General features: G+C 63.2%; 3 protein-coding genes across 3 annotated transcripts; 1 reads left to right on the forward strand and 2 right to left on the reverse strand.

Moving 5' to 3' along the window:
• Nucleotides 1-58,056: 58,056 nt before the first annotated feature.
• Nucleotides 58,057-64,999, forward strand: IGFBP3 (insulin like growth factor binding protein 3). Its single transcript, XM_081101895.1, has 5 exons — nucleotides 58,057-58,588; nucleotides 61,547-61,767; nucleotides 62,144-62,263; nucleotides 62,464-62,597; nucleotides 63,788-64,999. Exons 1-4 carry the CDS (start codon nucleotides 58,195-58,197, stop codon nucleotides 62,587-62,589), a joined length of 861 nt encoding a protein of 286 aa, XP_080958021.1. The 5' UTR covers nucleotides 58,057-58,194; the 3' UTR covers nucleotides 62,590-62,597; nucleotides 63,788-64,999.
• A 1,979-nt stretch (nucleotides 65,000-66,978) lies between these two features.
• On the reverse strand, nucleotides 66,979-69,515 carry IGFBP1 (insulin like growth factor binding protein 1; the record flags this gene model as incomplete). The annotated part of the gene is made up of 4 exons (XM_081101896.1): nucleotides 66,979-67,116; nucleotides 67,480-67,608; nucleotides 68,377-68,480; nucleotides 69,152-69,515. The coding sequence occupies 4 exons, from the start codon at nucleotides 69,513-69,515 to the stop codon at nucleotides 66,979-66,981; spliced, it is 735 nt and encodes a 244-aa protein (XP_080958022.1).
• Nucleotides 69,516-82,512: 12,997 nt separating this feature from the next.
• ADCY1 (adenylate cyclase 1) lies at nucleotides 82,513-118,888 on the reverse strand (the record flags this gene model as incomplete). The annotated part of the gene is made up of 20 exons (XM_081101898.1): nucleotides 82,513-86,320; nucleotides 87,355-87,479; nucleotides 88,044-88,158; nucleotides 89,319-89,417; nucleotides 89,873-90,019; nucleotides 90,595-90,711; nucleotides 94,656-94,779; nucleotides 95,063-95,319; nucleotides 95,483-95,572; nucleotides 96,612-96,696; nucleotides 98,527-98,624; nucleotides 99,324-99,518; nucleotides 101,456-101,611; nucleotides 102,317-102,458; nucleotides 102,943-103,101; nucleotides 104,238-104,365; nucleotides 109,717-109,828; nucleotides 110,901-111,019; nucleotides 114,328-114,477; nucleotides 118,241-118,888. The coding sequence occupies 20 exons, from the start codon at nucleotides 118,886-118,888 to the stop codon at nucleotides 85,988-85,990; spliced, it is 3,399 nt and encodes a 1,132-aa protein (XP_080958024.1). The 3' UTR covers nucleotides 82,513-85,987.
• Nucleotides 118,889-128,282: the final 9,394 nt, after the last annotated feature.

The raw sequence follows: 128,282 nt of genomic DNA on the forward strand, positions 1-128,282 counted from the left end.
TGCCCTCTGGACCCTCCCCCATTCACCCGCGTCCCCCGCCACCCACGGGACCCCGACGCTGGGCACCTGGTCCTACGACTCCCCCTCCACACCTGTCCGGTGGCCTCATGTTCTCGTCCCACTCAATTCCCCGCTGCTGCCACCACTCGGCTTATTGGCCGCCTTTCTGTTCCCCAAACACTTCCTCCCGTCCTGGCAGGAGGGTGGCACCGAGAGTGGGGAGGGACTGGCGCCTGAGACCTCTGGACCACCTCGCTGCTGGCTGCGACGCAACCAGCTCCCCAGGTCCCCGTGGGCGGGGCCTGGGTGTGGCCAGGGCGTCCCCGTGCAGCCCTCCCTCTCTGGGAGGCCCCAGAGGACAGGCAGCACGGGCCTGAGCGTCCCCAGCTTTCTCTGCACAACGAGGGTCTGGCCCCGCAGCCACAGCTCACACGCTAACGGGACCCCACAAGCCATAGGGGTGCAGGAAAGAGCTCCTTACAGAAACTCCCGGACACGGTAAGGGGGGCGGTGGCCCCTCAGTGACACCTCGGCACGTGGCCTCTGCTTCCGTGGTGGCCACGCGTGTCCACCGTGAGGAGCCGAGCCCCTACTGGACGGGAATGTTCTGAGGGCAACAGCCAGGCCTAATCCACCCCATCGCCCAAGGTCAGCCACAAGGTCAGCCACCAGGACAGGCGATCAATCCCATAAAGGCCAGTGATTGCAATGAGGGCGTTGTAACAGCCACCGTTTGCTCTGGCTTCCCGTGGCAGCCGCGCAGCGAGGATCCCGGTCATGTGCTCGCAGCCTCGTCCTGTGCGCTGGGCGTGTGCGCCCTGGGCCCCAGACGCCCGTCTTGGCTGGGTGGTGTGGGGCTGAGGCGTTGTGATCAGAATGTACAAACTGGGACTTACTGCGCACCCAGCGAGCCTCGCTGCTCATCCTCACGCGGTGTCCCCCGGTCCTGGCAGAGTTTGGGTACATGATGTCTTTGAGTTCTTGGCTCCCTTCTGAGAGGATGAGCACGTGGGGTGGTTTGTTGTCCTGCGTCTAGATGTCCCTCTGGGACAGAGGAGGAGAGAACGTACAAGCAGCCCTGCTCTGGGGAAGGCTGTGAAATGCAGAAACCACAGGACAGCGGGCGTGTGGGAGGGACGGTCTGTGTCCCTAAAGTTAACGTCAGGAAGCCTTTTCCTCGACGGTGGGACTGCCGAGAAGGTGGAAGCGAGAGCCGAGGGAGCAGGAAGGGCCCGCTTCCCGGGTGAGCCGCGGACGGGGGAGCGTGAGGCTGCGCCGGACGCCTGTGTGTGTGTGTGTGTGTGTGTGTGTGTGTGTGTCTTTGCAGGAGGAAGGGAGAGCCAGTGTGGGGTGACGTGCCGCCTGAGGGCAGGGACCCCACTGAGAGCGCATGACTGAGCCAGGGTGGCCCTGGGGACACCCAGCACCCTGAGCCCCACCCAGAAAACCCACCCAGCCCGACCGGCGGGGCTCAGTGGTTGAGCGTTGACCTATGACCCAGGAGGTCAGGGCTGAATTCCCGGTCAGGGCACAGGCCCAGGTTGCGGGCTCCATCCCCCGGAGGGGACGTGCAGGAGGCGGCCGATCCATGACTGTTACTCATCACTGATGTTTCCATCTCTCTCTCCCTCCCCCTTCCTCTCTGAAGTCAATAAAAGTATATTATAAACAAAAAAAGAAAGAAAACCCACCCATCATCACTGTCTACAGCGAGTGGGCCTCAGGGGCTGGTTGCCCAGGGCTCCTGGGACCCCAAACAGGGAGGTCAGTGACCACACTCTCCTGACTCCAACCGGCACCCGCTCCTCCGCGAACCGGGAGCCGCGAGGAGGTCCCCGTGGATCAGTGACTCTGCACTCAGAGCACCTCTGGGGGGAGGGCGCTCAGTGTTACGTGGACGTGGCCCGGAGCCACCAAGACCCTCAGAGCAGTGAGACCCAGCCCGCGGCCTGCGCGCCGCCACCTGCAGCTCCTGGTCCAAGAGGCCCGTCTGTGCTATAAATAGAAGCGGCTTCTCTTGGCAAAGGGCGTGGAGCTTGCTCTTGGCGAGGATTCGCCTCCACACCCCGGCCTGTGTCTCCTGGGGCCCAGGAGAGAGTGGGGCGTGGGGCTCCCCGGGGGCTGGCCCTGCGTGGGCTCTGTGGCCTGTGCCCCGACACCCCCCGTGAGAGGAGCAGGAAGCCACGTTTCTGTCGGAATGTGGTATGTTCCGTCCCTTTTCACACAGGAAAACACGGTGGCAGCTTTTGTGGGGGAAAACGTATTTTCTCTCCACCTTTTCCTTACTTGTGAGTTTCCTTCACGGGAAGTTAAATCAGTCCGAGTGTTTCGGAACCAGAGGCCATCTCCCTTCTAAAAGCCGCGAGCGACGCACAGATCCACGAGGCTTCGTGAGGGAAAGCAGGCTGCTTTCCAAAGTGCCCGACCCTGTCAGAGACAGAGCCCCCGGCGGCAGGGCTGGGTCTGGCGGGTAGGTGCCCAGGGTTCAGCTTAGGTCAGGCGCATCTCCTGCTGCACGGCAAACTGTTTGAAGAGCAACACAAATCCGGTGTTCTAACATGTAAGCTAAAACTTGTGTCCTGGTTGTTATAATAATCACTATGGTACTTAATGTTAGGACCTTAGAATGTAAGACTTAAGGCATGTAACCCTGTGTGGACTGTTACAGTCATTATGATGGTGCCTAATGTTAGATATAGGAATGCTGTGTGGGACCCAAGAATGCACCCTGGTAACCCCACTAGTCCTGGTAAACAACCTGTCTGATGGGGACGCCCAGAGCCCGTACACACCCATAGATTAGCCGGCCCCGGGTGGATCCACACATGGCAGCCACTGATAACACACACACACCAGCGAGGACCACGTCTACAGAGGGGTATATAATCAGACAGTCTGATCGACCCAGCAGCGCACAGCTCTCCTGTCGGCACAGCGCGAGGACCTGTGTGTGCTCACGTCTTGGTTCCCAGCACGAAACTCTGCCCAATTAACTGTCGATCGACGAAAGAGCCAGCAGCCAGCGGCGCCGTCCACCCCTTTGTGTGTGTCAGCGAGCATCGCCGGGTGGATCCTTCCCAGCGTCTGAGACCCGTCAGGAACTGGTAGATAAACCCCCTGTGTGCCTGCATCTAACCTGTTTGTCTGTGTGTAATTGTCCGGCTCGGCTCAGACCTCGGTGCTGTTTCTGTGAAAGTATCTGACCAGAAGGTACTGGCACAAGCCTCAAGCGGATGGTCCAGACCACCTGTGCAGGTCCCACTTAGGAGCGGCACCTATATGGGAACCCCCTGCACCTCGACATCGGTGACGGGCCTTAAATATATAAGAAGCTATTTGGGACGCTGGTCTACCTCTTACTGGATTGAAATCCTGCCCTGACCCTTTCATATATATCTACTAGAGGCCCAGTGCAGAAATTCATGCACAGGCGGGGTCCCTGGGCCTGGTTGGCAATCGGGGCAATAGGGCTGTCTTGCTCAGTCCTCATCGATCAGGGCCAATGGGCTGACTGGCCGGGGAGGGACCGCGGGAGGGCTCCAGGGCGTGTCCGGCCCTCTCGCCCAGTCCCAATTGGCCAGACCCCAGCAGCAAGCCTACCTACCGGTCAGAGCATCTGCCCCCTGAGGTCAGTGTGTGTCATAGCAATTGGTAGAGCAGTGGACCGAATGGTTGACCGATTGGTCAGACACTGAGCATATTACACTTTTCTTATATAGGATATATATTTTCTAATTGATTTCAGAGAGGAAGGGATAGGGAGAGAGAAACATCAATGATGAGAGAGAATCACTGATCGGCTGCCTCCTGCACGCCCCCCGACGGGGGATCGAGCCCCTAACCTGGGCCTGTGCCCTGACCAGGAATCGAACCCTGACCTCCTGGTTCATAGGTTGACGCACAACCACTGAGCCACGCCGGCCGGGCCAGACAATGCATTTTGATGGGGAATCAAGAAGTTAAAATTTTAGCTTTAGCCTATAGTCACCAGGCTTGGTTTGGGTTGGGTGTGTGACCAGACCGCCCTGACCTCAGGAGACCCGCCAGCACTCTGACCTTGTGTCCCCACCCCCACCCCCAGGCCTGCCAGGGCGGATGTGCCTAAGCCACTGAGCTCCCACAAAGAAGTCAGCCCCCAGGACGAGATAAAGGATCACCGGTCAGGTCAGCAGATGAGGTGATGCTGGGAAGTCACAGCTGCAGCTCTTATCTGATCAGCCTCCTCCCTGAATTCCAAACCCCTTACCTACGGTTCAGTTTCAAGTGGTGCTCGTGGTCGGGCTGCCGCCTCCCTTCCAGGCCTGGTGTGAGGGGCAGAAGCAGAGCACTGGGCCTGCGTCGACTGTGAGAAGGACTAGCCTTGAGTGTGGCTCTTCCACAAAATACCGACTTCTGCGCATGGGCCATGAAGTTTCAATCACTCTGTAGATGCGCGCCCACACGTGGTATTTTGTGGAAGAGCCACACTCAAGAGGCCAAAGAGCCACATGTGGCTCCTGAGCCGCAGTTTGCCAACCACTGTCCTAGGGGGACCGCTTGGTCTCCAGGGGCCTGGGCGTGTCTGCGGGTCATTGTCCTCAGCCTGCGAAGGCTCCTGGTCAGGGTACACCTGGTCACACACACCTGCCCAGAGACAACACAGGGCCAGGCGAGCGGCAGAACCATCGGGCGAAGGGAGTGAGATGCGGTCTCTGCAGCCTGTGGTCCTCGGTCGGAGGGAGAGAAGGATGCAGACCCCCTGCCCCCCAGGCCCCAGGCCAGGGCACATCCGCTATGCTGGGCACTTCAGTCCCGCCTTGGCTGTCCCTGTGGAGGGACATGTCCTGGGGCAACGCTGGAGCCTGCCTGCCCCTGCTTCCTGCTGCCCCTCCCTGCCCGCCCCCTCCTCCGCTGCTGGGCATGGAGGCCATTAGCACGTAAACAATTGCTTTCAAAGGGCTGGGCTGGTGGGATGGGTCTAAAAATAACCCAGCACAATGCGTTTAATTGCTGCTAAAAGTTCCTTCTGTAAACCATAACACTCTCTGGCTTCAGATCTGTCTCACTAATATGGTTTCTGTTGAAACTGCTTAGATGGCTCTGCTTACATATTTAAAACATATGATTTGTGTTGTCTACAAACATGCGTGTCAATGCTGAGCACGGACTGGCCGCCCGCCCTCCTCGGGGACAGCTGGGCCGACGGCAAAGTCCGGGGAGTTCTCAGCCTCTGAACTGGGCAGGGGACAGGGAAGGGGGGACAGGGAAGGGGGGACAGGGAACGGGGGACAGGGAACGGGGACAGGGAAGGGGGGACAGGGAACGGGGGACAGGGAAGGCGGCTGGGAGGCCCCATCTCTGCTCTTGGGTCCCTGTGCCAGGCTGCCTTTCCTCCCGGGACACCCCCCTAACCCCGTCCCCCACCCCCCTCCCCCGTCCCAACCACGTGTGTGAGGCTGGGGGCTCGGTCTCAGTCGTGGTCGAAGGAAGCCCTGAGCCTGGCTGGTGGGCTCAGCGGCCACGTTAGGGGCAGACACAGAATATGGGGAGCAGCTGCAATGGTGAGAATGTGCTCCTGCTCTGTTGGCCGTGGTGGTTCTGTTCGATAAGCACTCGCTCACCCGCGGGGAGCTGTAGCCCTGGGAGTGGGAGCTGACCTCGGAACAGGGTTGGTCCTCCTTCCAGAGCTGTCGTCAGGGACAGGTTTACAGCCTCGCAGCACCCAGTCCCGGAGGCTCCTGCTCTTCGCCCCCAGACCCCATGGCCTGTGATCTGGTCCCCGAGGCGCCCCCACCTCTGCGACCCCCTCCCCCAGCCCGCATGGCCTGTGATCTGGTCCCCGAGGCGCCCCCACCTCTGCGACCCCCTCCCCCAGCCCGCATGGCCTGTAACCTGTACCCATTACGCCTGCCCACCCCCCCACCCTGTGATCCTACTTCCCCGTGTAATCTTCGTCCTTCTGCCCAATACAAGCCGCTGGCTGATGGGGGCAGAGCAGATGCTTGTGGGTGCCCGCTGCTCTCCCTGCTGCCGGCAGGACTGGGATAGATGCTCACATGACTCAACCCTGTCTCTGCTGACCTGGCTCAGGTGGTGCCAGGCGGCTGGACCCCTGGGTTGTCCGGTTAGAGTTAGTGTCGGCCCGCACACCGGAGGGTCTCGGGTTCGATTCCCAGTCCAGGCACGCACCTGGGGTTCAGTTTTCTCCCAGGCCTTGGTCCGGGAGCGTTCAGGAGGCAACCAGTCACTGTGTCTCTCTCACCTCAATGTTTTCCACCCTCCCTCCCTCCCTGCCTCCTTCCCTCCCTCTCCCTCTGAAAAGCAATGGAGGGAAATACCCTCTGGTGACTGCAGTTGACCCCGAACAACGCGGGGATGAGGGGTGCCGACCCCCATGCAGTCAAAAAGCTCACATGTAAGTGTTGACTCCCCCAAAACATAACTTACGAATAGCCTCCTGATGACATCGTTAACATGTATGTGCTGTGTCGTGTGTACTGTGTTCTCACAATAGGGGAAGCTAGCGGGAGGGAGTGTTGGGGAAATCCCGGGGAGGAGGAAATGCACTTACTCCTGCATTTATTGCTTAAAGACTGAACCCGGAAAAGCCTGTGGCCCCGCTGACCGCCCCCCCCCCCCCACTCCCATCACCAGGACCAGTGAGCAGAGACGAGATCGATCGCTGTTGGTGCTTTATTCAGGTGGCGGGCGACCTGGGGAGACAGCGGGTTATGTGCCCGGAGAAGACCACGTCCCATCTCCTCTCAGGCGCAGCCTTTTCACAAGAAGAAGAAAATGTGGGTAAAGGGTTTAGGACTCAGCGGGGAGGAGGGGAGGGGACTGGAATTCAGGGAGGAGGCTGATCAGATAAGAGCTGCAGCTATGACTTCCCAGCATCCCCTCATCTGCTGACCTGACCGGTGATCCTTTATCTCGTCCTGGGGGCTGACCTTCTCTGGGGGAGTTCAGTGGCTCAGGCACGTCCCCCCTGGCAGGCCTGGGGGGCAGGGAGAGGCACAGGGTCTGAGTGCTGGCCGGTCCCCTGAGGTCAGGGCAGGTTCAGTCACATACCCAGGCCCTGGGCATGTGCTAGGGGCAGGGGCCTGACAAAGAAGAATTACTGAGTAGGCTGAGGGGCAGGGACCATGGGAGAGAAAAATTGCTAATTATCTCGCTAGAAAAGCGATGTGTTATGATTGAACCCAGCCAGGTGTGACCCTGCTCGTAAATTTTATGTAAACTTTTTACCCTGCCAGGACCAGGAACGACTAATGGACCGCTTTGCAGTTTGTTTTCTTTTTTAAAAAAAATACTTGTAGCGTTGCAGATAAAAGGTATCGCTGTACTCTCGGTCGAAACTGCAAGCTGTGAGGCTCTTACGGGAGGGACACGGCTGGCGTCAGCTGGCCAGCTTAATAAAGGCTCCTTAAATGTAAATTCTGAGTCGGTGGTCTATCTTGCTGAGCTAACCCATAACAGGCAATGGCTGCTGTGTGCACCCAAGGCCGAGCCTAGTGACTATGAAGCTGACGCTAAAGAAGGTCAGCTTCTTGATTCCCCATCAGTAGGGTCCCCACGTCCTCAGAGAGAGAAATGGTAGGAGCCACGAGTCACCGAGAGGCGGGGAGCAAACCAGAAATTAAAGCGGAGACGGTGATGCCACAGACGCACACTGTGCTCGTCCACAGTCGCATCGAGTGGCAGCCCTGCTCGGCTGGATGGACCGCACACAGGACAGACGGTGAAGAGCGATCACGCTGCCAACACGTTCTTCCCGACCAGTGTTGTACGCACGGCACAGCTGGGGTTGCTTCCGTGATTTTACTGGAGTTTTCAGCTGCATTGTGGCTGATACTGTTTTCTCACACCTACTCATTGTCTATTCTCCACGTTGAAAACCCAAACGGTGGGAAAAGCAACTCCCTGTGCATGGTTTTTGTTATGCTGCCATGTCGGCTATAGCAACACGATCGAAAGGAAAAAGAGAACATGCGGTGACACTAATTGATGCATAAGCACCATTTGAAAAAACCAGCACCCATTCCCGATCCTTCTGCAGCAACTCGCAGCAAACCAGACGTAACGGAGGACTTCCTCAACTTGATTTTTTTTTTTTAATCTACAAAAATGTTACCTTTTTTGTGAGAAACTGGACATTTGCCCCTGGAGGTGGAGAGCAAGACAAGAGTGTCCATCTCAATACTCTCTCCCTGTTGCACCGGAGGGACTAGATAGGCAATCAGACAAGAACAGGAGTAAAAGCACGTCGGTGGGAAGAAGAAAACGCTGCCGTTTCTTACCGGTGGCGTGACTGTCTATGTGGACACACAGAGACGGATAAGACCCTTCTGGGAGTCAGCAGCGATAGCCTGTGTGCAGAACAACGTCAGCACGCCAACCACGACTGCTGGCCACGGGCCAGAACAGAACAGTGAGGGTTTGAAATCAAACGAGAGCCCGTTTACAACAGCACCGAACAATGAAACACCCCGTGTAAATCCGGTAAGCGCCTACGAGAACTAGACGCAGCAGCGAGCTACAAAACGTGACTTAAAAGATCAGAGCAACCTGCATCCACGGAGGCTGGAGTCCGTGTCCGCGGCTGGAGGGATCAGTACTGTCAAGATGTCAGTTCTCCCCAACTGAGCGACAGAGTCAATGTTACCCCCATCGATACGTCACAGGTACAAACACACTGATTTAAACTGTGTATGAAAAGGCACCAGACCCAGCACGATACCAGCGAGACGAGCGATTCCGGGACTCACACCTCTTTGCTCTAAGACGTGCTCCGATGCTGTGTGAATGGAGTAAATTATTGGTAAAAGAATCAACACACAGGTCAACAGAGCAGAGCAGAGGCCGGGAGCCGGCCCACAGGCACCGTTAACTAACCTGACAAACGCGCAAAGGCAGCTCCGCGGAGAAAGAAACGTCTTTACAGCAAGTGTTTCCGAAACAGCAGGAAGTCCAGACGCAAACGCGGATCTCCACGCAGCCCTCCACCTTCCGCAGCGCCCAGCGCCCGAGGCTTCAGGGCAGCGCGGGAACGGGTGCGCGTCCCGGGGAACGCGGAGGAGGAAGCCGAGGTGACCGCGCGTGCGGCAGTCCGCGTCAGAGAGGACGCCGAGCGCACAGTCCCTGGAGTTAGACCGACAAGAGCTGCGCTTTATTTACTTACATTTTTACGGAAACTGTTCATTGAATGAAAACAAGTCGGAACGGGAACGAAGGATTCGCAAGGCACTCACCCAGGGAGAGAGCTGCATCCAAATCGACTGGAGCGCGGAAAGCTCAGCAGGGAGAAAACAGGAGAGCATTTGACAGCTGGGCAACGATCATAAGTCTAGATCAGTGGTTCTCCACCTCCTGGCCTTTAAATGCAGCTCCTCAGGTTGTGACCCAACCATAACATTATTTCCGTGGCTACTTCATAGCTGTAATGTGGCTGCTGTTATGAATCGGCATGTGAGTATCTGATCTGCAGGATGTATTTTCATTGTTTGCGACCCAGAGGTTGAGAACCGCTGATGCTAAACCGGCCTCTCACCAGGGAAGATGCGCAAACATCAGGCCCATGAAATGCTCGAGGTCACTGTGCTGGGAAATTGCATCATTCAGGGCCAGTGAGGTGCCCCCCAAAACTCTTAGGGGGGGGAGGGTGTGGGAGGACAAGGAGGGAAACCACAGGAAGAGCATCTGGAGCCCAGGGTCATCTCCACGCGCCTCTGGCCTCGGTTGGGTTGCAAGCCCACCCCGAGCCTCCAGGGGGCGGCGAGGGACAGGTGTGAGTCACCTGTCCCGGGATGGGCGGCGCTGACGGTTTCCCTTGGGGGTGGGGCACACACCTGGATGCCATCGAGGTTCCACGGGGGGACCTGCCCCAACATTCGTCTTCTGAGACAATTTTTTCAAAATATGTTTTTATTGATTTTTACAGAGAGAGGGAGAGAGATGGAAACATCGATGAGAGAGCAACATTACTGACCGGCTGCCTCCTGCACAGCCCCTACTGGGATCGAGCCCACAATCCGGGCACGTGCCCTGACTGGGAATCGAACCCTGACCTCCTGGTTCCCGGGGTGACACTCCACCGCTCAGCCACAGGGCCCGGCTCAGACCACCGTTTAACGCGTGCGTGACGAGTGACTCACCTTCCATGTCCCTCGCGAGCCTCCCGGAGCCGCGAGCAGGGCCAGCCGCCAGGTGGGGTCCCAGGGCTCCGTCCACGGCCGTGGCCCTCGGAGCGGGGAGGCGCCTGCAGCCTCTGATGTGCTCCCACGTGCATGTTGGTGTAAGTTCAGGGGGAAAACCTGTGAGTAATCAAAAGCCGGCGGTAAAGTTAGGATTCAGATCTCTCGTGTTTCTGACCCATAAAGGGCATTTTACCGTAAACAGATTCAGGGAGGAGGGGTGCTCTTCCTGTAACCGTGTTCTGACCGTGAGCGTCATGGCTCGTTTATTTGTGTATTTACCGGTTTGCAAAACTAGCCAAAGGCCAACAGCAACCATTCAAAGGCAGTTTTCTCTTTACCAATGTCTAAAAATAAAACATATTCCTGACGGGGGTTGGACATCATCGCGACTCCGCACACCAACCACCGTTTGAGGTGCAGCCACGTGCGGTGCGGGGGCAGCTGTGCAGCACGCGGGGTGCAGCTGGCCTGTGGGCAGGACGCAGCCGCGTGGAGGGGCCGTGCGTGTGCAGCACGCGGGGTGCAGCTGGCCTGTGGGCAGGACGCAGCCGCGTGGAGGGGCCGTGCGGGCCTCCAGAGATGAAGTCCCAGGTTACTGTTCCCTGAAGCCAAACTGCCGGCCGCCCCTCAGACCTGCGCGTGGCAGAGCTCGGGGGGCCGCAGGAAGTGGAGACCCCGCGAGGTCCTGGGGGCCCTCGAAGGCCAGCGGGAGGGTCTGGGTGCGAGTGGCAGGGGTGGTGGGCAGCGCCAGGCTCCTGGGTGGGGGCCCTGGAGGGTTTCATCCTGAGACGAAGGCCGCGAGAGAGCCGTGGGCGTACTCACTCCCCCGTCCACACTGAGTCCAGCGAAGGCCAGGCGATCGGTGCAGACATCACAGCTGGAGCTTCGTCGGAGCTGGAGGCTCAGAGACGCCGGCTCAGGGTCCTGCCCGCAAACCCGAGCGTCGGGAGGCAGACAGCGGGGTGGCCAGAGCCGGGAGGAGACCTTCGAGGAGGAAGGCCCGTGAGCAGACGCGCCGGCTGGGGCAGGTGCCGACCACGCACGGCTGAACACAACGGGCGGAAGATGCGGGGTTAAAGGCTAATCGGCCAAGCCCTGGCCCAGGGCCTGACTCCGGTCAAGGGCGCACGCCTGGCTGCAGGTTGCTCCCCAGCCCCAGGCCGCTGCGTGCGGGAGGCAACCCGTCATGGGGGGAAGGGCCTTCTCTGTGGCTCTCGGCTCCCTCACGTGCTGCTCGTCCACGTCTCCACTGAGCGCACGTCAGCAGATGGAGGGTCCCGCCGGGCGTGGTGTCTGTGGTCCCTGGTCCCCCACCTCATGCCGGCCGGTGGGCTTTCTTCTCTTTTTAAAAAAATATATTTCTATTGATTTCAGATTGGAAGGGAGAGGGAAGGAGAGAAACATCAATGATGAGAGAGAATCATTGGTCACTGCCTCCTGCACGTATCCTACTGGGGATCAAGCCCGCAACCCGGGCATGTGCCCTGACCGGGAATCGAACCCAGGACCCTTCAGTCCACAGGCCGATACTCAACCACTGAGCCACACCAGCCAGGACCGGCCTCTGGGTCTACCCTGTGGCGGAGGGCACTGCCTCGGCCGGGACGGACAGACAGGACGCGAGTGAGAGCTGCGTTTCCCCTCAGGGAAACGTGAACGCTGCCCTTTCACTAGAAAGGGGCTCCGTTTGTTTTCCTTCCACTCCCCGCGTTCCCACCACTGACTCTCCACCGGTTCCGATCAAGTGTCCACGTCCCGGGAACTCACCCAAGTGCCTGATGAGCCCAAAGCAAGTTATTCTTAAACTCACGCGGAAAAGGAGCACATTTTACATGAAACACTGCTGGAAATATCGACCGCGATCCTGCATAATAAAACCCTAATATGCAAATAGACCGAACGAGGAACAACCAGTCGCTGTGACGCGCACTGACCACCGGGGGGCAGATGCTCAACGCAGGCGCTGCCCCCAGTGGTCAGTGCGCCCCCACAGGGGAGCGCCGCTCAGCCAGAAGCTGGGCTCACGGCTGGCGAGTGCAGCCACAGTGGCAGGAGCCTCTCCCGCCTCCACGGCAGCCAGACATCCCCCGAGGGGTCCAGGCCTGCAAGAGGGCGCTGGCCAGGCTGAGGGACCCTCCCCCCCAGTGCCTGAATGTCCTGCACAGCCTCGGGTTTGGCAATAAGAGCAGCAGTAAGTATGGGAGGCTGTCTGGTAACTACTTGGGTTTGTCAGGGCAGACGGTCGCCACTCCCTCCCCTATTTATTCTTTAGGGACGGATCATCTTACCCCTAGTGTGCACACACACTTTTTATTGACTAACGCCTCCGACGACGCTTTCCTCGAAGTCAGCGCCCGTGTTTGCTGTGCCCACCTCCCCGCCACCTGCTGCTCGTCTCGCCCTGTCCTGTGTGCGTCATGAACCTGCGGTTGGACAGGCGTTCGCCCGGGGACCCCTGTGCAGACGGCACCGCCTTCTTCGGGCCGAGAGGCCGACCCCCCGAGGGGTCAGCCAGTTCCTCGGCTCGGGGCTTCTCTCCGGGAGCGTCCGTGGGTCTGCACTGCTGCCCGTTGGCGACGTGGGCCCGAAACACTTACATTTCAGCGTCTCGTGGGTTCGTCTTCACGTCTCCCTGCCCCAGGCCCAGGACGTGCCGCGGGGCTTCGGTCACTGGGTCGGAGTTCTGTCCCACTCGCCAGGGCGGGCAGGACGCTGCGGCTCAGGCTCCATCCGCGAGGTCAGACCGGGCCTGCTCTCCGCCCTCCGTCTCCACCTCCCAGACCTGAGCTCCGTTCCTCCTTTCCTCTTCAGTCTCGGCGATACGTTCCTCTCATTCTAATTCAGTACTTTCCTGTGCATTCGCAGAGACCCGCACACGTGTGTGCATGTGTGTGCACGCGCGCGTGTGTGTGTGTGCATGTGTGTAAATGTGGTGCTTTCTTCTTCATTAAGAAACGTTATAAGCAGTGGACACTGATGCTGTCAGTCTGTCCTGCATTTGCTGCTGCTTTACTTTAGAAATGACGTATAATTTCATTAAAAATGCCAACAGGCTTTGTTTTTTAGAGTAGCTTTCAGTTTGCAGGAAACTTGAGTTCCCATAAGCCCCCTCCCCTCCCCGTTCCCCTGTGCGCACATGTGCATTAGTGTGTCAGTCAGATTCTCCCCCGAAAACAGAATATGTTATAAATCTCACCACAGTGAGGACAGCAACACAGGCCTTTAAAACAATTGGTTGTCGTGGTTTTTCAAAACGGCCTGCGTCACCACGGAGAGAACCCGTCAGAGCGGAGAGAACCCCTCACCGCGGAGAGAACCCGTCAGAGCGGAGAGAACCCCTCACTGTGGAGAGAACCCGTCACCGCGGAGAGAACCCGTCAGAGCAGAGAGAACCCGTCAGAGCGGAGAGAACCCCTCACCGCGGAGAGAACCCGTCAGAGCGGAGAGAACCCCTCACCGTGGAGAGAACCCGTCAGAACAGAGAGAACCCGTCAGAGAGGAGAGAACCCGTCATCGCGGAGAGAACCCGTCAGAACAGAGAGAACCCGTCAGAGCGGAGAGAACCCCTCACCGTGGAGAGAACCCGTCAGAACAGAGAGAACCCGTCAGAGCGGAGAGAACCCGTCAGAGCGGAGAGAACCCCTCACCGTGGAGAGAACCCGTCAGAACAGAGAGAACCCGTCAGAGCGGAGAGAACCGTCTGCTCACGCCTTGAAGCCGGACGTGTGGCTCGTCCGTCGTCCACAGGCGACAGGTCTGGCCGGCAGACGTGCTGCTGATGCACAGCCTCCGTCCGCCGGGGCAGCTGCAGCCCATCGAGGGGAAGCTGCTCTGCAACAGACGAGAGACCCGTCGGGGTGCTGAGCCGGGGCCTGGGTGACACTCGAGTCTGGTTCTCATTCACTCATTTATTCACCCGTGTTCGGTGTTGGCTCGGAGACGCCCGGGATCGTCCAACTCCAGGAGAAGATGCCGGCTCTGTGTGAGGCCGGCCCCTGGCCCAGGAGTGAGTCTCGGTCGGTGGAACCGTCTTCGATCCACAGGTGAGGGGTGAGTGCAGGCTGTCCCCTGGGTCTCCCCGCCTTCCAGAGAGAGCGGGCACAGCATTGCCCCGCACCCCCGAGGGAGGCCGCTCCCCTCCCCGCCAGTGTGCAGGGCGGGGGGGGGGCCTCACTGTGGAAGCGGAGGGGGTTCCCACTCCCTTCACTCCCCCCCCCCCCCCCCAGTGCTCAGTCAACCCTGGCGGCCGGTGTGCTTGTCCAGGGCCGTGTGGGTGTTTATAACATCGCTCACGGGCCACACGGAATTATCCACCGAAAACGAGCCTGTGTACGTGGTCAGACGGCTACTCAACTCCCCCTGGGGCCTTGGCAGGGCCAGACCAAATGGGCCTCACACGGCCCGCGGGCGGCGGTTCCCCACCCCGGGCTCCTGGACAAGCCCTTGTTTAAAGAGGGCGCCCCCGGGCCGGGCCCTGCTTGCGGGAGGCAGCCTGACCGAGCTGATCTCGCACCCGCCGGCCCGCGGCCAGGACACGCTCCCCGCCTCCCTGAGTCAGGGTTTCCGCTCCCGCTGCGGCTGGAGATCACAAACAGCACATTCCCCACATGTGGGACCTCGCTGGCTTCCACGAAAGGAAAAAGGAAACTATTTTTGAATTTCAGAAAGAGACGGCACGAAGCCTGCTGTCATTTCCCCCGCGACAAGCTGGAAACAGACCCAAACCCCAGACCCTCTGATCGGCCCCAGCTGGGCACGCAGAGGTCACACGCGCAGCCCTGCCTCCAGCCGGTCCTGCCGAAGCTTTCAAAACAGGAGGAGGAGGAGGAGGCAGAAGGGAAACATTGCCCCATTCTGTTCAGGAATTCCAGTTATGACCAGAGAGACACCCTCGCCGACGGCCCACCCTCCCTCCTGCGCGGCCGGAATCGGCCAAGTGCTGGGTGTCGGGCCCAGACCCACAGCCGCACGGAGGACGCTTCCCCGGGGTCTAGGGGGGCAGTGGGGGCCCCGGGGCCGTCTGTGGGGGCAGACGCCGATTCCAGAGCCTGTGGCCGGGCGATGGCGGAGCTCACGGCAGCCTGAGCATTTCAGCCCATACGTGAGGTTACGTGGCCGGGTCTGTCACACGCATGACAAATGGCATGTTTCTGAACTGACCCCACACACACCCTCTGAATCAACCAGAATAAGCCGCCTGGGAAGAGGCCGCGTGTGACGGGCGGGCTGCGACCGGGGTCCCGAGAGGCTCCGGGATGCGGGGGCCGAGGAAACACGTCCTGAACAGAGCGGCTCCGTGTGGGCCTGTCCTGGGGGTGGCGTGGGGACAGCTGGGACGGGCGTGCTTTTCCGGAGGAAGGGCAGGTGTGTGCGGTCCCGCGCCTCGGATATGACGTGTCCGTCCCGTCCCCACAGGACGCAGCAGCGGGGTTCCGGACCCTGATGAGAGGCTGGGGGCACAGGTCAGCGGGGACCACGTGGCCCCAGCAGGAGGCGGGCAGGTGAGAGGCCGGGACGGAGCGCCCGCGAGTCGTCCTCAGGGTGGACGCTCGCCCCGACCGGCGCCCATGGCCTGTCCCCGGCGCTGCCGCACGCCCCTTCTCCGCCCATCATGCCCCCACTGGTCGGGGTCAGCGGTTTACAACACAGAGCAGTTTTTCTCCGAAAATGCCGTTACCAGAACCGATGCTTTTCAGCTGCGGGAGGAACACACGAGGGCTGACGTGGGCGAGGGGTGGCCCATCGCACACACGAGCGGACGGGCCCTGTGAGCCACGAGGGACCAGGGCGCAGAGGGAGGCCCCCGCTCCGGCCACAGCTCCCTCCTCTCGCCCCGAGGGGGGTGCCAGGCCAGACCCCCCAGCGGGAGGCTGGAGGCGGGAGGTGGAGGGGCAGGGAGCAGGCGGCTCTCGGGCCCAGGCCTCGCCTTGAGTCACCACGTCCACTCCCTCCACGACGGCTGTCTCTGAGAGGGCGGAAAAGGTGTCCGTCGTCGTGGTGACCACAGAGAAAGCGGAACAGCCGCCTCCCTCTCGGCCGCAGACACAGGCCCCTGAAGACTCGCCAGGAAGCCCGTTGGCGGCGAGTCCGCGAGCTCCCAGGCCCCGTGGAGAGAAGCAGCCACATGTCTCCTTCCTTTCCCGGCGCCGCACGGGGCGGCCCGTTCAGTGGAAAGAACCGGTGGAGGCGTCCGGCTTCTGCTGAGGGAGCGACAAACCCCCCAAAACCGCTCCAGCTCCCCCCGGGCTCCCAGCCGGGCCCCCAAAGCCAGGCTGCTCTATCACATCAGCTTCGGTTCTTTAGACTCAAAAACATGGTTACTGCCCGGCTGGCGTGGCCCAGGGGTTGAGCGTCGACCTATGAACCAGGAGGTCAGGGTTCGATTCCCGGTCAGGGCACAGGCCCGGGTTGTGGGCTCCATCCCCAGTGCGGGGCGTGCAGGAGGCGGCCGATCCATGATCCTCTCCCATCATTGATGTTTCTCTCGCTCCCTCTCCCTTCCTCTCTGACATCAATAAAAACATATTGTTTAAAACCATGTGGCTCCTGAGTGCCTTCTGGAAGCTGGTGCACCAGGAGGACCCTTCGCTGGGCTGACCTCACCCCAGGATCACGGCCACGGCCTCCCCACCGGCAGGGCTGGGGCCCTCTCCTGGCGCCCACAGGTGAGAGAACAGGTCGCCACGTCTTGGGTGATTTAAAAAGCTGCGTCGTTAAAAAATTCCCGCTTCCAGAGCATTTGCTTATCAGTGTAATGATTTACACGCGGCCGTAATTGGCTGAATCAAGACGGGACGCGTCCTGGACGTGCACCTCAGCACGCGACCAGGAGCTGGCTGCCCCGCCCGCCCGCCGGGCCTGGCACCTGCTGTGTGACCATCAGACCGGGACCTGCCCGGCTGCGCTGAGGTCAGGGGGCCCGGCTCCCGGGACAGGAGGGAGCAGGCTGGGCCCTGGGTCGCCTCTGTGGGGACCGGCTCTCACGCTCACCCTGCTTTCATGCAGTTCCTGCCAAATTCTCCCTCTGCCATCTGCATGATGCAACTGGAAATGCGATTCATCGAACCACGTGACTTTTTTCCAACGCTCGACTGTCCAGTCCTTGTGTTCCTGTGCGAATTGGAGACGTTTCATCTTGGTAACTGCAGACGGCAAAGGTGTTCGAACAGGCCTTCGGCTTCCATGTCCCACAGGATGCAGCGTGCGGCTAATCTGCCTCCAAGTGTCAGGGGGTCGCAATAATCTGGCCGCTCCGCGTGTATGGACGCCGTGTTGCAATGTTCTCCACTCAGAGAAGGAGCACGTGCCCTCCCCCTTCCAGACGTCGTGTCTGCTGTTATTTCGTACGTTTTTATTCACTTGTTGTGAGAGGAGAGAGGATGGGTCTCTACACTGATTCGCTGACAGCTCGTTAGCCGGCTCGGCCGTCAACGCTAACACTTCCCCCTCGTGGCCTGGGAAGCTCCCTCACGGAGAGGCCGCCTACACACGGGCCTGTGGCTTCCCTCCTGGCGTCTCAATGCCCGTGGGGCCCAGGTCCATGTGTGTCTCCAGTCGCTGAGATCGGGACCGCGCTCCCCAGCCTTTCACACCACAAACAAGATGTGGGACCAGCCTTCGTGTCCTGGGCCGGGTCTCAGGGGAGGCGCTGCTGTGGGATCAGGGCTGAACCAACAGCGTCTGCCAGCGCCCAGCGCCCGCGAGGCGGCTCCTATCCCAGCCCCCAGAAGGCGCTGGCCCAGCCCTGCCTCCAGCTGGGCGGGATGGCGCGCTTCCTGGAAGCGGGAGGAACGCTGGCCCTGCGGCCTCGCTGGCGAGCAGCCGGACGTTGAGTGAACGCAGCCGTCCGGGAGCATAACTTACTCGAGTGCGATAAGAGCCTGCTTGACCTCGGCCGTCCTCTGTAAACCCCTCCTTCCACCAGCGCGGTCAGAGCGGCGGGAGGGAGTGGGAGCTGCGCTTCCCTCGGTCCCAGAGGAACGGAGTTGGGTGGGTAAGGGGTTCTGGCCAAGCCTCGTGGGGAGCTGCGAAGGCGCGATGCCTCGTCCACGCCGGCCCCTACTCTCGGAGGGCGCGTCCAGTGTCCCCCGGGCCGGCCGTGGACAGTGCTGGCCGGGCTGCTGTCCCAGGACACCCATGTGCAGTTGTTTGTCCTTCCAGATGGACCAGCAGCGTCCAGGCCAATGTCACAGCCGCCCGGCCAGGCCGGAGGGAGCGAGGCTCTGCCGGGACCCAGCCCGGTCCCTCCAGGGCCCGCAGCCAGGCCACGCTCGCCGTCCTCCCCCTACACCCGCCATCGCCAGGAGCCCGGGCCACGCTCGCCGTCCTCCCCCTACACCCGCCATCGCCAGGAGCCCGGGCCACACTCGCCGACCTCCCCCTACACCCGCCGTCCTCCCCCTACACCCTCAATCGCCAGGAGCCCGGGCCACGTCATCGCTGTGCGCAGCCTCAGACCCACGTGGCCACAGACACCGCCACGGGGCCGCCACGCCTTCTCCTGGCGATGGGGACAGTCGGCCTGAGGAAGGGCGTTGGCACTGACTGGGCACAGGATCGGGGGATCATGTGCACGTGTCTGAGCAACTGTGAGCGCCCCGCACACAGCAGCCCACGCGGAGCTCCTCTATCTGAGGGTGAGCCGGGGCCTGTGTGGGCAGGACGAGGAGACAGTGCAGGTCATCCTCACGGGGTACATCTGACCTGCAGGTCAGTGAGCCAGCAGGAGCCCAGAGAGTCTCGGCCTCCAGCACTCCCTCCCTGCTCCGTGCAGACACAGCCGCCAGCTCCCCACCTCCCACCCGCCCAGGCGACCTCGGCTCTGGCTCCAGGGGTGCCTGACGCCAGGCGGGGTCCCACCAGCATCTGCACCCAGGTGCCCTCGAGGGGAAAAGGGCAGGGTGAGCGTGAGAGCCGGTCCCCACAGAGGCGACCCAGGGCCCAGCCTGCTCCCTCCTGTCCCGGGAGCCGGGCCCCCTGACCTCAGCGCAGCCGGGCAGGTCCCGGTCTGATGATCACACAGCAGGTGCCAGGCCCGGCGGGCGGGCGGGGCAGCCAGCTCCTGGGTCGCGTGCTTAGGTGCACGTCCAGGACGCGTCCCGTCTTGATTCAGCCAATTACGGCCGCGTGTAAATCATTACACTGATAAGCAAATGCTCTGGAGGCGGGAAGAGGTGTGCACCTGCCCGGAGCCATGCTCTGCGTTCCCACTGCCTCACCTACTGACAGGCACGGGTTTGGCTGACTCGCCAGGGACCTGTGCCAACCCCTCCACCCGCCAACAGCTGCATTCAGGTTCTGCAGCACTCGCAGCCCCACTCTCTGCGTCGGCCACGGAGGCTCCTCACACAGACCTCTCCCATCTCAGAGGGAAGGATGCGCACCTAACCTACCTGTACACACACCCAACTACCTGTGCACACACCCAACTACCTGTGCACATACCCAACTACCTGTGCACACACCCAACTACCTGTGCACACACCTAACCTACCTGTACACACACCCAACTACCTGTGCACACACCCAACTACCTGTGCACACACCTAACCTACCTGTACACACACCCAACTACCTGTGCACACACCCAACTACCTGTGCACACACCCAACTACCTGTGCACACACCCAACCTACCTGTGCACACACCCAGCCTAGCTGTGCACACACCCAACCACCTGTGCACACACCCAACTACCTGTGCACACACCCAAGCTACCTGTACACACACCCAACTACCTGTGCACACACCTAACCTACCTGTACACACACCCAGCCTACCTGTGCACACACCCAACTACCTGTGCACACACCTAACCTACCTGTACACACACCCAACTACCTGTGCACACACCCAACTACCTGTACACACACCCAACTACCTGTGCACACACCCAACCTACCTGTACACACACCCAACTACCTGTGCACACACCCAACTACCTGTGCACACACCCAACTACCTGTGCACACACCTAACCTACCTGTACACACACCCAGCCTACCTGTGCACACACCCAACTACCTGTGCACACACCCAGCCTAGCTGTGCACACACCCAACTACCTGTGCACACACCCAACTACCTGTACACACACCCAACTACCTGTGCACACACCCAACTACCTGTGCACACACCTAACCTACCTGTACACACACCCAGCCTACCTGTGCACACACCCAACTACCTGTGCACACACCTAACCTACCTGTACACACACCCAACTACCTGTGCACACACCCAACTACCTGTACACACACCCAACTACCTGTGCACACACCCAACTACCTGTGCACACACCCAACCTACCTGTACACACACCCAACTACCTGTGCACACACCCAACTACCTGTGCACACACCCAACTACCTGTGCACACACCTAACCTACCTGTACACACACCCAGCCTACCTGTGCACACACCCAACTACCTGTGCACACACCTAACCTACCTGTACACACACCTAACCTACCTGTACACACACCCAACTACCTGTGCACACACCCAACTACCTGTGCACACACCTAACCTACCTGTACACACACCCAACTACCTGTGCACACACCCAACCTACCTGTGCACACACCCAACTACCTGTGCACACACCCAGCCTACCTGTGCACACACCCAACTACCTGTGCACACACCCAACTACCTGTGCACACACCCAACTACCTGTGCACACACCCAACCTACCTGTGCACACACCCAGCCTACCTGTGCACACACCCAACCTACCTGTGCACACACCCAACTACCTGTGCACACACCCAACTACCTGTGCACACACCCAGCCTAGCTGTGCGCACACCCAACTACCTGTGCACACACCCAGCCTAGCTGTGCACACACCCAACCTACCTGTGCACACACCCAGCCTACCTGTGCACACACCCAGCCTACCTGTGCACACACCCAACCTACCTGTGCACACACCCAGCCTACCTGTGCACACACCCAGCCTACCTGTGCACACACCCAGCCTACCTGTGCACACACCCAACTACCTGTGCACACACCCAGCCTACCTGTGCACACACCCAGCCTAGCTGTGCACACACCCAACTACCTGTGCACACACCCAACTACCTGTGCAAACACCCAGCCTAGCTGTGCACACACCCAACCTACCTGTGCACACACCCAGCCTAGCTGTGCGCACACCCAGCCTTCCTGTGCACACACCCAGCCTAGCTGTGCGCACACCCAGCCTACCTGTGCACACACCCAGCCTAGCTGTGCACACACCCAGCCTACCTGTGCACACACAGAGGGTGCAGAAAAACGGGGCATGTACCTCTGGACTAACGACGTGTCATCTCTAAATAGAACGTGAAGCCCTCACCTGCCCGAGTGTTGACGTTCTCCTCCCGTCGTCGCCCCCTCCCCCCAGCAATGCTCACAGATACCTGGTGAGTCGTCATGACGTCCCGGTGTTGACCTTTAACCCCAAACTCTCTGGGAACTTTCTGGATTCATCACTGCCATCCTGAAGTCCTTCAGGAGACCTGCCCCCTGCAGGTCACCCCAGGGAGCGATGCCTGTGGGGAGGGGCGGGCGGCCGACTGACGCCGGCAGGAAGCGTGAGGAACCTCCGCGGCCATGGGAGCCGCTGCCGGGCTGACCCCTCGGACAAGTCCCAGGCCGCTCTCCTCCCGCGTCCCCTGCGACGAGGAGGCAGAGGCCGCCGTTCCCGACGAACAGACACGGCCCCGGCTCCGGTGTCCGCGTGGGCTCCGCCCTCAGAGCTCTCTCAGCGCCTCACGGGGCCAAGATATGGAAGCGACCACGCTGGGTCCACCGACAGAGCCGGCTGCTCAAAGTGGGGGGCGTGTGAGGGCACCGCCTGGCGCAGGCTCCTTGGCGCGCACAGTGGGTGTCGCTTTCCGACGGCAGGACGGCCCGAGAGGGTGTGGTGCCCAGTGAAACAGGCAGACAGTGGGGTCTGATCGCACTCCATGTGGGATCTAAACAAGAAAATAAATGAGATAAATGAACAAGCAAAAGGGAAACCACGCAGACGGTGAGCGAGCTGAAGGGGCAGGAAGCGGCCGGTGCGGACAGGCGGTGACGGGAGCGTAGCTGGAGCCCGGGGGCCACGGCCATCGTGTCCTCACGGCCGTGCGTGTGCCCGGGGGCCACTTCCTGGAGCTGATGCTTGTCTGACCCCGTGCTGTGCTCCGGGAGCTCCTGTCATGCTGTCGGCTGTGCTCGAAAGACCGAACTCGTTTTTAAAGACCACAGACTGTCCCAGTCACACACACCACGAGGAGTCTGTCCTGCTCGGTGGGCGGCGTCCGTCTGCCCTCCCGCAGGCCAAGCACGTGCCCTGCAGCCGCCCTCCCACTCCTGGCCCTGAACCACCCTCCCTCCCTGCTCCCCTCCCAGCTCTCCCCCCACAGCACCTCGCGGCCCCTGGAGCAGGGACAACGGGAAGTGGCCCAGGCTCAGTCAGACACCTGCCCGGACGTCCCCCCAGGAGAGGGATGCAAAGCTGGACCTCGCCCTGGCCGGTGTGGCTCAGTGGATAGAGCGTCGGCCTGTGGACCAGAGGGTCCCGGGTTCGATTCTGGTCAAGGGCACAAACCTCTCGGCTGCTCCCGGCCCGGGCCCTGGTCAGGGCGCATGGAGGCAACCCATGGATGTGTCGCTCTCACATCGATGTTTCTGTCTTCCCCTCTCTCTTCCCCTCTCTCTAAAAGTCAATGGAAAACAATATCACCAGGTGAGGATTGAAAAATAATGATAATTTTTTAGAAAGCCGGGCTTCGACGAATGGCTCGGCAGGAACCTGGGGAGACTTTCCACCCAGAGCAAAGGTGGTTCGGTTGTTTGCACATGAACACACGTCAGGCACGTTCGGGGCCGCGCCCGGCCATGCGGCCTCAGCGGCAGGTGGAGGTGCTGCCCACGACGGGGCCCGGAGCTCACCTGGGGACAAGGGCATGGGGGAGCTGGCGCCCCAGGACCTAGCAGGTCTTCTGCAAACATGAAGAGATCGTGTGTGCAACCTTTCAACTCATCGGTGCCACGTCAGGGGAGACCCCACGGAGCGGTGGCCACCCGGCTGTGTCCGGGGCTCCGGGCAGGTGCGTGCTCCCCGCGGACGCCGGAGGCGGAGGGCACGTGGATGGCGGAGCCTGGCCGGCTGGTGCTGCTCCCACAGGAGGCCCGGCTCAGAGGACGGGGGGCGGGCGGGCGTCGCCAGCCTCCCGGGTTCAGGCTCCGTCCACTGGGAGCCGGAAGCGAGGGCCCGGACGCCCATGGGGTCCCAAGCATCTGTCTCCTCTGGGAGTGATGAGCCCGTTTTATGCTCTTGTTTTTGACTCGCTGGTTCCATGAGCCGCTAACAAAGAGGCCATCAATAAACACGCTCTGCCTCTAGCCCAACCCAGGATTCGCTGAGTGGGAATTGCACTAGGAACCCACGTCGACCTGTCTAAGTAACTACAACTAGACGCGTGGACGTGAAGAGAGCGGAGAAGCCGCCTGTGCCTGCGATGAGCCCAGGACACGCGCCTGGCGGCGGCAACACGCCCGCTGCTGTGAACTCAGAGCCGAAGAAAGCGCAGATATGAGCCAGCCTCTCGTCACGCAAAAGACCCGCTACAACCGGACGTGGTCACAGGTACATGGCGGCCTTCAGGCTGCAGTAACACGAGAACCATGCACAGCAAAATGCTAATGGGAAGAAATCCACCCAAAACAGCTGGTGAAGTGTTATTCCGGGCAAACAGACATGTGTGCGCTCCTCTTGGTGTCACCCAGACCCTGCACTTCCCAGGGCTCGGCCGGGTGAACTATGGAACCGGACGTCGAACCCCCGGCCAGCCCGCGCCGTGGGCTCTCGGGGGCACGAAACAGCTCCACGTTCCCCTCGCGCTGTGTGTCCCCGGGACGTCCCCGCTCCCACAGACACGCAGGGGGGTTCAGGCCGAGCACAGCCACCTCGGAGTCGCCAAGACTCAAAGGGAGAGAAAAGACTGCCTGGCCGGCGGGGCTCGGTGGCTGAGCATCGACCTACGAACCAGGAGGTCAGGGTTTGATTCCCGGTCAGGGTTCGATTCCCGGTCAGGGCTCAGGCCCGGGTTGTGGGCTCGATCCCCAGGAGGGGGCGTGCAGGAGGCAGCTGATCCATGATTCTCTCTCATCATTTCTCTCTCTCCCTCTCCCTGAAATCAGTAAAAATATTTTTTTCAAGAAGGAAGCGAAAAGACAACAAACCATGCAACAGACCTCAGAGCTCAGCCCGCAGGTGGCCGTGGGAGGCGCCCCACTCTTTTCCATAAAATCCATAAAACCGGGCGCTTCTGATGCATACGTGCCGGAGCACGTGGCTCTGTTGATCTGGTTGCTATAAACATGTCGGTTTGCTCTGTCTGAGCAGGCCAAGCCCCGCCCGGAACCACCATGTCCCCTCGTGTCGGCCCCAGCGATCCTGCAGCCACGGTCAGGCCGCTGGAGTGTGACACGGCGTTCCTGAAAGTCAGTGAGCGGGCCAGGCCCACGGTCTGACGGCTGGCGGCATCGCCAGTCCCGGGCTTAAAGCGGAATCGGCCGTTTCCACGGAAACCCTCCCTCGTTCTAGCGGCTGTGGACAGTCCTGAGCAACAGCACGGCCATAGTAACCCCCCACTGCCCGCGACTGAACGCTCCCACGAGGGCGCGGGCACGGCGGGTACGCCTGCCCCCGGGTTAGACCTGCGCCCCCCCCCCCCCGACGGGCACAGGGGGAGCCGTGTCCACGCTGGAATGTCGGCCGGGGGAGGCTTTTCTGGGCAGGAAGACGCCAGCGTTGCTGGTGGGAGAGGGTGTGTGCAAACATGACCTCACGCGCGGCGCCCCGACCTGCTGGAGCTCCTCTCCGACACGTTCGAGTGCCGTTCGGAACCAAAAGGGAGATGAGTCGCTCGCCGGCACCTGGCACCTGACGGCTCCCCGTTTTCCTGAGTCAGCACCGTTCGCATTAAAGGGGAACGCGCCTCGTTCTCCCCGGGACGCGGGAGGCCCGGGGGTCTGCTCCGCGTGGTCCGTGGGCAGCGTTGGGCACGGGAAGGACCCGAGACTCGACCGCTGATCCGGAGACGCGGGGACGACGGGCGGACGGACAGACGGATGGATGGAGTCTGCAGGACACTGTCTCGGGGGTGGTCACATGACACCAGACACCACCCAGGTTAGACCGTCGGGTAAATTCTAACCACGTCTGAGGAGAGGACAACCTGGGGCAGCGTTTCTCAACCTTCTGGCCTTTAAACACGGCTCCTCAGGTTGTGACCCAACCATAACATTATTGTCGTGGCTACTTCATCACCATAATGTTGCTACTGTTATGAATCGTCATGTAAATATCTGATATGCAGGTCGTCTTAGGCGACCCCTGGGAAAGGGTCGTTCGACCGCCAAAGGGGTCGCGACCCACAGGTTGAGAACCGCGGGCCTGGGGGATGCTATGCTCCGCGAAACAAGCCAAACCGAGAAAGACAGGCCTCACAGGCCACACTCGTCTGTGGAATCTGACGAACAGCAGGAAGCGACCGGAAGCAGGAGGCACGGGCACACGGACCCGCCTCAAGGTGGGGGTGGGGACAGAAAGAGATCAGCCAAAGAACTCACGCACTTACCAGGGGCCCGGTGCACGGGATTCGTGCACAGGTGGGGTCCCCAGGCCTGGCTGGCGAGCAGGGCCGGTCAGGTTCCCCGTCTCCCCACCTCCCGCTTCCCTCTCCTCCTCCCCTCGCTCCCTCAGCACCCCGCTGCCGCCCCCCCACTGCTGGTCGCCCACCATGGTCCACGCTGCCCCCTGGTGGTCAGTGCACGTCATAGCGAGCGATCAAACTCCTGGTCTCCCGGTTGCACTCCCAAGGGGACGCTTTGCATATTAGCCTTTTATATATAGACAGATATTTACGAATATCCACGGACACCGGCAAGGGAGGGAAGGCCTGGGAGATGGGCAGGGGCTAGGAGGAGGCGGGGAAAGAGGGGGAGGTGGGAGATATCTGTACAACTATCAACAATAAAAAATATTTAAAAAATAATAGAAAGAAAGGAAGGGAAGGAGGGCGGGAGGGGACGGGCCTGAGGGTGACTCGCAGGCCCCACCGTCCTGGGAGGCAGTGCCTGGAAGGACTGGTTTCGAGCCTGTGCCGCGTGTGGCACCGATTACTCAGACGTTATTTCTTAATCCCCCCGAGTCCCCGGGAAGCCGGCATCATCACCGGGACAGCTCAGAGCACAGGTGTGGGCCTGGTGACTCAGCAGGTTCACACACAGAAAGGAGCAGATTTACACCCGAGCCCGGTCACCCTGGCAACACAGCCTGTTTTGCAACCACTGCCCCTGAGGGCAGGGCCCGCGGACGCAGGTTAGGAATGTGGGTGAGCCGGGCACACGGCGGGAGGTGGGCAACACAACGTCATTTTCTTCCCAAATCGATCCCCAGCGAACCCTACGGGATTTAAAAACTAAAATGGCCCTTTGACATAGAATAGAGCTTCCTACACGTGGGCCCGTCTCCAGGCATCCTGCCCATGCTGGTCTGTGCGCCTGGCAAGGCCGGGCCTCCACCCTGCAGGGGGCTCACGGGAGGCTGTCTTAGCCGGCGAGGCCCTTTATTCCATTTAAAATGTGAGGATTAAAACAGGGATCTTCGAATTCAGGTAAAATGTACAGATCACTTTTGAACTAAAAGGTAGTAAGTGCTTATTATGAGGAAATATTGCATCTTTTCAGTACTTTTCATGCCTTTCAGGATTCACTTCTCATTTTTGGTCCTCTAAAGCGATTACATAAGGTGTTTCTTCTTTTTTGTCAAATTTCTGATAAAATTTATTCCTAAGGATTTCACGCTTTTTAAAGTTTTATTGGCTGTTCAGCACAGACAGCAGGTTCAGTTTACCTCTGGCTAGTGAACTAAATAATCCCAGTGAAAAGGTGCAACAAGGAAGCCATAAGACAGTGGTTCTCAACCTTCCTGATGCCGCGACCCTGTAATACAGCTCCTCATGTTGTGGTGACGCCCAATTTCATTGTTCCACATTGAACATAATTAAAGCATAGTGATTCATCACAAAAACAATATGTAATTATATATGTGTTTTCCGATGGTCTTAGGCGACCCCTGTGAAAGGGTCGTTCGACCCCTAAAGGGGCCGCGACCCACAGGTTGAGAACCGCTGCCATAAGAGGATCAAAACTCTCCTCTTCCCTCCTGGCGGCAGCTCCTCCCAGGTCAGTCCTGCGGCCACGGAGCGCCCACAGCCTGGCGCAGCTTTCCTCCCCGTGTCGTGGAGAAACTTCACACCAAGACAGGAAACTTTAAGAACACACACTTTACCGTGTCGTGCTTAAAAGAGCGCGGAAAACTGTGCTGCAGAAAGTCAGCAGGTTATAAAGTTTAAAAAAATATGTTAATGTATCAATAAAAGGTTAATATGAAAAACATACCAATTGATTAGTAAAAAGACAAGTAACTAAGTACAATTCTGAACACAGAATGAAGTTAGAAGAATGTAATAGCAGATCCATATGCCCAATAATACAAAAGCAGGGTCCTACCTATCGCCTTTCAGCTACATGCACATGCAGGTGACGGTGGGATCTGGCCTGCTCCCTCCCGGAAGGCGAGGTTTTCGGAGCGGCGTCTGCTGAGGGCGTGCTCTCTCAGCGCTGCCCTTGGCGTCAGTGCGCTAATCTATTGGCCATGAAACACGTTTAAAATGAACGGCACACGACTGAAGGGTACACTTTACACCGATGGGACCAACAGCACCGTCAGGAGAATGAGCACCCCCTTCTCCCCAAACACGCCCCCTGGCCGTGTGGTCCCTCCGTCCTGCTGCCCGACCCCTCCAGCCCCCCCCCCCACTATCCCCCTCCCCCCCCCGTCCCCAGGCAACCATGAGTCTCTTTCTCTTCCCGAAAGTCAACTCGGAACGTCCCGACTTTCTGTGGATGGAATCGAGCAGCGATTAGTCTCTGTCTTGCTGCTTCCACACATCGCATTTCGCCCGAGACTCACCCCGGCCTCTCGCCTCCGAACCCAATTCTCTCTGCTGCCGAGTTCCGTCGTGTTTACCACCCACTTGTTGATTGACGTTGCTTCCCGTGACGAGCAGAGCTGCCGTGAATATTCACGGACACGTCTCTGCATGGACATCTGCTTTCCTTCTGGGGCCGGATGCCCACGAGTGAGGCTAAGATCGGGTCGCAGGCGTGTGTCTAACTTGGTAGAAACGCCACACGCTTTCCTGAACCGCGTCCAGCACGGCCGGGGGTGAGCCCGAGGAGGGGCGGTGAAGGACTGAAGACGACAGACAAGAGAATGCAGCTGGGGCCAGGTGGACCACTGCCTGAATGAGGAAACAGTGGCCCAGGCTGCAAGCCGAGGCTTTACGTTACAGTCAGAGCACACAGAGCAGAACAAGGTAGTGGTCAACATGTTTACAGCGTTCTTGTGCGTTTCACTTGTTTTGGCAGCACTTGCTGCACCTCCCACAGCCCTTAGCTACCCAGGAAGGACTAGGGAGCTACCTAGGGAGGACTAAAGTCAAGCTTAATTGTGCTAGCAGGGCCCTGCCCTCCAAGCTGGGACTTTCTGTGGCCCTGCCACAGGTCAGACCAAGGCTTAACCCTATAGACGCTCCCTACACTTTTCCAAAGGGGCCTGCACCAGTTCCGTCCCCACCAAATGCATTCCCAGCGCAGGCCCTGCCCCTGGTCACCCTCACTGGAGCGGGCTGTGCGAGGCAGCCCTGCCCCTGGTCACCCACACCGGAGCGGGCTGTGCAGACAGCCCTGCCCCTGGTCACCCTCACCGGAGCGGGCTGTGCGAGGCAGCCCTGCTCCTGGTCACCCACACCGGAGCGGGCTGTGCAGACAGCCCTGCCCCTGGTCACCCACACCGGAGCGGGCTGTGCAGGCAGCCCTGCCCCTGGTCACCCACACCGGAGCGGGCTGTGCAGACAGCCCTGCCCCTGGTCACCCACACCGGAGGGGGCTGTGCAGACAGCCCTGCTCCTGGTCACCCACACCGGAGGGGGCTGTGCGAGGCAGCCCTGCCCCTGGTCACCCACACCGGAGCGGGCTGTGCAGACAGCCCTGCCCCTGGTCACCCTCACCGGAGGGGGCTGTGCAGGCAGCCCTGCCCCTGGTCACCCACACCGGAGCGGGCTGTGCAGGCAGCCCTGCCCCTGGTCACCCACATCGGAGCGGGCTGTGCGAGGCAGCCCTGCAGGAGGAAGAAGTGTAGCTTTTCTCTAAGTTTCCTTACCGACTCCCATGGGAGCACCTTTTTTTCTGGCTTATTTACCATCTGAATAGCTTCTCTGGTGGCGTCCGCTCTAATCGTTTGCCCATTTTTTAAATTTGGTTGTTTGCCATCTCACTGATGAGTTTTGAGAATTTCTGTTATATTCTTTACTTTCAAGTAAACAAACAATTAAAAAGCTGTATCTCTCTCACCATTTTATGAAGATTACCAGTGGCCCAGTGCACAGATTCGTGAACATTGAAAGCAAATTAATTAGAAGAAAGATTCAATGTCACTGCAAAAAAATTACTTCAAAATAGTATATATAATATAGTGTTCTAAAATTAAAATACAAAGCTTTTTAATATCACTATTCACCCTTTCTCTATAATAGAAGTGTCAGAGATGAAAGAAAATTAGTAAAATGTATATGAAAATAATATGTAAATTGGTTAATAAACATGATATAAAAACAACAAAGACATGATATAAAAATAAAAACATGATATAAAAACAATGATAAAAACAATGATTGATAAATTGATTAATAAACATGATATAACAACAAAGACATGATATAAAAACAACAAAATAATGATATAAAAGCAGCACTGATAAAAAACAATGACTGATAAAGTGATTAAACTTATTCTAATATCTCCCTGTACACCACATTAAGAGTGAAAACACTTTCAGAGTGCTTAACTAATTTCCCTTGTGATGAAGTATTTAGAACTTTAACTTTAACGTCACACGCTCTTTGAACTCGAGAGAAAGCAACATATAACTGACCATGTGCAAAAACAGGTTCAGGTAGGAACATGCCTACTCTGTCTAGTTTGTCCTTGTGATTTATTAATAGTCATCACAGATGCTGGCATCACGGGAAACTGTCATCAAATCAGTTTAAATGGGAGGCCAGTGTCAGACGGGACAAATCAACTCTTGGAATCAGAACAATCTCTCCTTCCGCAGATCCTGTTAATACTTCAGCTTCGATTATGTTAGGTCGCGACTTGTGATAATAAATCTAGTGCCATTACAACGACCTCATTTACATTCTGGCGTTGCATGCCATTGGCACCAGCGAGAGCTTTATATGTATTGCGCATGTGCGAGTCAACGTTTATTTTAAATTGCCAGTGCACATCAATTGCCAGTGAGTGTCTTATGTACCAGCCGGCCAGGCGGTCGGTTGGCCAGACGATCGGACGGACAGTCGGTCACTTGGCCTTTTATATAGAGAGACCAGTAGCCCTGCACACAAGTCCATGCGCGAGTAGCCCACTGCTGCTTTCCTCAACTGGCCACCAGCCCACCGCTGCTGGTAGCTCTCCGCTGCTCGTAGCTCACTGCCCCGCCCTCCCGTAGCTCCCCACCACTTGTGGATTGGTCGTGACGTTACGGCGTAATGGATAATCAGCATATTCCTCTCTTATTATATAGGATGATGGAACGATACACTTTGCTAGCACCTCGTTAACACTGCTTCCCTGGGATCTGGAGATACTGTGGAGATGAGCAGGGAGAAGGCCAGGGCCAGAGAGGATAGAGAGAGTGTCCAGATAAAAATCAGAAGCCACTGTGCAAAGACGGTTGTGTAGCTTATCGAGACGTGCACGAGTCGCCAAAGTATTTATGGCGGTTCCCTCAGGACGGTGCGATTTGCATCTTAATCTGTTGATATTCTTCAATGTATGTAGTTGCACAGTCAGCGTTCAGGTTAACAGCACAGAAGGTGTTGGTTTGCGGGAGAACCGCAGGTTGGCGTGGCTGCCTGGTGGCCTGCAAAAGCCGTGTCACCACCCACGGCGGCCATGGCTCAGCCGCTCCCGGAAGGATATCTAAGGGTCATTTCATTCCTGCAGCGGAGAGCGTGGCGTCGTGACACGGGATTGAGGCAACATCATCCCAGCATCACTAACTGCTCCCTTCCTCTTCCTGCTCACATGCGGCTCCTCCTTCTCTGACTAACCTTTCAGAAACAGCGACTCTTTGCTCTGCAGATTCCGCAGGTGCTGCGTCAGGGAACCCAGGGACCTCAGACCCGATCGTCCCTGACAACAGAGCTCTTGCTCCCATAAATGGCACGAGAGCTTGCGCTCAGGTGAGTCACCCATCAGCCTTCGTGGTGACGCATTTGTTGGGGAAGAACAAGCTCAGACACCATGGCAGTGACTAGTTTAAAGACGTTAAATAAATACCCAAACGCAGCCATGGCTGGCAGGGTTTTCCTGCGCGCGGCTGTGCAATAGAAGACACTGACGGGAACCCGACATCCGAGGGCCCTCAGAGGTCCCTCTGCCCAGCTCTGAGCCTGGGAACCTCACAGGTGCTCCCAGAGGACCTACTGTGTGCCTGGCACGAATCAGGCTGCCTCTGTGAACAGCTGGACTGGTCGGAGCTGAAATACTTCTCTTCCCATCCCTCCTCTATGCTGAGCCCCTGCCGGCTGTTCTTCACCCGTTAGTGTGTGCGTCACTCCTGGCTGGTCCTCCCCCGTGTCACCGACATTCTCTCTACGATCCTTGAAAGTCTCACGGAGGCGCCTGAGCCCATGAGGAGCCGTGAGCAGCTTACGCCACGGCTTTGAACTGGGTATCCGGGCGTGTGCTTGCTGCCATTCCAGTGAGTCTTTTTCTGGAGATTCCTCCTGCTCCTTCGTCTGTGACGTGTTCATTTGTCTCTGCCTCCCCCCCTCCCCCGCCCCGTGTGCGCCTCCTCCTTTACTCTCTCTCGTTGAATTCCATGCAGCAGCGTTCCGGCGGCTCTGAGTGATGGTTGTTCTGTGTTGTAGTTGTGATTTTGAGGTGGCTGTGGGCGGCGGGGAGTACCGGCGTTCACCTGCACCCCCAGCTTGGTTCTCCTGTATATTGTTTAATTTTTTTAAAGAATAAATTTTTATTGATCTCAGAAAGGGAGGAAGAGGGAGAGAGGGATAGAAACATCCTATATAACAAAAGGGTATTATGCAAATTGACCCTAACGATGGAACGACCAGTCGCTATGACACACACTGACCCCCAGGGGGCAGACGCTTAACACAGGAGCTGCCCCCTGGTGGACAGTGAGCTTCCACAGGGGGAGCACCGCTCAGCCAGAAGCCGCTCATGGCTGGCCAGCGCAGTGGCGGTGGCAGGAGCCTCTCCCACCTCTGCAGCAGCGCTAAGGATGTCCGACTAATGGCTTAGGCCCGCTCCCCTAAGCCGGCAGTCAGATATCCCCTGAGGGGTCCTGGACTGTGAGAGGGACCACCCGTCCAGTGTGTGCACTGGGCCTCTAGTCAATGATGAGAATCATGGATCGGCCGCCTCCTGCAAGCCCCACACTGGGGATCGAGCCCGCAACCCGGGCCTGTGCCCTGCCTGGGAATCGAACCCTGACCTCCGGGTTCATAGGCCAGTGCTCAACCACTGAGCCACGCCGGCCGTCTCTCCTGTGTATTTTTTTTTAATATATTTCTTTATTGATTTCAGAGAGGAAGGGAGAAGAGAGATAGAAACATCAATGATGAGAGAATCATTGATTGGCTGCCTCCTGCACACCCCACACTGGGGATGGAGCCCGCAACTCAGGCATGTGCCCTTGGCTGGAATCGAACCTAGGACCCTTCAGTCCGCAGGCCGATGCTCTATCCACTGAGCCGCACCGGCCGGCTCTCCTCTGTATTTTAATAGAAACATGAACTGTTTACTTTCCGATATTTTGTTGCCTGTTTTGGTCCCAGCGCTTCCTTCTCCACCGTGCACCCGTCCCATTTTAAAGTTAACTTCGGGCCTGTGAAGTGAGGGTTACCAGCCCCCGTTCTTATTCTGCTAATGATGCTCTTTTTACATTGAAATTGGTTGTTGAACTGTGTGTTCTCTGGTTTCCCATTAATTGGTGTTTCTTCTCAAGGAAAAAGCAGACTTTTTCAGGAATCGCAGGGTGCTCCCGAGCCGGTCAGAGGCTGGGTGGTCAGCGTCCCCCGGGACGGACGCCTGCCCTGCGTCCCTGATGGCCGACAGCTTCCCCGGGGCCGCGGAGGCCCGTGGAGCGGCAGCCCCTGCCGGGAGCACGGCTGGGAGTGTGTTCAGAGCAGGAGCAGGGACGGGGACGGCCAACGTCGCTATCCACACGGCCCAGAAACCTACGACGCTGAGAACATCGCAGGCACCTTTCACAGGAGAGGTTCTGAGTGTTTTATAAATTCACAGGTGAAGGCGGCGTGTACAGAGTTTCCGAAAATCGCCGATTTGTGAACATAACGCCTCTTGGGTTTAAACTACTTGGGGCTGAAACCGACATGGGCCGTTCTCCGTGCCTCCCCATGACCGAGCGGCCGGGCGTGCGGACGGCCGGGACGCTCACTCTGAGCGCAAACAGGAAGCCCGGGCCCCGCGGCCCCGCGCCCCCCAGACGGCCAGCTCCTCCCGGGCCCAGCGCTGGGGGTCAGCACTTTAAAAAAATAGATGTTTATCTGAAATAAGCCCGAACCCTCCCAGCTCATCTTTATTTTTACTCACAAACGGCCTGGATGCTCGTTCGGTTTCCAGAGCAATAAACACAAGCAGTGGTTTCCTCCGGTGACTTACGGCCTGGCAGCTGCCCACGCTCCCCTCGCCAAGCGCGTTACTGACACGAAGCGACAGCCTCGTTTTATTCCGCTCAGATAAGGGAAATATATCTCGGCTTTAAGGGAACCTTGGCCTCATCTCGCAAAACAATGAAATAAATAACGAGTCCCTGTGAGAAACCATCAAAACAAAAACAAGGAGCCCACGGCGTCCGGCCCGCAGCCGAGCTGTCCTCCCTGCTGGGAGCTGGCGCAGGGCTGCTCCCCTCGGGGTGTTTTCACCAAGTGACCCCCCGAGAAAAACACGGAGACGCTGAAGGCGCTGCCCGAGGAGCGGTAGCCGGTCCCGCGGCGGCCTGTGGGCCCGGACCCGGGACGGCTTCTGCCCGGCCAGCTCCGCACGGTGACAGCGGAGCAGGGCGTCCGCCGGGGTCGCACGGATTTCCCCAAAGGCGGCCCCGGGTGCGGAGTCTGTGGCGCGGGGAGCGTCCATGGCGAGTGGGCACTACAAGCTCGGGGGGCAGCGTGGTTTAAGGCAGGAAGCACGGGTCCCGGTGGCCACGCCACGGGCACGGCTGGCTGCAGTGACACGGGGCCTCCGTGGCTCCCTCCAGGGGCGGCGCCCACAGGGACGGAGGGGCCAGGTGGTGCGTGGCCAGGTTTTAAACACACGTTTGAAATGCTTGGCAGCAAAGCAGGCAGGATGGCATTCAGCGAGTTGTCTTTATATCCACTGAGCCGGGCACCGCACAACCACCATGACGAAGGAGGCGGTGGAGGGGGCAGGGAGGGGCAGGGCTCTGCTGGTGCCCGGACCCCGCCTGGCCGCCCGGCCCCACAGGGCGCGCGGACAGAGAAAGGCCACATCGCTGAGCCCAGGCCACCGAATGGAGAGGCCCGAGGACATGGTTCAGCTCCAGACGAGCGTCATCCCGTCGAGAGGTGAGAGGAAGAAGGAAGCACACAGTGGGGCCCAGGAGGGAAAAGGCCAAGTTCTGCCTAAACGTGACAGAGCGAAGCGCTGCCGGCTGCACGAGAGCAGGAGCCGATCCGTGTCCGTCGACACCGCACGGTGAGCGGAGGGACGGGAGGACAGGGGGACGGGGGGACGGGGGGACGGAGGGACGGGGGGACGGAGGACTTCACAGCTGGAGGAACTCACTGGACCGTGCTGTACAGTGAAATCAAGCTCTGAGCGTCTACATAAACAAACCCCTCTGGGCCTGCAGCGTGAAGGCCTGGCTCCCAGCCACAGGCCTCCTCAGGAAGAGACGTGGAGCCGTGTCCACAGCCAGGAAAGTGGGGGGCTGGGGGGAGAGGTGCGTGGCCTCACAGTCGAAACGAAACACGGCCCAACAACAGGTGAGCCTGAGCCCCAGGGCCGAGGGTCCATGCTGAGCCTTCACCCTCCCTCGACCGCAGACGGCCCGGAGAGGAAAGGACACGGAGCGAGGGCGCCCGCGGTTACCCCGAGGGGACCCCGTCTCCTTCCACGTAGATCAGCTGCTCTGTGCACAGGTGCGGCCTCACCCCACCTCAGAGCTGCGGACAGGGAATCGGGAGAGCAGATCAGAGGAGACGGTGGAGAACAGGCTCCACACATCCTCGCCCGCCAATCCTGCTCCCCTGGCAGAGCTGCCGTCGCTCTGGGTCTGTGTAGGTGGTAACCAGCCGGCAGCATCTCCCGGACACAAACCTCCGGGTCCTGTAACAGCAGGAACGTGTCCCCCACCCACCGTTCTGCTTCTGACTAACGTGGAGCTTGTAGATGAGCAGCATGTTCGCATGAGAATCCTAGGAGCTAACAGACTCCGAGCTTCGTCGCCCGGCTCTGGGAGACTTGCTGACCTTCCTGTAGGGCCGGGATGACCAAGACCAGACCATCGCTTGAAGCAGTTCTGAGTCCTTGTCGGGGTGGACTGTGCTGGTCTGCACGCAGAGAACTTCCCAGCCCTCCCGGCTCTGCTCTCCCTCTGCCTCCGTGAGGAAACCTCTGCCTGCGCTGAGCTGAGATGTGGGGACGGCCTTGTGACAAGAGTCCCCCCGCTCCTCAGGTGACCGGCACCTCAATCAACCTCTTTCCTTTTTCACCAGCTCCTGTCTCACGAGTTTGGTTTTCGTGGCGGCAGGCAGCCGAACCCTGGTTCCGGTTCCAGTCCCACCCCGACTCGGGAATCGGCACCGCTGGGGGCGGGCCCAGCAGCCAGCAGGTCACTCTGATGCCCACTCCAGTCTGAGAACCACCCTCTTCCTGGACAGAAGTCCAGACGTGCCCTGTATGGAGGCGAGGAAGTGAGCGGCAGAAGCCAGTGTGCCTGGGCGGGGAGAACGCGGTCCTGTTAGGTGGTTGAGTCTTCTCAAGGCACCGAGCTCAGGTGACAGCCGGGAAGGGGGAGTCACCTGCTTAGGGCTACGCCGCCCGTGAGGAAGGTAAACTATTAGGAACTTAACACACATGCAGACCGGCTCCTGAGAATAAAAATGAAAAGTGTCTGTAATAACAAATATTAGCGGGAAGCTATTCAAATTGCTAGAAGTTACTGAAGAACCTAAAGGGGAATTTCTCTGGCAAAGGATCGCAGATTTCCTTTTCCAGCCCTAAACTGCGGTCAGTTAATTCAGCGAGTTCATAAATCGGTGGAACGTCAGTGACCCCGAAAACCCGTGTTTTGCGTGCTGGACCCACTGAGCGCACAGCTGGGCCCCGTCTTCTCTCTCCGCTGTTGATATTTTTATGGGCAAGAGGTCACAGTGGTAATTACGGACGAGAAGAGTATGAACAAGTAAATATTTACTGATTGCAGGTTTTTATCTCCTGGGGATGCGATCCTAATAGGCTGCTCCCAGCACCCCCTCCGCCGGGCGGCCTGCTGGCTGCCGAACACTCTGTGCTCACATTTTGGGCAATAACGTCCGTGTGAACCAAAGACGGGCGTCCCGTCCGCCGCAGGCTTGGGCTCCCAGCAGCGAAGTCAATGCCGAGTAAATTTTGTGTAACAAGATGTTAAAATGGCACTTTGGGCTGAAACACGTCGTGATCAAATTCCAAAGTTACTCGTTAGACAAGATGTCCCCCTCTGTGGCCAGGAAGCGGTGAGCTGGCTCTTTGGCAGCAGCTGGCGGGGCAGGGTCTGCGTGCTCCGTGTGCCCACCGAGAACGTTGCCTGGATGCGTGTTTTCTGAACCAACGCCACGGCAGACGGCAAAGAGGGCTGGCCCACGGGCGAGGGCCGGGGCGTGAGAGAGTCGTTAACTGAGAGCTTCTACAACTGGGAGTGCAAACGATTATTTAAATGGAGATCAGCAGCGGCTCACGCTCACCTGTGTGTGTCATTAATGCAAACGCCGATGCGGCCGTCGGAACAGAGCGTAACAATAGTGATGTGCCCCTCAGAGGTGTCGGCTGGGCCATCCGTCACCAGAGGACACTTTTTCCACTGCTTTTCGGAGGAGTGGGAGGGAGGGAGCGAGGGAGGGGGAGAGGAGAGAAAGCAACATCCATGTGAGAGAGACGCATCGACTGGTTGCCTCCCACAGGCACCCTGACCAGGGCCGGGGATCGAACCCACAACCCAGGTGCGTGCCCTTGACCCGGAATCATATCTATGAGCCTTCAGTGTGCGGGCCGCGCTCTCACCACTGAGCCACGAGCCAGGCCCAGAAGAACATTTTGTTTCCCCTCGATGGGCTCTGGCGGCTCCTCCTGTTGAGAAAAAGCCGCACCCACATGTGGCTCCTGGACGCACCCCGTTCCTCCTGCCGCGGGGCATTCTCAGGGAAAACAGACGTTTCAGATGCGACACATGAAACGAATCAAAGCCCCCGTTCGACATCCTCATCCGACTCCTGCCGAGAATGACTGCAGAGCGTGCGGGCAGGCGAGCTTCCCTGGGGGCGGCGACAGCCTTGCTCCGCCGAGGCCGAGCCCCAGACAGAGCCTGGTGTGGAGGGCGATGTTCAGACTGGGAGAGACGCGCTGGTCACAGGAAAACCCCTCATGCCCCCCACCACCACACACACCTCACTCACTCACTCAGAAAGCATCCATGTGAGCAAAACTGTGGCAAGCCCGGCTGGCGTGGCTCAGTGGTTGAGCGCTGACCCATGAACCAGGAGGTCACAGTTCGAGTCCCAGTCAGGGCACATGCCCGGTTTGCAGGCTCCATCCCCAGTGTGGGGCGTACAGGCAGCAGCTAATCAATGATTCTCTCTCATCATTGATGTTTCTCTCTTTCTCCCTCTCCCTTTCTCTCTGAAATCAATAAAAATATATTTTAAAAATCTATACTAATAGAAGGGTAATATGCTAATTAGACCGGAAGTCTTCCGGACAAAGCCACGGTGGCATGGCCGAGGCAGAGGCGGTTAGGGGCGATCAGGCCGGCAGGGGAGAGCAGTTAGGGGGATCAGGCAGGCAGAGTGGTTAAGGGCAATCAGGAAGGCAGGCAGGTAAGTCGTTAGGAGTCAGCAGTCCTGGATTGCGAGAGGGATGTCCGACTGCCGGTTTAGGCCAGATCCCTGTGGGCCTAAACCAGCAGTTGGACATCCCCCGAAGGGTCCCAGATTGGAGAAGGTGCAGGCCAGGCCGAGGGACCCCCCCCCCCATGCACAATTTCATGCACCAGGCCTCTAGTAAATAAAACTCAATACCTTCAGGATAAGGTCTTTTCACACTAAGACTTAAATCACATCCTATAACTAAAGTCATCTATAGAATAAAGAGGGAACATGCTAATTTGTCCATTACGGTGTCCCAGTCACGACCAGTCTGTGGGCAGGGCCAGGAGCGGGGACTTCCGCCCCCAGCACTAACGTCAAGCTGCCTCTGTGCTCCTGTGTGCGTCCCCGTTCAGCACTGGTATGACGCTGCCGGGGGGAGAGGGGGCTGGGCTTGACAGGGGACCTCAGGCTGCACCTCCCACCCCAGCGCCAGGCCGGGGGACCTGAGGCTGCGCCCCCACCCAGAGGTAGGGTAGGGCCGGCCGGGTCTGGGTCTCCTGCGTTTTCAAAGTGCATGAGGGTGGTGGGCAGGGACTTGACTCTGGGTCCCGTGGTGTGGCGCGTCCCAGACTCTGACAGGAGGGAGATTTTATATACATTTTACTAATTTTCTTTCATCTCTGACACTTCTTTTATAGAGAAAGGGCAAGTGGCAACATTAAAATATTTCTTCTCATTGATCCTCTTTTAATGTGCACGAATTCCGTGCACTGGGCCACTAGTGTAAGTATAAAGCAGCATGAGAAACACATACAAGTACAAAAGGGAAGAATGAAAATGAACAACGAAGCTGCCCAATTCCTCCGTGGGCATTGGCCCTCGGACCCAGGCCCCCCGCGACGAGGGCAGGCACCCCACAGGGGCGACGCAGCGGGAGGGCACGGGCCGAGGGGAAGGGCATCCGTCCACGTGCGGTTTGGAGAAGATCAAAGACGCCCTCTCCCTGCAGAGGCCCGGCTCGCGGCCTGGCTGCAACGCCATCTCGCTGCCCCGCGTCCAGAGAGAAAACAGGCCTCTGTTGGCACAACTGCCTCCATCACTCGGGACGCTCCACAGCCCCAGGTTACAACCGTCTCAAAATAGCCACTTACGGAATCACAGTCTTAACTGGTTCAATCTGTTTGAACAATGAATCGTTGAACGTCATGATCACTTAAAAATAACACAATTTTCCAAAAAGAAGTGCAATCAGCCCCCGTCCTGCCCTCAGTCTCCCTCCTCCGGCCGTCTGGTGTCTGACCTTCAGGAAGCGACGACGAAGATCGATTCCTCGGTCTGTCCCTACGCTCAGGGCCTCAGAAGGGGGAGTGTCCTGCTCACCCATGGACGCAATATTGGAAACATCTAAACGGGCCTCCGTAGCTGCAGGTCGTCCCGGGATGGACACCGTCAGTGTCACCCTGAGCTCCGAGCGAGGAACAGGCCAGGGAGGGTGTCGCGTCTCTCGAGTTCACGGATGGATCCCAGCTGTGGCCGTCCCTGCTCCAAAAGTGAACCCTCCCTCCCCCCCAAGTGGGGCTCATGTCCTGGGTCAGGAAGCGTCGACGTTGCCTCTCATCTGGAGTTTGGGGGGCGACACTCTCTCCTAAGCAAAGCCAGGCCTCGCCCGCAACGGCTCGCTCCCCATCCCTCCACACCTTCCCTCACTCAGCCTCGAGGGAGGGGGGAGGTGGTGCTGTCGCTGAGCCTAACTCGCTGGTGGAAGTGGAGGCCATTAGCTCACCGAGGTGCCAGGTGTGGGGCCAGGATCACTGACCGGCGTGTCCACGGCCCCTGGTGTAAGGGCCGAGACAGCACCGAACCCAGCTCTTCTCTGTCAGAGCCCAGGGCGTGTCCCCTACACGCAGGGGCGGGCGCCGCGTGCAGTGCGAGCTCATCGCGATGAACCCTGGTGACCACAGAAGCCATCTTCAACATCCAACTTCTCAGCACACGCCTCACCCTGTGTAAACGTCATCGCTCGTTCAAATTCATGCAGGTGCAACATCCCCGATATAGGAGTTAAAATCACACACACACGTACACACACACGTGCACGTGTGCACACACAGGTACCTGCACATATATGCATGTGTGTGCTCACATGTGTGTGCATGCACATGCACGCTGGGCGAGGCTCTGGCTGCCGCGGGAGACACACTGGCTCTGCCTTCTCGGTGCCTGGCCCCCTGGGCCCCGGACCCCGTACCCGGGGAGGCTGCAGAGAGAGAGCCCTGAGAGCGGCGGCTGCTCCTCTGGGCTCGGCTGTGGGGACCCAACCAGCCGCTGAGGCTGAGAGGCTGAAACTTGAAGTGAAACAAATGCTTTTAGGAGAACCTGGGAGTGAGACTGAGCCACCGAGCGCCCCGCCCCCCGCCCCCCGGCCGTCTCCTCCACCGCACAGGGCAGGGCGGAGAGGCAGGGTGCCGTGGCGGTGTGCGGGCGGACAGCCGGGCTGGGCTCCATCTTTAAAACGTTCCCGCCCGCCCAGCTGGCGTGGCTCAGTGGTGGAGCACCGACCTCTGGGCCAGGTCCCAGTTCGATGCCCGGTCAGGGCACCTGAGGACCAGGGATGCAGAGCCCTGAGGGCATGTGCGCACTCTGCCCATCGTCAGGCCACGTGGGTGAGCAGGAAGCCTGTGTGCCGGGAGACGGGAGACGGGGCTGCGGGCAGCGGGGTCCCGCGGAGCAGAGGGAGTGCTTGTGGCTGGAACTCCAGGTCTTGCTCGTGGAGCAAATGCAAATGAGCTAAAGGTCCGGGAGATTGGCTCCCCTTGCCAGGGGCATTCTCTCGCCCTTGTGCACATGCCCCTCGGAGCTCGCCAATAGCTTCCCTGCACGGCCGCTAGCGTGCCAGTCACTTGTCTCAACAAGTCTTGTACGAGAACCACCACCTTACGAACGCTGGTCTAAAAATAACCCTCCGGAGGCCAGCTCCCGTCCCAGCCGGTCCCCGCTCTCTGCTCCCTCCGGTGCCACCGCGGGCAGGACCCCACGCCACTGTCATCCATTTCCCAGAGACCCGGGCAGTCAGCCGAGCCCAGCCCGTGGGCAGCACAGCGCCGCCCGCAGGAGGGACGGGGAGGCGCACTGACAGCTCGGGCGGCCCCGGGTGCGCTCCCTGGAGGAGGAGACGCAGCTGAGCATCATGGGCCGAAACGCTCGTCACAACACCACGCGGGCGACACTGCAGGAGGACACCTGCTGCTGATGCGCGTGTAGCACGTGGCCTGTGTTACCGCGCTGGGCAGACACGGTCAGCGCGGCACCGTCCCCACCCAGGCCTGAGGGACAGTTGCCGTGGGAGACACCCGTCCCACCCAGGCCTGAGGGACAGTCGCCGTGGGAGACACCCGTCCCACCCAGGCCTGAGGGACCATTTCTAAGCAGCCAGTGGCCTCCCAGGGTGTAGACCCCACAGCACATGGCTGCATCGCGGTCATAACCAGGGACAAATTAGTTTCTAACCCGATTTGCATGGAAAAAATAGCCCATGGACGGCTTTCAAGTGTAAAAATAAACAAACTTTCCATGACGGCCTGGCGGTGAGAGCCGGCCGAGTGGCCTCCCCCGGGAGGCGAGGGCCCAGCCACCGGCCATGGGCCTTCCTCACTCCTGGGCCCGCGTGTCCTCTGGTTCACGCTGTGCTCACAGGGACCACAGGGCCGGCCACTGGCCACAGCCCACTGCACAGACCGAAAGGCTTCAGGGGGCCGGTGAAGGGCCCGCGCCCCCACCCGCAGGGCTCGCTTTACACCCTCCGCTCCATCACAGCCCGCACGCGGCCGTCTCCCCGCCAGACGTGCAGGAAAGGGGCCAGAGGACCAGACGTCTGCGTGTGGGTGAGAGCGTAGCCACTGCTCACGGGAAGGAAACGGGGGCCGCACGGGGGTTGCTCACAACCGGGCTCACGCGGGAGCGAAGCAGAGAGGACGGGGCGCCCTGCTCTGGGGCTGGGGCGCCCACAGGTTTGAGGGGGACGCGGCCCCGACAACAGGAACCCTCAGCGGAAAAGCCCAGGGGCTGTGGGACCCCCACGCTTGTCTTCAATCTGACAATGTTGGCAGCTCTGTCGGCACCAAGTTCCCGCCACGGGGACAGCACGCGTGACGATGCTGCACGTTTAATGACCACGTGCACACATGCACACGTGTGCAGGGAGACACACTCACAGGAGAGGTCTGTGTGGTCGGAAATGATGGGAAACACCCTAAATATCCAGCCATAGCGGCGAGTGGTGGTTACAGACACGCGAGCCCGTTGAAACTGCGGAACCTGCTGAGCCGTTAAATATTCTCAGGTGAGGCCCGCGGCTCAGAGGCTGAGCGTCGACCTATGACCCAGGCGGTCAGGGTTCGACTCCTGGTCGGGGCACAGGCCCGGGTTGTGGGCTCCATCCCCAGGGCCCGCGTGCAGGAGGCAGCCCATCCCTGATTCTCTCCCATCGTGGATGTCTCTCTCCCTCCCGCTCCCCTCCTCTGGCTCAATACGCACATACCGATGAGACAAAAGGGCCCCCAGAGGTGGTCCAGGAAAGACGGTCCCGGGAAAGCGCCCAGCCCTTAGCCGGCTCCCACAGAAACAACAGAAGGGGCGCCCCCCCTCACACGGGCGCCGGCAGAGCACCCAGCGGCGGTCGCGGTGCCGACTCGAGGCCCACAGGGACCCTAACGGAGGGCGGGCAGGGACTGTGCCCGGCAGGCAGCTCACCTCTGACCCAGCACAGCGGTGGCACCAGCTCCTCGGGCTCCGGGGTCCACAGCGAGGCGCTCCCCACGCCCGGGGGGTGGCTGACTTATAGAGAGAGAAGTCCCCGCCCCGGTTCTGATTGGCCCCTCCTCATGCAAATGAAGGCTCCAAATGCTCACGGTTTGATTGGTCCAAAAGGCACTGTCCTGGTTGGTCAGTGACATTGTTGTGGGCTACAGCTGCACAGCTCTGATTGGATGGGGGAAGCCTCAGTCCTATTGGTTGAAATGGGATTCGGGGGACCCTTCATAAGGGCTGGCTCCACCACACACCCACCCACCCGGGAGCAGAACACAGGGCAGGGGGGCAGGGGCGGGGGGGGGGCAGGGGCGGGGGGAGGCGGGGGGGGCAGGGGGGGCAGGGGCGGGGGGGCAGGGGGGACAGGGGGAGGGGAGGGCAGGGGGCGGGGGGGGGGCAGGGGCGGGGGAGTCAGCCGGGCTCCCCTGAGGTGCAGTATGCGAGGCCCATGAGAAATGGCTGCTGGGCCCTGGGGGGGTTTTCTTTGTTGGTTTTTTCTAATAAACTTCTATTGATGCCGGCGAGGAAGGGAGAGGGTGAGAGAGAATCCTGAATCCGCTGCCTCCGGCCCGCCGCCCGCGGGGGATGGAGCCCGCCGCCCGGTGCGCAGGCGGACGCTCAGCCCTGAGCCGCGCGGCCGGCTCCTTCGCTTCTCAATGTGACCCTGGGCCAGCAGGTGCCCTTGGAGCGGGGTCTCCCTCCTCGGTCCGTCCGGACCCCGCACAGGAGGCAGGTCACTGGCGGGGCGCGGCCGGGGGGGGCGACACGCCGCCCGATGGTGTGGGCGGCACTGCCATCTCCTCCCGAAACGCGTTTATGAAAAGCGTCAGAACGGACGTTTGCCGGCGGATGATGACACGCGACCCGGGCGCATGGAGGCCGGCGAGCCAGGGGCGCGGCTTCCCCGGGCGAGGCCTCTCCCCGCAGCCCCCCTCCCCGGGCGAGTCCGTCGCGGCCATTTCAGAATCAAGTCCGTCCGCGAGCAGTTCCCGGGCAGCCGTCTGCTTGTCTGGTTTATTCTCCAATAGAGAGACGCTTTGAGCGGAATGGAGGTGTTTTTACTTTTTTTAAGTGGTTTTTTTTTTGAGTTGTGGGAATAAATACAAAAATGCATCTTTTATCCTTTCACTGTGGAGGGTTTTTATCCTTTAAGCTTCAGCCCCAGTTGGAAACTCATTTCCAGGAGTAGCACAGGCCAGCTGCAAACAAGCACCCGAACGTTAGCGGGCGGACGGGCGGACGGAAGGGCGGGCGGACAGACAGGCGGACCGAGCCCTGGGCCCCGGTGTTGGCAGCCGCGTGGGTGGGTCCGTGGCCGCCACGTGCCACGAGGCTCGGGGCCTGACTGTGGCCGTCCCGGGCCGGGGAGGGCGGGAAGGGGGCTGAGGACAGAAGCCAGGGGAGTCCTGCGATTTCAAGCCTGGACGGTCCCTTTCCGGGCCGGCAGCCCCAGGCGCCTGCTATTTTAGGCTTCGCTCCCCGGGGCCTGACGGCTGATTCATGTTCCCGAAAACTGGAAAACTGTGAGCTCAGCACCGCCCGCGGTTCAGGGCAGATGCTCACGGCGGCTCGGCCCAGAGCGGCCCGGCTTGCTCCGGGGCTGGGGGCACAGTCCACCCCCGGCCCCTCAACATGGGGCCAGGGCTCTGAAATGACACATTGAAGAAAAGTGACTCATCAAGCCCTGGCCGGTGTGGCTCAGTGGATGGAGCGTTCGCCTGCGGACTGAAGGGTCCCGGGTTCGATTCCTGTCGAGGGCTGGTACCTTGGTTGCAGGCTCCTCCCCGGCCGGGCCCTGGTCAGGCTCGTGCAGGAGGCAACCCATCGATGTCTCTCTCACGTCGATGTTTCTCTCTGCCACTCGGTCTCCAAAAGTCAACAGAAGGACGTCCTCGCGTGAGGATTAACAACAAAAATTACTAATCGATCAGTCCAACCTGACACTTTCTATTTTTGTTTTTTGAGAAAGTAGGTCATGGCCGTGGGGTTAGGACACGTCACATCAGGCTGGAGGTGCGATGCCGCAGCTGGAGGGAGAGGGAGCACAGGCCGCGGGCACACGCCACCGCACGGACCTGCCCCCACCCCGCCCTCCGCCCACGGCCTCCGGGTGGATGGCACAGGAGGCGGGCGCTGCCGGGCGTGTCGGGGGTGGAGCCCCGGCCTGGGCCTGGCCTGGGGATGCCACTCGCCTGGCGGGAGGAGAGGTGAGTAACACCCGGTGCCCGGCCCGCTGGGCACGGGGGCTCCTCGGGCCTCGAGCAGGGGGCAGCGTGTGGGTTAAATCAACACCTCGCCCCGCGCTCTGAGCAGCCGGGCAGTCCGGGGCGGCTGTGCCCTCGTGCGGGCTGTGCCCTGGGCTGAGCCCGGCCGCAGCTGCAGCTGTGGACACACCACGGAAGTCGGGCACAGGTGTCCGGGCGTCTGCAGAACCCCGGTTCCCAGCCCCGTGTCCTCGGAACCCAAGGCCCGCTCTGACTGTCACGGGAAGGTGTTCAGTGAGCGCCCGGCCGCCCCGGGGCAGGTGGGGAGGCCTCGCTGACAGGCGAAGCTCATGCGGCCACCGCTCCGTCCCCTGTCGAGTCCCAGGGCAAAGGTCCAGCTCCCCCAGGAGCAAAGGGACCGGCCGCGTGCAGTCCCACCGGACCCCGCAGGCCCGGCAGGGGCCCCGTCACCGGCGGGACAGTCACAGCAACGAGGAAACCGAGTCCAGTCAGCCTGGTTACCATGGTCCCCGATGGCTGGCCCGTGCTGGGGGGCGCCCACGGCTCTCTTCAGAGCAGGCTCGAGGCTGTGGGGGTTCTGCAGGGCCACCGAGTGCGCGTCACCTGGGCGCCCCGCGGCCCTGACAGCAGGCGCTGAGCCAGTCCACGTGGCACCCGACACGGCGTCTCACACGGGCCGGGCCCCCAACCTCCCAACCCCCACAGCCCCCCGGTTCTGATGTGCGTTTAGAATTTACCAGAAGAGTGAAGCCGGCTCCACTGTGTGCCGCGCCAGCACGGCCATGGGTGACCCTGGGGGGCGGGGGGGGTGAAGGATTAGAAAAGAGACGAGAGAATGAAGCTGGGGCCGGGGCGACGCTGCTCTCGGATGGAGAGACAGCCCCACGGCCTGCAAGCCGCGTCTTTATTTTAGAGCAGATTCCACGAGGCGAAGTCCGGGCGGGTCAAGACGTTCACAACGTTCTACTCTACTCAGTCACACGCCCCTGAACTCTATCAAGCCCGTCCCTCGGCCACGTGGGGCCACAGGTTCGGAGCACAGGTCAAGCTCACAGCCACGGCCTTCGGCTGTCGTGGTGCTGGGACTTGCACGTGGCTTCGCCGGGAGAGGACCGTGCCCGCTCATCGGTGCCAGGCGGGAACCCGTCCAAACGCCGTGCCGCTCTCCACACTGACTCTGATGCGTGGACTTTAAAACGGAACGTGTTCTTTGTGAGATTATTGACTGTGTTATTAAAGGGTGAATCTAGGCAACAATCCCACAACCGTTCCGTGTGGAGAGGCGACAGCCAACACAGTCCCCTGGGCGGTCCCGGGGTTATCTCAGGGGGACGAAGGCGCAGCCCGCGTCCGGCCCTGCGTTTCCCTGCGCGGCCCGAGAGCGGGCTGACCCCGGACCCCACCTTCTGGGTTCCACCGCGGGCGTCACATGAGATGCCAAACCACCCCCCCCCCCGTCGCCTCTGCCCTTAGCAAGGGGCCCCCACCCGCCCGTGTCCCACAGGACTAAGTTCCACTGACGCTGACGGTGAGAGGCCTCGGCCAGAAGGGGAGCCCGGGGTTCCTGGCCGCACTGGGGGGCGCAGCCCCGGCTCAGCCCGAGGCCCGCGGAGGCCGGCTGTCTCCTGCAAACAAGCAAGTGGTATAAACCCCAGGTTCCCGGCGAGAACCGTGGGGAAGGCTCTTGCTCGTGCTCATACACGCGGAAGTCCCTGCAGAAGGGGCTGAGTTTATCGAGCTTCTGGCAGCATCCGAACGTGCGATCCCGGCGCCTCGCACGCACCACTCGCCGGCCGGGTGGGCGCCCCGCGAGGCTCGGATGGGGGATGAGGCTTCGGTCCCCCGTCCCCACCCTGAGCCAGGCACTCGCAGCTGGGACCCCTCGGTGGAGGCCGCCCCGCGTCCTGTCCTCCGCTCGGTGCGCCTGGTGGACGGACGCGGGGCGGAGCAGGAGGCGCCCGCACCTGCCTGGGAGTCGGCACTCCGAGGCGCCCGCGTCTGTGGTTAAGTGTTTTTCTCGGCAGTGACCCTGCCCTGGAGGTGGTTTCAATGTCGTTGTGTTAACAGTAACGTTCACGCCCCTAAACGTCCTCCCAGCCCTGGCCGGTGTGGCTCCGTGGATAGAGCACCGGCCACAGATTGAAGGGTCCCGGGTTCGATTCCGGTCAAAGGCGTGTCCCTCCATTGCAGGCTCCGTCCGGTTCAGTCAGGCCCAGGCGGGCGGCAGCCCATCAGTGTGTCTCTCACGGATGTTTCTGTCTCTCCCCTCCCTCCCACTCCCTCTAAAATCCGTAGAAAATGCCCTCAGCTGAGGATTAATGACGACAGACATCTTCCTGGAGGTCCCCCCCCCCCCCGGCTCCCGAACCGCCTCAGCACGGGCTCACGATCCCACATGGGAACGCGCCCGCGGGCCCCGCGTGTTGCAATCGTCTGGAGTATTTTAGGAAGAACAACGAAACACCTACGGAATATTTTCCGAGATGAGAAGCTCGTTTTCCCCATCCGCCCGGAAGCACATTCTTCCCCTGGCCTCGCCACGTCCACGCGGTGGGAGCGAAGGCCGTGGATGCCAGACCCACATCAAAGCCGCGGGGGGGGGGGGGGGACGGGACGGGCAGGGGCCGCGCCAAGTCTGCCAGCAGCCGCCCTGCTGATCACGGCAGGAGGCCTCTGAGCAGCGCCCGGTCGGCCGGAGCAGGCAGTGCAGGCGGGACCGGGCACCCTGCCCGTCCTCTGCCCTCGGGCACTGCCATCGCCGGCGAGGGGCCCTCGGGGGCTCCGGGGGGCGGGCTCCTCAGGGCGAAGGAACACACACCTTCTGGCCGGAAATAAACCTCTGTCTCTCCAGCCACACTCACCCCAGCTGCATTGCGATCCCGGGACAGAACTGTTTCTGTGTAAAGTGAACAGGGAGGGTCTTCTGGGTGAATGTCACCACTCCAGCTTCTTTTAAGTCGATCTTTATTGACTTCAGGAAGGAAGGGAGAGGGAGGCAGAGAGAAACATCCGTGATGAGAGAGAATCATGGATCGGCCGCCTCCTGCAGCCCCCACCGGGCATGGAGCTGCGCCCCGGCCTGTGCCCTGACCGGGGATCCAACCCTGACCTCCTGGTTCCTAGGCCGACGCTCAGCCCCCTGCCTCGCCGCCGGCACTGCTCCGGCTTCTCTTCTCGTGAAGTCCCGGGAGGAATGGCTGTGCTGGGACCATCCGCTCTGCCAGGCTGACCTGCTGCGGCTCCAGCTCGGCGGGCAGGGGGCTGCGGGCTCACCCCGGGCAGGGGCTGGGGAGGGCGACCCCATGCTGGGCTTCCTGCTCCGGCCTCTCAGGGCCGCCCGGGGACTCGGGGCCCACGGGAGCCACCAAAGGAGGCCGAGCTTTAAAAACGCCGTCACGGCCGCGCAGGTGGGGAGACGGCGACAAAAACCAGTACAGTCAACTGACCTAAAACTAGAACAGCCGGGCTGAGTCGCCACCCAGGCATTTCCCACTCAGCCCGCCACTGGCTCGCTCCTGAGCAGGTGTGCCCACGCGCCCTGGCCGGGCGGCTCGGTGGGTGGAGTGCCGCCCCTTCCACCCACGGGAGTTCGAGGCTCCATCCCCAGTCAGGGCACATGCCTAGGTTTTGGGTTCAATCCTCGTCGGGGCACGTACAGGAGGCACCTGATCGATGTCTCTCTCTCTCACTTCCTCTCTCTAAAATCAATGAACATACCCTCAGGGGAGGATGATAAAAATGGTGCCCACAGCGGGTGCCAGAGTGCGTGCTTCGTGGGAAGGGCCCAGACCCCGTCCCGCTGCCCCCCTGCCCCCCTGCCCCCTTCTCTTCACCGTAGGGAGCCCTGTCCGTGCGCCCCTCCCCCATCCTGCTGCCCAGGAGCCAGCTTCTTCCTGCCTCCCTTCCTCATGGGCCCAAGACCCCCCACAGCCTGGAGGTCCCCCAACCCCCTCTATGGGGAGGGTACAATCGAGGGCGTGCCCGCCAGTTCACCCTCCACGCCTGGGCTCCGGGGACACCCACCGTCCTGCAGAAATGAGACCCCAACCCCGGCTCAGGGGACACCCCACCCCTGCCTCCACCAGCCCCCACACCAGCAGGCCCCACCTTGGACCCGGTACCCAAAGGTTCTCCTGCTCAGGTTTGCACCCTCGGCACCCGGCAGGGGGCCTGGCACCCAGGGGCCCACAGAACCGAGTGGGGTTGTCCTCTAGACCAGCGGTCGCCAGCGGGTGGTTGCGGACATTTGTCTCTGCTCAAGGCAGGCCTCGGCCAGTTCACAGACGGAGCCCTGAGCCAGGGCAGGAGGGACTGGACTGTGGCCGGAGAACATTCCACGAAGGCCTGGCCGGCCAGAGAGAGGGAACCTTCATCCTAAGTGGAAACCCCGAGAGTGAGCGGGCAGCAGGGTCTGAGACTGGGCAAGGGCCTGTCAACAAGGGGATGTTGACACCTGTATCCTAGCAACCGGAAACCAACCCCAGGGGCGCGCCGGGTGGGGCAGGGGCCGCACCTGTTAGCAAAGAGGGAAATTAGCTCTTAAACTTCTTTTGAAAGTGGTGCTTTACTTTGTAGGGAAACTGAAAGGAACACCTTGGCTTTCTGAAGCTCATTACATTGAAGGAGCGTGGAAAAGAGCAAAAGTGGCCTGGATTTCAAACGCAATTTTTTTTAAAAAGGGTAGTTTCAGAATCTGTTTCATTTAAAGTTAATTTGGTTCTTCATTCAACATTAGGTAAAAATGAGCTAAGACTCTCCCGTACGTTGATGTAAGTGGGCCAAGCATCATTACAAAGGCAGAACACTTTCGCTGTATCCACCAAATCTGTCTCTTTTCTTTAAAAGATGAAAAGATAGGTCAATGTAGGCATTTGAATTCATGTTCCGGAAAGGCTTTTAAGCATTAAAGTCTCCAGAGAGAATGGCCAAGTAGGTAAGAATCAGTCGATACGATCATGTGATCTTTCATTGGAAATCTTTTATTAAAAAATGCGCTGCGATGTTTGCATGTGCATATGGAGCCGGCCTTCCATGCCCGCAACACAGCCCACCTGGCCGTTCCTTTTACAAATCGCCGAGTCCTAATGGGTGGACTCAGCTAAGGAATTTTGCTTTTCTGTTTGCATGAGATGTTCGTCTGTAGTTGTGTGTGTCTGTGTGTGTGTGTGTGTGTGCACTGCCTGTCTTGGTCTGGTTTTGATCGCAGACACTGTTGGCGCACTGGGTAGAGTGCACAGTGAAACCACCTGGGGCAGGGACGGGCGGGGGCGGGGTCCTGCTTCGGCCGCGGGGCTGTTCCGAGTGGGTGTGGGGTGCGTGCTCCTTGGTGGCCAGGTCACCGTGACGGTTGTTGCAACGTCCCATCGTTCCCCTCTGACCCCTGGAGCTCCGGGTGCCGCCCCGGCTCACTCCTCCCGCGTCCTCTGTCTCGGCTCTTTCCCTCTCTGTCGGTCTCACTCGGTTTGCCAAGCTCAGGGATGTTTTTAAAGACTCGGCTCCTGTGTGTGCCGAACCCGCCTTGTCCAGTTTTCCCCGATTTCTCTGCTGCTTTTCTGTTTCCACTTTCACGGATTCCTGCTGTTCCCTGTGTCAGTCCTGTCCTCTGCCGGCTTCGGGTTTAATTTTATCTCCTTTTGAAGCTTCTAGATTAAGTCGCAGGTTGAAATGATTAAGCGGGAGGTTCTCCTCGTTCCATTTGGGATATAAACCCCGCACGGCCTTCACGTGTCCTGTTTGTCACATGTTCATGTCCCTCCGCTCCGTGTATTTCCAGTTGGCTCCCTGACTTGCCTTGTGGAGCCTCAGGGATCAGTTAGCCGTGTGTGTGTGTGTGCGTGTGCGTGTATGTGTGTGCATCTGTGTGCATGTCTGTGTGCATGTGTGCATGTGTGCGCACGTTTGCATATGTGTGTGTATGTGTTTGCATGTGTGTGCGTGTGCGTGTGTGTGGTTTTCAAGGGGGGGAGGGTCCCCGTTATCTGCTGCAGATTTCCCAGCTCACTGCATTGCAGCTGGAGGCCCTGGTGTGTGGCTGCACCTGTAGTGCTGCTGAAACGGGACTCGGGGCACATTTTTCCGCGAGAAGAGGCTGGCTCTGCTCCTGGGGCCGTGCACCGCGGGCCAGGCCCTGCCTTTGGTCGGCACTGCTGTTCTCACAGCCCTGGACGGGTTCTGTTTTATTTCTTAAGTTGTATTTTTTATTTTTTTTTTTGGGGGGGGGGGGTCAGGCATGTGCCGACCCCTCCTGGTCCACGACAGTTAGAGGAGGTGATTACTGTTTCTCCTCTGATTCGGACCCTGGGAATCTGAGCAGGTTTATCCCCGAACAAGCGACAACCCCAGCTCAGGAACAGGCTGTCAAACTACAGCGGGAGGTCAGGGAGGGTGGGGGCGGGGGGAGAGATCAACCGAAGGACTTGCACGCCTATTAGCATAGCCAATGGACACAAGGCACCCGGGTAGGGGAGGCGGGGGAAGGTCAAGGGGGAAAAAGGGAGACATATGCACTACTCTTTGCAATACTTTAAGCAATAAAATAAAATTTAAAAAAAATAAAGAGAAATGAACAGCTCCTGGGGGACCTTGGAACCCCATCGAGCAAACCAGCATGCCAGCAAGGGAGTCCCGGGGGAGGGTGAACCTCACAGAGTCACCAGGTTTCGGTGCTGAGTTTGCAAAATCAGAGGGTTCATGAGATGACCGAGGACAGTGATGGCGAACCTGTGACACGCGTGTCAGAGGTGACACGCGAACTCATTGTTTTGGTTGATTTTTCTTTGTTAAATGGCATTTAAATATATAAACTAAATACCACAAATACAAGTCTTTGTCTTACTAGGGTTGCAAAGATCAAAAAAATGGTATAGGTGACACGGCACCAGAGTTAAGTTAGGGTTTTTCAAAATGCTGACACGCCGAGCTCAGGAGGTTCGCCATCCCTGCCCTATGACGTCACCCCAGACCCACCCTCAGGGGGTTCAAGACGGGGGCGGGCACCGTGGCCGGTTCCGCTCACTTTTCACTCATCCCACCTGACTGGGGTGAGTCAGGTCCACGTGAATAAAGGCCCCCGAGCGCGGTTTCCGGGAGCCGAGGTCCCGTGTCTCGGGGGCATCGCTGGCCACAGGCCCAGGGGCCCTGCCTGTCTCTGGCCGTCGGTCATCGCGCTCATTATGCGTTCCCATGTGGGCCTCCCCACGCATTTTCCAGAGACTTTGAAGCCATGAGTTCATTCATTTAAAATCTCAGCTCCAATTAAACGTTTAACAGATTCTACTGAGCCTTCCTCGAAAGGGAATTCCAGGAAAGCGCTGGAGATGCAAGTGAGGGGGCGCCTGGCCCGCGTGCGGGCTCAGATGAAAGGGCGCGTTTCATTGTTCAAATCCACGGAGACCACGTCCGTCCTGAGGGAGACGAGCCGCGGGCTTTCCGTCAGACCAGCTTCTCCATCCGTAATGGAAACGCACGCGTACCTGTGACATTTAAAAAGACATAAATCATCGCCCCTTGTATTTAGGGAAAACGCCCTTAGTTTAAAATAGCAACGTGGGGAACGGAGGGGGCTCCGCTGGCCCGGGAGCCCTGGTGCCGGGCTGGGCGTGCGGGTGAAGGTCTGGGCGTGTGACTGTCCCCCAGGTTTGCTGTGGCTGCTGGTGGTGGGTTTAGTTGCTGGCTTTGTGACTCTTCTCAGCTCTTTTCTGTAAAGACTATGCTTTGCCGTGTGCGCGCTGAGGTCTCCGTTCTGCTGGCTTCATGGCGGCCTGGCGACGTCACAGACTCCTGACCTGCCCAAAGCCCGTAACACACTCGGGACCGGCCTCTGCGGGCGCGCTCCCCGCTCGGCTGGGCCGCCGGCAGCTCGAGCGGAGCCCAGAGGTCAGCCAGGCCGAGTGCGGGGGCTCCGCCGCCCTTTCCGAGCCCCCAGCCACCCCGGCGCCCGTGGACCAGGACTTCCACGAGGCTCTATTCCCTCCGCTGAGCCTCCGGTCTGTCCGCTGCCGGCCCTCCCCCGCCCCCACCCCCTGCCCCGTCATCCCTCATCCCAGGCAGCTGCCCCGGGACATGGCTTTCAGTGCTTTCTGACAAATGCCACCCGGGAGGCCGCTCCAGGCCTGAGAAACTTCTAGGGCCAGTGAGACAAAGCCCCGGCCAGCCCCTGGGGAGCCGCGAGCAGACGCAGGCATGACACGGACACGGACACGGACACAGACACAGACCATAACTACCCAGGAGCCAGGTCTGCACGGCCCCTCTGCACCGAGAGGCACAGGGGAACACGGCCAACTTCCCCCAACGGCCATGGGGCTGGGGCGAGGGGGGGGGGCGGGGTTCAGGCCGGTGAGTTAAAAGGCCATGTGCTCTGACCCCAGAGTCTAACTCTAAGAGCTGCTTCTTTCATGAAACACACACCCAACCCCCACTCCTGCCCCCGTGGGAGTAAGTCTCATGTGGGACCCAGAATTTGGAGGTGTTTGTTCTGATATGTATTCTTAATGTCTTTATTGGTTTTTAGAGAGAGAGGAAGGGAGAGGGAGAGAGAGAAACATCAGTGATGAGAGAGAATCATTGATCAGCTGCCTCCTACACGCCCCACACTGGGATCAAGCCCGCACCCAGGCATGTGCCCTTGACCCAAATGGAACCCTGGCCCCTTCAGTCCACAGGCCGACTCTCTATCCACTGAGCCACACCAGCCAGGCCACCCTGTTCTCCTAGATTGGACTTCACTCCACTGCCCTGTCACAGTCGCCAGTGGCGGCGGGGGGGAGGGGGGGGAGGGTGGTGTGCTGGCCTTTCTGCGATGTCTCGGGAGCCCTGGGCTCATCAGGCCTCTTCCAAATCCCACCCACGCTGACAAACGCAGGCTGTGCTTCGTGCTCAACATGGACTTCAGGATCAGCTGGATCCAGGGGACGGGTCTGTCTCTTTCCACACAGTTTTGTGGCTTCTGTTCCGGCTTCACTCCAGGGGCCGCTCCTGACGTCCAGGCTGCTTTCCGGACCTACTCGGTCGGTGCCGAGACCTGGGAGATGGGGTTCTTCAAACCGCGATGCGGGGGGGGGGGGGGGCTCGCAGAACCCGGAAAAGCAGATCCACACAGGACCCGTGTGCTCCTGGGCTGTGGCCTCCTGAGGGCTGTACCATGAGCCCCCTGAACGCAGCCCCTCATTTCCTGAGGGGGGAGGGTGGTGAGCACACAGTAGGGCTGGCCTGGGTGACTCAGCAGACAGGGAAACAGCCAGGTCCCCTGGGGTTCAGTTTACTACAGGCAACGGCAATGATGGTGGAGGAAGAGCTGCCAGACAGCCAGCTTCCCAGGTCCCTGAGCAGGAGGTGGGGGGAGGCCTCGCACCCTCAGAACCTGGAACAGCCTCTCCCCGCCCCCCGCCCCCCGGGGGAGTGCCTGAGACGTGGCAGCTTCTCGGGGGCCTGTGGTGGGCCCCGGGGTCTGGGAGGCCCACCAGGCGTTCTGCGGCCTGTGCAGGCTCCTGCGAAGTCGCCAGGCTCCCACTTGGAAGCCGCCCAATCAAGCTGGTTGGACTCCTTTTTTCCTGAAAACAGAATGCTCTTTGGAAAAAAACATCAAATCATTACTTAATAACGAGGGCAGAGTTTTGATTTACTTTTTGTTAAGTGACACTAACAGCAGACTTTAATTTTGGCTGTTTAATATCCCAGCTAAAGTCCATGACTCAAGAAGCTAAGAAAAATATTTTTTTTAGATTTTCTTACTGGGTCATGATATTTCTCAGTACGTTGGACTTTCCAGCTTCCTTGGCACGGAACTCATTTTTATTTTATGAGACGCCAGCTGTCCAGCAATTCTCCGAAGAGAGGGCCTCTCACAGGGGAAAGGTCTGGGTGTTGTTGACCGGCAGGGGAGACCGGTCAGCTCCCCCAGCGTTCACTCAGGACTGCAGAGTGGGGGGCGGGGGCCTTTGGAAGTGGGGCTGGACTTGGGTCATAATCCCGCCACCCGGCTTGGTGAGGGGCAGTGTTTCCGACGTGCGTGTCACCTCACAATTACTAAGCAGTTGTGTACCACGTACCTTCAACGGGGGAAACTCCTTCCCCACCCCCACTCCAGTTCCTGTTACTAAACACGAACCCCAGACTCATCAAAAGTCTGACCAAGGGAACCAGCGTGTCGCAACATTAAGTTTTAGCCCATCCAAGTCCTCCCTGCAATAATGACGTTCTGGAGTTCTTTCCTGGCAGTTTTGTCAAATAAAAAATGACTACATATCGACATACTGGAGGCCCGGTGCACAGGATCCATGCACAGATCGGGTCCCTAGGCCCGGCCGGTGGTCAGGGCCGATCGGGGCCTTCCGGCTGCCAGCCGGGACCTTCCGTCGTACCACGCTGCCCCCCTGGTGGTCAGTGCACATCAAGTGAGCGATGAAACTCTCCGTCTCCCGGTCAAACTCCGGAGGGGACGATCTGCATATTAGGCTTTTATAGAGAGAGAATTCTCCCCATATCACCGCCCCAGCATTACTTTGCTGTTACAGGATTTCACAAAAAAAGACCATGAGAGTCTGTAATAGGTTGTTGCTATGGGATAGTCCTGAGCATTACAATGTAGCCATCGGTTTTCCCTGGGGGCATGGACTCGTGGTCACCCCCTAGGGCCTGGAGGGGCCTTCTCTCCCAGCAAGGCCCTGGCTGGGGGCTGGGAGGACCAAGGGGAAGGCCTTAGACACTGTCCCGGGTTCCCCTGTCCGCTGCTCAGATGCCCATTCGCAGAAACCCGGCCACACTAACCAGCGGCCGGCAGCCCCGCAGAACGCTGTACCGAAGGGAAGCGGGCCTGCGGCCTCGGGAATCTTTGGAGACAGATCCCGGCTCTGATTTCAGAGTCAAGCCTCCGCGGCTATTTCGGGAATAAATGTGACCCTGGAGGATTCCTTGTTTCCTTTAGTTTCCCAATGAAATCGGAGGCCCTGTTCTTGGCCCAAAGCAGATAACACCAGCGACAGGAGGGCACGGGCGGCGGGGCGGCGGGGCGGCGGGGCAGCGGGGCAGCCAGGGCGGCCAGCGCAGGGTCCCGGCGAATAGGGGCGCCTGGCCCAGCGCTGGGCCCTCAGGGAGGGGGTGCGCTCTGCGGCCGCGGCACCGCCCCCTTTGCGCTCTCTTCCTGGTGGAGCCGCGGCCATTACTGCCGTTTCTGCATTGTTTATGTGTTGCTATGAGAACACTGGCCTTTCCGGTCTGGGGGGCGGGGGGCCGGGGGTGCGCGCACACACACACACACACACACACACACACACACACACACAGAGAGAGGGAAGAGGGGACCAGGACGATGTCCGCCCCGCGGCTGCAGGTGGGCTGGCGGGTGGCGGGGGCACAGACTTGCTGTTTCTGCCGCAACGGGCACGAGGCTGCGCCAGGCACCTGCGCCCCGCACCGCCGAGCACGCGCCCAGCCGCAGCGGCGAGCGGGGAGGTCCGTTCCCCTGGCCCCGTGGGTTCCCGGGGCTGCTGACCCGCAAGCTCTTGGGAAGTGTCATTGCCGACTGGACCCTGGACCGCGAGCGCCGCCTGTGGGTCGCCTGGAGAAGCGTCGCGCAGAGCGCGCGGAAAGGACCCGCTGGGAGCCGGCGGACGCGGTTCTCCCATCCTCGGGGCAGAGTGCGCCCCGGACTTGCGCCCCCCGCCCCCGCCCGCCCGCGCCGTGTGCGGATGGCACGGAACTGGGGACCCCTATGTCTCCAACGCAGTGCGCCAGAGAGAACCCACTGCAGGGCCACCAAGCGGCCGGGAAATGATTGTGGAAACCCCACTCTAAGGACTACCTGGTGTTAATGACACGTCGGCAGTGCCCGCGTGACTATTTTATTCCTTAGTTGTGGATGGAGGCTGTGTCTGAAACCAGCCTCAGGGAAAATACCTAAAACAGGCTAAATCTCCGACAAGCCCTGTCAGGACCGCTCCACGCGGGCCCCAGCAGGGACTCCGGGGAGAGAGCCCGTGGGCCTTCCCGCTTTGAGGAGTGACCCTGAAAGGGCAGAGGCCACGTGCGCACCTGCAGATGCGCGTTTATGGGGCCAGATGCGGGGGGGTGCGAGTGGCCCAGCGGGTGCGAATGAAACCCTTCTCTTCGCTCCCCAGACCCGACGCTGGTCGGATGGGCCGGTTCAGAAGCGCCTCACGAATCCCCGGCCTCGGGACTTGAATTTTGGAAAACTATGCAAAGTGCACCAGGTGACGGGCAGCGCACCGCAGTCTCTCCGACACGGGTTCGCGGGCGACCGCACCCTGGGACGCAGACCGAGAAGGGCGGCGGAGAGCCCAGGGGGCGGAGGCGGGGACGCTGGGGTGGCCAGAGACAGCGGGGGGTGGGGGATGGGAGCGCGGGGGTTCGGGGAGCGCGCGGTGGCGGGGCGCCGGGCGTGCCCACGTGGAGCAGGTGCTCGGACGGCCGCGCGCTGCGCACCCGGTGCCCTGCCTCGCTGCCCCGAGCGACGGACGGGACCCTGGAGCCCGGCCTGCGCCTGCCCGCCCCCGTCTCCCCCCACCCTCGCGCGCCGTTCCGGGGCGTGTCCTCGGCCGCTTGGGCTTCTATATAGCGGCCGGCGCGCCCGGGCAGCCAGATGCGAGCCTGGCGGTGCTGCGCTGAAGTCTGACCGCTCCGCTCCCAGCTCCTCCGCTCCCGCAGCCCGCGCCGACCGCCGCCCCCTGTGCCCGCGCCGAGCAGCAGACCTGGCTGAGCCGCGGACCCCCGCCGTGGGCGCCATGCAGCCGCCGCGCCCCGTGCTCTTGGCCGCCGCGCTGGCCGCGCTGGGGCTGCTCCTCGGGCTGCCCGCGGCGCAGGCTGGTGCCGGACCGGCGGGCGCGGGCCCCGTCGTGAGCTGCGAACCCTGCGACGCACACGCTCAGGCCCAGTGCGCGCCCCCGCCCGCCGGCTGCGCCGAGCTGGTGCGCGAGCCGGGCTGCGGCTGCTGCCTCACGTGCGCGCTGCGCGAGGGCCAGCCGTGCGGCGTCTACAGCGAGCGCTGCGGCTCCGGCCTCCGCTGCCAGCCGCCGCCCGGCGAGGCGCGCCCGCTGCAGGCGCTGCTGGAGGGCCGCGGGTTCTGCGCCAACGCCAACGCCGCCGGCCGCCCGCACCCCCAGGCCCCGCCCGCGCCAGGTGAGCCGCCCGCGCCTGGTGCGCCCTCCGGCTCCGAGGGGGCGGCTCCCAGGGGGCGGCACCGGCAGCCCGGCGTCAGCGATGGGCAGCGCCGCCGAGGAGAGGCCCTCGTTCCCCCGGGCCCAAGGGTCGTACGTGGGGAGACAGGCCCCGCGACCCGAGGACGCTCGCGGGAGGGACCCTCCACGGCCGCTCTGTTCCCTGGGTGCGAAGTGTTTGTAAATTGCAAAGCGCTTTTGCCGAAATGGGCCAAGAGTCTGTGGGGGGGCGGGGGGGAACGGACCCCGAGTTTGGCGTTCGAGGGGGGATCCCGGACCGAGGATCCCCGGCCCGGGAGCCGCGCGGCACGGGGACGCGGGCGTGGACTGCGCTCGGGCCCTGGAACGCGCCTCGGTTCCCGCGAACTAGGAGAGAGCGCGTCCACCCGCGGACGCGAGGGGCAGGGGCGCGGGGAGGTGGGGGGTGGACTTGGACCCCGGAGGTGAGGTGAGTTGTGGGGGGAGGTACCCGCGTTTAAAAGGAGCGGCATTGGCACAGGCTTACGGTCTGCAAAGCGGGGTCCCCTCTGGGTTGTTCCAAACCAGACGCCAGGGACTCGGGTGTTAATTCGCGTCTTTTGCGGTCGGACAACCTGATCCTCGGAAGGAAGCGAGTCTCCAAGGTCCCTCCCTACCCCCCAGGCAGGGACGGGGGCGGGGTGGCTGGACCCGGCTGCCCATCGCATCCCCTGGTGCACCCAGCTGCCCTGCCTGGGAGGCCCGCAGACGCGCCAGGAGCGGGGCTGCGCCTGTGGGGACCCGCGGGCTTAGGAGACCGAGGGGAGCGTGGAGCCAGGGCCGCGTGCTGCCCACACCGAAGCGGGAGGGATGAGCCCCGTGGAGGGCGCGGGGGAGGCCGCCCGCAGCTGCAGGGGCACCTCGCGTGGGGCCCTTAGACGGAAAGGGAGGCGGAGTCTGAGCCTCCACTTGACAAGCAGCGTCGGCAGCCTCGCTTCGTGACGAGAGTGGAGCCCCCGCCCCCGGCCACCAGCGGGGCAGGGCGCCCAGGGCAGCCTCGGGGGGTGGGGGGACGGTCCTGCGTGGTCCCCGCGGCCACAGAGGCCCCGGGTGAGGCGTGGCCGTGCTGGGCAGCGCCGCTCCGTTTCTCCCCGAGAAGCCGCGGACCCGGGATCGATGGGAAGATAAACCCGCAGTTTCCTGAGACGGGACTGTGTCGTTCAAACGCCCAGAAGCCTTTGTATCTCGGGGCAAAGCAATGCCCGGCGCGCGTGGGCGCCTGCTCGGCCCGTGCGGCTCTGGACACGGAGAAAGCGGCCGGAGAGCCCTCGCCAACACGCTCTCAGTTACCTGTTGGCGCCTTGGTTACAGTGTGAGGGGCGTTTGTTACAAAAGTATGAAGACGTGACTTCTAACCCTGGGGGGGGGGGGGGCCGCTTAAGGGACAGATTCCCGGCTCCGCCCCGAGTCCCGGGCGGTCAGGAAGTTACTCCGCGCTCCGGGGAGACGCGCGGGAGCTCATCACAGCCTCAGCCCCGCGCCCAGTCTTCCCCGGAGAAGAGAAAGGAAGCGAAATGGTTTCCCCGGAAACCAGCCTGCAGCCAGAGCTGCTCCGCGGTGCTGAGTGCGCCGCCCGGGCCGGACCCCTCCCTCGTGGGGCTGTTCCCTGGGTGGGGACAGAGCCCACGGAGGCGGGGCTTCCCTGGGGGCGGGGCTTCGCTAGGGGCGGGGTCTCCATGGGGGCGGAGCTTCCTTGGGGGCGGGCCCTGGGCGGGGCTTTACTTGGGGGCGGGGCCTCCTGGGGCTGGGCGTTCCGTGCCCGGTGCGGTGGGGCTGGAGCACGTGGTCTCCCCTCCCCGCTCGGCCCGGGGAGCCTTCCCCGCGCCCCGCCCGGCTCCTGGGAGCCCAGAGGTTTTGGCGGGCGTCCCGGCGTGGGCGGGCGGCCACGCTGACCGGCTTGTTCCCGGGCCGGCGGAGAACCGTTAGCTGGAGCGGGGCGCCGGGCACCCGGCGGAGCAGATTGGGGACCAGAGGGCCTGGGAGGTCCGGGGTGCGGCCTGTCGGAATGACGTGGCCATGTGGCCGCTGCCTGGCTGTGCGGACCCGGCGGGAGCAGGGACCCCCCCCCACCGGCCCCGGTCCCGCGGCCGCCCCGCTCAGCCCGGGAAGGAGCAGCGAGGCGCCAGCTCCACGCCCGCCGCGCACGTGCTCAGAGCAGTGACACCCACCCCGGGGCGCGCCGACACGCTGTCCTCTCGGGTTTTCCTCCTCCGCCACGGGGATGACGGGGGCGGGGAGGGAGGACTCCCCCGGGATGGGTGAGTGAGTGCCCCCGGGTGCGGGTCCGAGAGGCCGCTGGGGCCAGGCCCTGCGGGACAGAGGGACCGGACACCAGCCCACGCCGCTCAGGGCAGACGCGCAGCCAAGCGCTCTGGGGAGCGGGGAGCGTTCTGGCCGGAGCGGGTTCCTGCGGGGCCGCCTCACCCCGCGCTAACTCCGCGGGGACAGGGCCGGGGTGGGGGGGGTGCCGTCCAGGGTCAGCTCTGCCCCTCCTGGTGGAGGGGGGACGCCCGCCAGCGAGGCACCTACTGGTCACGTCTCTTCTGATCTCGAGGCAAAGCCAGTGCCAGGGCTGCTAGCCAGAGGGTGGTCCTCCATCCGGGTGTCTTCTTGTTCTTACATATTTTTATTGATTTCAGAGAGGAAAGGGGAGGGGCAGAGAGAGAAACATCAGTGATGAGAGAGAGGCCGCACGCTGGGGATGGAGCCCGCAACCCGGGCCTGTGCCTGCCGGGGAATCGAACCCTGACCTCCCGGTTCCTAGGTCGGTGCGTTGGTGCTCAGCCACGGGCCACACCCCGGGCTCAAGCGGTTCTTCCTGAATGTGCTCGGGATGGTTGAGTGACGATTCCCCGGAGACGTGACCTTGCTCGGTCCTCAGCTCCGGCCCGTGTCCCCCCAGGAGACGGCAGTGAGTCGGAGGAAGAGCTCAGCGCTGTGACCGCGGGGAGCCCGGCGCTGACCCACTGGGCCCCCGACTCCAGGTTCCACCTCGGCCACACCAAGATGGACACAATCAGGAGAGGGAGCGCCAAGGACAGCCAGCGCCACAGGGTCCACCTCGAGGCCCAGGGCGCGGTCACCCAGAACTTCTCCTCCGAGAGCAAGCAGGACACGGAATACGTGAGCGCCGCCTCCTCCCTGGGGGCGGGGGTGGGGGGCCAGGGCACCAGGTTGCTCTTCACTCCGAGCTGTGGGCACACCCTGTCCAGGCCCAGGGGCAGCTCCCGGTCCTCCTAGCGCCCAGAACAGGGACCAGGCGGCCTGCCCTCGGCGCCCAGGCCTCTGGGCTGCGGAAAGGCTCAGAGCCCTGCTCTTCCTGTGCACCTGGCCTCCGGGTGTCCCGGTGACTCCCCGGAGCTGAGCCTCGTCTAGGGACACGAGAGGTGGGGCCGGTGTCCCCGTGGGCGCCGTGATGGCTGAGTCAGGCCGCAGACACTGCAGGTCCCCCGGGGATGCCCGGCGGTGGGACCTCATAGTAACCAGTCCACGCCCCCAGGGGCCCTGCCGCCGGGAGATGGAGGACACGCTGAACCGACTCAAGTCCCTGATCACACTGAGCCCCCGGGGCATCCAGCTCCCCAACTGCGACAAGAAGGGCTTCTACAAGAAGAAGCAGGTGAGCCCTCGGTCCCCCCCACTGGAGGGGGAGCCACAGCTGGGCCCCTCCTCCTGCCCCCCCCCAGTGCCTGCTCCCCTTTAACCACGAAGGGACCCAGGCGCCCCAGCACCTTCCCGCTATCCAGGGCGGGACAGCCTGGTCCCCATGGGGCCTGGGAGCCCCTGGGGGTCACATCACCTTCTCTGCTCCGCCCACAGTGCCGTCCGGCCAAGGGCAGGAAGCGCGGCTTGTGCTGGTGCGTTGACAAGTACGGGCAGCCCCTCCCCGGGCACAACCCGCCAGGCAAACCGGACGTGCACTGTGACAGCGTGGAGAGCCAGTGACATGGCGGGTAAGCCTGGGGCCCTGCTGAGGGCTCTCCATCGGAAAGGGGGGGTGGCTGGGGGCGGGTCAGATGGAGGACAGACCTGGGACACTCCCTGAGGAAGGAGGGGAACCTGCCCCCCGCCAGCCACACAGGCAGAGGCTCTGGGCCCCCTTGTCTCAAACACTGATCTTTCTTGCAAAGAGCCAAGGATCTGAGCACATGGGTCAGTCTCAGAGGCTGTCCCTGTAAGCCCCACGGGGCCCTTATCTTCCCAGTAAACTCTCTAACTTCAAAAGAACTTGTTTCTAAAATATATTTTTTTATTGATGTCAGAGAGGAAGGGAGAGGGAGAGAGAGATAGACACATCAGTGATGAGGGAGAACCATGGATTGGCTGCCTCCTGCAGGTCCCCCGCTGGGGATCCAGCCCACAACCTGGGCCTGGGCCTGGGCCCTGACCGGCAATAGAACCCTGACCTCCTGGTTCATAGGTCACTGCCCAACCACTGAGCCACACCAGCTGAGCAAGAACCTGTTTCTAAATTAAACACGTGTCTGTTTGTGCTTTTTTTCCCTGTAAAATACATTACGGATATTCTGTGGTTAATAGAATTTTAATAAAGTTCATTAAATCTAATTCAAACAATGACTTTTTAAACCATCACTTTGAAGAATGCTATCACATCCAATATTCTCTTTGACTAAATGAGAGAGTTATTGGTGGAAAAAAGGAATAAATACGTTTCCTTTCATCTCCTCGAGACAAATTTAAGTCAACAGAAGAAATTTTCATGTTTAGGTGTTTGCTTTCCTTGCAAGTTGGAAAAGGCAATTCTAATTCCGGGGGTGACTATGGAAGAACATAGCAAGCAGCCCAGCCAGCGTGGCCCAGGGGTTGAGCATCGACCTATGAACCAGGAGGTCACGGTTCGATTCCCGGTCAGGACACAGGCCCCGGTTGTGGGCTCGATCCCCAGTGTGGGGTGTGAAGGAGGCAGCCTTCCATGATCCTCTCTCATCACTGATGTTTCTCTCTCTCCCTCTCCCTTCCTCTCTGAAGTCAATAAAAATATATATTGTTTTAATTGCTAGCGTCCTGCAGGCCCTTTGCTCTCCGAACAGGGTGGCCTGCCTGGTGCCTCGCCTGGTGCCCGGGGAGGGAGTGGAGACTGACGCCGGAGGAGCTAACCAGCATGTTCCTTTCTCTGTTTTAGTTCAGAGGAACTCAGGCACCGGTTTCGCACCAAAGACTGCCAAGGCGGTGATCAGCGTTGGCTGCAGCCTCGATTATATATCTTTCTCTGGTGAATCCATTTCTTTCTTAAATCCACGTGTAGGAAGAGACCTCTGAAATGCCTGGGCTTCTAAACAGTGCGCTTGAGCGGCTTCCCACGCCCCAGCAGCCAGGGAAACCGTGTGATTTTTCTCGTCACTTCTTTCGAACCTCCTTCCGAACTCAAGCACAGGCCGGGCCTCAGGCCACCCTGGGGACCTCACACCCTAGCACCCCTGCCACTTGGGCCTCCCGGGAACGCCAACCTCTGCCCTGGGGTGTCTGGACACACCCGCCTGGAGCCGAGGCCCGCGCCCCTCCCCCCAGTAGCGAGCTCCTGCCCTCAGGTGACCCGTCCTGCTTGGGGACGAGTGGAGACCATGAGGTGGAGTCTTGCTTTTATTTTTATTTTTTTTTTAATGACCAAGAAGGTGCTCAGACCCTGGGCATCTGGAGAAGTGGGTGGCTCAGGCAGGCTCCCGGGGACACGGCCTTGGCTGTGGCCCCACAGGGCGGGGACGGGGGGGTGAGGGGGGGGCAAGGCCACACATTTGTCTTCAGAGGCCCCCCAACAGCGGCACGATGCTCGGATGGCGGCAGAAAAGGGTGTTCTCCACTCACAGCTCCAAGACCAAGGTAGTTTTTGAGGCTGAGTCCTCAGAGGCAAAGGAGGTTCTGTTCATCCCTTGCCCTGTGTCCTCTGTCACACTGTAACACGTGAGTGGCCATGTATCTAACCAGAGGGGCCTTGGGGATCCCAGAATGGCCCCCTCCTTCTGACTCACGTATTCACAGAGAAATGCCTTCGTGAACTGTCACCGTTGCCTGCATCGTGGCCCAAATGTAATGGGACCTGTGCGCATAGTCTTAGATGCCCCGTCGGCCACGGCCACGGCCACGGCCGCGCGCTGCCCCGGAGGAGGCCCTGTGGCCACACGGCCGAGGGCGGACCAGAGGTTCCCCAGACACTGCCTACCTATTCGCTTTCCTTTATTTTTTTAATCAAGTGTTCAGAAAAAAAAGAAAAAAAAGTCCTTTTGAGAAATCTGTCTCACCACGTATTTATAACGGGTTAATAAAGTTTTTACCGTGAAAAAACGTTCGCCGGTGTCAGCGGCCACCGAGTTTGAAGGGTCGGGCGTCCCAGTCGGAGTTTCCCAGGGAGCTCCGGGGGGTCTTGGCCTGGGTCCCGGCCGGGCCGGTCAGCAGGTGCCCCCAGGCCCTCGCTGCCCTAGGTTTTGTCCCCATCCCGTCTGTCCCCGCTCAGACCAGCACAGGGGACACACGTGGCCGGGTCCCTCCCCGCCGGCTGGGCTGGGAAGGGACAGGCAGGAGGAGGGAGACCCGGACACGCTGGGAGGGGCTCTGACCCTGTGACTGTGGGCGTCGCAGGACACACTGGTTTCCAGGAATCCCGAGTGTGGTCCTTAATAAAGCACCTAAGTCCGTCCTCATCCACGTTGGGTGCGAGCCTGGGGGTGGGGGGGTGGGGGCCTGCAAAGTCCTGAGCCGGACACGAGGGGCCGACCAGCAGGGGGCGCGCTGCGGGGCGGGACCTGGCCCACCAGGGTCAGACTCCGGAGCAGGAGCTGTGGGCCCCCAGGTCCGCCTTCCTGGGCACACGTTGCACACCCGCTTCACCCCAACCTCTGCTGCAGTCACACCCCGGTCCACTGCCGCCTAGCGCCCTCCTCTCACATGGCGAGCGCGTGGCCTGCCACCTGGCTCTCCTGCCCCCACACACCCCACCCTGCCCCCCACACTGCGGCCGGGAGTGTGGGTGCTGCTCCCTCACTGGGTCCCGGCCACGCAGGTGCCAGGCACCGCCTTCGGGCCTCGACCAGCAGGTGGACGCTTGTGCCCGTGACGGGCATGTCCTCAGACCCACTCCTCTGGCGGCAGCTGCCCGGAGAGGCCTTCTCGCCCAGCGGCCGGACTCCTGCCGGAGCAGCGCTCGGACGTCCGGGCTGAATGTGATGTCAGTAACATGGGGAGCCTCGGGGACGAGCACAGCCAACGCTCATGTGTCCACAACACGCCTGCGCACACATGCGTGCACACGGACACGCTCACAGGCACAGGTGCACACACGCCTGGGGGAGGCCTGGTGCCCCTGGCATTCCTACTTCTTCACGTGCCATCGGTCCCTGGTGCCTGGACGCCGCCTTGTCCCTCAGGAAGGCGATCCATTCCCTGTGGGCGGTCGGGTGCCAGGATCTGGGTGAGCGGGTGTCTGTCAGGACAGTAAACACGGAGTCGCAGGTCTCTCCTGGGGACCTGGCCGAGGGGGGCTGGCAGCCGTGGGGTCTGAGGGGAGGGGGCCCCGGGAAAGGCTGGGGGCTGGGGGCTGCTAAGGGTGGGGCAGAGTCAGGAAAAGCAAATGGGTAACCCTTCGAGGAGGAAGGGATGGGGAGCAGGAGGCCTTGTGCTCCGGGCGCAGCTGTGCCAGGGGGCCGCAGCCGCAGGGGCAGAGGCCGAGGGGCAGGAGGAGGGTGGGGAGCAGCCGCGGGGCGGGGCGTCTCTGAGAAACCCCAGCCTATTTACAAACGGAAGGAACCGCGAGTGGAGAAGTGAGGGCGGCCCAGCCCAGGGGTGATGGACACTGGGGGGCTGTTGGCCAGGCAACCTCAGTGCCACAGCCACTCTGGCAGGGGGACGGGCGGCGCACGGGGGGGGGGGCGGGGGGGCACAGAGGTCCACGCAGGAGCAGGTGCTGAGTAGGCCGTTTATTTGTTTACATCGTGCGAGCCTGAGCGACAATGCATCTCCCTACCGGCTTCCTGCAGCCACTGGCCGCCTCGCGACCGTCTCCAGCCCTCACCTCCCCCTCAGCTCCGGCACACGCACCCCTGGCGCCCGGAGCGCCCCTGCGTGTCCCGGGGAGAAAGGCTCCCGGGTGACTGCATTTCCCGGGGGGTTGGTCCCCGGCCGGTTGGTCCCCGGCTCGGCCGCGGAATATAAGTTACTAGAGCACAGGTTCTCGTGTAGAAAAATAAACTCGGTGAATAAATAGACTACAGCTTCAGAAGCAATCGCGTGTGGAGTACACAGCGCCCCTCCACCCCTCACACGGGGCTAGTGTGTCGGAGCATGAACACACCGGGTGCTTAAACGTTTCACTGAAGGAGCCGGTCAGGCTGCGTCTGCTTTCGGGAAATACTGATCGCAGTTGGGGTCCCCGATGACCTCCTTGGACCCCGCGATCCTCTGCCCGTTCCAGGGGTACACGCACCAGCAGGCCCCTGTCTCTCCATGCAGGGACACCATGCACTGTAAAAGAGGGGGGCCAGGTCAGAGCCGCACCCCACGGAGAGCCCAAGGCTGAGGGCTCAGACCCCGGGCACCACCCCTGCCGGGACCGGCCAAGGGCACACCCCGCGCCCTCCAGCTCAGGTGTCCAGTGCGTCGCGGATTCCACACGCGTGCAGCGCGGTGCGGGTGCGCCCGGCGTGGAGTGCGCCCAGCTGTCTGCTCCGAGGCCCCACCGGCTGGGGCAGGTGAGGGACGGGAGCGGCTGGTGTGGTGTCCCCGGGGCAAAGATCGGGGCTGTGGGGGGCGTGTTTGGGGCGGGGCGCAGCAGCAGGGGGCGGGGAAAGCTGGCTCTGGGGGATGGGGACCCGCCCCAGGGCGCACCTGCTTGGAGTGGTACAGCCCGTTCCTGTGGCAGTTGGGCAGGTAGAACTTGTAGAGGCCGTCGCCCACCTTCGTCCGCTCCTGGGCCAGCTTGGCCAGCACGTCGTAGAGTTCTCGCTGGCAGGGGTCCTGCGACGGGGAGGAGAGGTGACTCCCCGCCCCGGGGTAGGACAGGGGGCTGTGTGGACGCGCCTGTCTCCAGGGGGTCGCATGGCTGTCTTGGGTGGTTACGAGGAAGGTTGGGGGCCGTGCCCTCCCACCCCGAACACCCCTAAACACCCACGGGAGCTGAGAGGTCTCCTGACTCCCTCCCCTCCTCCGCACGCCCACCCCCCACCCCCACTCCCACCCAAGTGTGGCTCCTGCCCAGCGGGGAGGCGGGCGCAGCCTCTGAACGGAGACTGTAGCCACGGAGACTTCCCGCCATTGACACCGAGGCGGGCACCTCCGGTCCTTTGTCGCCCTCAGGTGGCAGAATTGAGCAGGGCACCCGAGACGGGGCGGGCGGGGGAGGGGCGGCGGGGGGGGGTCAGGTCTTGCAGGTGGAGGCCTGGGGGGACGGTCACAGAACATTGCGCGGACTTGATGCTCCGCACTTTGGCTTTCGGGGCAGAAAGGCCTCGATTTCATGTTATGCAAATGTCACTGCGCTTAAAGGGTGCAGGTGTGTGGGGAGGGCGGCTCCGTCCTGCGCGCACTCCTGCTCTGAGCTCAGGGGCACGGGGGCGGCCTGTCCTTCTACCCTCAGCGGAGCAGAGGCTGCCGAGCGCCCCCCTAAAGGCTCGGCCGAGCTCCGCTGAGCGATGCCGGCTGGGCCGCGGGGAGCCCCTCCGTCCAGCTCCGCACAGGGCGACGCCTGCACCGGTTCCCGTCCGCCCGCCCGCCCGCCCGCCTCACCTTCCAGTTCTTGATGTCGGAGATCCCGAGCGCCCGGATGCTCTCGTAGCTGCTGAGCGCGCTCCACACCGAGGGCAGGCCCTCCGGGTTCGCCTCCTCGGCCTCTGCAGGTGGAGCGACCGGCCGTGAGCCCTCCCCGGACGGGAGCCGCGGCTCCACCCGACCTGCCCTCCGCTCCCCGGCCCCCCCATGGCTCCACCCGACCTGCCCTCCGCTCCCCGGCCCCCCCATGGCTCCACCCGACCTGCCCTCCGCTCCCCGGCCCGGCCCACGGGGGCGTTTCAGTCACCCCGCGGAGGTAGGAGAGGGTCACATGCGACTGCCCCTCCCACCCAGGGCACTGGCTGCCCACGTCCAGGATCTACCAGCTGTGGGCAAACTACGGCCCGCGGGCCAATGAATAAAACTAAAAAAAAAGGCCGTACCCTTTTATGGAATGATGTTTACTTTGAATTTATATTAGTTCACACAAACACTCCATCCATGCTTTTGTTCCGGCCTCCGGTCCAGTTTAAGAACCCACGGTTGCCCTCGAGTCAGAAAGTCTGCCCACCCCTGGCTCACCACGGGGTGGGTGTCCACGGATCCGCGGGCAGGGCCTTCTGCGCTCTCTCCGTCTCCCCTCCCTGCCCTGGGGCTCCTGACAGGCTGGGCCCCAAACTCCGGGTGTGGGCCGGGCGGCGCCCCCCTGGCTACTGGCTAGAGGCCGCCCCGTGCGCCCAGGCTGCTCCTCCGCCCCCGCCCCCCGGGAGAGCTCGCCGGAGGGAGGCGGTACCTGCGGCCTCGGCGCTGGGCTCGGTGACCACGGTCTCGGGCAGGCAGATGCCCCGGCCCCGGGACAGCGCCAGCAGCGGCCGGGTCTCGCCGGGGCGCGGCTGGCAGGTGAGGCCGCTCTCGCAGCGCGCAGAGGTCATGCCGCAGGCCTCGCCCCGGCGCCGGGAGCACAGGGTGCAGCAGCCGCAGCCGTAGGGCCGGGCTTGCTCCCGGCAGGACGCGGGCACCGGCGCGCAGGCCGCCAGCTTCTCGGCGGAGCAGGGCGCGCACTGCCACAGGTGGGGCTCCGCGGCGGCCGCCTCGCCCAGCAGGGCGGCCAGCAGGAGCAGGAGCGGCGCGGCGGCGGGGGCCGCGGGCATGGCCATCGCGGGCGGCGGGCGGCGGGCGGGCACTGGCTGCGGCGGCGGGCGCTCGGGGCCAGGCGGACGCTGCGGGTGATGCTCGCCGGAGCCGGCGCCTTATGAAGGGCTCGGCGCGCACCTGCCGGAGGTTAATGATCGGCGGGGCCGCGGGCGGGGGGGAGGGGGGGATGGGGGGGGAGACCGGGTTCAAAATAAGTTTGTTTTGCTCTGCGCTCCAGGCCCCGCGCCAGGCGTGGGCGGGCGTCAGCGGGTCTCGGCTGTTTGTCCGGTTGCTGTGAGTTCCCGCCGGAGCCCACGCCGCTCTTCACGGGAGCGCGCGGCCGGGCGGCCCGTTCTGTTCCAAGGAGCCCGGCTGGGCCACGGGAAGCCCCTGCCCTTTCCTCTCTTTTCTTTGCTTTTCTTTCAATATATTTTTATTGATTTCAGAGAGAAAGGGAGAGGGAGAAACATCAATGATGAGAATCATGGATCCGCCGCCTCCTGCACGACCCACACTGGGGATCGAGCCCACAACCTGGAACCCTGACCTCCTGACTCCCAGGTCCATGCTCAACCACTGAGCCACACTGGCCAGGCCTCCACCCCCCGCCGTTTTCAAATGGGGAAACCGAGGTTGGGGAGAACAGGGGCAGCCGCTTAGGACTAAGACTCCGGCTGGCCGGCTGGTTCTGCAGGAAGGAGGCTCCACCTGGAACTCCAGTCTCCCTGCCTTTCCCAGGAGGGGGGGGCAGGAGCGTCCTTCCCTGGGCGAGGTGGGCAACTGCACCTCCAGAGAGGAGAGGGCTGGGGCCGGACAGAGTTCGAGGCTGCAGGGGCACCCAGACCCCAGCACCCAAACCCCCAGGCAGCCAGAACCTAAGCACCCAAACCCCCAGGCAGCCAGAACCTAAGCACCCAGACCCCAGGCACCCAGACCCCGGGACACCCAGAGTCCGGAGCACCCATACTCCGGGCCCCCTGGGACTTTCTGACTCAGACCAAATGTGTATCGGGAACCAAATACCAAGGGCTTCTCTTTAGTTAAAATTCCTTTCTTGGATCTTCTCCTGGGTTGCAAGACAAATGTCCCGGTCCCTTCAAAGACCGTGAGGCGGCCCCCCTGTCCCCAGGAGCTGCAGGTTTTCTGGGGAGCCCGGTCCCCAAAACCAGGCAGCCCTGTATGTACTGAGATGAGTAAACACGCGAGTTAAGTACAATTTCCAAGTAAAAATGGGAAGGTACATGCCCGGCCGGCGTGGCTCAGTGGTGAGCGTCCACCTATGAACCAGGAGGTCACTGGTTCGATTCCCGGTCAGGGCACAGGCCCAGGTTGTGGGCTCATCCCTAGCCAGGGGCGTGCAGGAGGCGGCTGGTCCATGATTCTCTCTCATCGTGGATGTCTCTCTCTCCCTCCCTCTCTGACATCAATGAAAACATTTTTTTAACGAGAAGGTAAGGATATGCTCTTGTCTGTGTTCAGTTCCCGTGTGAATAGCCCCGTCCCTGTCCCTCTGGCTGGATTGGAACTCTTGAGAAGAACAGGTAAGAAACCAGTCAGTGCCTCCTGAGGGAGGGAGGGCAGTCCGGAGACGGAGGGAGAGGCCGTGCCCCCTCGTGCGTCCTGGGCCTCCTGGCTCACGTCACCCTGAGATCCTCGTTCTGTGCACGCAGGCGCTCACACTGACAAGAACAACACACTTAAAATTAATGTGCTGAGTCCTCCCAGCTGTGGGGCTCCAGGCTGTGGGTGCGCCCACAGGCACAGCCTCTCCCAGCAACAAGCAAAACAAGGCCATGGAAGGAAGGGCCTGGGGTGCAGTGGGGGGCAGACAGCAGTGCAGGGGGTGCAGTGGGGGGCAGACAGCAGTGCAGGGGGTGCAGTGGGGGGCAGACAGCAGTGCAGGGGGTGCAGTGGGGGGCAGACAGCAGTGCCCGGGGTGCAGTGGGGGGCAGACAGCAGTGCAGGGGTGCAGTGGGGGCAGACAGCAGCGCCCGGGGTGCAGTGGGGGGCAGACAGCAGTGCAGGGGGTGCAGTGGGGGCAGACAGCAGTGCAGGGGGTGCAGTGGGGGGCAGACAGCAGTGCCCGGGGTGCCGCGGGGGGCAGACAGCAGTGCCCGGGGTGCCACGGGGGGCAGACAGCCATGGGGAAGGCAGGAGGCTGGGAAGAGGATGCTGTGTTTAGGGAATGACCAGGGGTTCTCTCTCTGGGGAGGATTAGGGGCAGAAAAACAGCGAACCCAGACTTTCCACGGGAAGGTGACGTGACAAAGGCCGCGAGGAAGGAGAGCACAGCCAGCTCGAGAGGCGGTGGGTGGTCCCCGAGCGGCCAGGACTCGCAGAGGCCGGTGGGAGGCCGGGCACAGCTGCAGGGAGACAGGGAAGGCCCAGGACGGAGCCTCCTGCACAGCCCGTCCCCGCAGGCCTTCCTGAGGCTGTGCCAGGCCTCCCGCCCCGGGGCCCTGGAGCGCCCCCCCCCCCCGCCCTCTCCCTCGGGCCCATGGTGTCCTCTCCTCTGAGAAGCTCCCCGGGCTCCCGGTGGGCTGAGGCGCCCCCTCTGTGCCCGGGGCTGCCAGCAGGTGAGCGCCAGGGGAGAGCTGCCTGCCCCCCCTGGGCCTGTCTCCCCGCCAGGCTGGGGGCCTGAGGCTGCCCTGCCCAGCACCAGGCCCACGTGACCCACCACTGGACCCCGAGAGCGGCTGCCCTGGTCACAGGTGCGGGAGCAGGGAGGGCGGTTTGGGGGGCTGGGGTCACCCTATGGACTGGTGCCCAGCTGCCCAGGCCTTGGGAGGGAGCCCAGCCCGCAGGCATCTGAGGTGGGGGTCAAAGTGCCTTCGGCTCAGGGCAGTCGGGGCGCCCGGGGTGGGGGAGTGCGGGGCTGAGTGGTAGTTGGGGCCACAGGGGAAGTTTCCGACGCGGCCCCATGTGGACTCGGGTATAGCAACTGCTCCCACTGGAGCTGCGAGCCGGCAGATGCCCCCAAACCCGCCCCCTCCCCGCGGAGTCAGCGCCCGCTGAGCAGGGCGCCCAGGTAGCCCCTGTGCTACCCCAGGGGGCACCACCCGCGTGGGACACGCTCAGTGTTTGGCAATCATGTCAGCACCCTTCCCATCACACCCGCCTGGGTGGCAGCACCTGTGGGGAGGGGGTCTCCCAGGGAGGCCAAGGAGCTGAGCCCCAGGATGCTGGGAGCCCCGAGGGGCGGGGCCTGGAGCGGCACTCCCCCAGCCGCACCATGGCCCCCCAGACTGCCCGCCAGCACCTGGCTTGGCACCCTGGCCCATTCTGTAACCCCCCGGGGCCTCAGTATCCCAGCCTGTGAAATGGGTCGCACAGTCAGCCCCGAGTGTGCGAGCTCCGCAGAGGCTGGGGCTTGAGACCCGCAGGGCCTGTCGGCACCCCGTTCCCCCCTGGGCCTCCCGCCCGGGCTGACTCACGGCCCAGCCGGTGCTGGGCGTTGGGCAATCCGCTCAGAAAAACAATGCGGGGCCAAGGCCACAGGCGGCCTCGCGGGAGAGGCCGGGACGGGACCCTCCGGACGGTGTTTTGAACCCTCGAGGAAGGAAAACAAAAATATGTTTTGCTCCCGGGACTGACGGGGGATGATGTCAATGGAGCCAAGGCCACCGCTCCCCACGCGGAAGCACCCCCTCCGTCCCCCCGCCCCCCCCACCCCACCCCCCGCGAGCCAATGTGCAAAGGCACCGGCTCTTGTGACATCATCGCGCCCAGGGCCTTACTGTGCCCACCGCCCGCCAGCCCCTCCAAACATCAGGTCCCCTGATCAAGTCCCCCCACGGGACCGCCCCCCATGACTCGCGGGTGCTGTGGTGCACCCCCCCCCATGAGCACAGTCTGCTTCTCTGACCTGGCAAAGAACAGGGGCCTGGCACAGAAAGGGGTGCAGCTTCCTACGTTAGGGGGGCAGCCTCCTACATTAGGGGGACAGTCTCCTACATTAGGGGGGCAGCCTCCTACATTAGGGGGACAGTCTCCTACATTAGGGGGGCAGCCCCCTACATTACAGTCTCTAGTCTCTTGTGGGGGTGTCTCGCTCGCATCACAGTGTGCATTCACGGGGTGCAGCCAGCAGGCAGGCATGGAGAGTTTGATCATGAATGGGTGCTGGAGTCTTTAATGCTCTTTCTGCATCTCTGGGGATATCTGTGATGTCTCCTTAGCCGGTTGACATGATCACATTGATTGATTCTTGAGCCTTGGACACTTGGTCATGACATATAATTTTTTCATATCTTATTAGATTTGGTTTGTTATAAGCAGACACAGGTGAGTATATATTTTTCTATATGTTTGTATTGATTTCAGAGAGGAAGAAGAGGGAGAGAGAGAGAGATCAATGATGAGAGAGAATCGTGGATCGGCTGCCTTCTGCACGCCCGCTACTGAGGATCGAGTCCAGAGCACACCTCGGCCCGACTGGGATCAAACTGTGACCTCCTGGTTCATCGGTCGGCCCTCAACCACTGAGCCACCCTGGCCGGCCTGACGTGCTCCTATTTTATTGCGGACGTTTGCATCTATGTTCATGAGACTGGGTCTGTGGTTGTTCATCTTTGTCATTTGTTTTGGTGTCAGGGCAGTGCTGGCCTCGTAGAAGGACTCAGGAATTATCCCCTCCGCTTCTGTCTCCTGGAAGACTGAGAGAAGTGTAATTTCTTCCATGAATGTTCATGAGTGTGTGGGGCTGGCTCCTGCCACCGGCTGGGCCGGGAGCCCCTGCAGGCCGTGCCCGTGCCCCCACCCGCTCCCCAGGGGCTGCCGGGTGCTGGGGAGGCCTGGGACAGGTGACACTGTGACCAACAATGTGCTGCTGGACACACCGTAGATTTCACAATGTTTCCGTTCACAACACAAACAAAAGCCCTCACTGTCCCAAACCAGGGCGCCTGTGTGCCAGGAGGTCAGGGCACCCGGGGGTCAGGAGGTCGGGGCACCGGGGGTGGCCGAGCGCAGGGAGAAAACAGGCCACGGGCCAGCCTCCAGCCGCCCCCACCTGGCAGGCTCTGGGACTGTGGACACCTGAGGCCGCGGCTTCCCCATCTGGGACAGGATGGGCCGCGCCTGTGAGCTATATATTTTTTTTTTCTTTACTAACCGCGTTCTTTTCAGAAAAAGTAAAACAGATATTTTTATTGATGTCAGAGAGGAAGGGAGGGGGAGAGATAGAAACATCCATGATGAGAGAGAATCATGGATCGGCTGCCTCCTGGTCGCCCCACACTGGGGATGGAGCCCCCCACCCGGGCCTGGGCCCTGATGGGGACTCGAACCCTGACCTCCTGCTGACCTCCTGGTTCCTAGGTCGACGCTCAACCACTGAGCCACCGGCGGCTGAAGTGAAGTGGATGTAGCGATGTTACCACGTGCCCACCCTCCTGCCGCCGAGATATCGCCCCGCTGCCATTTCCTTTTGGTCTCTTTCCGGATGTGTGTGCGTCTGCGGTGTGTGTGCATGTGCGCATGTGTGCTGTGTGTGCCGTGTGTGCCGTGTGTGTGCCGTGTGTGTGTAGCATGTGTGCCGTGTGTGTGCCGTGTGTGTGCCGTGTGTGTGCCGTGTGTAATTTCTGAAATGGCCCCACACCACTGTCGGTTGTACAGCCTTTCCCGTGTAACAGTCACGGACACGGACGCCTTGTCTGCGTGTGCACCTGCCTGCGGTGCTTACCTGGGTGCACAGATGCACACAGATGCACACACAGATGCACACACAGATGCACACAGATGCACACACAGATGCACACAGATGCACACAGATGCACACAGATGCACACACAGATGCACACAGATGCACACAGACGCACACAGACGCACACACAGACGCACACAGACGCACACAGACGCACACAGACGCACACACAGACGCACACAGACGCACACAGACGCACACACAGACGCACACAGACGCACACAGACGCACACAGACGCACACAGACGCACACACAGACGCACACAGACGCACACAGACGCACACAGACGCACACAGTTGCACACAGATGCACACACAGATGCACACAGATGCACACACAGATGCACACATTTGCACACACAGATGCACACAGATGCACACAGATGCGCACACAGATGCACACAGATGCACACACAGATGCACACACAGATGCACACACAGATGCACACAGATGCACACAGATGCATATACAGATGCACACAGATGCGCACACAGATGCACACACAGATGCACACAGATGCGCACAGATGCGCACAGATGCGCACAGATGCACACACAGATGCACACAGATGCACACAGATGCACACACAGATGCGCACAGATGCACACAGATGCACACACAGATGCACACAGATGCACACACAGATGCACACAGATGCACACACAGATGCACACACAGATGCACACAGATGCACACAGATGCACACAGATGCACACACAGATGCACACACAGATGCACACAGATGCACACACAGATGCACACAGATGCACACACAGATGCACACACAGATGCACACAGATGCACACACAGATGCACACAGATGCACACACAGATGCACACACAGATGCACACAGATGCACACACAGATGCACACAGATGCACACACAGATGCACACACAGATGCACACACAGATGCACACGCAGATGCACACAGATGCACACAGATGCACACACAGATGCACACAGATGCACACACAGATGCACACAGATGCACACACAGATGCACACACAGATGCACACACAGATGCACACAGATGCACACAGATGCACACGCAGATCACTGGCCGCAGTCGTCCGCCCATGGACGAGCCCTAGTTTATGGACTCGGCCTGCGTTTCTGGCTCTGCCCTGCACTCGGGGCTCCTAAAGGTAACGCTCTCCGCCCCCCCGCCCCCCTGCAGAGACAGGGGGTGCGGGGCTGGAGTCGGGGGGCCCTGCCCAGCGGGGGTGGGCTGCGGTGGGCAGTGCCGCCTGGCCAGGACCCTGTGGAGGCCCCTCCTCGCAGCCTCGGGCCGGACCGGGGGTTCCTGAGCTTAGAGACGGGGCGGGGGGGGGCGGCGGTTCGGGGGCTTCTCCAGGACCAGCGGGGCCGGCAGGCCGGGCGCCCTGTGAGCAGCCCCGGGCTCAGTCTTCCCCTCCCGGAAATGGGGCAACAGGCTTCAGGTTTCGGGGTCACCAGTGAGGGGGGCGCGTGGGGGGCGGCGCCGGGCCCTCGGACGCGGCCTGAGCCCCCCCCCCGTTGCCTTGGAGACCGAGTCGGCGACCTCCCATCGCCTCGGGTCCGCCGCCCGGAAGTCGGGAAAGAGGCGCCCGCAGGTGCAGCCCCTCCGGCTCGCGGGCCGCGCCTCCTGCGCCTGCGCGGCTCGGGGGCCACAGGTGAAAACCGCGTGCAGGTGAGCAGCCCCACCCGGGCCAGGCGGCGGGAGCGGGATGGAGCCCGGGGCGCAGGTGGGCAGCGGGGCAGGGGGGCGGGGGGGAGGGGGGCAGGGGGAGGGGGCAGGGGCAGGTAGACGGGGGGGGGGCTGGGGGCGGGGGAAGGGGGGCGGGGCGCAGGTAGACGGGGGGGGGGGGGGGGGGGGCAGCGGGGCGGGAGGGGCCGGCGGGGGAGGCCGGTCCGTCTCGCTCTGGATCGCCCTGACCTGCACCAGGGACTCTGGGTCCCCCTGCCCTTCCGCCCTGAGACCCCTGCCCCCCTCCTGGGCCGCCCCGCCCTCCCCTGGCCCCTCCCCGTCCGGCTGGTCACTGTCCCGGGTCTGGCCCCCGGGAGACGGAGACGGGAGGGCGTCCCAGGTTCCAGGGGAGAGGCCGGTGCAGGTGACGTGCAGGCCCGACCTCTGACCCTGCGCTTCGCCCCCCACCCCAGGGACCCCACCACCCACCACCCACACCAGGGCCCCTCCCCAGGCCCCAGGGGCGCCTCCTGTCCTTCTCGTTGGTGAGTGGGTGTGACCCGCAGTAGGAAACATCGGATTTTCTTAGCTGCTTCTAGAATTTCTCAGGTTCCTAGTTTTCCTGGGATTTTACTTACTTATTTTTATTACTTTGTTAATCCTCACCCGGGGATAATTTTCCATTGATTTTTAGAGAGAGTGGACGAGAGAGGGACAGAGAGAGACAGCGATGCGAGAGAGACACAGGCTGGTTGCCTCCTGCACCCACGGACCAGGCCCGGGCGGGGAGGAGCCCGCAACGAGGTACATGCCCCCGACCCGACTCGAACCCGGGACCCTCTGGTCTCCCAGCCAACGATCTACCCCCTGAGCCCCACCGGCTGGGGCACAGGATTTGTTAAATTCTGTTTCCTTTAGCTTTTTATCTTGCCGGCTTCTGACACGTTTACAGAGGAGCCACCCATAGTTCCTTCCAGAGCTTTTATGCCTTTGTTTTGTACATTTCCATCTTATATCCATTTGGAATTTTCTTGGAAAACGAGGTGATGTAAGGTTTTTACATTCTCTCTTTCTGAGTAATTTATGGCTTTTTAAATAGTGCCGTTGCATCCCCCGGCCGACTTGTGTCAGGGGAGGTGTGAGAACCGACCCTTCGTCCGGGTTTTTCCAAATGACCGGCCGGAGGAGGAGGAGGAGGAGGAGGAGGAGATGAGCAGCCGCACTCCCTGCTGGTGCTGCCCGGGCAGAGGTCACCGGCCGGCCGGCCTGGGGTCCTGAGGCTTTTTTTGGGGAAAACACTGAACTGTTTCATCTGTGAGCTCTCGGCACGTCAGTGTTGTCCTGTGGGAGGACACAGGGTGTCCCAGAACATGCGTCCACGCTTCGCCGCCGGCTTTCCACCCTGAAAGGGAAGTGAGTCTCCGTAAACACTGCCTCGCCGTTACCGGCGTGTGCACACGCTCTGAGACGCCTCGCGTGTCCGGTCGCCCGCGGGTGCCGCTCCCGCGAGAGAGAGAGAGAGAGAGAGAGAGAGTGGACGCGTGTCCCCCGGGGGTGACCCCGAGGCGGGGGGACCTGCGGCCTCCATGCTGGGCGAGGGCCCAGGCCCACCCACCTGCCGCCACTGAGCACGCACACCTGCAGGGCATGTCGGCGGATTTGCTTGATGCTGAGTGTAAAGGTCAAGCTGATTTTATTGACGACGTTTTGTACTTCTCTCCCCCAAAAACATTATTCTTAATTCAGGACAGTCTGTTTTCTTTTTTAATATTTTTTATTGATGTCAGAGAGGAAGGGAGAGGGAGACACGCCAGTGCTGAGAGAGAATCATCGATCGGCCGCCTCCTGCACACCCCACGCTGGGGATGGGGCCGCAACCTGGGCCTGTGCCCTGACCGGGGATCGAACCCTGACCTCCTGGTTCACAGGTTGATGCTCAGCCCCTGAGCCACCCGGCCGGGCCGTCAGTCCGCCTCCCAGTCCTGTCCCTGGGGCTCAGCTCCCTGCCCCCCAGGAGGCCACACGGGCGCTCTGTTCGCACAGGTGTTTGAGTGGAGCTCCTCTGAGGACGAGGACCCGCCTTCCGTCCTGAAGCACAGCACCCCCGCGGAGGGCTTCCCTGGCCGGAGCCGGAGCCCGTGGGGCCCCAGGCCCTACCGCCGGGGAAGGGGCCCTGGAGACGGTTCCCCGCGGCCTGGCCGTGCCTCCCGGGACCTGCCCTCCCCCGTCCTCCGGAGGCAGCGGCTTTCTACCATCTGGGCCTCCGAGGAGTCCAGTGAGCAGCCGGGGCCCGACCGCAGCCCCCAGGCGCCAGAGGGGGAGCCACCCGTGCCCACCAAGGTCCCCCGCCCACGGCGGCCACAGCCCCAGCGAAAGGCGAAGCCGGGAGAGCCCCCGGGGAGCTGGAGAAGAGGCCAAGGGCTGCCCGGGGTCGCCGACACCACAGGGCGGAGGCGCCGGGACCTGAGGAAGCTGGCGGCTGTGGTAGGCCCACCCCAGCCCGTCCCCGTCCCCGTCCCCGGGAGCTCGGGGTCCCCACGAGGCGGCCCGTGGGGGTGGAGGAAGGGCACAGCTGGGCCTGGCGTGGGGAGGTCCCAGGCTGAGGACGGGTCACTGCCTCCGGGGGGCCTGGGTTGTGTCAGTAAAACATGAGCCCAGCATCTCCTCGCTCCCCAGACTCCCCCGCACTGCCCTGGCACGGGCTGATGACCCGCTCCTGCCCCCAGCCCGGGCCCACGCCACCCAAGGGTCCTTATATCCTCGTCAGTGGGTGGGAGGGCCCCAGGCCCGGCTGCTCTGGGCTCTCCCAGCCCCTCGGGGTCCCCCTTGCTGGTCCCGAGGGGCTGCTCTGGCCCCCTCTGTGCCCTCAGCCGCCCTCCAGAGCTTGAGTGACAGTGGGGCGGTTGGGGGGGGGGGGGCTGTGCTGGCGGCCAAGCCCCTCTGGCTCCCGGTCGGGTGGTGCCCACCCACCGACGGGGGGAGGGGGGCTGTAGGGGGGTCTTGTCCCACCAGCCCGTCCAGCGGACGCCCTCAGAGCCCGCTCCCCGCAGACGGAGCGCGTGAGGCAGTGGGAGGCCCGCCAGCTGCAGAGCATCGAGGAGGCCACGCAGCACGACCTCACGGTGCAGGACGAGTGACCGCCCCGCGACCTCTGTCCCCCGACCTCCCGTCCGTCCGTCCCTGCACCCGGCAGCCCGTGCACCCCATGCCTCCTCAGCACTTGATGCCCCCACATTGTGCCACAAGGGGGGCTGTTGATAAAGGTCTTGTCACTCAGACCCAGGTGTGGTCCTGGAGGTGCCACCTGAGATGAGGGGGCGGGGGGGGGCAGCCGGGTGACTTGGGGGGACTCGGTGACGTGTTGCAGGTGAAGAGCAGGAGCTCAGGGTGTCGCTCCAGGAAAAGCCGGAGCCGCTCCACCTGCGGCCTCTGGGACCTGCGGGCGCACGGGTTGGGGCGCACAGCGGGTAACCTGCCTCCCGCCCAGCACAGTCCCAGGACGGGGGCGGTGGGGGGGGGGGCACTGCTGACCCTCACGCGTAGGGAGGAGAGACGGCCCCCAAGCTTCGGTCAGACAGAAACCCGGCCTCAAACCCCAACATGAGGCACCCCGAAACACAAGGCACCCTGACACAGAAACCCCAACATGGTGCACCCCAACATGGAACCCCAACATGAGGCACCCTGTAACAGGGCACCCGATACTTGGAACCCCAACATGAGGCACCCTGTAACAGGTCACCCCGATACTGGGAACCCCAACATGAGGCACCCTGTAACAGGGCACCCCAGACAGACTGAGGCCGGGTGGAGACAGCAGGCCACGCAGGTGCCCGGCAGGCAAGGGTTTCTGGGAGGCGGGCGGCGACCCTGGCCTCCCTGGAGGTGCCACAGCCCCTTGGAGGCCCCCACGGAAGGGAGGGTCACTTCCACCAACACCGAGATGCCGTGTGTGTGTAGGGGGGGGGGGTGAGCATGCATTTCCACCAGCACAGCGATGCCGTGTGTGTGCGTGTGTGTGTGTGTGCGTGTGTGTGTGTGTGGTGAGCATGCATTTCCTGGGCAGTGTGTTTAAATGCACATTTTCTGAGCGAGTTCCTCCTGTATAAGCTGACTTTTCAACTTGTTCACTTTTCCCTTTGTTATAACAATTACCAGATTATAAAAGAGATACGTTTATTCACCCTGGCCAGTGGCTCAATGGTTAGAGCACCCACCTGCAGGCAAAGGGTCCTGGGTTTGATTGCAGGTCAAGAGCACAGACCTCAGTTGCAGGTTGAATCCCAGCCCTGGTCGGGGTGTGAGTGGGAGACAGCCCACTGATGTGTTGCTCTCGTGTCGCTGTTCCTCTTGCTCTCCCCTCCCACTCTCTCTAAAAACCAATGGGAAAATGTCCTCACTTCTTAGGTGAAGATTAAAAAATGAATTTAAAAATGATACATTAATTTTTCAAATAAAAGTGGAAAGAAGCAGGAAACTGCCTATTATTGCATAAGCTGGACATGACTGCTTTGGGGCCCGGCCGGCCTGGCTCAGCGGGTGAGCAGTGACCTTTGAACCAGGAGGTCACGGTTCCATTCCCGGTCAGGGCACAGGCCCGGGTTGCAGGCTCCACCCCCAGTAGGGGGCCTGCAGGAGGCAGCCGATCCATGATTCTCATCATTGATGTTTCTCTCACCCTCTCCCTTTCTCTGAAGTTAATTTTAAAAAATACTTTTTAAATATTTTGATGTCTTTCCATCCTTGCTATCCTATCTAATAATAGACAGACATGGTAATTGACTATACCTTCGCTACGCCTCCCATTGGCTTATCAGCACGATATGCAAATTAACCGCCAACCAAGATGGCAGTTAATTTGCATACATAAGCTCCAAGTGGTGGAGCAAAGCCTGACAGCCCGGGGCCAGTGGAGCAGCAGGCCTGACATCCCCGGGGCTGGCTCCGGCCAGAACACGGCCAGAGCGAAGGCCTGGGCCCCGGGTGCCGGAGGCAAACCGGTGCCGGCAGCCAGGAAGGCCTAGTGCATGAATCTCTTTGTGCAACGGCCTCTCGTTAAAAATAAACCGCACCACCATCTGCGGGATGCAGTCACGTGACGTCTCTGCCGCGTTTCCAGACACACGCTGATGCCTCGACCACGTTCCTGTGGTCCCAGGGTCTGGCCCCAGCCGTCCACTCCGCCTCACCCCAGCCTACCAGCTCCAGGACACTGTGAGCCCTGCACCCACCCCGTCTCTCTTGCTCCCAATTCAGGGGTGGGACGGGCATTCGCTGTGTCCCGGTCACTGTGGCCGGGACACACCCCACCTCACCACTCACCGCGGTCAGGCTCCTCTTCTGGGCCTGCCCAGTCCAGTTCCAGCCCACAATCCAGCCAGGCCTGCTGATGGCGGACCCTCCCTCAACACCTGGTCTAGCTCCTCACCCCCCACGTGACGTCCCCGGCCCTGGCCATCCAGCCGCGCTCCTGGGTGTCCACACACGCTCCTTAAGGCCACAGCGTCTCGTCCTGGCTCCACACGTGGTCGTCATGGGGGGTGGGGGGGGGGTTAGGAAATCACGTCCGCCCTGCAGGTCAGCGACGCGGGCGGGCGGGTCCTGAGAACGTGCGCCCGGTTTCCCATGAAAATGGCACAGGTTAGTCAAGCAAGGTCTTCCTTTACTTCTGTTAAGATTCCAGAAAGTGTAGTGCAAACACTCAGTAGAAAAGTTGCGATTAAGAAACGTACATTCACATTTAACATGTCAGCCCATTCACTTGTTTTTTCAAATAAAAATAGGACAAAGTGTTCAACGACTTGTCTCAAGGTAACGATCTTGGAAAAGACTGGCCGCTACAGTGTGCAGTTGGCATAAAAATAGACCCGTGTTGATCATACAAATCTGCCGGGAGACGGCGACGTCCCCGTCCATGCCCACGTCCACGTGCTCCCAGCCCCGCCTCGGCGTCCTGTAGGGGACAGCCCGGCGGGGGACAGCCCTGCGGGGCACAGACGGGCACAGGCCTCCCCAGCCAGGCCCCGGAGGAAGGGCCCGCGGTGGGCGCGGCTTTCCCTCAGTGCGTGGGGTCTACGCTAAGAGGTTACATTCCGCATCTTCACGTGTGCGAGGTGGTGTGCGATCCGTGTGCTGGGCGGGCGTGTGCAGGGCCCTGGCTCAGGCTCCGGGCCCGCCCTGTTGGGACGCTGCGGCCAGCCGGCAGGTGGCCCGAGGCGGGCGGCCCCTTGCTGTGCATGCTGGGTGCTCCAAACGCAAACTAAACTCACACTCACGGGGCTTCACGCATGCAACCGCGTGCGAATGGCTTGGGTGTCACGGTTTCACGGGGACAAAGGCGGCACCGCTCCCCGCTGCAGGAGGGCGCAGGGAGCGAGGCGCCCGCTGGGGGAGGCCGCGGGGCGCCCTCGGGCTCCCGGACGGACGGGGACGGCCCCTGAGAAGTGTGCTTCGTGCTGGGGCTGCGTGGGGGTGCTGGTGGGAGGCGAGAGACAAGTTCCGGCTGCCGCAGGCCAAGTGCCCTGTGCGCCCCCCCGCAGGCGGCATGAAGCCCGAGGCTGGACAGGTCTCCGGGGGGCGGGGTTCTAGGTCACCCCTCGTTCAAACACCAACTCCCAGGAAGGGCCTGCTGTGGAGATGGAAGCACTGGATCTGAGCTGCCAGGCCGGGACTCGGGGTCGGGAGGCGGACGCCTGCCCTCGGGGTCCCCAGCTCCGCACCCCGTCATCGTCCCAGGAGTCTGTCCTCTGACCTTCTACACCCGCCAGCAGGTGACAAGGCCACTGGGTGGCTCTGACCAGGAGTTGGGAGCTGGGTGGAGTCCAGTTCACTGGAGAGGTGTGTGTGGTGTGGGGGCGCCTGGGGGCCCCGTTCTGTGTCTGTTGTCCGAGGGCCTGGCACTGTGCTGAGGGACAGTGTTCCCGGGGGGACGACAGGCTGTGCAGGGCCGCAGGGCAGGACGAGACCCGGCAGGGACCTCCCGCTGACCCGCTTATGTCCTGAGGGGTCAGTCGCTAAAGGAGATGGGCTCAGCCAAGAGGACACAGGTCCAGGTGAGATGACACCAGCGCAGCCCGGGGGACCCCAGTGTGGGAGGGAGGGACCCCAATGTGGGCGGTGAGCTTGCAGGGCCGTGAGGGGCTGTCTGGGTTGTGCCACTCAGTCCCTGACACTCAGAGGGAAAACCTCGTCCGGTTGGAGCCCCTGGGGCTCCCCCCCCACCCCCCATTCCTTGGGGGGCGGCGGTGACAGCAGGGCGTGCGGGAGGCTGTGGGGACCACGGATGCACAGTGCTCCTCTCGGGGATACAAATGTGGTGAGTGTGGCCGGCGGGACCGAGCAAGCCCAGAGCCCACGCAGCCGGAGGGCAGCCCAGAGGCCCCTCTCGCCGCCCGGTGCCAGAAGCCGCCACCGAGGGGCCGCCCAAGTGGGGTGTGCAGGAGGCGGGGGGCTGTGTGTTGGCCCCACAGGCCCGCAATCCGGGCGAACCCAGCGGGGCCTGAGCCGGTCGGCAGTGGACGCAGGGCCCCAGGCATCTCCGTGTTGGTTAGTTATTGCTTCGGGGCCTGGGGCCTGGAGGCTGGTGGACACGCAGGGCCGTGCGGGGTCCGGGGGGCAGAGGGGGCGCCGGGCCGGGGTCTGTGGGAGCGTCCGGAAGTTCGGGCTGCGTGCTGCCCCACTGAGGTCGGCAGGGCATGCGAGGGCCATGCAGGGGTCACGGGGTCACGGGGTCATGTGGGACACGGGGGTCATGCCACAGGGCGGAGGGTCGCCAGGCAGGGGGTGACGGCGGCCCGGCACCCGGCGCCCTGTGGGGAGCTGAGCATCCCCCGAAGGCCCAGCCTCTGTGCGTGAACACTGTCCACGGTTAGACACGTAAGGCAACGCACACAACGTGAGCACAACGGACGAGGGCCGTCCCCCGCTGGGCCTGGCCGCGGAGGTGCGCTCAGAGCGTTTCCGGCTTTGCACGTGGTTCCGTGGACCAGGTGCCCCCTGCCAGGTGACGGGTGGGTCTCACGGGGCACCTGGTGTGTGTCCAGCTGGGCTGCCACCTGGACCAACCCGCCCCCACTCACTGGGGCAGGTGCCGAACTCAGCCCCTGTGGCTGTGGGGTGACGACCGCTTCGTGGAGGTGGCAGCTGGGGTGCCCTCACCTCCCTGGGCTACAGCCGTCCATCCCGGGATGGCCCTGCACCCTCCTCCGCCTCTGAGGGGACACGAGGCCACGCGAGCCCCAGGGAGCGTATGTACCCCATGACCCTCTGCAAAGCGCCCATGTGTGCGGCAGCCTGTCCACGCGGGGCCACCACCTGCCCCCACCTGCTCTGGCCGACACAGCGGGACCCCAGGAGGGAGGCCCACCACGCGCTCTGCGGAGCCCGCATCCCCGCGCCCACCTGCCGTCACCGTCCCGCCTTCTGCAGCAGAGCCCCCTGGATCCAGGATCGTAAACTCCGAAACACGTGTCTGGGGCTGGTTCTGCCGGGGAAACGCCTTCTGTCCGGGAAGCTGCTCACGGCTGTGGGCGTCGCGGGTCTTCACGGGTCTTCACAGCCTGGCGCGCCGTCCGCCGCCACTCGGAAAGTCGGACCCACCGACCCGCGGCCCAGAGAGCGAGGGCGCCCGGCTTCGGGCGGCAGGCCCGCACAGAGGGAGGCGTGTCCCACGCAGAGACGCGGCTGCAGGCCCGGGCTCCGGCTCACGGACGGCGACTCTTGAAGGCCAGCGGCCGCCCCCTCCGCTGTCGGTCGTGGGCCCTGGCCCCTCAGTTCTCCTCAAACCGTCCATCCAAGGCCCCGCGGCTCTGGGCCTGGCCCCGCCCGCCCTCGGGCCACCCCGGCTCCTGCCGGCCGGCTCGTGACCACTCGGCGACCTGGCGGGTCCCGAAGGTCTGACCGCTCACCCTGCCGGCCGACCGGCCCAGGTCACAGCCGCCAGGCGGCCTCAGTCCGTGCGGGCGGGGTCCACCCCCAGTCACTGCCCAGCTGCTTTGGGTCCGGCCTGGACGGCGCCCCTTCCCAGCCCAGCCGACGACCCAGCCCTGCTCTGCCGGCCGGGCTGCTCCTGCCCGAGTGACCGAGTGCCCGAGGCCCTGAGCCCTCTGCCCGGCGCCCCAGCTAAGCCTCCTTCCCGGCCGCGCCCGGGGGCGGGTGTGGGCCTGGGGGCCGGGGGCCGAGCCCCAAGCCCTGCGGCGCCCCCAGCCCGGCTCCCACGGGGAGGCCGGCCATGGAGGCCGGGGGGCGGCCCGCGGCCAGGCTGGTCTGGTGGCCGGCTCTCCTGTAGGGACACAGTTTCCGCTCCGAGTTCGGGGGCCTGGCTTGCGAGTTTCCGTCGGTCCTGCCTTCCAGGAAGTAGGTGAGCATCTCGCCCTTGCCCTTGACGCTGACCTTGCCCCGGCACAGGAAGTGGTAGCCGCCCGGCCGCAGCAGCCTCTGCACCTCCTCCGTCACCTGCAGGGAGGGGTGTGACCTCAGGCGGCTCCAGGCCTCTGCTCCCCCGACGGCCACGCTGGCCCCTCCCGGGGAGGACGGAGGGAGAGCAGGCGCTGGAGGGGCCCACGTGGACCGGGCACCAGGGGCGGAGCCTGGGACAGAGCACGACGGGCTCTCGGCCCAGTGACCGGGACGTCTCTGGGTCGGGGACCGGCAGGAACCAGCTCAGTGGGAGGGGGGAGGGCAGAGCCCAGCGGGAGCCACACCAGGCTGCCCCGTCGCCCGTCGCCTCAGAACCCTCAGTGCCCGAGGGCAAGTCCACATCCAGGGACCCCTGGTGCAGGTGTGGGGTCACCGGTGCAGAGGGAGCTGGGCCGCCCCCCAAGGAAACAGGACATGACTCGAGTGCCCTGAACCTCAGGCTCCCAGCCGGCATTTCAGCCAAAAGAACTCCCGTCACAAAATTAGAAAAATGGTAAAAAAAACAAGGAAGCTCTTTATCATAAAGTTCCGTAAACCGCAGAAGACGGGATTGTCTGCTGTCTCCTTCCTCACACCGGAGGGTTCCCCCCTCCCCCCACCCCCCGCCCCCGCCCCGGGGTGCCCCCCACGACCCCGACCCCCTTCCCCCGCCCCCCCCCCCCCGGCATCTGCCGTCCACCCAGAGCCAGGCTCCTGCGTCCCTAGGCACGTGGGTCCCGCCAGCCCAGCCCGCACGCCAACCCCTCGCTGGACAGTAAGTGCCTCTCTCTCCATAGGGCCCTGTCTGCCCACCATGTCCTGTTGTGGCTCCTGAGACACACAGCAACACGGCCGGCCCGCGTGCTGGGAGCTGGGCCCCGGGCGGCCGGCCCGCGTGCTGGGAGCTGGGCCCCGGGCGGCCAGCCCGCGTGAGGACAGGAGGACCAGCACCCCCACCACCTACAGGAAGGTGACACCCTTATTCCTGAAATTCCCGGGGCCCCTGGTCAGGGAGCCCTGGCTGCTGGCCGGCCCTGCTCCTGGCCTCCTGGCCTCCTGGCCGGCAGCTCGGGGCCGGGGCCGGGACTGACCTGGATCCTGCCCGGGACGCCCGTGCTGTCCATCCGACTGGCCACGTTGACGGTGTTCCCCCAGATGTCGTACTGCGGGCGGCGCGCCCCGATCACGCCGGCCACCACCGGCCCCACGTTGATGCCTGGAAGGCACAGCCATGGGGCTCGGGGGACGCTTCCCGGGACGGCGCCCCCTTCTGGATGGCAGGTTCCCAGGTCTCCTGGCCCAGCGCCCCTTCCTAAAGCGGGGCCCACGCCTCACGGGTGCACCCCTTCGGGGTCCTGCCACGGGGGGCTGTGGGACCCTCTGCCCCCCGGGCTCCCTTCCCAGAAAGAACGGGGCGCCTGGCCGGTGTGGCCCAGTGGATGGAGCCTCGGCCGGCGGACTGAAGGGTCCTGAGCTGGATTCCGGTCAAGGGCACACCCCCAGGGTGCGGGCTCGATCCCTAGTGGGGGGCGCGCAGGAGGCAGCTGATCAACGATGCTCTCTTATCATTGAGGTTTCTCTCTCCCTTTCCCTTCCTCCCTGGAATCAATAAATATATATATTTTAGAAGAACGGGGCTCCTGGACGAGACCCCGCGGCTGTTCACAGCCTCAGGACGCCCTCATGGGGGGTGGGGGCCCCTTCGCTCGAGGCCTGGGGCCCGGCCGCCCGGGGAGCCCTGCCGCCAGCGCTGGGGCCGGGGCGGGCCGGTGCCACCTACCCACGCGGAGCACGAAGTCGTTGTAGGACTGGTAGTTGATTTCGTCCAGCACGTGGAACATCTCGAGGGCGAAGTCGGCCAGCGCGCCCAGGTGGGCGGAGACGCACCTCTTAGCCTGCACGTGGCGGACACGGGCGTCACGTTCGGGGGAAACAAGGCCGGAGGGGGAGGGGCACCCGCAGGCCAGCTGCCGGGGGCGGGGACCAGCCTGTAGCCCCAGTGGGATCGGGGACCCACATCCACCAGGCAGCCCTCCGCAAGGGGCCGTTCTGTGGCCCGGGAGTGGCTCATCTTCTTCAGGGATTTTCGGCACCGGCAGCCCCTGGGGGTGCTCAGCACCCCACCGCACAGGTAGGGGCCTGAGACGGAGGCGCCGAGGTCAGGCCGGGGGTCTGCGGGCGCTGACCGCCAACCGTAACAGGCGTCCGCCTGGCGCGTCCCCCGCCTTCCTCGGGGGTGGGTCTCCGTGAGTGGCGCCCTCATCGCTACCCAATGACTTTCTCTCTGTCTGGTGGCTTTTGACGTCTGCTTGTCTGAAACTGAGGCAGCTGCTTGCATTTTTTTATTCCCGCCACCACGGTGTACCTTTCCACCTCCTTCCATTTTTAATGTATCTCCCTGTGCCTGGATACTTGTTTAAAGTGTGTTTCTTGTGGAAACCTAGTGTGTCTCTTTTATAAGCCACTCTGTCCGTCCGTCCGTCTTCTACTTGGTGTGTTTACCGTTCCCATTAGAGGGATCGGCCCACGGACACAAGGGTCCTGGGTTCGATTCTGGTCCAGGGCACGCCCCTCGGGTGCAGGCTCCATCCCTGGCCCTGGTCGGGGCGTGCGGATCGGGAGGCAACCAGTCGGTGTTTCTCTCACACCCACGTTCTCCTCCTGTGTCTCCCTCTGCCTCCCACACCCGCTAACTCGATGGGAAATGCCCTCGGGGGGACTAACAATAACGTAAACAAACGTGGGGTTACTGGTGCAGGTGGACCAGCGTCTGCCAGATCACGTCTGCTTCCCACTCGCTGCATTCTGTCCTTCTTCTTCCTCTTTCCTGCCTTTTGGGGAGAAGGAGGGGGAGGGGGACAACCTGTGGACCTGACTCTCAGCTCTGCCCTGGGCCGGGGACGCTGGGGACGGGCCTCTGGGCGGACTCCCCGCAGGAGGCCGTGTCTGGAGAGAGCCGGTCGCTGACCCTGATCCTGGGCGGAGGGCAGACGAGGCCCACGGGGGGAGGAGCCGAGGGCCCAGGGCAGCGGGGCGGGGCTCCCCGACCACCCACCTTGGCCCCGGCCGTGGGCGCCAGCCCCCCCGCGGCCATGTAGGTGCTGCCGATGGTCTTGATCTTCTCCAGGTCCTGGTAGAAGTCCTTGTCCAGGAGCTTGTGGGAAACACAGAACTCACACGTCACCTTACACGGCAGACAAGCCGCCGCTGCCGCTGGGCGCTGAGCGCGAGCACGTCGGGAGCACCAAGGTTGGCCGAGCTGAGAGCCGCCCGAGGGCCACAGAGGCCTTAGGAGAGGAGCCGGGGCGGAGAATGTGCCTCAGCTCACAGCCTCCGGGCGGGCGGGGCCACGGGAGGGACCAGGATGCTGGCCGGAGGCAGCCGCTGCCCCACCTGCAGGTGCGGCCCAGCCCGCGCCCGGCGCTGACCAGATGGGCGGACGCAGCACCGGCCTCACCGCCCCCTGCCCGCCGGCGGCCTCCCCCCCCCCCCCCCCCGTCCCATCTGGACCCACAGAGACAGACCCTGTGCCTCCACCCGGTCCCTTGAGAGACACCCACCGGGAGGACACTCCTCTTGCCCGCCTGGCCCGGCCGCGGGCGCCCTCACCTCGTCGAAGTCGGCGATGATCTCGTTGAGCAGCCGCAGGCACTCCACCCCCATGTTGTTGCCGTCCAGCTCGATGTAGAAGTCGTTGAAGTTGGGGATGGACGCGAACATGACGCCCACCTGGGCGTACGACTGGTAGTACAGGTCCTGCGGGTCGGAGGTTGGGTCAGCGGGGGGCCGGGGCCCTGCTGTGGAAGGGGCTTGAGGGGGCCGGGTCCCCCCACTGGTCAGCTCACAGCCAGTGCAGAGCCTGCTGGCTCCTGGGGGGGACGGGGCAGCAGGACGGCAGGAGCCGGGGAGCCCTGCAGCCGAGCGGCCAGGCTGACCTGGGGCTTGTGCGGATGACGACTGGCCAGCCCTTCGCGCTGGGCTCGGCCTCTGTCAGCCCAGCGTGCGGCTCCCACGGCCACAGGAAGTCGTGACCGGCCCACGGCGCTCACACCGGCCACGGAGGCCCCGTCCCTCCTCACGGGACACGGGCACCGTGCTCTCTCCCAGAACCAAAGGGGGGCACTTCCGGGCGCCTCGTCCCCCCCAGGAGCCTCCTGATGGCCACACCCTCCCTGCCCTTGGGGCCGGCAGAGGGGACCCCGACCTCGGAGAGACTGTGAGAGGACAGGGAGTGGGGCGGGCGCTGGGTGGGACCTCGGCTGGGCCCGGCCCCCCACCAGCGGCCCCTCGGCCTCGGGGTTCAGGGCTCGGGGCTCAGGGCGGCGGCTCACCATGTTGCGGGGGTTGGAGAGCAGGAAGTGCTGCGCCACGTGCGCCGGCAGCAGGTTGAAGAGGATCCTCCTGTTGTCCAGCTTCACCCGCTCCATGTCGTCCCGCTCCTCCTCCGCCTGCGGGGTCAGGCCTCAGCGCCCAGCGCCGCGCCCACCTCCTCCCGCCGGCCCCCCGCCCCCCGGCCCTGGCGTCAGACCTGCTGTGTCCCCCACAGGAGCTCCCAGCCCCCCTGCAGCCTCCCCTTTCGAGGTTCCCTCTGCCCGGAACTGAACCCCTCAGCCTGTCTGTGCTGAGCCCCCTCTCCCCACGGCGGCGGCCCCCACGGTCCCATCCACGCGAACGCCACCCGCCTCGCCCTTAATGAGACCCGTGAGCCGCCTGCGCTGCCCCTTCACTGAGGCCCTGAGCACGCTGTCCCGTCACCCGGGCGCCCCGAGCGCCAAGGCCCCCCGGGCCCGCCCCCGGGCAGCGGGGCTGGACCCACGGCTTCTGGTGAGCCGCCCGGACCTGCCGAACCGTCAGGACAGAGTGTGGAGGCTCCGCCCGTTTCCGGCAGCGGTGGGCCCGGCGTCCGCAGAGCCCCGTCCACAGCACAAGCCCCTCAGGCCACACGGACCCCGGCCTGCGGTGCCGCCGCCTCGCGCGCGCTCAAACCCGCTTCCTCGGGAATCCCGCCGCCTCCACGCGGGCCGCGGAGACGGCAGAGGCTGTGGGACCAGACGGCGGACCCAGCGCCCACACAGCTGAGGGACCAGAGAGGTCCGACGGGGGCTGCCGAGCCCCAGCGGGTGGCCCTGAGCTCCGGGGCCCACCCTCGGCCACGGGAGGGCTCCAGGCGCCACTGGCCACGCAACGGCAGCCAGTGGTGGGCCCCGCCCATGGGCGCGGGTGCCGCCGGATCCGTGGGTCCCTCGCCCGGCTTCCCGCCTGGCAGAGCCCCACGCGAGAGCAGCTCAGCTCGCGGCACCTCCCGTGTGCGTCCTCGGGCACCGCGCTCCTGAACGTGGTCACGCCACACACGGCGCCTCGGTGGCCGGGGCCTGGCCTCAGGAGCCTTGGCTGGTGGCACCTGCCAGGCGCCGGCTCCAGCCTCCTCTCCGTCCACGGGGAGTGAAATGCCCGTTTTCAAAGGCCGGTCCTGCGTGTCGAAGGGTCGGAGGGCACGTGCTGCCCCATGAGCCGGAGCGTCCCCTCCGTGGCGGCGTCAGAGCCGTCCAGCTGGTTTGTGGCCACGGTTCACGGAGCGATTCTGCAGCTGAAAGCGAGACGCGGCGATTCCCACGGGTGGCACCGGGCACCGCGAGGCCGGGGTGAGGGGCCGGGGGCCCCCGCTCCTGCCGGGGGTTTTCTGGGAAAACAGCCGGGCGAGGTCCCAGGAGCCGTGCGTCGTCAGCAGTTGCCAACAGGGGCCTCCTCCCGCTCCTCAAAGCAGGTGGACAGGCCGCAGGCGAGGAGAGGAGCCCGGCAGCCATGAGACCCAGCTCAGCCGAGGGCCCTGGCCCGGGGGGGCCTCCACGCGGAGAGAGCCAGGCGGGGAGCCCTCCTGAGACGGCACGGCCGACCCCGTCCGCACGTGCGCACTGACACACGGAAGGTGCTGGAAGGAGGGGTGGAGAGGAAGGTCTTTAAATGACACGTCGTGTATTTCTTGATGGCACAGAGGCTTGCTCTCCGAACACAACCCTCAACACTGACGACATTTCAGTGAAAACGCTGCGGCCGGAGGGGCTCTCACTTGCTTTCAATCTCGCTTCCGCGCCTTCTGAGGAGCCGCTTTGGTTCCGAGTTCCGGTTGTTTCTACCCGTTTACAGCTCATCGGATTTCCGAGCGATCGGACCTGCTGTCATCCCCCCTCGTCTCGCTTTAATGCGGCCGCAGGTGCAGACGTTGCTGCCGACGTGGTGAGTGTCCATCTTCGTAGCCGAGGAGCAGAAGCCGCCCACTCGCCCCCCGGCCCCCACCGTTCCTCAGCCGGGTTCCGGCGCCACGCAGTCCACGCCATCCGGAAACTGCACGGGAAATTCTACAGACGCAGTTCACCCGTTTAAATCGGGCCCCGTGAGCCCGGCCGACGTGGCTCAGTGGCCGAACGTCAACCTGTGAACCAGGAGGTCAGGGTTCGATTCCGGTCAGGGCACAGGCCCGGGTGGCGGGCTCCATCCCGTGGGGGCGTGCAGGAGGCAGCCGATCCATGATTCTCCCTCATCATGGATGTTTCTCCCTCTCCCTCCCTCTCCCTATAAAATCGATTTTGAAAGTCGTGCGCTGTTCCGAGGAGCGCGACGGAGTCTCTCGCTGTCCCCTCTGTCCACTCGGGCTGGGACGCGCCCGTCTGCCCGGCGTCTCCAGGCTGTGGGCGCTCCCACCTGCTGTGACTCACAGTCGTCCCGGCATCAGGTCCACTGTCAGGCAGCGCAGGCCTGTGTCCCGCCACCTGGTCCTCCTCCTCGGCGCTCCAGGGCGGCCACGCGGGCGCTCGGAGGGGCTCTGAGGAGGGGAAACTCCTCGCGAGAAGGTGAGCTGCGGCCGTGGTGACGTCCCCGCTGCTCGGCCGCGTTGCTGATGTGAGGCGGCAGCTCGAGAAGGTACCGCCCAACCCCAGGTGTGGCCAGAGGGGCCTCGGCACAAGCCCAGGTAGAGCCGTCGGCCGTTTTATTTTCTTGGGAACCATCGCTGCCCCAGGATTCTCTACTGAGTCCGAGAGGAAGCCGCCGAGCGGGAGCGTTCCCTCGGGAGGGAAGAGGCTGGGCAGAGGCTGGAGGCTCTGACGGCTGCACAACAGTAACCGTCCAAGGACAACACTCCGTCCGGCAGCGTCCTCGCTCCGCTGGGTCACGGGCGGTGCGGGCGCTTCTCCACGTGTCCCTGCAGCACGGCGCCCCCGGGTCTGCGCACGGAACCCCTGGGGGCTCGCCTCTCGGGGGCGAGGGCCTCACCAGTGGGGGACCCAAGACGGGTGTTTACTGGCAGTGAAAGGGGCACCAACCCCAGGAAAAGCCCTTGCCAGCCCAGGCGACAGACAGCACCTGCCTGGGGGTCCCCCTGGGGGTCGCCAGCTGGAGATCCCTCGCCAGGGCCCCGGTCCCGCTCCGCAGGCCTGGGCACAAGCCGGAGCCCGGGTGGGGCCCACATGCCCGGCGGGCGAGTCGCCCTCCCTCACCCCATCGGCTCTTCCCGCTCTGGGCAGCTCTTCAGCTCAAGGACCCAGAGGGGCTGGGGGCGGAGCGACGCGTCTCGGGGGCCAGCAGCTGGGCCCATGGAGAGCGGACCACGCGGGCAGCACGCCCACCGAGGCCGCTCCCTCACCTGCGGGCTTTCCACTGCTGCGGCCAGGTCTGCGCAGGGCCAGGTGTGTGCTGGCACCTGCTCCCACCCCAGGACCCACCAACAGGCCCCCTGGCCACCCATTTCCTGTTGGCACAGCCAGCGGGAGCCAGTGGGAGCAGGGGGAGCCGGTGTGGTCCCTCCCAGCACGGTCACCGGGGCTGCCGGTCCTGTGGCCGAGGCTGTGAATTCCGTCGGTGGCCGCCCTGTCCCGGGTTCTGGGATCTGGCCCGGCTCCCCGTCGGCAGTGGGAACGGGCATCCCTGCCCCGCGGGCCCCGCCTGCCTAGAGCCCGGCTTCCCGGTGTGGCGTGAGCTCAGGGCTGGACCAAGGCCTTACAGTCCGCGGCCTCCCCACAGGCCTGGCTCAGGGTCAGGCCTCACACGGTGGGTTTGCTGAGAACAGCCAGAACTCAGCGTGCAGGTTGGAGAACAAACGGATGGGCAAACCCTCAGGGGCAGAAAGGAGACCAGTGGTGGCTGGAATGCCTAAGGGGACGGGGAGCTCACTACTCACCAGCCACTAAACTCTGACCCCAGGGCTTGTGGAGCCGTCCCCCTAGCCCTGCTGTGCTGCCTCCCCTCGGGCTCGGGCCCCGGCCCCACACCCCACACTGGACTGTGTCCACCCTCACGGCCAGCCAGCATCCAGCCAGGACTGCCCACCTGACGCCCGCTCCCAAGGGGCTCCTCCGCCCCCCCCCCACCCCCGGGGAGCAGGAAGGGCCCATCTTGCCTGCGAGGCCCAGAGGTAGTCCAGCCGCAGCTTGACGTCCACCTGCCGGGCGTGCAGGGCCAGCGTGCAGGAGAACAGCAGGACGGCCAGGACGGGCTCGAAGCTGCGCCCGGACGTGGTGCCCCTGGGTCCGAGGAGGAGGAAACCCCGTCAGTGCCAGACTTTGGCATCGAACACGAGCCGTGTCCACAGAGCGCCCCTCAGACTCAACGCCCACAGGCACCCCCAGGCTGAGCACGTATCCCCGGAGCTGACCCGGGCTGACCCGCGGGTCCCCGGGACCAAGGCCTTCCCAGACCTGGGGGGAAGGGGGGACGAGTGGAGAAGCACTGACCAGCAAGCAGCACCCGCGGCCGTGAGGGCGGACCTCGCGCCGCCCGCCTGTCCCGCGCGAGAAGCACACCTACCCCAGGGCCCTGGCGTAGCCGCTGAGCTCCAGGACCAGGATGTAGGACGTGCTGAGCACGCACAGCAGGACCACTTTGGGCAAGGAGGAGACCCGCAGGAAGAGGGCGAGCGGGAGGGTGCCCACCAGGCCGCAGAGCAGGGCCTGGGGCGCGGACTCGCAGGGCGGGGCGGGCAGCATGGCGTCCAGGCCGCCGGGCGGCAGCACCACCAGGGACCCGTTGGGGCTGGAGCTCCAGGCCCAGGGCAGGCAGCCCACCTGGAGGGGCACGGAGGGCACGAAGGGGGGGGCTCACTCCCCACACGGAGCTGCCCCTCAGCCCCAGCTCCGCCCCCTCCACGGCTCCCTCCCCTCTCCCTCCCCTCCCGTCCGGCCCCCGGGTCTCCCCACAGGCCCTCCCCGCCCTGCGCCCGCCCCTCACCACACAGCCTTGGGCCACCGCGTAGATCAGCACGACGATGAAGGTGCACAGGGCGGTGCGGATCCGGATGGTCAGGCAGCCCGGGAGGCACTGCACGAGGGGCCGTGGTCACCGGCGTCTCCCGCTCCAGGGGGCTCGTCCGGGAGCACCTCCCCACGTGGACAGGGCCGTGGCCTCTGCAGGGGCCTCCGTGGCCATGTCGCCGGCTGGGCCCCGCCCACTCCTCACACCGCGCGCGCGCGCGCACACACACACACACACACAAACACACGCACACCTCTTGTGTTTCCTTATATTTAATCTCCCGGGGGAAGGATTTGCCGGAAAACCTGGTGTCTTTCCGTTAAAAAGGGCAGCTCCCTCCCCGCACTGTGACTGGCACTGAGCCAGAGAACAGCCTGGCCTCACATTTCCATACGTTCCGTCCTGGCTCATCGACGGTGAGAATTTCCGTTTACGGGGCTTTGTGCTTAAGTAATTCTCACCGTTTTCTTCAGGCAGGTTCTGTGTAATTTTTACTACGTTAAACATTTTACCTTAAATCTATTCTCATTCACTTTTCAATATTCAACTATTTCATGGATAAAAGTCAGTTTTTTAAAAAGTCAGAGTTCTAACCTGTCCAGGTACACACACACACACACCTGGACCAGGTGAGGCACGGGGACAGGACACGTGCACACACACACCTGGACCAGGTGAGGCACGGGGACAGGACACGTGCACACACACACCTGGACCAGGTGAGGCACGGGGACAGGACACGTGCACACACACACCTGGACCAGGTGAGGCACGGGGACAGGACACGTGCACACACACACCTGGACCAGGTGAGGCACGGGGACAGGACACGTGCACACACACACCTGGACCAGGTGAGGCACGGGGACAGGACACGTGCACACACACACCTGGACCAGGTGAGGCACGGGGACAGGACACGTGCACACACACACCTGGACCAGGTGAGGCACGGGGACAGGACACGTGCACACACACACCTGGACCAGGTGAGGCACGGGGACAGGACACGTGCACACACACACCTGGACCAGTTGAGGCACGGGGACAGGACACGTGCACACACACACCTGGACCAGGTGAGGCACAGGTGCAGGACACATACCTGGACCCGGGTGATATGCAGGTACAGGACACAGGCCACCAGGAAGCAGATGCAAAACACCAGCAGGAGCAGGACGGCCACGCTCCTAGGACAGAGGCGCCTGGTCACTCGGGCTGGGCCAGCGGGTGCCCCAGAGGTGCCTGGGCGTCGGCCCCTCCAGCCCCCGCCCCCTGCCCCTGGAAGCAGCAGCATCTCTGGCTCCCGTCCAGGGCAGGGCCCTAGGACCCCCCACCTCTCCCCCAGAGCCTCCCAGCCCTGAGTGCGCAGAGGAAGGGGGAGGGGCGCTGTGCGGACTGGGCTGCTGGGCTCCGTCTGGGGCCCGCCTGAGCCCCAGGTGGGGCCTCCGGGTGCACCCAGCGGGTGCTCCCTGGAAACTCAGAGGGCTCCACGCGGACGTTCCACTAGGAGACGCTGTGTGTGAGGGAAACGGGGAGGTTTCCTGGGTCGTCCTCGCTGGGTCACGTGACACAGGTTATTAAAACCCTTCCCAGGGGCCACTGTCCCTTCAGTGTTTCTGGTTTCTCCTCCGAAGCTGAGGCAATGGCGGGGGCGGGACTGAGACCACTGGCGTCCCCGTTACAAACGCAGCGTCAGCCCCGAGTGTGAGCAGCCGCCCGGCCGTGCAGCGTCAGCCCCCGAGTGTGAGCAGCCCCCCGGCCGTGCAGCATCGACCCCGAGTGTGAGCAGCCCCCCGGCCGTGCAGCGTCGACCCCTGAGTGTGAGCAGCCCCCCCGGCCGTGGAGCGTCAGCCCCCGAGTGTGAGCAGCCGCCCGGCCATGCAGCGTCGGCCCCCGAGTGTGAGCAGCCGCCCGGCCGTGCAGCGTCAGCCCCGAGTGTGAGCAGCCGCCCGGCCGTGCAGCGTCGACCCCCGAGTGTGAGCAGCCGCCCGGCCGTGCAGCGTCAGCCCCCGAGTGTGAGCAGCCCCCCGGCCGTGCAGCATCGACCTCGAGTGTGAGCAGCCGCCCAGCCGTGCAGCATCGACCCCAAGTGTGAGCAGCCCCCCGGCCGTGCAGCGTCGACCCCTGAGTGTGAGCAGCCCCCCCGGCCGTGGAGCGTCAGCCCCCGAGTGTGAGCAGCCGCCCGGCCATGCAGCGTCGGCCCCCGAGTGTGAGCAGCCGCCCGGCCGTGCAGCATCGACCCCTGAGCGGGAGCAGCCGCCCGGCCGTGCAGCGTCGACCCCCGAGTGTGAGCAGCCGCCCGGCCGTGCAGCGTCGACCCCCGAGTGTGAGCAGCCGCCCGGCCGTGCAGCGTCGGCCCCGAGTGTGAGCAGCCGCCCGGCCGTGCAGCGTCGGCCCCGAGCGTGAGCAGCCCCCCGGCCGTGCAGCGTCGGCCCCCGAGTGTGAGCAGCCGCCCGGCCGTGCAGCGTCGACCCCCGAGTGTGAGCAGCCCCCCCGGCCGTGCAGCGTCGGCCCCGAGCGTGAGCAGCCCCCCGGCCGTGCAGCGTCGACCCCCGAGTGTGAGCAGCCCCCCGGCCGTGGAGCGTCGGCCCTGAGTGTGAGCAGCCGCCCAGCCGTGCAGCGTCGACCCCCGAGTGTGAGCAGCCCCCCGGCCGTGCAGCGTCGGCCCCGGAGCGTGAGCAGCCCCCCGGCCGTGCAGCGTCGGCCCCGAGCGTGAGCAGCCCCCCGGCCGTGCAGCGTCGGCCCCGAGCGTGAGCAGCCCCCCGGCCGTGGAGCGTCGGCCCCGAGCGTGAGCAGCTGCCCGGCCGTGGAGCGTCGGCCCTGAGTGTGAACAGCCGCCCGGCCGTGCAGCGTCGACCCCCGAGTGTGAGCAGCCCCCCGGCCGTGGAGCCGGCCAAGACTGGCCGTGAGCCGAGGGCGTGTGTGTGGCGTGTGCGTCCCCAGCGGGGGGCAGGATGAGCTTAAAGAGAAAGGAACCCCGGCCCTCGCCCCCCACGCCCACCCGGAGCCGCACTCACTGGGGGATGATGAGAAGGTAGACGAGGCCGAACAGGGCGGCCAGGACCAGGGCGAGCACCACGGCGCTGGTGAAGGACTCATCCGGGAGCTGCTGGTACTGCGGACAGAGCCCCATCAGGCTGCTGCCCCGACCGTGGGAGCCACCGGGACGCCCGGCCACTGCGGCGTCCACAGCAGCACTGCCCTGGCCAGCGTGAGCCAGTGGTCAGAGCATCGGCCGGAGAACCAAAGGGTCTCGGGTTCGATTCCCATCAAGGGCATATGCCTGGGTTGCACATTCGATCCCCGGCCCCGTTCGGGGCACATGCAGGAGGCAACCAACTGCTGTATCTATCTATCTATCTATCTATCTCTCTCTCTCTCTCTCTCTCTCTCTCTCTCTCTCCCCCCCCACCCTCCCACCCTAGCTTCCACTCTCTCTAAAAAAAAAAAAATCAATGGCGCCAGGCTTGTGTGGCTCAGTAGTTGAGCATCGACCTATGAACCATGAGGTCAGAGTTTGATTCCTGGTCAGAGCACAGCCCCGGATTGCGGGCTCCATCCGCGTAGGGGGCATGCAGGAGGCAGCTGGTCCATGATTCTCTCTCATCTTTGATGTTTCTCCCCCTCTCCCTTCCTCTCTGAAACGAATAGGAAAATATATCTTTTTAAGTCGATGGGGAAAGCATCCTGGGGTGAGGATTTAAAAGAAAAGGGGAAGAAAGAACAGCATCCGCCCGCAGGGACGGGGGAGGGGGGTGTGCACGTGGCCGCATCATAGGGCCCCGGCTCCGGCCGCCCCGAGCCCGGCACCCACCTTCCGCTCGCGCTCCGCCTGCTTGTACTTGAGGGTGAGCAGGTGCAGGTCCGCCATCTCCAGCTCCGTCTGCCGGGCCTCCAGGAGGCGGCCGATGTACCTGTTGACGCGGGTGCCGGGCGCGGTGTAGGCGGCGTTGGTCGAGAAGGACAGCCGGTTCCTGCCCTTCTCCGAGGCCGTTCGCAAGGCCCTGCGCTGCGGGCGGCGGGGAGCAAGGCCGTCGTGAGACACCCACCCACAGACGGAGGCGCCTCACGCCCACCTGCCCCGGGCCCCGCGTCTGGGCGCGTGGGGACCTGAGAGGGGTCGCGGCTCTGCCACCTGCTGGCCGTGACGCCCCCGGGGAGTCCTGGCATCGGTGACGGGGTCACGCGGCGACTGTGGGGCGGCCGGGAGGAGGGCAGCAGGACCCCGAGTGCCACCGGGGACAGTGCCCAGGACAGGGCAACGACACACGCTGGTTCTTCGAAAATAGCAACAAAATCGACGAATCTCCAGCAAGTGTGACAGAGAGAAAGACACCGACAAATCCAGGAGGGAACTGTCCTCTGAGACCCCCGACCGTGAGAGGGAATCGGAACGACCTGAGCGAGGTGCTCATCCACCAACACCGCAGCCTGCGCTCCCCCTCGGGACCAAACTCCGCCGTCTCCGGGGAGCCTCCGAACTGCCTGGAACAGCGGTCGGCCAGCTGCGGCTCTTTGGCCCCTTGAGTGTGGCTCTTCCACAAAATACCACGTGCGGGCGCACACGTACAGTGCGACTGAAACTTCGTGGCCCACGCGCAGAAGTCGGCATTTTGTGGAAGAGCCACACTCAAGGGGCCAAAGAGCCGCAAGTGGCTCGCGAGCCGCAGTTGGCCGACCGCGGGCCTGGAATTACTCAGAAATCGAAGTCGTCATTTCCAATCCCCCAAACGCAATGCCCGGCCCGGCGGCTCCGAGGAGAATCCCGCCGAACGCCGGAAGGAGCACGAACCCCGACCCCACAGCCTCTTCCAGGAAACAGGCGAGGAGGGCGCTGCCCGATTCACGTTATAACGTCCGCATCAACCAGACGATCCGCGAACATGGACAGCTGCCGGCCCTCCCCCCTCAAACAGATGCGAAAAGAATCCTTCACAACACGAGCCCAGAACTCGGCGAGCTGTCACCGGAAGCTCACGGCACGCCCGTGTCAGGGAGCGGGGCCGCTGGGACATTTCAGCGTCGACGCGACCCCCCCCCCCCCCCCCCCCCCGCTAACGGGCTAAAGAAGACGACGCCCACAGTCTCCCACTGGTACCGGCCGGCAGCGGGGAAGGCCGCCCTCCTGGCCCCCGACCGCAGGGCACTCAGGGAGCCTCCAGATCCAGTTCCCACGGACACGGGCTCCCGGCCAAACCCACACCAGACCCGAGGCCGCCGGCGGCCCCGTGAGAGCCCGGACCTTCACTCTCTGAGGAGCCTGCGAACCTCTGGGGATCGATGCCTCTTAAAGGCACGGAGCCGAGAGGCGGAGGCGGCGTGAGAGGAGGACACAGTCTCAGGAGGCGGGTCCCTGGTGAGCAGGCAGACCGGTCACCCCGACGGAGGGGCCAGGTGCTCCTGGGGCTGCAGGCGAGGACGGGGGAGGTGGAGGGACACGCAGGCTGCTCTCGGTGTGGTGGGGCCAGGACACAGCCCCCTTGCCCAGAGGACTGGGGTCCCCAGACGGGCTGGGGTCTCGGGCCAGAGTCACAGACGTGAGGCACGTGCCGTAAGAGTGGACACAGGATGCCCCACTGAGCTCCAGGCTCCCCCCCGGGACCCTGCCCCCGAGGCCAGCAGAGACCAGAAGAGCCGGACCCACACACGTAGGAGGGCACAGCCAGAGACGCCCCTCACCCCCACCCCCCAGGGACGGGGTGACCGGGCAGAGGCCCGAGGGCAGGGACAGGAGGCCTGAGACTCTGGACCGAGCGAGACACCTGACATGTGTGTGTCTGAGGCAGTCAGACAGCGGCGGGGCTCTCACGCGTGAATTTACGGATAAATGGGCGGAATGCCGGGCTGCAGAGAGAAGTGCCGGCTAAACAAACATTCCTGCAGAAAAGCACGTCGGCCGAGACCGAGCCAGCGCGTCTGAGCTGCGGGGAGGGGGGGGGGGGCTACCTTGTCGTCGTCCTCACAGGTCATGACGTTGGAAAAGGGGATCTCGGCCTTGAACATCTTGCGGCACTGCATGAGCTGCACCAGCAGGTAGCACACCGTCTTGAACTTCATCCTCTTCGCCGGCTTGATGTCCGAGAGGATCAGCCCCGGGAAGATCTGTGGGACAGCGGCCGGGACGGCGTGAGCAGCCGCCTGACCCTCGCCTTGCGTGGCTGTGGCAGGACGGGCGTCTGGCCAGGTCTGCTGCGCACGGGGCCTCGGGGACACGTGGGGACCAGCAGGCACCAGCCGGGGATGGGTCCACACACGCTCCCAATGCGCCCCCTGCCTCTGAACCCGGTGCCGGGGTCGCTGATGGGGGGCAGCTGATGGGGGCAGCTGATGGGGGGCAGCTGATGGGGGGCAGCTGATGGGGGGCAGCTGATGGGGGCAGCTGATGAGGGAGGCATCAAGCAGGGCACTAGGGCCCACGCGCCCTCTCAGAGCTCCTCACAGGCCTCCCTCCTCAGCCCAGTGCCCCTCACCTGAGCCCTGGACATGACCTGGTCACCCTGCACCCTGTCCACATCGCCTCGAGCGCCCACATAAGCTGGCCACCGTCCTGCTGTGGGCCCCCATCCCTGACCCCTGCAGGGTGTCTCTAACCTGTTTTGCACAAGAGGCAGTGAAGGCCTGGGGAGGCACCACGGACCCAGGGCTCAGAGATCAGAGTGCCTCCCCCTGACACACACACACACACACACACTCACACTCACACACACACACGCACACGCCAAGGCCAGCCCCCGACAGGACGTGGGGGACGCCCGCCCCAGGGAGCCTGGAGCCGCAGAGGCAGCGGGAGGAGAGGCCGGGGCGCACCTTGCGCCGGTGCGAGGGCACGATGAAGAAGGTCTCGATGCTGTGAGCTCTCAGGAAGCTGTTCCTCTCGTGCCCGTGGCCGGGCTCCACCTCGTAGTCGCCGTTCAGACAGGCCAGCGTCGCCTCGGTGATGTGCACCTTCCTGCGGGGCGAGCGCGCGGCTCAGCGTCCCCGGGCCCGGCCCAGCCCCGGTCCGAGCGGCACCACGCTCAGCCCGGACACACGGCCGGCCCTGCAGCCCCGGACACACGGCCGGCCCTGCAGCCCCGGACACACGGCCGGCCCTGCAGCCCCGCTGCGAGGACAGGGACCCCCCGCCCCAGCTTGGGGCGACCTCACGGGGTCAGCCTGGGCCTCTGGGTCTGTCCTGGGAGCAGAGCGCGTGCAGCGAGGGCCCGGGAGGCGCGGCCCGGCCCGGGGGATCTGGACCCGCTCCGAGCCCAGCCCCTCGGAAGGAAGGAAGCGAACGGCACCAGAATCAGCACCGGGGACAGCGCCGCCCGCCCGGAGCCTCCTCATTGGCGCTCCGCTCAGAGCCCCGCCCACTTTGAGACGCCCCGCGGCTGGCGGCTGCGGGGACCCCCCCCCGCCCCCCATCTCACAGCAGCGCCCTCGGCCGCACGCACCCCGGGAGGCCCGCGGTCTCCATGACGTTGGCCAGGGTCACGTCGTTGGACCACACGTCGTACTGCCACTTGCGCAGGCCCAGGACGCCGCAGAGCACGCGGCCCGTGTGCAGCCCCACGCGCATGTTCAGGTTCACGTCGGTGGCCTCGGCCACGGACCTGCGCACGGACACGGGCGTCGGGCCACGGAGCCGTCCGCCCCCTCCCGGCCGAGGCCCAGGGTCCGGGCCTGGTGTCCCCGACGGCCGAGCTCGGTGCCTGGACGGGCAGGAGCGCGAGGCCCCCCGGCCTGGGGAGCCCAGCCCCCCGCGGTGCCCAGGAGGCCCCCCAGTCCCAGCCACCGGCCATCACAGGGCACCGCCCGCCCTCCAGGCCGCCCAGGAGGGAAACGATGCTGCTCTGCGTCCCGGGAGCGGACAGGGGCCCTCCGGCCGCGTGAGGGCCACAGCGCGGCCACCGGGGGCCCGGCCTGGGGCTCTGAACCGTCCGGGTTTGACCCCGAACTCTCAGCCTCGGGAGAGGGGGCTGCAGAACGGCCTGCAGGGGGCCCGGCGCTCCCCAAGCCGCCCAACTACGGGCTTTACGGGTGCAGGTAGTGACCCTGTCCACCAGCATAAAAACACAATAAAACGTGCGGGCACCGCGATCAGACCCCGGCCCAGGCGCCTCTCCCCCTCCCAGCGGTGACGGACCAGCCCACCTCCAGCCTGGCTGAGGGACGCGGGAGGCCCTGGGACGGGGGAGACCACGCACAGAGGGGGGACAGCCTCCCCCCCAATCATCTCATCATCCACAGACGTCAGGCCTGCAGGGCAGAACCCCAGGGCGGGACCCCAGGGCAGCCCAGAACCCGTGGGAGAAGCAGGGCTCCCGGCTCCAGGAGGGACGCTAACCCCAGCTCCAAGCCCAGCTCCTTCCCCAGGGAAGGAGAGAAGCAAACTGGGCCCCAGTTGGCACCTGGAACAACACGGTCAGGACCGGAAGCGGCAGGCCAGCCCCGGTGCCCCAGGGACGCCCCCCACAGGGCACCCCTGCCACCACCCCGCCCCAGGAAGGGAACTCCCCAGTCGGCCCCCTGACTCTCATCCAGCTACGCCCGCGAGGTGACTTCCCGCCTGACGGTGCACACGGGCCCTGGGGGTCCCTCACAGAGTCCAAAGGAGGGGGTCACGCAGCCCCCACAGCAGGGGGGCTCTCTCGCACCCTCGCCTCGGCCAGGTCTCGGCAGCCCCGGCACAGGTGACCACCGGGACAGACGGGCCGGGATGCACGGGCCCGCGGCCGCGGGCACTCACGTGATGGTGTCGATCATGTCCAGGCCCATCTCCACGCAGCAGTGGGCGTGGTCGGCCTTGGGCTGGGTGAGGCCGGACACGCAGTAGTAGCAGTCCCCCAGGATCTTGATGCGCCGGCAGTGGTTCTCCTGCGGGCAGAGGGCGCGTCAGGGACGGCCGGGCGGGCCCCCCAGCTTCCACCCACGAGGTGCTGGAGACCAGACCACAGGGCGGGACTCACACCAGGGTCCCCCCGCCCCCCGGGGACTCCCCTCGGGCAGCGCAGCCTCGGGAGGGCGGGCGGCCCCCCTGGCTGTGATCAGGGTGGCCCTGGAGCACCCATGCCGCCCCCACACCTGCCCTCAGGCCTCCTCCAGGCAGGCGTCCATCTGCCGGTCCCTCCGCTCACCAGGCCCATCCCACAGACCCTGCCCAGCCTGGGCGCCAGCTCCTCCCCCAGCCTGGCTCCCACCCCCGTGGGGCTGGCACACGCCCCTCTTGTGACGCCCTCTGAAACGTGCCAGGTCCCTCCTCACCCGGGAAGGGCGGGCCACACACATCTCCCAGTCCCTGCAGCCTGGGCCCCACGTCTGGGCCCACAGATCTGATTCACCTGGTGGGCCAGAGTCCTGACCCCGCCCCCACACCTGGGGATCACCACCTGAGCACGTTCCTGGGGGGTCGCAGCTGGGGGTCACCCCAAGGAGCCACATGGGAAATCTTCACGGTGCATCCACTCACCCGAGACAACAGCAAGCCCGTCGCACGTTAACAAAAGTGACACCTCTGAGGTAACAGGACATTTCTCACAACAAATGACTGGCGAGAGGCCTGGCTGCTTCCACTTTTCTCTAGTGTCTGCCGTCCGGTGTCAGCCCCCCGCCTGTCTCCTCGAGCCCAGAGCTCCGACCCAGCTCCGAACACCCACAGCCTCCACCCAACTGCGCTCTGTGCTCCCGCTAACGAGCCAACGACGAATAGGATCCTCTGGCAGGCGGCCTGCAGCTGGCCATGCGAGCGTCCGGGGCAGGCAGCCTGCAGCTGGCCATGCGAGCGTCCGGGGCAGGCGGCCTGCAGCTGGCCATGCGAGCGTCCGGGGCAGGCGAGGCCCCCGGCCTCTGGGGTGGGGGTGGGGCTTTAAACAGCAGCACAATCACAGCCGCCTGTGCCCCCGGCTGGAGACGCAGAGCGAGTCCCTCCCAGCCCGGCCCCACGGCAGGCCCCACAGCCCAGAGCGGGTTGGGGAGATAAAGCGCATCGTCTGGGCCCGGCCGGCGTGGCTCAGTGGTTGAAAGTCGACCATGAACCAGGAGGTCAGGGTTCGATTCCGGGTCAGGGCACAGGCCGGGGTTGCGGGCTCGATCCCCAGTGTGGGGCGTGCAGGAGGCAGCCGGTCCATGATTCTCTCTCATCACTGAAATCTCTCTCTCCCTCTCCCTCTCCCTTCCTCTCTGAAATCAATAAAGATATATTTTTAAATGCATCATCTGGTTTTATTCATCTCAAGCGCCCTGGCATCTGTGAGCAAGCCCCAGAGACCCAGGAGCGTGCTGTTCGTGGATTCTGACGTGTTCGCTCCCTGAAAATACTGGGGTTCCCGCGGGAGCATCTGATGCCTGAACCTGGTTTCCAGCCAAAGCAGAGACAGAAGGGACAAGGCCGTGGGAGGGGCCTGGAAGGGAGGGGGCACCAGTGAGGCAGCAGAGGACAGGCCGGAGGGTCTCCTGCCCTGGCTCCCAGGTGTGGTCTGTGGGCCCCTGCCCAGCCTGAGCAGGCAGCCAGGGGGCCAGGGGGCAGAGCCCCCAACAGGCCCTGAGCCCCCACCCACCCCAGGCCCAGGAGGGAGAGGGGGTTCTACGCCATCGGGAAGACTCACGGGGTCTAGAGCCCAAAAGGCCGACAGGAGGACGGGATGCTGGGAAGGAGGTCACTCCAGGATCCGGGGCACCTAAGGGTGGGCAGGTCTGGAGGGGACTGGAAGTGGCCCATTTGGGTCCCACTGCTGAGGAGTGTTTTCCTGGGGGCCGGGGTGGGGTGACCCCCCATGCAAATGACAGGCACCGGGACTTCCAAGCATCTACCCGCTTTCCAGTAAATGATCTATTTCCTGCTGAGGAGGGAAAATTACAGAAACCCAGGGTCACTGTAGAGAATGCAGAACAGAGTCGATAATACGGTAATAACTGCACGGAGCCAGGTGGGCACTAGACCTACTGGGGCCATCGCTTCCTAAGGCATGTGAGTAACCAGGAAGCTATACACGGGAATGGATACAATGTTGCATGTAAGTGTCTAAACACACCTGGGGCTGATACAATGTTGCATTATGTTAGTGACCTGCTAGGAAAGGCGCCCCCTCCTGTCCAGCCTCCCAACGGCCCAGTGACGTGTGTGCGTCACCTGCACGGTCTGAGGTCCCACGGGTCCTCTCTCACGTGCGGGAAGAGCCACACTGGGGCCGAGAACATGCAACAGAGGGCAGGGTCTCCCTGGGAACAGCCTCTGAAGGGTGGGGTGACGACCAGAGCCAGGGACACAGGCTCCCATCGCCCGGCACCCCGAGGAGCTAGTCCAGGGCCGGGACCAGGCAGGTGGCCCGCTGACGACCGGGGTGCGTCACTGGCCCGCACACGGAGAGCTCCCCTCGCCGCGCCAAGCCCCCGGGAACCCGCCGTAGAGGCACCTGCTCCACCCAGTTCATTCCCTTTCCCACTAAGAAAACGGGCCTCCAGCCGGCCCTTCCCCCCACAGGTGAGGGAGCAAGACTGAGCCCAGACAGGTGTTGCCCCCGAATCCAAGGGGCGTGACCAGCGCCCGCACGTACGTGGGCACAGAGCAAACGCGGGTGGGAGATGGAGCCGGTGAGTGGGGGAAAGGCCGGGAACCCGGCACGTCCGCAGCCGCCAGCGCGGAGAAGGGACAAACAAGCCGCCCGCCGCTCGGGAGCCCAAGGCAAACAGCCCGTGTCTGTGCCGCCGCGGCCGCCCCGCAGCTGTGCGTGCCTTCCCCGCCGCGTGGGACGCCCACGCCCTGCACGCGGGCACGAGGGCGACGGCACAGCCGGGCCAACCCCTCCCTCCTCAGCAGGATTCACGTGCCGTGAAACGCGTTTGGAAAAGGGCCGTGAAGACGGATTCAACCCGTGCCGCTCCCCCCGGGCCAGAGGAGCAGAGGGAAGAGCGGAGAGGAGGCGATGGGGCGATGGGGCGATGGGGCGATGGGGCGATGGGGCGATGGGGCTCTGTGCGGTCACCTCAGCCAGAGGGGATCCGACTGAGCCGGGCCGGGGGCGGGGGGAGGGGGCCACAGGACGGGAGGGGGCAGGGGCGGCAGGAGAGAAGAGGGGGGCCCAGGCTCCGCCCCAGAAACTGCCCAAAGCGAAACAGAAACAAAAGGACGGTCGGCACTGCGGGCCGGGGTCCCTGCAGGAGCGGGAGGAGCATCAATATCTGAGTGAAATAAAAACGGAAACGGGCAGAGCCCGGCCGCCGCCCACACCCTCCGTCCGGGCGCGGAAGTTCGCAGCCGAACGTTTGTCAGAAGAGAAAACGGCCTCAAACGCGTGGCCTCGGCTTCCACCTTAAGAAACTGCAAGGAGAGCCCTGGCAGGTGTGGCTCCGCGGACTGAGGGCCCGGGTTCGGTTCCGGGTCGGGCACAGGCCTGGGGTGCGGGCTCCATCCCCAGTGGGGGGCGTGCAGGAGGCAGCCGATCCGTGATTCTCTCATCACTGATGTTTCTCTCTCCCTCTCCCTTCCTCTCTGAAATCAATAAAATATTTTTAAAGAAACTACAAGAGCAATTTAAAACCAAAATAAGCAAAAGAAACAAAATAACACAAATCGGACAGGAATTTATTAGAATAGAAGATCAGAGACATCAATGCAGTGGTTCTCAACCTTCTGGCCTTTAAATACAGCTCCTCATGTGACCCAACCATAACATTATTGTCGTTGCTACTTCATAACTGTAATGTGGCTACTGTTATGAATCGTCATGTAAATACCTGATATGCAGGATGGCCTTAGGCGACCCCTGTGAAAGGGTCGTTCGACCGCCAAAGGGGTCGCGACCCACAGGTTGAGAACCGCTGCATCAATGGAACCAAAAGCAAGTTCTTTTTTAAAAAAATCAATAAAGCCCTAATCGGTTTGGCGCAGTGGATAGAGCATCGGCCTGCGGACTGAAGGGTCCCGGGTTCGACTCTGGTCAAGGGCATTTACCTTGGTTGCAGGCACATCCCCAGTGGGGGGTGTGTATGAGGCAGCTGATCGATGTTTCTCTCTCACTGACGTTTCTAACTCTCTATCCCTCTCCCTTCCTTTCTGTAAAAATCAATAAAATATATTTTCAGAAATAAAATAAAATAACTAACTAAAGCTGGCAAACCTCCAGGCAGAATGATCAAGAAAGAGAAACGGAGACACCAATTACCGAAATCAGGAACAAGAGAGGTAGCCCGAGTCTACAGACCTTGGGGTGACGAGAAACACTGCGAGCAACTTGAATGATGCTGACAACTTCGGTTAAACGGACAGATTCCTCGGAAATAAAAGGACCGCCACGCTCCTCAAGGCAGCGCAGAGGCCGGGGCCGTGTCTGGGAAACTGGGTTTGTAGCTAAAAGCTCCTCAGATGAAGCTCCTTGCCCGACGGCTCCACCACGAAACGCGGCCACACGCTCAGGCAGGAGACGACCCCGTTCTGCGCAGATTCCCGGAAGCCGGCCGGAGGACGCCCGGGCCCTGCGGGGCGAGCACGCATGACCCTGACCCCACACGGGGCAAGGGAGCCGGAGGGACATCCATCAGGATCGCAGACGGAAAAACTCGCAACAAAACCTGAGCAAATCAAAGCCAACAACACATCAAACGGCCCGCCGCCCGCGGCCCGCTGTCCGGGGACAAGGCCGTCCTAACATCCGCCTGCGTCTGCGAGTCGTCAACAGGAACTAGAAGGGGAACACCGCGTGACCGTCGCAACAGACGCAAACACACGCTGGACAAAAGCCAGCATCCGTTCCTGACAGAAACTCGCAAAATGAGAATAAAAGGAAACGTCCTCAACTTGGTGAAAAGCACCCACGACCCAGCCGCGCTGACGTCAGGCGTGGAGGAGACGGACACCCTCCCCGAAGATCAGACCAAGACAGGAGCCGGCTCGGCCGGGCCCAGGCCCCCGCCAAGGCCCCGCCCGGGGAGGACCCTCTGGGAGGCGCCCACAGGCAGGGAGTCTCCCAACCACTCTGCGCGGGCTGGGCAGTGCCCGCCTCCTTCCCCTGCAAACCCACAGGTGGTCCCGGGAACCGAGTCGGTGAGCCAACCTCTGCCCATCTGTCCAGGCCACAGCCCCTCACAGACCCCGGACCAGTTCCTGCGCTTCCCGTGGCCACACTTCCCGTGGCCGCCCTTCCCGTGGCAGCACCTACTGTGGCAGCACTTACCGTGGCCGCACTTCCTGTGGCAGCACTTACCGTGGCAACACTTACCGTGGCAACACTTACCGTGGCCAGCTCGTCGAACTTGCCAAAGAGCTCGTTGAGCAGCTTGACCAGCTCCTGGGCCGTGCACTGCGACGCCAGCCCTGTGAAGCCCACGATGTCCGCGAAGAGGATGCTGCAAGACAGGGGATGCCCGTCACCGCTCGCCTCAGACCAGGCTGCCGCATGCAGCTGCCCTTCACAGTCACCTTGAAGCACATCTTCCTGCTTCTTCCTCAACCCAGACTGGAAGCCACGGCTTCTTCCTCCCATTTCACAGGAGAAAAGACTGAGGTCGGAAGGACCACAGACTCTGGTGTCACAGAGGCAGGAGACACTGCAGCCGCTCAGAGGCCCCTGGCCCTGGTCCAGCCTCAGCCCCGCCGGGCCCTGTCGGGGACCTCCGCCCACTCGCCTCACTTTCTGAGCCTCCATTTCCTCACAAAGTCGAGGTGCGATGCTGGCAGATCTCAGGGGTGTGATGATGAACCGAGTGCCCAGAGGGGAAGCTCCTCCTGCCTGGGCTCAAACCCTGGCCCACACCGTGGCCTCTCCCTCCTGGTCTTCAGGGGACCCTCTCTAGGGGGACAACTATCCTCCTCCATCACCTCCTCCATTATCTCCTCCATCTCCTCCATCACCTCCTCCACCTCCTCCTCCATCACCTCCTCCATCACCTTCACCTCCTCCATCCCCTCCACCTCCTCCATCACCTCCTCCATCACCTCCTCCATCTCCTCCTCCATCTCCTCCTCCATCACCCCCACCTCCTCCATCACCTCCTCCATCACCTCCTCCACCTCCTCCATCTCCTCCATCACCTCCTCCTCCATCACCTCCTCCATCACCTCCACCTCCTCCATCACCTCTACCTCCTCCATCACCTCCTCCATCTCCTCCTCCATCACCTCTACCTCCTCCACCTCCTCCATCACTTCCATCACCTCCTCCATCTCCTCCTCCATCTCCTCCTCCATCCCCTCCACCTCCTCCATCCCCTCCACCTCCTTCATCACCTCCATCACCTCCTCCATCACCTCCACCTCCTCCATCACCTCCACCTCCTCCATCACCTCCACCTCCTCCATCACCTTCACCTCCTCCATCTCCTCCTCCATCACCTCCTCCATCACCTCCACCTCCTCCATCACCTCCTCCATCACCCCCACCTCAGCTCCCAGGCTCTCGGCCACGGGCCAGCGCACTACCTCACGTTGTCATGCCGCTGGATGTAAATCTTGTGGAAAATCCTCTCCGGGGGCTTCAGGAAGTCCTCCTTCATCTCCATGGCAACGTTCCGGGGCAGGAGGCTCATGAGCAGCCGCTCCTGGATGGAGAGACGGTGGTGCTGCGTGGGCCCTCCCTGTGCATCCTCCAGGCATCTGCCCCGGACAAGGGCTCAGCCCTCCTCCCGAGCCAGCAGCACGTGGACCGTCCTGCAGCCCCCGCCTGGCCCCAGAGCCTGGTGGTGGTGCGCAGGCCTGGCTGGTCACTGCACAGGGACCTCAATCCCAGAATCCTGGGCAGGTGCCCCCGGAACACCCAGCCACTCGTGTCTCCCCACAGCCCCGTGCCTCCCCCCGTGCACTCGGCTTCTCCAGGAAGCAGTCACGGGAAGGAACCCGCCCCCAGCCCTGCTCCTCACCCCCTGCCACACCGAGAGGCCACGGAGCCGTCCTGGGAGGCCCTGCCCCGGGCAGACGGGGCCCTGTCCTCGCGAGGTGAGGGCTTTGGAGGCAGCAGGGCGTTTCCTCCTGGTCCCTCCTCTGGTTTCCCCTGGTCTCCACTCCCCCCACCCCCAGGGCAGGAGGAACATCGGGCTTCTCGGGGCTCCGCCCCCCTCCTGGGCCTCACCCTCCTCACCCAGCCCTGCCCTCCCCTCCCAGGGTCCTCCCCGACCTCCTGCCGCTGGCCCTGACCTCCAGGCTCACGGTCTGAGGCTCCTCTCTCAGGTTTGGGGAGACAACCAAGGAGCAGAGTTTAGATCCCACGTGGAGTTGGGGAGGCGGGGGTGGGGGGGTAGCGAACCCCATCTCACTGCCCCCCAGCAGCCCCTCAATGAAACAACTCACCAACCTCCAGCAAAACCAACGAAGGATGTCACGCCTGACCCAAGGGACTGGGACCCGCTCTCCACACACAAGTTTGACAGTTGGGGAGAAACACACGGGTCCCCGAAAAGCAGGAACTACAACTTCCCGGAATGTAGTCAGTGCTGTGACCGACAGACTCGAATAGCTCTGTGACCATGAAAGAGGTTGGTTTCTTCATTTAAAAACTCCCAGGAAGAAGCCCCCAGAGCCGGGTGGTTTCACCGGCCGGTAACCAAGCACCGGACGAAGGACGAGCACGAACCCTCCGACCTGCCACGGAGGCTGAGGGAGCCCCCAGGCCCTCACACCAGCACCAGGCAAGACAGGACGAGGAGACCGCGGCCCAGGGGCCCTCAAGAACACGAGGGGAAACCTCTGCCCGTTCCCAGCATTTCAGCCAACACCTCAGAGCCTGGCTCAGGCGTCCGCCAGGGACACAATGCAGTTCAACCCTGAGACATCACTCGATGCCATACGGGCAACGACAAAAATCACAGGCAACGATCTAGGGGGGAAACGGCAAAATTCAACACCCACTCGTGATGAAAAGTCTCGGGGATTCGGGAGGCGGGGGGACCTTCCTCGTCCGGGTGGGGAGCGTCCCGAGAGAGCCCCCCCACCACCAGCAGTGCACTCGCGCCGACGCTGAGCCCGCCACGCCCCGTCCACACAGCCCTGGAGGCCCAGCCCATGGAGGAGAGAAAAGGACATTAAAGCCACAACGACGGCCCAACACACCTGCTGGAACGGGGACAACGAAAGACAGAGACGCCACCCGCGCTGGCGACGCAGACAGACAGGGCGCTGAGAATGAAAAGCCTTAGTCACTCGGCCCGGCCGGCGGGCTCAGGGGCTGAGCGTCGACCTCTGAGCCAGGAGGTCAGGGTTCGATTCCTGCTCAGGGCACAGGCCGGGGTGCAGGCTGGATTCCCCGTGGGGGGCGTGCAGGAGGCAGCCGATCCATGATTCTCTCTCATCATGGATGTTTCTATCTCCCTCTCCCTCTCCCTTCCTCTCTGAAATCAATAAAGAAAATTTTTTAAGAAAAACGTTAGACACTTTAGAAAACGGTTTCACAATTTTCAGCCAACGAAACAGGTGGCCGCCATCGGCCCAGCAGCGCCCGGACACTCAGGCCAGGAATCGAGGCTCCCATATTCAGCGGCCCAGCGGGAGCCCTCAGGAGTCCTCGTGGGGAGGGGGGAGGGGGCGGGTAAGCCAGGTGGCCCAGCCCCCCGCCCCTCGGCCCGCGGACCATGACCCAGTCTGCACCCTGTGGTCCCGCCTCAGGACGGCCCTGAGACAGCACGTTTCCCTGGGGTGTCCGCCTCGAATGCTGACCTTCCGGCCAGGGGCTTCCTCCCCCTTTCCTGCTGAGTCAGCGTTTTCAAGGCCGGAGGCTGTTCTGGAGTCGGTGGGGGACTGACGCGGTTCTGGGAACCGGTCCGGTCGGTTCTGCCTCAGCCCCACACACTCTGGCTTCAGATCAGTGCTGAGAGCCTCCTACTATCTGTGTTTAGCGCCTCCACCTGTGGCCGGGACGCCCCTTCCTGCCGCCCTCTCTTCCCAGGCCCTTTTAGGGTGAGGAGACCTGAGACGGTGGGATGCCCTGCCCCCTCTGCCACTGCCCCCTCTGCCACTCGCTTCATTCTCCTTCCCAAGCCAGTAAGCCGGCGGTTCTCAACCTGTGGGTCACGACCCCTTTGGGGGTCAAACGACCCTTTCCCAGGGGTCGCCTAAGACCATCCTGCATATCAGATATTTACATTTCGATTCATCACAGTAGCAACATGACAGTTATGACGTGGCAACGACAATAATTGTATGGCTGGGTCACATGAGGAACTGTACTTAAAGGGCCAGCAGGCTGAGAACCGCTGCGAGTAGCTCTCCAACCAGCGGGTTCCCAGGTCACAAGACAGAACCAAGTTCCTTTATGCTCAGTCGGGAAGCAGAGGCCTGGACTCGCTTAAAGAGCCTGTCCCGGCCGCCCGGCATCTCCTGCTGCCGGCACCACGGGCACCCCTACCCACAGCGATCACCCCAGAGCTGGCCCCGCACCCGCCCGTCACCCAGAACTGGGGTGCACCTCCCGCAGGGGCTCCTGAGCTGAACTGCTCTGTTCATGAGTTGAAACATGAAAGCAGAGACCGCAACACCCATGTGGCCGGGGCCACCCCGACACGGGGCAGGGCTGGACGGGGCTGGACGTGCTGCTCGGCCACCTCCGGGCTGCTCTGGGCCTGCCGGGCGACCCGGAGCCTAACCTGAGCCTGCGGGTGCCCAGGAGCCCAGGACAGGGCTCCCTGTGCTGAAAGCAGTCCGACCAGCGAGGCAGGGCGGGGACCTGCGTGCGGGGGACGCGGGACCAGGCCCCCCAGGGAGACAGCTGTCCCGGACTGACCTGCAGGCCGCACCTCCATCCACGGAGAAGGTCCCGCAAGTGGGACGCGACCCTAACCCTAACCCAGGGGACATGAGCCGGGGGAAGGGGGGAGGCTGGACTCACCGGAGAGGGCGCCGCGCAGGGACCGCCACCCACCTGCTTCTCGTTCTCGTCCTCCAGCCGCAGCCGGTCCTCGATGCAGGTACGCGCCTGCAGGAAGGCCCTGCGCTGGGCGCGCTCGGCCAGGACCCTCACGCACACGCCGTACATGTTCACGCCCAGGAAGAGCAGGGCGTTGGCGGCGAGCTGGAGGGGAGAAGACAGAGCGTGGGCAGGGGCCCCGCGAGGCGGGCGCTCCCCAACCCCCTCCACGGGCAGCTCGGGAGGGGCCACGGCGCCCGCGGGTCCTGGAAGCCATTCCGAACCCTGTCCCGTCCCTGCAGACAAGGACGGCTCCTGTGTCCGAGAAACTCGGGCTTTTCCGGAAGGTTCCAGGGCCGCTGCTCCTGGACTGACCAGAAGGGCTGCCTCGCTCGCGATGACAGGACAAAACCAGCACCAGCTCCGTGGCCCGCAGGCCCCAGGCCACGGTCACAGGCTCCTGCCAGGAACCAGGCGTGGGAGGGCGGGACCCCTGACGGGGTGACTGCAGGACAGCAGAGGGGAGGCAGGTCCACCTGGGCAGGGATGCAGGTGGGTGGGAGCGGCCCTGGCAGCCTGCAGCCTCAGGTGACTGGGGCAGCCTCAGGCGCATGACCCCCAGGGCATGGACAGACAGACCTGCTGCATTCGCAGTGACTTCCGCCTGCGTTCGCGACAGACCGTGGGACGCGAATCGATAAGCCCCAGCACTCAGATGACATCCCCAAGGACAAGAGTGAGTGCGTGTGAACCATATGGACAGACCCACTTGAAAATGGAGCCGCAGCCCAACCGGGTGGCTCAGGGGCTGAGCATCGACCCGTGAACCAGGAGGTCACAGTTCGATTCCCGGCCAGAGCACATGCCCAGGTTTCGGGCTCGATCCCCAGGACGGGGCGTGCAGGAGGCGGCCGATCCAGGATTCTCTCTCAGCACTGGCATTCCTCTCTCCCCCTCTCCCTCTCCCTCCCTCTCTGACGTCAATAAAAGTATTTTTTAAAATAAACAAATAAAACGACAAAATAAAATGGAGCCGGAGCTGCAGTCTCATTCCTCCACGTGGATGTCCTAACAGGCCAAGCAGCCTTTGCTGGGGCCTAAAGCAACAGTGTCCCCAAGAGGCTGTGAGCAAGGATAACAGGGGGTGGGATGCCCATAGACTGAAAACTAGAAACACGGTTTAGACCAGCGGCTCTCAACCTTCCCGATGCCGGACCCCGTAATCCAGCTCCTCATGTGGGGGTGACCCCCAATGTCACTGTTACACAATGAACATCATTAAAGCAGAGTGCTTAATCACAAAAACAATATGTAATTATGTCTGTGTTTTCCGATGGCCTTAGGCGACCCCTGTGAGAGGGTCGTTCGACCCCCAAAGGGGCCGCGACCCCCAGGTTGAGAACCGCTGGTTTAGACTCAGCGTCACTGTTAGGTGATCTGCACCCATAGCCACGCCTTCCTCCTGTGGAAGCAAAGGTTCCCCTTCCCTTTCCCATAAACGCCTGGCGCCCGGCCATCGGACCCTGGGCTTCCCGAGTCCCTGTTCTTCGTCCCTCAGGGATGGCTGCCGCCTGTCCCTCTGAAAGGCCTGTTATCTCGGGGGTTAGGTCATCGACCAGCTGGACGGGGCCAAGTCAGTCTCACACGCACCTGCCCGGTGGGTGCACACACCGCACCTCAGGCAGACGCGAGGGGACACTCCCCCTGGAGACCATGCCTCCAGCGGAGAGTGGAACAGCTCCCCGGCCCTGGGCACACGGGAGTGGACAGTCCTCCAAGGACAGGGCCCACCCTGGCCCTGAACAGCCCCAGTGGCCTGATGGTCTCCAGGCGGCCCTGTCATCCTCACTGTGACCTTGGACAGCCGGGTGCCGTCTCGGAGCTGGGAGCCGGTGCGGGTGAGCTTCTGTGGTGCCTGGACCTGGTGCCACCCGCCAGATGGGGCAGCTGTGCCTGGGCCTGGGCCGGGTCCGAGTGGCCAGGCGGGTCTGTCCTGTGACAGACTGTGTGCTGCATTTGGGCAGGTGCTCATGCCGGTCTCTTTGCAAAGGCCCCGGTGGCAGCCGGGCGGCCAGCAGGTATGAAACAGTGTGCTTCTGCAGAGTCAATATTAACCAGCACTGAGCTATTACCGTGCCCACAGGCGGCGGGGCGCACTCCCTGCAGGCAGCCTTCCCCTGAGACACCATCACCCTGGCTCCCAGCCGCATGCAATGTCTGGCACACACAGAACATGGGACACACGGGACACCCATCCCCCTGGGAGAAGCAGCACCGCACCCCCTCCCACGAGGCCGGCACCTCCAGCTCCCAGTCTCCGAGGGCCCCTGCAATGGAGCACTCGGCGGTCATCTCCTCAGGACGGGCACCATCAGGTGGGGGGCCAGGGGCCCAGGTCACCCAGCCCAGGGGTTCAGGAGCCAAGGTCTGTACACGGGCCAGGCAGACACGGCTTTTCCTGAGAGCAAGGCCTCAGCTGGCCAGGAGCATGGGCGGGGAAAGCAGGCGCCCGCGGAGGTCAGGGAGGACAGGGGGGCTGAGGGGCAGATGGTGGGGGGGCACGAGGGCTAGGGGAGGCAGGTCACCCGGGACCCTACCCAGTCACACTCCATACCCACCTTCCCTCTACTCCGGCCGTGATGATTCCCCAGGTAAACTGAGGCAATCCGGGCAGCCCCCCAGCACCTGGCTGCCCGGTCACGGAGCTGCTCACCTGGAGAAGGAGCCCAGGACCTGCCCGGGGTCAGCCCCCAGGGGCAAGTCCTCTAAAACCAGTGCCCACTTGAACCTGAACACCCAGGTGACCTGAGCACCCCCCTGCAGCCTGGTCATCCCTATGGGGCCCCGGCCGTCTTCACGGTGACCCTGGACCCGAGGACTGTCTCCGAGCCGACGCTCCACCTGGGAACCAGGCGCAGGTTGGAACCAGGGGGTCTCCCCGGCCCTGGTGCCTGCACTCACACACCATGGCTCCCAGCACCTCGCCAACCTGCCCACAGGCAGACACAGCCTGCACACCTGTCTCCCAGCCTCCTCCTCGGCTCGCGGGCTCTCTCTCTCTCTCACCCTCAGGGGTCCAACACCCCCCACCCACCCGGTAGCAGCCCTGGCCCTTCCCCTGCCCTCTGCCTCACCCCCACTTCTCCTCCTCTCCCCCCAGCCCCTCCAGGTCGCCATCCTCCCGCCCTCCCAGCCCCGCCCCCTTTCCGGGCCCTGAACTCAGGTCCAGAATCGTGTCCCTCCACTGGGTCCTAGGGTCCTGTGACCACGTGTGCCCAGGGCATGGGGTCTGGGGGCGCCTCTGTCACCCCCCCAGCTGACTGGCTCCCATCCCCCACGGGTTGTCTGGTCCGACCACCTGCTCCTCCTCACCCCCTCCCCTCCCCTGCCCCACCCCTCCGGTTCCCACACCCTCGAGCCAAAGGCAGCCAGTGCGCGACCTCCGCAACCCCCGCCCTTCAGGACCCGAGAGGGTCCCTCCCGGCCTCAGGGCTGGGAGGGGACTCTGCGCCCCGGGGCGCACCCAGGCGCGGAGCCCGGGGCCGCGCGCACAGCCCGGGAGGAACCCTGCCGCCCAGACCCCGCTCCGCACCCACTCGCGTCCCTCCCGCGGGGATGCGCGCCTCGAGGGCGGCGGACCCGGCTCCAGCCCCGCGGGGCCGCCCACGGCCGCCTGACCTTGGGGCGGTCCTGGCTATCCGCGCGGCTTCGCGTCTCCGGCTCCACACCCGGCGGCGCGCTGGACTCGGAAAGGAGCCCAGCCCCGGGGTGCCGGCCCCCGCGGTCCCCGACTCCCCAGTGACCTTGAACGCGCCCCCCGCCGGGGCCTCCGTGTCCCCACCGGCCCACGGGAGAGACGCGCGCCCGGCTCCCAGCGCCCGGCCCTCCCGAGCGGGCGGGTCCCGGCCCCGAGGGGCGCGGCGCTTACCGTCCTCCAGAGGCGCGGGCGCCGCGCGGGCACCAAGGTGGCCGTGACCAGCAGGTGCGAGGCGGCCACCGCGAGCCCGAAGCCGACGGCCAGCGGGCCGCCCACGGGCAGCAGCGCGTAGGCCACGAAGGTGACCAGGAGCAGCGGCCACACGCCCTGGTCCGCGGCCGCCCCGGCGGGGACCCCGGCGGCGCCGGGCGCGAAGGGGCAGCCGAGCAGCGCGAAGGTGAGGCTGAGGAGCAGCGCCAGGCGCCCGACCTGCTGCAGCCGCGGCGCCGGCAGCGCGCGCACGTTGGTGGCCACGAGCAGCGCCAGGAAGAGCACGAAGTGCACGGGGTGCGAGCCCCCGGCCAGGCCCCGCGCCGCGCCCCGCGCGCCCAGCAGCTCGCCCAGCGCCAGCGCGCCCGCCAGCAGGCTCAGCACCGCCAGCGCCTTGAGCGCGGCCGCCTGCTCCAGCCGCAGCGCGTAGCCGCGGAACAGCGCCTCCAGCTCGGGGCACGCGAACTCCTCGCCGCACGCCCGCAGCCCGCGCCGGCCGCGGGGTCCGGTCGTCTGATCGGCGCCCCCCGGCTCGCCCGCGCCTCCGCCTCCGCCGCCGCCGCCGCCGCCTCCGCCTGGGCCGCCTGGGCCGCGCGGCGCCCCCGCCATCTCAGCGCCATGCAGCGGGCGCGCCCCTCGCCGGCCGGGGCGCCGGGCGGGCGGACGGGCGGGCGGCGAGGCGCCGGCGGGCGGGCCGAGATGGGGCGCCGGCTGCCCGCGCGCGCGCCCCGAGCGCGTCCCCTCCCGCCGCCGCGCCTGCGCACTGGCGCCCCGCGCCCCCGCCGGGTCCTCCCGCCGCCGCGGTGCCGACGCGACTGCCCGTCCCGAGCCGCCGGCCGGGCGCGCACGGCCCCCGCGCGTCCCCTCCTCGCCCCCCGCGCCCGAGCCGCCGGGCGGGTCGCGTGACCTGAGGCCCCGGCTTCGCGGCGCGTTTCCCCGCTCGCGCGGTGGGTGCCCTGCAGCGTCCCTTGGGCGTTAAACGTGCTGGAACCCCGCGCGTTCCCACCGGTCGATCCTCCGGGCGCGTTTCCCCGTATGACGAGGTGCTGCCCGCGCCCAGGGTCCTGCGAGCCCCAGAAGCGACGCCCAGGACCCGGCGGGAAGAGGGTGGCGGCGGGCGATGGGGGGGGGGGGTTGGAGGGGCGGGACGGGGGGAGGGGGGACGGGGGGAGGGGGGACGGGGGACGGGGGGGGTGCTGAGGTCTCCAGGAGCGCGGCCGGGCCGGGGCGGGTGTGAGCCAGGGGAGGGCCCTGGAGCCAGGGGTTAGGAAGCCGGTGTGAGGCTGGGGGGGGGCGGGGGCGGACAGGACGGTGAGGGGCGCTGCAGTTCGCCCCGAGGGGGAGCTGGAACCCCAGTGGAGGGGAGACCAGTGCGGGGTGCCCGGTGGCCGCGCGCTCACTCAGCCCTGGAGGGAAGGGCTCAGGCCGAGCTGCCGGTTCTCCTGCCGCCCTTGGTGGGTGGCTCTGCCCCGCGAGCAAGAGGACCCCAGGGTAGGGGCTGCCCCGGGAGGGCGCAGAGGCGGGACTCGGCGCAGGCCCTGCCCTGGCGCCTCTGGTAGAGGGACCGGGACGGGGCCCCTGGAACCAGAGACCAGGGGGCCGCCCACCGGGGTCCTTCCCCGCCCCCTTCCGGCCTCACCGGGGCGCCCAGGGACCCCCTGGGCTGTGGACCTGAGGGCGGGAATTTCAGGAGAGGCTCAAGGGTCCCGGCTCAGGATTAGGTGAGCGCAGGACGCTGCCTTGTTTGTAGAAGCTCCAAAGCGGTCACAGACCCCTGGCCTGTGTGGTACAGTGGGTAGAGCGGCGGTCTGCGGACTGAGGGTCCGGGGTTCGATTCCGGTCAAGGGCACGTACCTCGGTTGCGGGCTTAATCCCTGGCCCTGGTCGGGGCGCATGCGGGAGGCAACCAATCGATGTCTCTCTCACTGATGCTTGCTTCTCTCTCTGTCTCCCCCTCTCCCTTCCACTCTCTCTAAAGATCAGTGGGAAAATGTCCTCCAATGAGGATTACCAACAACAAAAATGGCCACGGTCAGCTCTGACTGTCGTAGAGATGGCACCTCAGCCTCTACCCAGGCCAGGACTCCTGTCCACTCCCTGTCCCAGCAGCTCCCAGCAGCATGTGGGTGGGGGTCCCCGGCCCCGCCCCCTTCCCCGCCCTGGGTCCCTAATCCTCCACCACTCCCTCCGGTCAGGGCTCCATCCCCTCTTGGAACTGGTGTCTCTGGAGGGTAGGGTGGACCGGGGGCCCCACCCCGCTTTGTGGCAAAGCGCCACCTTCCATCACATCCCCTGCCTGTCCCCTGATGGTAGCAAGGTCTGTGGGGTGTTAGGTACCATGCCCGCGGGTGCTCTGGCTAAACGGTGGGTGTGTTGTGTGTCCTAAAGCTGAGTGATGGCCCCACTGGATCAGCCCGGCCGGCTAGTGTGGCTCAGTGGTTGAGCATCGACCTATGAACCAGGAGGTCAGGGTTCGATTCCCAGTCAGGGCTCAGGCCCATTCAGTCCCCAGTAGGGGGTGTGCAGGAGGCAGCCAGTCACTGATTCTCTCATCATTGGTGTTTCTCTCCCTCTCCCTTCCTCTCTGAAATCAATACAAATCAAATAATAAAATAAAAGCTGGATCGGACGACATGCCCAGAAGGCTGCCATGAAGTGACTGGGGGAAGGGTCACAGATCCCTACCCCCCCCCCCCAACCTTCACAGGCAGGATGACCAGAGCCCGGGATGAGGTCAGCCCTGACCCCGACCCCATGGCTCACCTGGATGGCCATCTGTCCCCATCGAGGGGGGAGCCGTCTGTCCCCATGGGAGGTGAGGGGGGAGCCGTCTGTCCCCATCGAGGGGGGGGCTGTCTGTCCCCATGGGGGGGACCCGCCCTGTGACACGTTCCTCTCCCCGTTCGCCGGGCTGGACGGAGAAGCCCCCAAAGGGCAGTTGGCAGCCAGGACGACGGGGAAGTTACCCCAGAGGCGGGGCAGGCACTCACCATCGGCCGAACGGTGTCCCCCAAATTCATACGCTGAGGCCCTCACCCCGGGACCTCAGGACGTGACCTTGCTTTTCCAAGGGGGTGGCCACGGCGGGTAAGATGGGGTTGCACTGGAGCAGAGGGTCCCCGTCCAGCGTGACTGTGTCCTCACGAAGGGGCCTCGGGGGACAGGACGCCCTGAAGGCGGTGGAGACCGGAGCTACGCTGCCACGGCCGGCACAGGCCCTCCCGGGCGTCAGAGGGCGCGGCCCCGCCCACACCTGGTCTCGGACGTCAGCCTCCGCGGGACAGAGGGTCTGTGGTGTGAGCCCCGTGTCCTGGGCCCCGGTGCCTGCTCCGTCCTGGACGCCTTTGGTGTGACGGACGGTGAGCACCGACCCACAGCAAAGGGCCGCACAGGCCGCCCCCCTCAGCGCTGAGAGACCGCGGACCGTCACCGTCCCATCAGGTCCTGCGGGCGGGAGGCGGCCTCCCGTCACCTGCCGAGACCACGCGTGCACTTTGCTCTCGGCACCCCGAGTCCGTGGACAGCTCGGCCTGTGGCCCCGGCGGCCCTGGGACTTCCCGTCATTGCCAACCTCGTGTGTGTCCTTGTGTCACAACTGAGGGCCTGGGCCTTCCGACAGCAAGTGAGCGTCCTGGATGGTGGGCAGGCCACGCAGGGGACACGGGTCGTGGCTGGGTGGAGACCCGAGTCTCGTGTCCCCGCTGGGGACTCTGGGCAGGTGACTCGGCCTCTCGGTGCCTGTCTCCGCCGAGGACTGGCTCACAGGGTCTCGCGGGAGGAGGGGCGGGCACGCCCCGTGCACAGGGCGGCGGCACTGAAGCTCCGGAGCTGCTGTGGCTGTCGGGCGCCTGGAGACCCCGCGGTGGGGATGCCACTCTGCGGGCAGCTCCCCGGTCCCTCTCGTCGGCCTCCGATGGGAGTTCCCACCCCAGGTCCCCGCACTGACTGGGTCTGTGGAGGCGGGAAAGGGGTGGATGATATTCAACAGGGAACCGCATTCGGTCAAGTTCACTTTCTCAACGTGTTTCTCGGCCTGGAATCACCCAGCCACAGGCTCCATGAGCCACTGGCGCGGAGCCCCATCAGCCACTGGCGCGGAGCCCTGGGGAGGTTGCTGTGTCGTCTGGGGGGACAAGTGGCCGCAGGAGGCAGGGATGCCAGTCGTGGCTGAGGGTGCACAGGGTCCCGGGAGGAGGCCATGTGGGTGCTGTCGGGTGGGGTGGGGGTTGGGGGGGAGGGGGTGCTCTGCCACTGAGAGGCCGTGAGCAGGCAAAGCACAGACAGGCCTGGCCCCTGCAGCAGGGTCCCTGGGCTGCATGAGGCCAGGGCACGGTTCTCTGTGAACCCCCAGGGATGTTCATAAAAGACACGCTTAGCACCCCCTTTCCCTGAGAACAAAGATAGCTCCCCAAAGCTGGCCACAGCCTCTTACTTATGGTGACACTGGGCCCTAAGCTGACTGGCACCAAATGGATTTGTGCCGTCCACCCGGGGGTCGGGTGACGGGGGCGCCCCCGGCTCGCACCAGGTGAGCTGGAAACAAGGTCTGGCACAAGGCACCGGGAGCCCCGCTGACAGCTGCTGAGAGCAGGAGCTGCAGCTGAGGATTGAGCTAAAAATAGAGCCCTGGCCGTGGTAGAGCGTTTGACCCAATTAGAGATTACCAGTTTCAGGAATTACTGGATAGAATCTCATTAAACTGGTTAAATATAGGCGCTGGGCGGCCGGCCTGCGGGCTCAGAAGGAAACCCAGTCCTGACCACAGGCTGCACACCTGCCCGGGGAGGGTGCGCGGGAGGCGCGCCTGGGACGCGGGCGGGTGCCGGCTGGGCAGGTGCAGGCGGGCAGGTGCGGGAAGGGTCCCGTGAGGCCTGTGTTCCAACAAGACCGGCCCCGTCCAGCCCAGAGCCGGGTGCTCTGATGACAACAGCTCGGGTCAGGTGGCCCATGGCCTGCAGAATGTGAGGCAGGGGCACCGCCCACCCCATCCCCTGGGTGGTCAGGCACCGCCTCCCTGGCAGGCACCGCCTCCCACCTGCCTGCCTCCCTTCTCGCCCCACGTCCCATCTGTCCCCAACGCAGGGGATTCGCCCGAAATAGCTCCTCCATGGCATGTACTCAGCCCACGGCAGCGGCTCCTGCCAGGACCCTCATACCCCACCCGCCCAGCACGCGCACCCCAACCTGGAGGGGGTCCCGCCATTCCTGCTCTGCAAGCAGCCCCTCCTCCTGCCTCTGAGCCCCCCCTTTCCCAGCACAGCCCCAGGGAGTCCCCAGGAGGAGCCCTGTCTGGCCGCCCTGAGCCCTCACCTCGCCTTCAGCCAACCTGACCGCCTGCGAGCTGGCCCTACAGGCAGGGCCGGTGGCCACGCTGCTTCACCACGCACCCTTCGCCCCAACCCCAACCAGCGTAGCTGCCATCTGTTTTACATAATGGCCTCAGGTCCGGCTTTGTTTGCACCAAGTATTCAGTGGAAAACCCTTTGAAAACCTCTGCTCAAGTCAGCCCTCAGGCCCTTGCAAACTCACAGTCTGGGATTTCAGGATTGCCGAGAATGGAGGCCTTTCTCCCTAACACACCAGCTCCTCATGAAGCCAAGTGCCCGTCTGCCTCCTGGTGTCATGACCTCGCATCCTAATGGGCAGCAGACACAGGCCTGTGGGTGTGGACACGGCCCCTGAGCCGGGTCGATCGGAGGAGGCGGAAGGTGCTGGAGCCCAGGCTCAGGCGGAGGCGGCGAAGCGAGTGGGCTTTGCTCTGAGCCCAGCCCTGCGCCAGGTGCCCCCGGTCCAGATCCTCCCCGATCCCATGAGAGGTGTTTCTTTGCTTCCTCTCTTCCTCCCTCCCTCCTTTCCTTCCTTCCGGGTTCAGGGGCACAAAGGCCGAGCTCGCACCCCAAGACCTCACTGCCCATGAGAGCGTCGCCCAGCGGACGCAGGGGGAGCCCCGAGGGGCTCAGGGGAGGTTCCCAGTGGAGTTAAAGCCCAGCTGGGCCCTGAAGGACGAGGAAGAGCATTCACTGTGGAGGGAACTGCATGTGCGAAGGGGGAGGCAGCAAACAGCCCGCCTGGTCGGGAACTGTGGAAGGGTGTGGAGCCCGGGCCCAGGAGACCTGCTGGGTGAGGTTGGGGTCCCAGAGCCCACTACCTGGACCCTCTGCCTCCTGGACCTCCTTTGCTCCGTCTGCCTGGCCAGGGAGAGGCCCCGCCTGCCTGCACCAAAGGCGGCTTTGAAGCTGGAGAGAGAGGAGGAAGGAGGGCCAGCTGGTGTGTGTTTGGGGATTGATTCTCAGGAATCTCCTCCTCCTCCTCCTCCTCCTCCTCCTCCTCCTCCTCCTCCTCTTCCTCTTCCTTCTCCTCCTCTTCCTCCTCCTCTGACGCCACGGCAACCAGGCGGCAGCTGGGGGAGCCGCCTGAGAGGTGGGCTGAGTGGAGGGGGAGGGGGGCTGGGGGTAGGAACCTCTGCTCCCCTCTCTGAGCCTCAGTTTTGGCATCTGGAATATGGGCACGACCACCCAGTTGCTGGCTCCTGTCGACCAGGTGCTCCAGGAAGCAGAGGCCCAGGCTGGACTCATGAGGGGGAGGCCTGGGAGGTGAGGGTGGGGCTGGAGAGGACCCTGAATCATCCTGCAGCTGGGGGCTCGGCAAGGCGGCGGGAGTCCCTGAGCCTCCCACTGAAACAGGAATTCTAGGGGTAAGATAGGACAGGTTTAGGACATTTTGGAAATTAAGGGGACCATGGAGGAAGCACAGGGCTGCAGAGCAGCAGCAGGTGCATTGCCATAGAATGGGGGCGCTGGGAACAGCGGAAGGTCTATATTTACAAAATAAAGGGACGGGGCACCCTGGGAGCCCTGCAGTGAGGTCTGGGGGATCCCCTGCTGGGGCTCAGGGCTCAGCTGTTCCCAGAACCTGGTCAAAGCCCCAAAAGGAGGGGCAGGAGGGCTGTTTCCTGGGCTGCTGCTCCGATGACCGAGACCGCCTAACCCACAGGAACAGGGGCTCTCCGGGTTCTGGGGCAGAACCTGAAACCAGGGTGCGGCCCTCCCCCCCCACCCCCCCAGTCCACGTGCTCACCTCCCCGCCCCCCACCCCAGCCACGTGCGCACCTCCCACGCCCCCTCACCCCGGCCACGTGCGCACCTCCCCGCCCCCCCACATGCTCATTTCCCCGCCCCCCCTCCACGTGCGCACCTCCCCGCCCACGTGCACACTTCCGGCCATCATGTGGCCCCGCCCCCTGTTCGGTGCACACTTCCTGTTGATCACGTGGCCCCACCCCCTTGTCATGTGGCCACCTCCCCTCGGGTGACCACGCCCCCTGCTGGCACAGCCACACATGGAACAAAAATGGAAGCGGGCCAGTTAGCGGCAAAGCGCAGTGAGATCAGGGGGCTGGGAGGGGCCGGTCAGGAGCAGGCAGGAGGCCCCTGGCCGCAGAGGGGGTGGATGGAGGCGGGGGTGGACGGAGGGCCGGGGAGGAACCGGCCGGGGGCTGTGCAGGCTGCGTCTCTGAGCTGGGGCGGGAGGTGTGGAGAGGAAGACGGAGGGACCCCGGCCAAGCATGCAGCCATCTGGAGCGCAGCTATTCTGGGCCCCGGCTGCAGGCAGAGTGGGGTGTCCCCGAGCCAGAGAAGGGAGGCTGCGGGCACGGGGGGGGGGGGCAACCAGCTTCATTCGCCTCCACGGTGTCCTGGTGCCACCCCAAGCCGGCAGCCCGAGCTGGAGCCCGAGCCCCCACGGAGGAGGGCAGCGGCCACCCTGCACATGGGGGGGGGGCAATCCAGAGGCGCTTCTCTCCATAGACAGAACCCGCCGTGCGGCTGGGGTCTGCGACCTGCAGGCCTCACCTCTCGTGCCCTCACGGGGCACGTCCACCCCGTTCTGGGCTCCCAGGTGCTCCTACTCCACGCTGACTGCCCACCTGCGCTGCCCACCCCGAGGGTTCAAGTCCGGTCAAGGGCACATGCCCGGGTTGTGGGCTCGATCCCCAGTAGAAGGCGTGCAGGAGGCAGCTGATCAATGATTCTCTCCCATCAGTGATGTTTCTCTCTCCCTCTCCCTTCCTCTCTGAAATCAGTAAAAGCAGTTTTTTAAAGGAAGCGGGTTCTCTGTCATCGTCCTGTCCTCGGTGTGCGCTGGCTTCGCTCAAACACGAACCCAGGAGCAGCTTTGCTCTGAGGCCAGTGGCCACTCCCGCCAGCCGCCTCCTGGAGGTCAGGCGCGTCCAGTCCCCGCGCCCAGACCAGGCGGGGCCCCTCGGCGCCCGAGCCGGCAGATGGCTTCCCACACTGTTGTGTTTATTAATGGTTAGCCCAGGCTTAATTGACAATACTACACGCTGGTTCTTTAAACATTCTGTTTCATTCTTTGCGGTGGTGACTCGCAAACAGGAGCTATTGCAAACCTTCGGAGTGTGAAATTAAATGTGATGGTTAATTAATTGCAAGAATGTGGCAGCTTCATTCTGCTGAGAGATTGTGGCGAAAGTCACTCAAAACCACAGGACAAACAAACGTATCAACTTGTAGCAACCGGCAAGCCCAGCTGCTGGCAGCAATGTCACCGGGAATTAGCCGGCGGCCTTCCTGCAGCCGCGCCTGCCTGGACCGTCATCGCTGTCAGCAGACGCCGGTGCCCTGTTCAGAGAGCTGTCCTCGGCCCGAAGTTGGGTACCGGCTTCGATATCTCCTCCAACTTCATTATAAACCTCCGGTTACAAATTATAACATGAAATACTCTGCAACGGGGACATTTCAAATGGTTGACTTCCAGAGGTAATCGCCACTGCCCGGCCAGCATGGCTCGGGTTGAGCTTTGACCTATGAACCAAGGGGTCCCGCGTTCGATTCCCGGTCAGGGCACATGCCAGGGCTGCCGGCTGGACCCCCAGCAGGGGGCGTGCAGGAGGCAGCCCATCTGTGTCAGCACTGACGTTTCTCCCTCCCTCTCCCTTCCTCTCTGAAATCAATGTATTTAAAAAAGATAATTGCCACCATCTGTTTGGCCTCCACTAGCACCCAAAACGTTACCAATAACGATGAGATGATTTTTTTTCACCTATTGAGTTGGCCACGATTACAAGTGTGGCTAACCCCACGCTCACGCAGCGGGCGAGGAGGCCTCTGACACACTCTCCAAGGGAGGAACGGATACAATATTTATGAGAGCAACTTGGTATCAAAACCTTGCGAGCCACATCAAAGCCTCTGGGCCCGCCTCCTGGGACACAGGCGGCAGGCCGGCTTTTCATCGCAGGGCTACTCATGACAAATAAAAATGCAAATACTTACAAACAGGAGCATAAAAACACCCCAGCAATCAGGGCACCGCTCGTCCTCCGGGGTATGCAAAAAGCCTTTTGCTTTATTTTCAGGGCTGAGTGGGGCGGGACCCCCCTGCCCAGGCCAAGGCCTCGCCATCTTACTTCCTCTGGCACAACTTAGGTTCACATTCAGGTCTTTTCGCCTACGTCCCCTCCGCGTATTTTGCGCTGGAGTGAACTTTAAAGACACATGTTCAAGCAAGTGCCCAGCAGGTCACTCCCGTTAGGGAATCCCAGGGCCACGCCGCGGGCCTGACACTGAGACACCCTTTCCGCAGTACAGCAGCGTCCACGAGGGCCGGCTGGCGCTGCCACCAAATGCAAAACCCCCAAAACTGTCTCCCTTCACAGAAAGCTGGGAGCCTAGAAAAGCTGTGACTTGCAACACGTGTTCATCCCGTGAATCTGCTGTTGCACCAGGTGCAGAAATTAAAACCTCGAGTGCGTCCCACACAGATCCGCGTTGTCACCGTGGCTCGGGCTCCCGGCTCCCGGAGGGACTAGAATTCCTTGTTCATCTCCCCACCCACCACCCCCAAACGCTCCATGTTCGCGGTATCAGTGGCGGCAACTCCAGGATGGGCGCGAGGCCCACGGAGCCGAGTCCACCTGATGGGGCCACTAACGTGTGTGGAGTGTCAGCGAGCACCTGGGCACAGTCCCTCCGGCAGACACGCC

Source organism: Myotis nattereri, assembly GCF_964212035.1.
Source record: "Myotis nattereri genome assembly, chromosome: 11".
In the NCBI taxonomy this organism is placed as follows: Eukaryota; Metazoa; Chordata; class Mammalia; order Chiroptera; family Vespertilionidae; genus Myotis; species Myotis nattereri.

Excerpts from the sequence above, each read along its gene's own strand:
- IGFBP3 (XM_081101895.1), top strand. The coding sequence starts at position 58,195 with ATGCAGCCGCCGCGCCCCGTGCTCTTGGCCGCCGCGCTGGCCGCGCTG. Across the intron at positions 61,768-62,143 it reads GCAAGCAGGACACGGAATAC|GGGCCCTGCCGCCGGGAGAT; the intron begins GTGAGCGCCGCC and ends CCACGCCCCCAG. Across the intron at positions 62,264-62,463 it reads GCTTCTACAAGAAGAAGCAG|TGCCGTCCGGCCAAGGGCAG; the intron begins GTGAGCCCTCGG and ends CTCCGCCCACAG.